The sequence below is a fragment of the Rhipicephalus microplus genome, unplaced genomic scaffold (genome assembly GCF_043290135.1).
Source record: "Rhipicephalus microplus isolate Deutch F79 unplaced genomic scaffold, USDA_Rmic scaffold_27, whole genome shotgun sequence".
Taxonomy (NCBI): Eukaryota; Metazoa; Arthropoda; class Arachnida; order Ixodida; family Ixodidae; genus Rhipicephalus; species Rhipicephalus microplus.
Genome location: NW_027464600.1, coordinates 3,891,051 through 4,035,229, shown reverse-complemented (window position 1 = coordinate 4,035,229; position 144,179 = coordinate 3,891,051).

Here is a 144,179-nt window from a genome sequence, read left to right as displayed (position 1 = left end):
TTACCTTCGCCATCCACTCACGTCACCTGATACCAAATTTGTTATTTGTGGAGCTAGCGAAACAGCCGCAAGCGTGCTATGAGCGTAGGATGTACTAAAGTTTCACATGACACATGCCATCATTATCAGGTTTGAACATGACATTTGCCTTCTTCGACCATTATTACCACGTAATATCAAATTTGTTGTATGTGGAACTAGAGAAACGGTAACGAGCAAACTATGAGCGTAGCATGAAGTCATGTTTTACATGACACGCACGTCATAATTAACCTGTTTGGACGTGTCATTTACCTTCGTCGTCCAATAATGTCACGTGATACCAAGTTGGTATATGTTTAGCAAGCGAAACGGCCGCGTGCGCATCACCAGCGTGGTATGTAGTCATGTTGTTACATGACACGCATCTCATGATTATCCTGTTTGCACCAGTCACATTGCTTCGTCGTCCAATCGTATCCCATGATACCAAGCTTGGTATATGTCAAGCTAGCGAAACGGCGACGAGCGCATCATGGGGGCCCCAATATACTCCGACGGAACGTTGACGCGCACGCTCGCTGGACGCAGCGACGCTACGCTACCAAAACGCGAGCACTATAGTGTGACGCCAGGCGCGGCACGACCAGCGTCCGCCGGCGCGGCCCCGTGGCAGCCGGTGCGAAATGCGGCATGCTGCATTTCGCGCCGACGACGTTACCCGGACAGCACCGCGTCTGCCTCTCTTCGCGACAGAAGGACGTCGAGCGCGCTCAAACGCGCATGCGTCAAAGCAGCACAGCGTGGAGGGCGCCACATCGGCGCCTTGCGTGGCATCACTGGCGTGACGCGACGAAAGGAACGCCAGCGCTCCCGCGCGCCGGGTCACGTCGGACTGTATTCGCGCCTTGAATGTGGCATGTAGTCAGGCTCTTACATGACACGCATCTCATGATTATCATGTGCGCACCAATCAGATACCTTCGTCAACCATTCACGTGACGTCATACCAATTTTGGTATGTGTGAAGCTGCCTGGATTCGATCCCGCGACCTGCAGGTCAGCAGCCGAGTACCTTAGCCAGTAGACCACCACGGCGGGTCTCAACTACGAATCAACCATCCAACCAAAAATGAAACCAAATCATCCCACGCCAGAAACTTTTTCCAACACACTCACGCGAACGATTTGAATTCTCTTGCGCTGATCATCCCCAATGCGTCAGCCCGTTGAGAGTGACAAGTCAACCGTGCTTAGGAACAAGTTCTAGGCGCTCTTGAGACGACCATTGAGGTGCTATTCGGGAAAGCATACGAGGCAAGAACTGGTGATTTACACGCTCGTCATCACTCGAGAACCCAATCGGTCCACCGTATTTTTTGAGCCGGCAAGCAAACTGAGAGACGATTCATCTTTTTCCCCTATACACTTTGAACATCGCAAGAAATAAAAATTCGGCAGACCCCACTGACCTGGCAATCAACGTTATGCGAACTATGTGGTTGGAAGGTGATTATGTCGTCGTATTTTTTATTGAGCGACACATCATGAAATGACGCTAAATATATGTACAAATGTTGCACGCACGGACATATGTTGTGAAGAGTTACAGATGTTTACATAACCAATTGTTTGCACTTACGCGGCGATGTCAACTGGAACATGCGGATTAGCAACACCATGCAGAGGCTGATATGAAGCGCTGATGCTCGCGAAGGTGCTGGTCTGGACATTGCTACATAAATCAACTGCAGCGCATATGAACTAACCACAACTGACGTTGACCCGACGTGACGGCTGTATCAAAGGAGTACATATGTAATGTTTATAAAATTGGGTATGCAGCACTGCAACCACTATTGACGTTTCACGGTATTAACATATATTTGAAAAGTAGTTCCTAGACATGACCTAGGTCTGTGGGAAAATGTTTCATTGCAACGCAGAATGCTTGGGTGTTATTCCAGCTGGGACCCTGACATTTATTCTTTGCATTCGTCGGGTTGACGCTACCAATGTCAGGTATTTTCTAACGCTCGCACGTTAAAATTGTCCACGAGTGGTCTCGTTATTCCTGGGTAGATGCTGAGTGTCTATCACCTGTGGCACATACCCGCATACTAGCGGGACATACCCGCCCATGGGCATGTGCCACTGTCGGGAGGGAAGTGTTTGACGACGCACACGACGGCATTGTGACATTATTCATGTCTTGACCAGCGCATGATATTCGTCATGCCAATCAACCCTCCTATGCTAATTTTGGTTCACGCTAAGTTAAGGGGGTGACATAGGCGGATATGTCAAACAACAAGCGGATATGCCAAACATAAGCGGATAGATAGATAGATAGATAGATAGATAGATAGATAGATAGATAGACAGATAGAGAGATAGATAGATAGATAGATAGATAGATAGATAGATAGATAGATAGATAGATAGATAGATAGATAGATAGGTAGACAGATAGATAGATAGATAGATAGATAGATAGATAGATAGATAGATAGATAGATAGATAGATAGATAGATAGATAGATAGATAGATAGATAGATAGATAGATAGATAGATAGATAGATAGATAGATAGATAGATAGATAGATAGATATAGACACGCTCAAAGTCGCCGAAGTTGGCTAAGAGATGCTTGGAATTTAGAAAAAGAAAAAGGAGAGATTTTTTTTTTTTGAAAACCAACCTAAACTTTTCACAATACGTCCACGTACCAGCGGAAATGATCGTGGGGGATACAGTGCCACCATAACTTCCGTGCGGGCCATTAACTTTCAAATAAAATAAATGGCACGTACACCAACAAAGGGGCGCCACTTTGGGATCCGTGGTTCGAGTCTCCGACGAACCCGAAGGCTCGTACTCTCTGAAATGACCCTCATAAAAACTTTTGCCAGTGTTTTTTTCTTTTTGTTCTTTTTTCAGTACACCTCCCCCCTAGGTGCATTTGCTTCCGGGTAGTTTGCTTCCTGTGAAACGGATGACTTTTGTATCTATTTGAGCCTTTTTATCTGTCTGCTTGATTTTGTCGGTCATGTACACACTGCTTCATCATTTCAATTCGCTGCTGCTTCTTCAACGTTCAATGCTAGTGGTAGCTCTGTTGTGTGTCAGTCGATGACTTTCGCAGTGTGTCCAGCAAGCTACCAAACACCTTCTGTGTATTGTTACTGTATAGAAAGACACAAATGCCTCATTTATAGTTAAGTTAGACAATGAGCGCCGCGTGTGCTTTCAGAAGGAAGTGATGAAAGTGAAAGAGCTGGTAAATATTCTTGGCTGTCAATTGTGGGAGTGGGCATGCAACGATGTGGTAAACTGAATGTGAACGGCGACATACTATGCACAGAAAGCTCGACTTGCTTTGCGAGTTTTTCGCACGCGCTTTTTTGTACTCTGAGAAATGTTTGGGGAAAACTAATGACGTAGCTGGCCTGTTCGTTAATTAGATTGAAATCTTCTGTCACGTTGCCTATAGCGACGTAATTTTAATTGCACTTCAGTCATATTCAGAATAGATCCAAGGTAACATGACTGCGCTCTCTACGCAAACACCCCGCATTGTTATTAGACATGAGTCTAGTCTTTTACACCAGCTAACCATTCTTCCAGGGGCGAAAGCATAGCAAATAGCAAATATTTTCAGTGTCAATTAGTGAGAAAAAAGCAGAAAAAAGACTCTTCAGGTAGATAAGTCTAATCGCAGCACGGGAATGTCTCATCGCAAAAGGTTGTGTTTTTTTTTTGAGAAGCAAACCTCACTGATGTCAGCCGCTAATTATATTTAAACAAAACAACCACGTTGCTGAGTAATTGAAAACATGACAAAAATATGACAGCTAATTAAAGGAGTTGATGGAGAAACCAACTGCCGGAGAAAGGTGGCAACGCTGGCATTGTAAAAAAAAAAGGGGGGGGGGGGGCTGAGGTATCTCTCGTTAAACGGAGTCGCCGTTCAAATAGACGAGGGTTATTATTATAGACACAAATTAACACGAATATATAGCAGGTACAGCAAAACTCTATTAGCATCACCTCCCACGGTGTCTCCTTTTCAGTTTCTTATGAGACACTCCCATGCTACACGTAGATGTTACAGCAACACTTGGCTCGGCGGAGCGTTATATCCCACCACCCGATTCATGAGGGAGCATTAGATAATTATTTAAGGACAGTCAGAAGAGATCATAGATCGATGCAACCTCGGAGGAAATGCGGGCACCAGCCCCTACCAGTGGCCTCATCTAAATGACCCTCCCCGACCACGCAAGGGTGAATACGCCAATGAAATTACAATTTCGCAAGGAAATACAACACAAAAACAAAGAACTACGACAGGTAAGTTAACCAAGCTATGGCTTATTTGGCTACCCTACAGGTAAGGTGGCGGAAATTGGGAGTGATTGATAATATCGAGAAGAATGAAGAAATCACAGCATATACACGGCGTGAATGATGATGATGGGCGAAGCTTCGGAGGTGCAACGGTAAACTGAAAATCTCACTGCCAGCGGTTCTACATTCAACTTCGAGGAGCGTTTCCCAATGTACTTCCGTGGCAGAAAGCGTGAGGAACGCATGCGGTTGGCCCAGCTGGAGAATCATTGCAAATAGTTCGTTGCGGTGTTCATGCCAGAATTGCACTCTGTTGCGAGGTGCAATACTGGCTTGAACCCTATTGGGTATGCCCCAGATGAAGGCCGGGTTTTGGTGGAGCACTTCGTTCATGAACTCGCAGCTACCACTTTCGAATTGCTGCCACGTGAACGAGGTAGTGGTTGGAGTGCACTGCCGTGCCATCTAGTGAGCACTGCGTGTACTAGCGTGTGGCTACGACGGCTTGTCGACACTGGATTGTCGGCGCTGCCCCGGAGTGGACAACCCCACTGATTGGTATCCTCCCATCAGTCTTGCTAGAAAGCGAATTGTGGTGGACAGGACTTCATTGGCTTCATAAGGATGAGAAGCATTGGCCAACAACCAGCGAGCATAGCTCAGGGGCTGGAGAATGCCACTTGGAAGAGCGAAAAGTGACGGTGATGATAATAGTATCATCGCTGCTCGAGGCAGTACTGAAAGTAGACGAGTTCAGCGCATTCAGCAGAGTCGTGTGCGTAAATGCGTGGGTGCGCCGCTTTGTCAACAACTGCTGCCACGGTGACGAAAGATAAGGTGGACCACTACGAGCTGAAGAGGTGGTCGATGCTGAGAAGTACTGGTTGGTGGCAATTCAAGTAGAGTCATTCAGTGACGACATTTCCAACACGAAAGCACAAATACCACTGCACAAAGGCTCTCTTGTTTTGCCACTGAACCCTTACTTTGACGGGGAGGGTCCCATGCGAGTTGGTGGACGCTTCCAGTTCACCGAAAACCCCGAAAAAACTAAACATCCGATCATTCTTCCTGACGGCGTGACATACCAGATGCTTCGCAAAATCGATCAGTCCCAGCTCCCAGTGCTCTTGGCTGCCTACAACGACGTGTGGCGCACGGGGATAGTGCCGCAAGAGTGGCGCGAAACCATCGTCATCCCCGTGCTCAAGAAGGGCAAACCCGCCTCGGAGCCAGCGTCCTATCACCCTGTTTCCCTTACCTCCGCAGCAGGCAAGCTCTTCGAGGCCATGGCACTGAGGAGACTTGAATGGATTGCCGAGGCACTGGATGTTTTCTCGCCTTCGCAGTGTGGCTTCCGCCGTTCGCGTGCCACTGCCGACGCCCTTGCCGACGTCATCGCAACGCTAGAGGAGGCACAGCACAAAGGAGAGGCCGGGTACCTCATCCTGTTAGACATCAAGGCGGCATTCGACTCCCTGCCACACCCCACCATCTTGAACGCGGTGCGCGATCTCGGAGTGACCGGTCTCCTCTTCACGTACATCGCTTCCTTCCTCGGCGGCAGAACCATGCGTGTGCGCGTCGGTGGAGTCCTTAGTGAGCCTCGTATCGTGAGTGTCGGTGTTCCGCAGGGCAGTGTACTCAGCCCCTTCTTGTTCAATCTCGCCCTGGCTGACATCGACGATTACATTCCCCGTGCTCTTCCCTGTGATGTGCGCGTGGCGGTCTACGCGGACGACATTGCGGTGTTCGCGACGGGACCTGTGCCCAGTGGCCGGTGTATTTGCACCAGGGTCCAAACCGTCCTCAATTCTATTGACGCGTTCATCACGGGCAGGGGGATGACGCTTTCACCGGCGAAGACGGAGGCGATGCTGCTGCACCCCAGTTATGGTGCCCAGCGCTACACACCGAAGTTCACTCTCCAAACAATCCCCATCCCTTGGAAGAGGCGAGTTACCTACCTCGGAGTGCAGCTGGACCAACGCCTCAACTGGTCACCAGCGGTCAGCGACCAGCTTCGAAACGCGCGAAGGGTCGCCTCCGCCGCTCGAGCGCTCCTTGCTCGCGGCAATGGATGCACACCGTCCCTAGCTCTCCGCATCTACAACGGAATGGCTGCGGCGCGCATTTTGTACGGCCTTCCTTTCGCAGCGCTTACTCGTTCCAACTGGGAGACACTGGACGCAGCGCATCGTATCGCGATTTGCCAGTTTTTCAGCTTGTCCAGATCATCTCAAATTGACCCAACACTTGCTGAGGCGGGAGACATGCCACTGTCACTCCGGGCCGATCTTCGAGCGCTAAATCACATAGAGCGTATGGAACGCTCGCGCCACGGACAGCAGCTGGTATTCTGGCTCTCCTCACTTCCGCACTCACGGATAGGGCAATGCGCTGCGGCATTCTACGCCCTCATCCCGAGCTCACCGGATGTGAATGACTATAGTGCCCCGCCCTGCCACCATCGCCCTCTCAAGATTCGGACACGGTTACCGGGAGTGGCAAGCAAGCGGACGACGCCAGTGTGTGCGCTTCGGCACGAAACTGCTGCCACTTTTGACGAACTTCTCGCGGGACGACTCCTCGTCTTTACTGACGGTTCAGTGTTGAACGACGGGTGTGCCGCGGCTGCGTGTGTGGTGCCTTCGCTGGAGCTTCACAATCAGTGCCACCTCGCCTGCGAGGCATCGCCGACGATTGCCGAACTCGCCGCGCTTGACTTTGCCGCCGATGCCCTCATTCAACTGAGAGTTCCGTCGGCTGCCGTTCTCTTGGACTCACGTGCTGCTCTCCAACTACTCGCGCAGGACGCCCGCAGACCTCCGGTTGCCCCGCGCATCGCGCGAAAGCTCGAAGCAGTGCAGGACTTAGGGTGTGATCTTGTGCTACAATGGACACCAGCGCACGTTGGAATATCCGGCAACGAAGCGGCCGACGAGATGGCCAGAGAAGCACACTCTCCGGGAATCCCTGTGACTACAGTGGTGAGCACATTCGACGTAGCAAGGCTTCGCACACGGTGCTCCGTCATCGCTCACCACCCGGTGTCACAGAACGAGCGCTAAAAAAGAGCGCGCCGCCAAATTCTTGCGACAACAGGCAGGAAAAAACGCCGCGAGGTCAAAAAAAAAAAGAAAGCAAACGTCCGAGGCTCCCCGGGCGCGCGCTCTCCCCGCAGAAGCGTGGCTTCATCGACGAACCTCCTTACCCCACAACGGCGGCCGAGCAAGCCCGCGATTTTTCTAGAACGAAGGAGGTGGGGCCACGCCGAGATGAGTCATCCGACGCGGAGGGCAGTCGAACCGTCTCGCGCCCCTCCCCAGCCTTCGTTGCGCATCGCGCCGACGAAATGAGGAGAACTTTCTAGAAGGTGGCGCGGAAGGTATTTAATCGAGCCGCCGAGACGAGAGAGCAGGAGGAGACGGAAGTTAACGCCAGAGCGCGTAGGGATTCCGCCATGTAGTCGGCGAAGGTTTTGGTCCGTAGGGACGAAGCCGGAGATGAAGAGGATTTCCACCTGCTGGTGAAGGCTCGAGCTACAGGCAAGAGCGTGTGTTTACCGCTATCGAGCGAAGACGCGGGGCAACAGCTGCGTGTGTGAAGCCGACGTGTTCCGGCGAAGAAGTTGAAGTTGGAAGAGTGGCCAATTGAAGACGGGAAGTTTCCTGGAAGAGAAACTTCGAGAGCTGCGGAACGACAACAACGCTGGACTTTGAGTGAGTGATTCTCGGAAGAGTATCATCTAGACTTTGGTTCCAAGAACTTTGGACTGAATAGGTTTTCTATCCCTTTAGTCTTTGAGTGTCTTGGTTGTTCAATGCATGCGACTGCATTGTAGTGCGTATTGTTGTCCGTGTCCGTTGTTTCGAGTGTGGCTGATTGTATTGTGTAGTACGTTGTTTGATTGGTGACGTATTGTATGTTACTATTGTGGAGTGTGCATACGTGTGTATTGTGTTTTGATCTGCCGTTAATGAGAATATAATTTTGTTTGTTTATCAACTCTCGGCTCTGACTTGTTCTTTGGACCACAGCCGGCGACCGCTGGCGCGCCAAAAAGGACCACTTCTAAATTGTCCACGCTTTCGTGGTGCGGTTCGGGGGGTCAATACTTCGGCCCTTGGAATTAGCCCGGCGATCGCCTCCCTAATAAACGGGACGTGTGTGACAATTAATCTGGCGTCCGCGACAGGACCTTTTGGTGCACAGTGTGTCCAAAGTAGTAAGAAAGAGCCTCGAGTTGGTGATACTGCTATCGGAACGATTCTGTGTGTTGTTCAGTGTTCTCGTTAACGAGTGCAGGGGAGTGTTCTGATAGACTGATTTAGGCAGATACTTTTTGCACACGGCCAGACTTTAATTGCGAGACACGATGGATCTCGAAAAGTCAGTAGCTCTTGGTGAGAAGATGGGTCTTTCTGGCGCCGAACTACGGAAGTGGGTAAGCCAGAAGGAGAAAGAGGCGGTGGAGAGGGAGAGGTTGGCAGCAGAGAGAGCCAAGGAAGAAAATGCAGTGGAGTTGGAGAGAGAGAAGTTAGCAGCCGAAAGGGCGAGAGAAGAAAGAGAAGCGAGGGAGCGACAGCTGAAAGAAGAAAGAGAAGCGGAGATGGCTGAAAGGGAACGGCAGCGGCAGCACGAGATGGAACTCGAGCGGCTCCATTTGCAACAGCGAAGCGAAACTCCCGTCCAAGCTAGAGTTGAAAGCAGCGAACGGGAAGACCATGGCTTCCGCTTGAACCCAAGCAAGCTGCTCGTAGCGTTTGATGAAAGGAAGGACGACCTTGACGCGTACCTTCACCGATTTGAGACAATTGCGAAGAGCCAGAATTGGCCGGAACATCAATGGGCAACTGCTTTGAGTACTTGCTTGAGTGGTGAAGCGCTCAGTGTGTAAGGTAGGCTGACGCCGACCGATGCAGCCAACTACGCAAAGGTGAAGGCTGCTTTGTTGAAGCGATTTAGATTCACTGTGGAAGGATTCCGGGACAGATTTCGGACAGGAAAGCCAGCTGATGGTGAGACGGCTACGCAGTATGCCGCCCGACTTTGCCATTATTTCGACAGATGGATTGAACTTTCAGGGACAGCGCAGGAGTACGATGAGCTTAGAGAGCTCCTAATTAGAGAACAATTTCTTACTAGTTGCCACCCAAGCCTGTCGCTGTACTTGAAAGAGAGGAAAGCTAAGTCACTTGAAGACATGCTTGAATTAGCTGATCGATTCTTGGAAGCGCAAGGGGGCACTAATTTGGCCAAATTCAAGAAGGATTTTCCCAATGAATCGAAGAAATTGGCTCCCGAAGAAAAGAAGCGTGCACCAGAGAGCATTCCGCGATGCTTTCTGTGTAACCGAGTGGGTCATCGCGCGAAAAACTGTCGAACGATCTTTACGAGCCCTACGGCAGTAAAATGTTTCAAGTGTGGTCCGACTGGGCACAAAGCAGACGCTTGTCGGAACGGAGTGAGTCAAACTTACCAGGTATCCTGTGTGCAAGCGGCACCGAAATCTGATAATAATGCCGTCACTGATGGATTCGTAGAGTTGAAGAATGGGGAGAAAATTCTTATTGTGGGTGCTGTAATGTCAAAACAGCCAACCGGTGTTAAGAAAGGAATGCCAACGCTGCCTGGAAAAGTTGCGGGCAAAAAAATCACGGTGTTAAGAGATACCCGCAGTTCCACTGTTATCGTGCGGAGAAATTTGGTACGGGAAAGAGAGTTGACAGGCAGAACGAAACCGGTTTGCCTAATTGACCGTACGGTCCGGATGCTTCCCGAAGCAGAAATTGAGGTCGAAACCCCGTACTTCAGCGGGAAGGTTACTGCGTTATGCATGACGACCCCCCTGTATGACCTTGTCATCGGAAACATCGACGGGGCGCGTGGGCCAAGTGATCCAGAATGTTTGGGAGAAGACCCGAAGTTAGAGCCCTCGCCAACACAGCGGCCGCGAGATGCAGTGGAGGAGCATCCCGTGACGGATCTCACTAGAGCCCGAGGCGAAGCCGCGGCGCAAGAGACAGCGAAGGAGAAGACGATCGTGTCGAATAAGTTCACGGGCCTAGCAACCGGACTTACGTCGGCACGACCTCAACCGACCAACAGTGTAAAGGAGACGGAGTTGGTCAGCCGGGCAAATTGTAGAGGCATCATCAAGCGGGTAAATAAACAGACAGGACCCGTCGAATGTAATGACGCATTAACGGTGTCGGAAGAGACAACGATGGCTGAGACGACGCCTCAGATATCGTCGTTGGAAAGGGCTCGCCGAAAAAGAACGTGGAAGCACAAGAAGAGATCGAGCGAGCACCGCAAAAAGGGGCGCAAGCGCTGCTCGAAGTACGTAGGATAAGTGCTGAGGTCAAAGCAGAATGTGGTTGGCAGTGTTGAGTGCCATAAGCTGTGTTAATGTTGTGGTATCCCGTGTCACAAGTGTCGAAGTGTTGTGCTGTGATGTGATGTATAGTATTGTACCATTGTTGTAGTAAGAGAACTTTGTACATTTGTATTATTGGGAATGTGTGGTGGAGTGTTGTACTCATGTGCTTGTGGTTCTGTTTTCACGTGTTGTGTAATTGAATTACAGTGTACAATCGTATTGAGTGATATATTGTGAATGTGAAGTGTCATGAGCGACTGATGATGTTACAGTCTGTGAGAGTGTGTGGTGACTGTTCCCGCTCGTTTGTGTGGTTTTGAATATTATGAGATAATATTCTTAAAGTGGGGGGCAGTGTCACAGAACGAGCGCTAAAAAAGAGCGCGCCGCCAAATTCTTGCGGCAACAGGCAGGAAAAACGCCGCGAGGTCAAAAAAAAAAAAAGAAAGCAAACGTCCGAGGCTCCCCGGGCGCGCGCTCTCCCCGCAGAAGCGTGGCTTCATCGACGAACCTCCTCACCCCACAACTGCGGCCGAGCAAGCCCGCGATTTTTCTAGAACGAAGGAGGTGGGGCCACGCCGAGATGAGTCATCCGACGCGGAGGGCAGTCGAACCGTCTCGCGCCCCTCCCCAGCCTTCGTTGCGCATCGCGCCGACGAAATGAGGAGAACTTTCTAGAAGGTGGCGCGGAAGGTATTTAATCGAGCCGCCGAGACGAGAGAGCAGGAGGAGACGGAAGTTAATGCCAGAGCGCGTAGGGATTCCGCCATGTAGTCGGCGAAGGTTTTGGTCCGTAGGGACGAAGCCGGAGATGAAGAGGATTTCCACCTGCTGGTGAAGGCTCGAGCTACAGGCAAGAACGTGTGTTTACCGCTATCGAGCGAAGACGCGGGGCAACAGCTGCGTGTGTGAAGCCGACGTGTTCCGGCGAAGAAGTTGAAGTTGGAAGAGTGGCCAATTGAAGACGGGAAGTTTCCTGGAAGAGAAACTTCGAGAGCTGCGGAACGACAACAACGCTGGACTTTGAGTGAGTGATTCTCGGAAGAGTATCATCTCGACTTTGGTTCCAAGAACTTTGGACTGAATAGGTTTTCTATCCCTTTAGTCTTTGAGTGTCTTGGTTGTTCAATGCATGCGACTGCATTGTAGTGCGTATTGTTGTCCGTGTCCGTTGGTTCGAGTGTGGCTGATTGTATTGTGTAGTACGTTGTTTGATTGGTGACGTATTGTATGTAACTATTGTGGAGTGTGCATACGTGCGTATTGTGTTTTGATCTGCCGTTAATGAGAATATAATTTTGTTTGTTTATCAACTCTCGGCTCTGACTTGTTCTTTGGACCACAGCCGGCGTCCGCTGGCGCGCCAAAAAGGACCACTTCTAAATTGTTCACGCTTTCGTGGTGCGGTTCGGGGGGTCAATACTTCGGCCCTTGGAATTAGCCCGGCGATCGCCTCCCTAATAAACGGGACGTGTGTGACACCCGGACCCACGAGTTGCGGCAGGGCAGCCACCACGCCCACTCCCGAAAACTGGATTTTCGAGAGAGGAGCGTGCCCTCCTTCTCCGCCTGCGCATCGGCTGCTACCGCACGGCGGAACGGGTTCACAGACAGTCGGGACGTGGAGACCCAAACTGCCGTCATTGCCCACAGCCCGAAACACTCCATCACATTATCTTCCAGTGTGAGGAGTATTCGGACGCGCGAAGATCACTCTTCGATGCTTACAGCAAACTGGGACTCTGCACCAGCACTGTTGATGTGATTCTTTTTCCCCGTGCGCACGCATGCCTGGTGAAGCGTGCGCAAGCTGACCTCATCACCTTCCTCAAGACTTCCGCGCTATTTGAGCGCTTGTGACCTGAAGGAACATTAGTGCCTCCCCATCGATGTCCACCGGACTCGTATTAGTGAGTGCTACAGACCACAATGTTTTTCGTACAGAGATTACGAGCTTCGGCGAGTGCTTCACGCGCTTTGTACGACGCGCCAATCAAACCATTGTCCTCTTCTCGATGACGATACCTCTTCGGCCCTTGGGAGCTTTCCTAGTCAGCTGTGCATGGCGCATGGGGGATTGTGAGTCCGTTGCGGAAAGCAGAACGAATGATCCTCGCCTTTCTTTTTTTTCTCTTTTCCAATCTTTCCCTCCCTATATCTTTTATTCCATAAACCTCATTCCTGTGCTGATCTGTTGAGGTGTCCTTGTGAGGAGAGACAGTTACGGGTCGGCACTTTTCTTTTCTTTTCTTCTGTTATAACCACTTATATATAGCACCGATCCCTTTACGCTTCTGCTCATAAGGAAAGAGCACGTGAGAATGCAGCACTCCACGGTGCGTGATACCTTGGCGCAACTGCGAGAGTCGTATTGAATAATCCGAGGGCGCCAGGTACAAAGAAGGTCATCAAGCAGTGCCTCGTCTGTCGAAAACAAAGTTGCCCTTTAGTTACAGAACCAGTAACACCACTTCCAGCTGACAGAGTAACAAAGGAAACTGCGTTCGACACTGTTGGCATCGATTTCACTGGACCTCTGATTTGTCAACAGTCGCGTGGTGTGCGAAAATGTTACATTGCTATTTTCACTTGAGCTGTGACACATGCCATACATCTTGAACTACTCCGCGACATGTCAACTACCACCCTTCTCCTGGCATTCAAGCGCTTCGTGGATCGCAGGTGAATCTGCTCGACTGTTTATTCAAACAACGCTCTAACGTTCAAGAGAGCAGCTAAGGATCTGAGAGCAATGTTCGCACTGGTAAAATCACAGGAAATGCAGTCGTACTACGCCGGAAAGCATATCAGGTGGAAGTTTATTATTGAAAGGGCAGCTTGGTGGAGCGGATTCTGGGAGCGGTTGCTCCGATCAGTGAATGTAGCGTTGCGCAAAATGTTAGGTCAGAGCAGTTTAAGCTTTGAAGAACTCACAACTGTGTCGCGAAGTGGAAGCTGTGATAAACTCACGCCCATTGACTTTCCCCTACGATGATGCTCAAGAGCCAGAACCACTGTCGCCGGCACATTTCCTCGTCTGAAAGAAGCTGACAAACCTTCCTCCACATCACCTGCCAGCCGAAACTCCAGGTAGCGACACGCATATCTCACGACGCTGGATGTACCGATCGGCCGTGGCTGAAGGATTCTGGAAGCGGTGGCGGAAATAGTACTTGTTGGAGCTTAGATCAGCACATTTGTCCCGCCCAACGAAAACGAGTGACCTAAAGATATACGATTTGGTTCTTTTAAAAGAAGATCATCTAAAACGACACGTGTGGAAGACCGCCAGAATCGAAGAAACTTTGAAGGCAGAGACGACAGAGTGCGGTTCTTCAGAGTGCAACTAACGGGGGAACAGAAGTAAAGCAACTAATACAGATGTTTTATCCCCCAGAAGTCGACGGACAATGAGCTCAAGAGTTCGCTCATCCAGGGGACGTTGTTGTATTTGTCGCAAAATGGAAACAAAACCAATGCTTCTGAGGCACTAAATGAACGACCCGTGAACGACCCTCAGCGAAAAGGCGCAAAAGGGGCAACTTGGAGAACACGCGTTCCCGGGCAGCAGCTGCGCTCCAGAAAAAGGAGAGCGCGTCCTCAACGTCGGCGCGCCTTTACGAGCTACATGACTACCGTGGAAGAAAGGCTTAAAGCCAGGGACTGACTCTGTTAGCTACCCGAGTCGCTGGAAAACGTGGCACATGTGGGGTGCAGAAAGAACTCTTTTTATTATCTGTATGCTTGTGTTTTCTGCATGTTTTTTTTTTACTTTTCCCTTCCCTCTCTACGAGAGTGGTGTACATACCGTTAAATAAACGAGTCTTCGTGATGCGTTCGTACTGAAAAGACGTCTTGACTCTCTGTCTTCGTCCTTTAAAGAAAGCTTTTAGATGCGGAGCATCTTATACTCGCGCCTTGTAGTGCGCCGTCCGCACCGCTTCTCGAACATTCGACAGCTGACGCGCGCGCATGCGCCGTCGCGCCGTCGCCCACTCTTCCAATATCTGTGCATCCCTTCCTCCTCTACACACCGCGCGTGCTTCACTCCTCTACCATCTGTGCACCCTTCCTCCTCTACACACCGCGTTCGACATCTACAATTCTCCTGATTCTCCAGTGGACGCGCATGTGGCGTCGCGCTTCGAGAACATTCAACAGCTGACAGTGCATGCGCCGTCGTGCTGTATATATACTCAAGGTCGGCGCTCGCTCGCTCAGTTGCCGCTCGTCGGTTGGTTTGTACGGCGCGTCGACGTCCAAGGTCGCGGTGAAATGAATTCCAACGAATCCACAAACACAATGATCGACGTCCCTTCGACCAGCGCCGCCCTTTCGCATACGTGTGTACGCGTGTTCACTCATTTAACACCCCCTCCTACAACCACGTTAACCAATTTAGCCATCGACCCAAGTAAGTCGCAATTTAACACCCCATTTCACAACCACGTTAACCAATTTAGCCATCGACCCAAGTAAGTCGCACTTTAACACCCCGTTAACCAATTATATGGTCCGCATCCTCCTCAGTGTTCCCCCGAGGGAAGCTGCGGGCAATTTTTTGCCTTCCTGCTATTCCGCTACAACACAACGGACGGACCAAAAAAAAACAAAAAACACGCAAAACAAGTGCGAACTAACAGCTCTCACAGCTCAAATCGCACTGCATGCTCAAATCTAAAAGACGCGTGAACGCACAAGGACACCAAGAACAAGCACGAAGTAACAAGTGTCACAGTTGTTAATTGCTTATGCTTGAGCAGCGCGCTCCTTGCCAAACGCGGCCACTGCAGCGAGTGAAGTGGCCTTCTTGGGCACGGTAACTTCAACGCAGGCAGTTTCATGAATGTGGAAGACGTACAAACCATCTCAATCGCGAGATCAGCGCACGCGCACGGCTGGCCACACCCTGTAGGGCAAAGTAGTGCAATGTACTGGTTGTATGGGTAGGAGGCGCACGCACATCGCAATGAATGTGGTGACGATCTTCAAAACAATCTCTTAGCGCCATCTTGCTCGTGATAACGTGAACATGCTGAAGTGCCACCGAATTCCGAGTACCGCCAACGCTAAAGGATGTGCATGAATAGCTCCCCGTTAGTGGGCTGTAGAGAGTGCGCTTATTGGCAGGGTCGCCTAGTGCCATGGACTTCGGAGCGGGGAGAAGTGGTTTCGAAACACTGCAGCCCTAGGAAATAAATTTTGCCAATTTAAGGAAGGAATATCAGCCTTCTGGGTCATCGTCGTACCAGTCGAATAATTGGTGGAACATGAACGAAGAGAACAGGCAGGCGCAGAGGGACGCAGCGGCTGGCGTCGTCGCCGGCTGGGTTCGCGGGGAACGAGTGGTTCTCTCAGTCTCCTGGATCGTCACCGTGCGTGTCGGATCGTTGGTGGGGCATGGACGAAGCGGAGCGGCGGGCGTGGATGGCCGTGGGGACTAGTGCTCGTCCCCAGACAGACAGACTGGCAGAAATATCACTACATACATACATACATACATACATACATACATACATACATACATACATACATACATACATACATACATACATACATACATACATACATACATACATACATACATACATACATACATACATACATACATACGGATGCAAAGACGTCACACGGACGGTCGGATGGACGAACGCATGGACGGACAGACGGACGGGCGCACGAACGGAAGCATGGACGAACGGTCGGACGCTTCGCTCCGCTCATAATCATTCACTCCGTTGATGTGCTGTGATTTTTTTTTCTTTATAGCAAGCGGTGATGGTTTTACGATGAAGGCTACTTCACCCGTTTTCAGGGGGGTAAACAACAAGAGGGAAGGCAGGGAGGTTAACCAGGCACATGCCCGGTTTGCTACCCTACGCTGGGGGAATAGGAAGGGGGCATAAAGATGAGAGAGGAAAGAGAAGAGAAAGATAGAGAGAGAGACAGAGAGAGAGAGAGAGAGAAAGGAGGATTGTCAGTCAATCGGCTGGCGCGTATGCAGCGGTGGCACTACACAAAAGTTAAAGGTGGTCACATAGGCCTGTAGCCCTCAATAAGCACAAGACAGCTTTGACTGCTTTTTGAGCCGACGAAAGGCGATGACGGTGTTCCAGTAGCATCTGCACAGAGAGTGGCCGATCGTCCAATTGTCGCAATGCGTCCGAAAGCTTCTGTCTTTCAGAGGCAAATCGAGGGCAATGACATATCAGATGGTCGATGTCTTTTTTGGTGCAGCAGACGTCGCATTCCGCATTGTCGGTCAATCCTATGAGGGTTCTATATGCTTTTGTGAAGGCAACACTCAAACATAGGCGACAAAAAAGTGAAGCTTCACGTCGACGAAGTCCGGATGGAGGTCGAAGTTCCAGTCGAGGGTTTATGTGGTATAGTCTCGTATGTCTTATGCTTGGGGTGTTCCACTCCTGCAGACTCAGACTACGTGCCAGGTGACGAAGTTGATTTGCAGCGTCAGTCCTTGACAAAGGAATCGGAAGGGAGTGTTCTTCTTGGTGCGATGTACGAGCCGCGTTGTCTGCGGAATCATTGCCACTGATCCCACAATGGCCAGGAAGCCACTGAAACTTGACCTCGTGGCCTGTTTCTGTGACGTGGTGAATGAGCTTGACAACTTAGTAAGTTAATTGTTCATGACAACCTCGTCGAAGGACTGACTGCATGCTCTGTAGGGCTGGTTTTGAGTCGGAAAACACAGCCCATTTACAAGGTCTTTGGGATTTGATGTACTCTGTGGCGCCACGCAAAGCCGCAAGTTCTGCTGCTGTGGACGTAGTGACATGTGACAGTTTGATTCGCAGAGTGATTCCTCTAGCTGGAATCACCACCGCACCACCAGAACCAGACGCTGTGGTTGAACCATCGGTGTATATGTGCACGTGGTTGTTGTACATTTCGTGCAGATGGCTCAAGCTCGATTGTTTTAGGGCTGATGAAGGCAAATTTGATTTTTTCTGTATTCCTGGAATTGAAACACGTACTTGTGAAAGTGTCAGGCACCACGGAGGATACACCAGTTTCTCAGCAGGCGTAAAACCTGACGTAAACGACGCACGATGAGCGCAGACAATTGCACCAAATTTCGTGCGGGGCCTCTCAGTAGCGAGGGTTGCCAAGTGGTGGGAAGGATTCCTAGCATGTTGCCTGAGGTACGTACGCATCGTTTGAATGGTGATGTGCGTCATGATCAAGTAGTCCTGTGCAATGGCAATTGTTTCAGCTGTCGATGCGCAGCGGGGTAAACCAAGGCATATCCTAAGCGCTTGGGCTTGAATATTTTGGATTGTGCGCAGGTTCGTTTTGCATGTGTTAGATATAACAGGTAGGCTATACCGCAGGAATCCAGTAAATAATACCTTGTACAGCTGTAACATAGACTCGACAGACATTCCCCAACTTTTCCCAGCAAGAAACCTGAATAAGTGACAAATGGCAGTCAGCCGCTTTTTCACGTAGTTTACGTGGGGTGTCCAAGACAGGTTTCGGTCGATTACGACTCCCAAGAACCTTCTTCAGAAGGTGTGCTAAACATAAGCGCCTGAGGGCAGCCAATTATTGAATAGCTGAGGCGACGAGCAGCCAATATTTGGCTGCAAGACTACAGGAAAAAAAGGACGCTTTTTTCGAGCGGTTTCTTTCAGCTCATTTGATCGAACTCATGAATGAGAATTCAGCTAAAACAGACCTTATTACGTGAAGAGAAACTTTGAAAATAAAGGAGCCTTCTGAGCAGTTGTCTCACACATGCGGCCCACAGGCATTTTTCAAGTGGCCCGTGGATTCATGGGAAATTAAACGTTCGTGACTTTGATAAATAGTGTACACCCGCTTTTTTTACACACCTATTGCGTTTGATAAGGTAGGGGGGGGGGGGGTAAAATGCGACAAAAATTTTTAGCCAGTGAATATCTATTTTTATTTCACTTCTTAGAATTAGGCATCAATGCATAAACCTTGCTTCAGCTACAAAATACGTGCTACATAAATACTGCCATGTTGCCACAGTTCACAACTTTATTTTAAAAATAAATAAAACATGCTCCAGATGTCTCATCATGCGCCAACCTTCAGGGCAGAACGAGACGCTGCGTAGGACAAAACAAGACAGTGTTAAAAAAATCATTCATGTAGTTTTTGTTACAAAAAGACTTAAAATTCGCTCTGTGGGCCCTTACGCAGTCTTAAGGAGGCCCGTCCTTGGATTCTGCGCATTGAATCTAATAGAACACGGTGTTCTGTTTCTCCGAATCTCCTTGCAGACCGAACACCGCGAGGCTTTGTTTGTGCTAATGTTGTCTTTTGTTGAACACTTGCACCTGATTCGGTTATTCAACAAATGGAGGCGAGATATGTTTTGACGTATCTTTTTAACCTTTTTTTTTGGCCATTTTAGGGGATGAATGCTCCGGCTGAAAACTGTGCTAGATACAGATTTTTTAGCACTTCATTTTTTTCTCGATTGGAGTATTGTAGAATTGTCGTAAAATCTCAATTCCGAGACGTGTTTTTGAACGACTTGACTTCGAGATTCCGCTATTTTTATGCATCTCTTGAGAGCATCTTTGGTAACACGAAAAACCTCGATGCAGCGCAAACGGAGGAAGTCATGTCCTGAAGGAGCATTCACTGCTTTTTCATGTCGTTTTGCTCCCAGGAAGCTCTCTGTGATTGTCTCTTTTATTTCCGAACCCTCCTAAACAACAAATATGACTTTGAATGAGTGTACGTTATTTCTGTTTTCAATTGAGAAGAATCTCTCTAAGGTAACTAGATGTTTTTTGTCGCGCTTTGCCCCTCACAAACGCCAGAATAAAAAAAATTTTTACTTTGTTCTCAGGCACAAAAAAACTAAATTTTCGGTGTTATGTAGCTTATAGTTTAAAATAATTGATTGATATGTGGGGTTTAACGTCCCAAGACCACCATATGATATTGAGAGACACCGTAGTGGAGGGCTTCGGGAATTTCGACTACTTGAGGTTCTCTAACGGGCACCCAAATCTGAGCACACGGGCCTACAGCGTTTCCGCCTCCATCGAAAATGCAGCCACCGCAGCAGGGATTCGATCCCGCGATCTGTGGGTCAACAGCCGAGTACCTTATCCACTAGACCCCCGTGGAGGGGCTTGTAGTTTAAAGTAACACACTAAGTATTTTCGTTGCTGTGCTGACGCACGAGTTCTTTACAAGCAATAATACAAGTGTACTTGTTTAATTGTCCACTTTTATGGTACACCTTGTTTTTCTCAATTGTTTCATCTACTTTCTTTTATGTACGTGCTATTTGTGTCCCGTGTATTCTGCTCTACAGATGTGTACGGGAGAAGAGAGCTTCATCAAGCCGCTACTGAGCAGCTTTTCCCCCCTTCTCCACAGCCATGTTTGTATTTATACATTTCTGAAATAAAGACTGATTTCATTTTAATATATGCACGTATCTGAAAGTTTGGTCGAGCAGTATTTGGCCGCTTTTTGACACGCCACCAACACACTGACACCAGCACCGTAATTTTTCCAGCGCGAACACTTTGGCACATCAAAAAGGTGACAAGAACCACCACTGATCTCTGAGAAAGTAGTTGTTGTATTACGTACAGAGACCGGTAAAGTGAAAATGTCGCGTTGCCCCATGTCTCATTTTACCCCACTCTACCCTAACACTTTGTTGGGGTGAGCTGCAGACACTCGACAGGTCTCAAATGTTGTTTTTTTTCGTGAGGCTCCCCAAGTGGTCATCATATGTTGAAGGATACCCACACAACAAAATCTCTTTATTTCACTATAGGCGTCTTTATTTCAGACATCTTGAAGATCAGTATTGAGAAAGGCAGCGTTAGGTGAATATTTGCTCATGCCCCCCCTCTCTTATTTTCTTGTCCCTGCCCTCTCGTGACTAAATTATGTACCGGGGCCGGCTAGTTGAGGCGAGTTTTAGACTCTTGCTCTAAACTCGCCATATCTGCGCTTGTCTGCCGTGTATACAGGTGTGTATAAGGCAGAAGATGGGGCTAAATACTTTTTACAATTTAGATCACCAACCAACAGAGTGTGCTGTGTCAAACGTGCAGTGAACGTAAACAAAAATGTGAACAGAACACAACCAACCTGATGAGAAAAGACATGTGGTCAACAGAGTGGTTCACAAAACGAGGATAAAATGCACAAAAAGTGTACGAGTGCCAGGGAAAAGAACTGGACGGTAAACTAAAAAAAGAACAAGAAAACAAGAGAGACAAAAAGACTGCTGTTGGCGCCAGCTTCTATTTCAACTACTTCGTCACATTGTCGCTCCAGTTTAGGCCTACAAAAACAATTTCTTGCATATGGTGGGCTAGGCTGGAATCGATAACTTCGTTGACTGCTCTGTACGTTTAGACAGGCTGAAGCCTGCTAATGTGTATATACGATGAAATATGCGTAAAATATGTCTATCCCCGTGTTTTATCGAGAACAGACGGCAAAACAATAAAATAAGAAACGCCAACTTCATCTGGTAAAGCCCAATAAACATCTATAGAGCAACGAAAGATATAAGAAGCGCGAAACACCGGCCATCAATAAGCGCACTACTTTCCCCAAGAATTTCTAAAGTTTCTCGACGAGTGCCACAAGTCCTCTAACGCATGCCTTTATTTTATTTTTATTTAGTCATAAAGCACCACCACTATAGTATCCTTACGTTCGAAGTTCTGTTATTTTCTCTACAGAGAGAGCATCCATGCATCATCGTTTTCTCTCGATTGTGACTCTCAGATGTCAAAGGGTGCCTCTACTGCTTCGGCTAGTGTTAAAACAATAGATGAGTGCACTATAACAAGTACTGCAAAATATATATGTAACAAAAGAGGAAAAAAGGTCCCTTCCACTTTATCCGGTCATTTAAGTCAAGTAGAGCTCATAGAGACGATGTTAGTGCCTTATGCTTCTAAATAATCAGTCGCCTCAGATCGGTTGCCTCTCGCTTATTCGCAGTTTCATTCTTTCTCTCTCGTCCAGGTCAAGATATAGGAGTCTTGCTGTCTTGCTGTCAGCCTTTCACGCTTTATCAACCGGAAACAAGAGAAATGAAATGAATGAAAAAAGTAAATTCCAGGTATTTTTAGCTTGTTCTCGCTAAAGTTGTTGATGTCTAGGTGCAGTGGCAGGAGCAACTAGATAATTTTTGTTTTCATGCACTTTTGGTCAAGCTCATACCAAATATTCTGAAGAAAGTATTTTAAACAATAAAACTCACATAAACTGACGTTCTGCATCAAGTTAAAAGTTATAATTAATATTTTTTATTTATTTCGTTGCGTACTGCCCGCCTTCTATAGTTCACTTATGCAAGATTGGAGCAAGAATAGACACCACAGTAACACAATACAAGCTCGAAATATTAAATAGAACTGCAAATCGGAAAGAAAAAAAATACATGAAATAATATTCTCGAACCAACGACATTCGTGAGATATGCCAAACAATGAAAAAGGAACGAATTCTACGGCAGTCAGTACTCACATTAGAAGTGCTCACATAGTACAAAAAGACCGGAAAAGAAATTTGTGCTCCGATATATGTTATACTGGACAGCAAGTACACTGCAGAAAAAATAAACGGTTGTTTGTTGTAATAATTCATTATTAGTAATGGAATCAGAGTGTTTAAATAGCAGGTGAATTTATTATGCGCCGTCGGGATCGGTGCGACACTTGGCGGAGCGTAACACAACCACGCGGGTCTCTTTGCATGGTCTCTGAGATCTACCTCGGCATTGCCACGAGACACCACGTTAACCAATGCACCAAGCCATATATGAACGCCGACGTTAGAGCACCGCTACCACCAGACGTTCAAACCAAAGACCATGGTCACGTTCTTTTTTCTGTTATTTTTGAATGCCTCTTTCTATATGTGCTGTCACATTGCGAGGAAAAAAAAAATGAACAAAAATTACGACCACCATGCAAGCTCTAGCCGCTGAGTACTCGATATGTGATCACCGAGTGGTTGTGTGCATAGAGTTTCTCACAATACTTACTAGAGGGAACTCTGGCGCTAGTGCCTACGGGAGCTGCAACGCACGGCGCTTCAGCGAGCATGGGAATGATGGTATAGTACACACATTTGTCTAAACTTCGTATTTCTGGCCTGCTTTTGACTCCGTGTGTGTTCGTGTGGCTTGAAGCTGTTTTCTCATGAAACAAAAATGGGCAAATGTTCAGCGATTGCGCTTCATCACCCTATTTTTTTAATTGCCTTTTCAAATTGGGTCACGAAGTTCAAAAGAGTTGAATCCATCTTTCAAAACGAAATCGAAACACAGCAATAAACGAAGCCGCAAGTACGGTTCGCCGCCCGCAAGTACGAAGACTAGGCAAATGTGCGTACTACCCATCATTCGCATGGTCGCTGAACGATCGCAGCGCCAGAGTGCCCTCCAGTTAAGTTTGGGAAACTCTATGGCTGTGTGATCGGCGGGCGCTTATCTCATACTGACTGTGGTATTCAACCCGTGGCCTTTGTGCTCTAGGCTTCTTTCTCAACTTGGATATGAGCCTCGGAAGTACACACTGTCACAAGAACGCATATACCACTCCCTACATACAAAAACAGCGGCAACTCTAACTACAACTATAAGAACTAAGATAACTAGAGCTCACTTCGTATGCTGACGCTTCGCGAAAGCAAGAATATATTGGTTGTGCATATATATATAACGGCCGGGGACCGGCCGTAACGTTGGCAATAAAGCATCAATTTCCGTTTGCTCTTTCGCTTCATCTGATGATATATATATATATATATATATATATATATATATATATATATATATATATATATATATATATATATATATATATATATATATATATTTATATGCTACAGATGGCGCTGCCTGGCACTACCACATTTCAATTCACTCATATACCCAATAAAGAGGCTGGGAGGATATTATATATATATATATATATATATATATATATATATATATATATATATATATATATATATATATATATATATATATATATATATATATATATATACATATATATATATATATACACATATATATATGTGCACGCCAACGTTAGAGCACCACTACCACCAGACGTTTAAACCAAAGACTACGGTCACATTCTGAAGGCCAGACTCTATAGGCCGAAACGTCAAAATCAACCACGTTGTGACCGCTCACGGAGGATCTACTTATCTACTTGACTACTTTGCAACGCTACGGCCCCTCAACCACGATGCCTGCCTGCCTATATATATATATATATATATATATATATATATATATATATATACAAAACATGACAGCGACGGCGAGACACTAGCGAAAGTGTGCATATAATTGCTATCGCAGTTCTATGTATACTAACTGAAGACATCGAGGTAAGAATTGCAGGCCAATAAAACAACAAAGCAATGCAAGCAACGAAGTGATTAGGAGTTACATTGTTCTTTGTCACTGCTCTTCTCTAGACAATGTCGCGGAGGTGGCACCATTATACTTTGTCATAATGTCACAATTTTTGGTGTTTTGTGCTGTCACAAAGACATAAAAGACAACTTTTTTGTGGCAAATATGTCATCTAAGGCTCAAACCTTCAAGAAAGCTACAATAAGAAAGAATAAATAATAGAGAAGAAAAGGAATGATGGTGAACCAGTTTGATAGGTGCGATTTGCTACCCTACACATAGGAACAGTATGAGAGATGTTCTTTGACGGAAATGACAGAAAGGAGACAGAGAATAAAGCCGCGCCTAACAGTCACAGTCCGGCGCTCTGGCGTGGTACGCAACTTCTTAGTCACAGCCACATGTTCATTTTTCTTAAAAAGCTCAGTAGTGCCTTCGCCGCTTTTAGTTGGGATGACTTCTGTCAATGACATGTGATAGCTGCAACAGACATTCATCTATTGACAACGTGCGAGATCAAGACTAAGTTGCGAGGATGCGGCTGACAGGTGCGGAGGGGAGAAAATTATGCAGCGAAGGGAAAAGAGGTATGCTGACGAGCTCCGCGATTAGAAAGCGCTTATAAGTGTTTACTACTTAGCATCGGATGGGAGTCTTGCGGCTTAATCAGTTCGAAGAACATGGCTATCAGCCTATGTCTCTCCGTCCGTCTTCGGCTTGACACATGACGAAAAAGCTGAGAAAAGGGCCTTTTTTTTTCATCTTGTCTCTCTCTATTATGTAAATTGTCTCGACAAAAAAACCTACATTTACATCAAATGAAAAAAGTCCTAATCTAAATCCACATCTTTATCAGGAAGGCTACATGAAGTGATAGTCTGTGGCTTTTTACGGTCGAATCGGTGCGTTGCATTTTAGGAAGGCCTGTGGTAATAATTTCTTGCAGCTTAGGTGTAGGGGTGCAAATAAAAGTTCAAGTGCGGAATAAATAATAACTTCTATAAAACACATGCCACCTTTCTTTTAGGTAACCAGCCCGAATTTAGTTTTTTTTTTTTGCAGCTGAAGCTTTCTGTTTAAAACCTGAGAGAAAGTCTGGCGGCCGAGCTATCAGATACCACTATAGGTACTTCTTTTAACTTTTTTGTCATTTTTTCAGCTTTGAGGATCATACAACCAGAAACCACAAAACACCAACATTTCTGTACAGCTGCAAACTGTATTACTCGGACGTTTAGGAGTTATTATCTTTTTTATCTTTTAACTGTCAAGAACTTTTGTAACAGATTGAAAGAGAAATCAAATGGAAGCCCATAAGTCAAATAGGGCGCAAGTTTTAGAAGCACCGACAAACAGTTAAATAGGATGGAAAGCAACCACAAGTTATTTCCCCACACGAAGCTTTACAAAACTATAATTTGCGCTGTGGCTCATTCTCAAAAAAAAAAAAAAGGTGGAAACTTTCTTGAAACGACTTGATTCCCATTTTCAAATCAAAACAATTACAAGCTAATCCTACGACAAACAATGCAGTTTGCGCTTGCCGCTTAACTCTAAGCGTTATTTAAGCTTTATTGAGAGTTTATAATGCACGTAGCAGTGTTAACTTAACCGCGAAGCACATGCAGACTTCTGAATCACGCAAAAACTGCTTGACCAAATGACTCAGGCGTGGCCGCTTAAACACATTTGGTGGATGCTACTTTTTTACGGTACCTAACGCCAAGTCCTACTTAATTAAATTGAGCCTTCACACCAACAGTACTGAGACTTGGTAGATCAGTGCGAAAAATAGCATTGTTTCTTTAATTGAAGATAAAGAATGGTTACCCTATTGAGAACGCATAATGCAAGCTGAGAAATTATAACCACGAAGAAACGCAAGCAAAAGTACGAACAAGGAACGGACTTTGACACTCGCTGTACTGTACTTACACGCTTAGTATTTGTGCTTGGTAGTGTCAGTAGAGCCGCTAAGACTGTATATATGTGGCGATGAAGTTGCTCTTGTTGTAGCAGCATACACTTTATGTTTAAACGAATCCTGAAACATCGGTCGTGCTTGGTGAAAGAAGAAAAGTTGGGGGAGTTTCGCACTGTAGATGCGCCAAGACTGTGCATGCAGGAGAGCTAGGGGTCTAGCCCCCCTCCTTTCCTCTTTCTTCTTTTTTTTTTTTGCTCCAATGCCTTGCTAGGTGACGTCATCGATCGGCCAAAAATTAACCACCACCTTTTCTGATTTTACCTCCACCTTACCACTTAGCCTCCACCTTGAATAGCTTCGTCGTTAAAATACAGCGAAAACCAGACGCTGCTGTGAGCAGCTCAGCCATATTTCTCAGTCGTAAACGGCCAGGGGAGTTCACTAGAGGAGAGCGAAGTTTCCACTTTCTTAAGTGGGCTTTGTTCATGAAGAGACCTAGGTTGAAACCAAGACGCTCACTCTATAACTTCGATAACAATATTGCAATTAACCTTCAATGGCAAGTCTACTTTGGTTACACGGCACCCCAAGAAAATGTCAACAGCACTAATGATCTGGAAAAGGGAGACAGGGGTAAAGCTGCTCCCAAGGCCGATGACAAAGTGCCATCATAGAGAGAAAAACGAGGCTAGCGGTGGGGAACTTTCCAACGTCAATTACCAATGTTGCGAGCCCACAAAAGAAGTTGCCGAGTGGGAAGCGTGTCAAAGAAAAGTCTGTCGGGAGACATAAATAAAAATAAGTGCAGTGGGATTTCAGAAGGAAAAGCAAAAGAGTGGCGCCATTGTCGGGAACCACCGCTTAGATACAAAAGCAACAAAGGGCATAGTGCGGCCTTGATGCTGCTCTTAATCTTCCTTCTGAACGGTGGTGCCCTCCAGAAAGGGCGAAGCCTGGTTTCTGCAAGGGAAATCTTGGAGGGACAGTAGAGTAACAGATTCAAAAGCAACAACTTCAGGAATGACTTTGTAAAAAATAATGAAAACAGGAATTGATCGTTGGGAAACTACGGCGAGAAGGAACCAAGATGATATAGAAGTCCATCCCATGAAATTATTGAGAGGAGCTGCGGGCAAAATTAAACAGATAAAAAACCTAATTCCCTCTACACTCATCTAAAGCGACAACATTGAGTCTTTCCGACTTTTTGGGTGACATCTCGAGGGCGGTAACCACTGGACGTTTGGATGTTATCCTTTTACTTGGTCTTCATTAGGTATTTCGCAGCACGTTGTCTTGTAGTCCATGCGATATTAAAGTTACATCTGTTCATGAGTGTTTCGTCGAAGCCCCTGTCAAAGTGCGAGATTTATATAAGACGACTGTGTCAGGTTCACAGACTCTACAGGATTTAAAAACATGCATTTTATATCTCACACTTTCATCTCGCAGTACTCTAGGTCGGCGGTCAAGTAATGAACCATGGACATGTCCACTACGATGAGCTCCTGCAACACACACGTCGTTTGTAAACGTGTTCTAACTCGTCATGTTTCTAAACGGAAAGCGCAGTTTTGTCAATGCCTTAACACGCCGTGAGGTGTTGACCATAGCCCAAGGATGGGCTTCGCTCAATATGTCTAGGACGCGCACATGCCTCAGTTGGCTGTATGACCTCGTTACATGCACCCTTTCACTCGCACTAGAGAGATAAAGAGTGAGAGAGAAAGAAAGAATATGCGAAAGGTAATGCGGTTAATAAAACTACGTTCAGTTTGCTACCCTACACGTAGGAAGACAGGAATAAAAAGTAAAGAAAAGACAAAATGGGTAAGAAGGAGGTCACATTGAAAACTACACACGTAGTGCATGCTTTCACAGGCTGCCGCTGGAGATGTTGCCTTAAAAAAAGGTAGAAGGGCTCGTGTGGCTTTCTGGGCAAATGTACTTGCAGAACATACACCCAAGATCTTTTCCTAAGTAAAGGGCCAACGCATCGGGATCAACGCGCCAGGGATGACCCCGGAGGGGGCAAAGCAGCTACTTCGGGACATTCTTCAAGCACTGAGGTCACCACCCTTACCAAAGCACGTGCACCCGCAAGTGCACCAAGAAAGAAGAATGGTGAGAGCCATGACCCTGACAAAGGGACATGCCAATGATGCGCGTACGTACCAAGTGGACGTGGCGAAGTATCCCCACCGGCCAAACACGTTCGCAGCAGCAGTCATCGCAGCAGACGCCGGAGTACTCATAACGTCGGGAAGCGTACGATGCAAGTCGCCCACGCAAGCCAAGGAGTTTGCAATCGCACTGGCAATGACAATCCCGGATCGCCGCATGGTTCTCAGCGACTCAAAGCCGGCAAGAGTCAACTTCGCTACAAACAATGTACATAGAACCACCGCAAGAGTATGTTGAACAATAACAAGACTTAAAACCAACGTTACCGTCAAGCAGTTCTCTGCGCATGCTGGAGAACTGGACACGGGCCTGAACCGCAACGAGGAGGCAGATACAGAGGCACACGTGCTAACTAGCCACGGGTCTTCTTCAATACATTCCTCGGAACCGGAATGACCCGATGCCGTAGACGAAGAGTAGTTCATCATGACCTACAGCGATGTTCTGCAGTGGTACAAAACGAGCAGACGCCTCTACCCACCGCCTCACCGAGACCTACAACGCAGCGATACAGCCAGACTACGGCAGTTGCGAGTACAAGCCATATGAACCCCGTCTGGGCAAAGCACGTCTTTCCAGAGGTGTACTCCACAGATATATGCCAACTCTGCAAGAAGGTGCGAGCCACACAGAGACATCTCCTTTGGGACTGTGCGCCGCCGCCGGAAAACCAAGAAGAAATTCCAACTGACATCAGCAGCAAAATCATGAACTATTAGAGCCATGCAACAAAACAGACGTGGTCCAGCACGTGCTTGGCATCCTGGAACACCAGCGGCTGGAAGTGGTACCCCACGGGTTTGACGCGAGTAGGTTGCTCTTCGGGATGTCCGAGCACGCTTGAGTCTTCGTTTAATTCCCCTACCTCTTGACCCTTTCTGCCGGATCAACAATAAAGTTGTTTCACTCACTGAGTAAATGACCGATCATCCAGCATCTTCAAGTACACTGCAGTGTCCGCTGATCTTGTTCAAGGTCCCCATTGTATTTATGCGCCCCAGCAATAACAGTAGCCATTAACCACAAATAGCTGACAATATACTTTGTAACACTTGCCCATAAAAATTCTACGAAATACTATAAATTTTTCTCAAAGGCGGGACATTTTATTCATCACCGATCTCCGTATACCCCTGCGGGTACAACTCGTGTTCCTCTGAAAAGCCACCTTCACCATAACGCATGACAATAAATGCCCCCATTACACCGATAGTGCAGGAATGATTTTGTAGAAAAACTTAAACACAGCAGAAGCAGATATCGGCGCAGAAATATTAGCATTTCACTTCGTAAGAACGTGAATGAATGCCGTGGCAGGACAATCGAAATGTACGCGCTAAATAAAAAAAGGCGTGCATTACAATGCCAACGAAATTGTTTCGCACAATAAGCTTCTGTCTTTCCTCTGCGACAAGTGTTTCAATCAAAAGTCAAAGCCATGGTCTTTTCAGAGGCCAGGCCCCATTATCCTGCCCTTTTGTCATTCTACGAGGACATCGGTCCGATGCAGAACCAAGTTTTTCCAAAACTCGAAATAAAAAACAAACAGCTTCTCCTGTTCTTCTAACTTTTTTCGTGGTTGCTATTACATGCTTCCCATTTTTGATCAAGCGAGTCCGCTTTGCGAAGGAACGTGGGCACGCTCGAAAATGGTTTGCGCCGAAATCCGTAAGTACAAGACATTTCTACTCGTACAATTTCCTTCCAATCCAGGGGGTTTTCTACGTCTCTGCATAGGTCTCTCGCGGTTTCTGCTTTTCCTCTTTTCAGTTGTTTGTGAATTTGTTCGCTTTATATTCTAATTCACAAGAAAATTACGACTTTCTATTTTAAAAGCAAGGCTGGGTAAGCCAGCCGTAAATCTTTGGTATGTACAACGTGTACGAAAAAACTATCATAACTAATAACCAAAACACGTACTCGTAATACTCTTTATAGCTAAGCTTCTTAAACCATCGTCAAGGTCTGCTCCATCGTGCGAAAGTCCTGAGACGGGCGTGTGCCACATAAACTGAGGAAGCCTCAATACCGAGTACACCAGGTGCGAACGTTAAAGGAAAAGACACCTCGGCGAAGTGAGGCATGTCAAACACGTGAAAAAGAGAGAGGGAGAGAGAAAAACGCCAGGCCTGCGCGGAAGGCGCAGCCCAGTCACAGAGAAAGCTAGAAGAGCGGCCTTTCAGAGCCTTTTCAAAACATTATTTGGGCAAGTACGGCAATTTTCTGGGGTAGTAGGTCAGCCTTCGCAATGCTATTTTTTGCCATTCTTCTGAAAAGCGTGGTATCCGCTAAACACTTGCAAGGAATTTCGTGCCTATTGCTCATGCAGTGGCTGATGACTACGAGGAATTATGGCTGAAGTGGGTATACGCAACAGTTATTAGGGGAACAATAACAAGCTTTTGTAATGGATTGTAGCACTGGACAGCCCACTCGTTACGCCATTTGCATTGTGCGATGACTGGTTGTTCTTTCGCTGCTTTAAAACGCTGTGTAAGTCGTAATAACGCGATTGCATTCCCGACATCAAGCCTGCCTAAGGCAACTTTTTCAATAAGTCACGAGCACCGCGGCGTGGCTGAGTGGTAGAATACTGGGATAGCACACAGCGGACCCGGGTTTAAGCCCCACTGTGCCATTGGTGCTAGGTTTTTTTTTCTAATTTCACATGATGCGATTACGGACAACGGTGGTGGCGGCGGCGGTGGACAACTGCGTGTGACCCGGGTTTTACGATCTCATAACAGCTTTTGCTGTAAAAGAAGTGATTGATGGAAAGAAAAAAAATAGGGAGACTTGAACTATGTCGCACAAGGCTTGCAAGAGCAAAGTTCGATGATCCCCAAGCCTAACAAAACAGCCAATATCCTAGAACTCAGCAACACACTAGATGACAGCAACGACTTTAGAAGCAATTAAAAAAAATAGCAGGGCTAAAAAGCGTAGCAGCTGCCTAGAAGCAACCTGGCATTACCAAACCCATCACCATCACGAAGCTCCGCAACGACATAGAAACAACCAAGGATCACCTAGTTAATGTCTGGAAAGGATCCAGAATCCACTTGTAAACAACTTAGCGTGACGTAGATAAAACCTACAAGCAAACTACAAGCAACCTGTAAAAATCCTAGCATGACCTAAGCCTAGCAACAACGCGGAAGCAACCTAGATCTATATCTATAGCTTCACTGAGCTAAAGCCTAGCAACGACCGAGAAGCAAGCAGATTAAGACTTCAAGACTGTCCAGCTTCGCTTTTTCAAGCATGGTGTGACATTGTGCTAGCTTTTCAATTTTTTTATGTGGAAATAATTCAGTCTAAAAACTGTTTTGCGTTCTAGCTGACACAGACCGTTTCAATCAATGTGCTGAAGGAGTGCTGCCTATTTCCCTTTTAGTGCTGACGTCATGATTGCAGTGTCTCGAACGAGAACCGCCACCCATGAGACAAGCGAGCACCAACCATTCAAGCCGTTGTGCGAACCAACGCATAGTCATTTCTTAGTAGCTTCTTCATACCAGTGTCCTCGCTGGCCGCATTTTACAATTCACTACAGTAACATGACAAATATAACTCTTACAAAATGCTAATGTAATGAAATAACATAAGACGCGCAATGTACTACGATTTCGGCGGCACCAACGTTTTTGAATCACTACGAGATTTGGCCATAACCTGCTGTGGAATTGTCTCCTGAACCTCCTTTGTATGAAGAGTGCCCAAGAACGATGCCAAACGCCGAAGAGCCCGAGTCTGACGCACCCGCGTCACCAGTCGCGCCAGGATGGTGTCCCCTAGAGTTACTGTAAATGCTACCTTTAGGTAGCAGAGTGGCGCATAGGTTCGTCATCTCGCCGTAAGACGGTCAGTTGGGCCAGTTGGTTAGGATCCATCGTGAACTTATTTACTTTTTCGAGTTAACACAGAGAAAAGAGCCCTGGGTACTAGAAATATATTGCAGTAAGATGGTAAGTTGGGCCAGCAGCGTCTTTCTTTCTCTTTTGCTCCTTCCCTATCTGTGTTATCTGGTGTTGCGCTGTAAATAAGTTTGCCATCTCCACCGCCGAGACGTCCATGTCATGCAGGAATGCCATCAGCTCTGAATGTAGGAGCCGACGCAGCCCGGCGGCTCCGTGCGTTTTCTCGCTCCTTCATAATCCGTCGCTGGCGCAATGACTTTCGCTTCGAAAAAAAGAAAAGCAAGCCTGAATGAATAATGGTCTTATATATTACTGATGCTATACCTTTTTCGATCGCAGTCACCTTAGGAAGATATTTTTGTTTTAAATAGCAAACGGGAAAGCCTTGCCTTAATTTGTCGAGAATCGTGTACACAATTCGCAACAACTTGACTTCAGCACATGACTCATTTCACGTAGTTTTTCGATGCTTTAAAAAATTGAGCAGGTGGCTTAATAAAACAATTGCTAGAACTTTGGTTCCGTGTTTTACAAATAACGCAAGCCAGCGACAATTTTCGGCATATCTATACGTAGCTGTGGCGTCCTGTCATCGTGGCAACTATACGCGGCACTGAGTCAGGGAGCTGCTCCGCACAAACACCACTAACGCTGACGTTCATTAAAAACAGAAAACAGAAGACACAATCGCAACACCAACGGAGTAGTACTTCCGCACTAATTAAGCGGGATCGGCTCACCGGACTGCTTGGGTAACGGTGGTGGTGGCGCCAGTGGCGCGGTATATCTAAAGTACCTAGGCGTATCTAGCACCCGCACGCCAGTAAAGTTGGATTTACCTAAAATGGCCATCTTTTGAGCACGTAAGCGCGCTTGGCAAATGGGGACGCGAGCGGTGAGTTCTATGAGTGGCGCAACTCTACGACCTAAAGTCAGCATATACAGTAACTCTAGTGTCACCGCTAAAGCAGCGTCATCCCCCATAAAGCAGCCAGTATACCAACTTCAGCGAAGGATGCGTGAGCGCCACTAGGCGGACGCGAGTTTTAATAGGGTGTGAGCAGTGGCGCACGGTACCATGAAAACCAACTTCAGACCGGGGCAAATGGCGTCGCCTACAACTAGTGGCCACATTAAATCAGGTCACCCATATCGTGTCGAAAAAAAAGTGTTCTCATTGTCTCAAAATAATGTAATTTCTTGTCTGGTCCAATGATATAACTAAATATTTGTAGCATTTTCATTCACCCGGTGCACAGATGACGTGCTTGGGAGGGTATGGTGAGAAAGGATGCAAAGAGGAAGAGTGAAGGGGATGACCACCTGCAATCTGGAAGTTGCAAACATCCATGAGGAGGTCATAAGCAGAGTTAAACACAGTCACCGCAGGACATATGAAATAAAAAAGTGGCTACTTCATCGAGGACCAACGCTAAAATAACCACCCACAAGTGTATGAAGTGGTGAGTATATTTTACAAGCTTTGTCGACAAGAGTGGCTGGACATCACTATTTTTGGTACAGTGTCTTAACTATTACCTGGACTCCTGTGTAGACGAAGTAGACACAACGAAAGGGCTCAAACTTAAAAATGTAGTTTATTTCTAGCATTTGAAAAAGTCATGATTACGAGACGATGCTTTCACGTTTACTGGTGCAAGTGTGAAGTGTGGTAAAAGCGTTCCTTGGCTGAATATTAAGCTGGCGATGACCCATGACATACGACGACAAAAAAGTAATGTGGCTGCATACAAGCCTAATTAGGTCGCAACGAAAGTGCGCAAGGTTATTGAGTCATTCAAATGCAGTATGAAATAACCACGCAACAATACATTTAGTACTGGTGCCTCATTACTGCTCTAGCAACCGAAATCTAGATACATTGTTTTAATATATGTTAACTGTATTAACTACGGCAAAAGCAATGTCTGCGAAGAGGCCAGGTCACAAATCACCTGAATATATTACGTGCCGATTGTGGACTTCCTTATAAAATGCTATTACTGATCCATATGACATCAAGATAATTAGCGACTGATGTCATTCCCTAAAATATGCAAAAGGAAGTGTTTAGGACAATCAGGCTCAATAATGAAAATGTTATACTTGAGAAATCTGCCTGTCATTGGTTGGTTTTATCCATCAATTAATTTTTTCACACTCACGATTGTTTGAAACGTTACCTAATGAATACTTCTACGGACGAAACATCTTCGTAAATACGGCAGAGGGTGCGCAAAGCGGCCAGTTATATGCAAACCTGCTACTTTGTAAGTGATTGTATACGTGTTGTACGCTGACTGAGGTAGGGTCATGATCTTCACATTGGTAGTATTGCACATATTAAAATAACTGTACGTATGAAGTTATACTTGATGAAACGCACAGGAGAGAAAGAGATATAGGCGGCCAAATCTGCCAGGATAACTCCGTCTGGAGCAACGTCACGACCACTAACTATATTACCGGATATACACATTCTGCCACAACTTACATATGACCTGTTTAGGCGAACTCATAGGCTTCTCCTCCCGTACATCGCTGTGTCTGCAAACACATAGTGAATCCGTCAGCCTCACGATAACTGAAGATTTAGAGCCAACACCATTTTGTGACCAGTAAGCAGGTAATTTGGTCTCCCCGTGATGATAACGTCCATTACCTTAACTGCATAAGACGCATATCTATGAGAGAGAGTCATTGGCTACATGATCGAGCTCTCACTGTCATACAAATCCTGTACATCAGCTCTGTAGCAATACACTATCTTTAGTTATACAGGAATAAGTTCTAGGAAAACACGCAAGAACACTTCGGGGTGCGTAGATCAATTGGCGAAATCCACAGAGATTTGAAATATATGCATTTAGTAGAGAAATATCATGTGCCCCAATGCGTGAACACGACTCTTATGCATCAGCACCCCTTCTACACAATTCTCGAGTTGACGCCCCCAACCGCCACATTTCGCATTTGAAAAGGCACCTGGTGCTCTCGCGTAAATACTTGCAACCAACGCCTGAGTGGTAATTTTAAAGAGCTTTGTTAGTTCAATCAGTGTGATGAGAGGCTAGCTTTCTCTGTTTCACCATGAATATTTCTGCATAAATATGAAATATACCCTAATATGTTACTTGCACTTACATTTGCAGCGAGAGGACAATCGCACCTATAGGCGCATTCTTTCTCAAATGTATGTGCTGCATTGTTTCGAAAACCTACTTTCAGAGTAATCACACTGAGGTTAAATTACATATAACGATTTTGGGGTATTACGTCCGCAAACCACATGCGCCTATTAGAAATACCTAGACGTTAGAGCATTTCGTTTTCATCAAACTGCGGTCACTGTGGCCGAAAATTGCGATAGCTTTATCGAGCACAATACCTTACCTGCTACGTTCTAACAGTGGGTGGGATATAGCACGCAATGACATAAGCCTGCTTTTCTAAGACTTGTCTCAATGCATCGAAGAAGTGTATGGCAGTCATTTGAGACATCTTGGTAATCTAGTTGAAAAAAGTAAGGTAACGTGTACCACATACACAGGTGCAGGACCACTTCTTTTAGTTCGATTGACGATATGGTTATATAACCAAATCGAAAGATACAGAAGCGGTGTTTTTACCCACGACGTGACCGACTGAGCATTATAGAAACTTGCTTCGTCAAAGAATCAACAAAAAATCCAGCAATGCGAGCCGAAAAGCCGATAAGCACGCGTATATTATTGACGTCCTCACCAAACCAGCCTGACACGCCTTCAACAAACAACCAAAAGTGCGAGGAGCTTCAGTAAATGTTGTTTTGCACTAACTCAGATTCCGCACACACGCAATAAGCTTGAGACCACTACCAGCTAGCCTTCATTTCCGGGTGTGCGCTGTTTACCTAACTTCACTAGCAGGCATAACAAGCTTTCAGCTGTGTAGTCTACGTACGCCAGAGCCAGCCGCAGCCTCATACTTTTTTCCGCTGTCTATATATAGAACCCCTATACAGCACAGGGGCGTGGAACGGACGTTAATATTTATGGGAGTACCGGCTCCTTGTATAGCCGTGGCGTTGGCATAGAGTTATTAGTAGGACGCTATCGAGCTGATAAACAAGATCAGCTCCAAAGAGCCCTTCGCCAACGCGGTGTTGCTTCGGCACTGCTAGAAAGCCTAGGCAGACATGGTAAACTTACAACGCGTGTTCCCTTTGTACTTACCTAAATAAAGTAGAAAGACGAAATGCCGTGAAAGGGCCCTTACGTGGGAAACGACTGTTTTCGGTGGCGCAAGGTGCTCGCACGTCTTTCAGCAGCAACAATACGCGCGCGTTCGTCTCTTTGTTGCATGCTGTGCAGAGAGGTGTTGCCGTCCCACGCATAGAGGCCCGTCCGCGCTGTTACATGCGGTAACCGAGGCCTGGGCTCACAAAAGGTGCGTTAATGCTGGCGTTTGTTTTTTGGCCCTCTTTCGAAACTTATGAAAAAATGTTCAGTTACGCCTCGAATATCGAGAAAAAAATAAAGGCAAACGGAGGCTCGCGCCTTAATGTCTGATGTACCTCCTTCCTTCCTTTCTTCCTTCCTTCCTTCTTTCCTTCCTTCCTTCCCTCCTTCCTTTTTAATTAGGTATTTATTTCGCCCTTTATTTCTCTCTGCCTTTACTTCTTTCTTTCTCTCTTCCTTTTCTTCATTTTTTCTTCCTTTCTTTCTCTCTTCCCTTTCTTCATTTTTCTTCCTTTCTTTCTCTCCTTTTTCTCTTTCTTTCCTTCTCTTTCTTTGTTCCGCTTTGCGAAAGGCTCCCTCCTAACCCAATAATTCCTTCACGCAGAAATTAAGACCTTTTTCCACCTGCTTGGGAGCGAAACAGTTCAGTTGCTGCTGGCAACAGCGATGGTGACGGTCGTGGGTTCTTACCTTTTGACTGCCTAGTTCACCACCTAATCCTCGTCAGAAAGCATGCACAAGAAAGCAAGAAATGGTCGAAAATTCCTAAATATCATCTGAGGGCATGGGGCACGCATTTGGAAGAAGCGTTTGCTGTTCAATTAATACCCATGTTATTGTTTAATGAATAGGCACTGCTCAAATAAATAATTTATTATTGAATCGACTGATAAGTTCACTAATTTTAAATAATTCTGACGGGGCTTGTTGAAAGCCGAAACCCGGTCGGAAAAATAACATCAATAATAGTTTTCAGACATTCACATTTTAAGCGTTATATATATATTATGAAAGTTCCAAAACTGAAAAATATTTTTGTAACATAATAACAAACAAAGTTTTAGTATAACTCCTTGAAAAATTTGATAACTATAATAATGGATAGTTATTAGGTCGTTTTCTTTCACAGAGATTACTTAAATTGTCTTTAAAAACGTTTTTTGTTGTTTGTATGGTTTTATTCTCACAATTATCTCTGTCGTTCAACTTACAAGATTGTCCTATTATTGTTGACTTATGCTATTATAGCCAACCTCCGTTGACTTTGTGTTCACAGTATATATAAAATATGCAAAAAGTAACGGTAGAAGAAGTTTAGCCGTAACTTACTGAGCCGAAAAAATATACCGAAAAAATATATACAGTACGAGTTAGTGAACATCGCGCGAGTATATGCTACGTTTAGAGGTTGTTCTAGAAAAGTATAGTTTTTGAATCGCATATTTTTGTCCCTGCAATGCAAGCAAAGTATGACGTGCTTACCACGTGCTGTTCGTCTGGTTCTCATGGTTTAATTTACACGTGTTGACTTATTACATAGGTTTTCGTTTGGTTAGGTTATGTGTAAAATTATATATATAAAGATTTAACCAACGAAGGCTAGCTTTGAAAACTCTAAAAAGGCATGCTCAAAAAACAAGAACAACAATAATAATAATAGTATACTTATTAGGAGTAATATATTATTATAATAATAGTATCATTATCTCGAGTGTTACCTAGCATAAACACGATATGATTAGAAGAGACGCCGTATAGTGTATGGCTCAGAAAATTTTGACGATCTGGTGTTCGCTAACGTGCACTAACATCGTACAGTGAGTACACAAGCCTCAGCCATTTCGCCTCCACCAAAGTTTGTATACCGCAGCCGGGATCGAACCCGCAACCTGCGAGTCAGCCCCACTGATCTATTGTGGCGGACCAAAACAAAATCAGACTCGTGAAAGCACTACATAACATTGCATATAATCATCATAATCATCATCTCCATTTTGACGGCATCCACTGCAGGCCAAAGACCACTGCTTAGGCCCCCGGTCCTGCGCTTACTGCGGTCACATTATTCGTTAGCGAAGTTCTATTTCTCATTGCCCATTCAAATTCCTGCCTCCACCTGGAGAGCTTGCATTCTCCTGGAAAGCAGCGTGTCGCCTAAGCAGTTATCTCGCCATAACAGTAGCGTAGTATAAAACAGGAAGAGCATTTCTCAATGAAGACATCGCTTATCTCTCCATTTTGTTGCTGTTAATATTAATTTATGGTGTTTAATGTAGCAAAACCACAATATTATGATGAGACACACAATAGTGGAGGGAATCTAAATTTCGATCATTTGGGGTCGTTTAGCGTGCACCCAATTCTCAGAAAACGTGGTTCCAGCATTTTCGCCTCCATAGAAAATGCGGCCGCTGCAGCCGAGGCTCAATGCGGTGACCTACGGGTATTTTGCTGCCTCTGAGGATAGAAAAAGCAGCGTGTGGTGCATGTACCCCCGATCACGTTCATCTCGAGTTGTTTGCGCCGTTACTAACACAGGTTGAAAGCCGCTTCGCGTTTGGGAACTGTTGAGAGCCTCAGATAGCTCTTGCGGGCGCTTTGGGACCCCGTAGGACTGACTATGCATGCTGTACAGAGGGCTTCCCTGAGTACTCGCTTTGCAGCAAACAAGCGAGTTTTAACCGCCGCGGGATGTTTGCTAGCAAGTGCTGGAAACAGAATTTGAAACGCAGTGTATAAACGGGTGACGGTATACACACTTTGCCACTTTAAAACATTTTTTGGAAGCAAACACCTTTGAATATGCCTCAAGCGTTGTTTTTTTAGTTCGCGACTCTCATCGGCAACATTACGATGAAATCATCTTTTATAGGCGAAGCTCCTTAAGTAGTGGGTCGCTCCCTCCTCCGTATGTAGCAAGTAGCCACGTCTAGATTATGACTTGCTCAATAGATGACATTGTGTGTATATGATCTTAGGAATATTATAACAATATTGCATTATTTTTTGACAGCATATACACGTAGTGAATGATTATGATTGGGACGAGACGCAGCATGGGTAGACTGACGGTAGCATGGATGGACCGACGGTAGCATGGATGGACTGACGGCCGCATGAACGGACGAACGGACGGACGGAAGCACAGACGAATGTATCGATGGAAACATAGACGGATGGATGGACGCAAGCACGGACGGACATATGGACAGACGAACGGTAGCATTAACGGAGAGACATACGGACGAACGGACTGACAGAAGCACGAATGGACGGCTGGAAGCAGGGACGGATGAACACACAGATGGACGGACAGACTGATGGACGGACGGAAGCATGCATGGAGAGACAGATGGACATCCGGATGGATGGACGGACGCACAGACAGTTGGACACGTGGACGAACGGACGGACGCTCCGCCCCACACATCATCATGCACTCCGTGGATATGCTGTGATTTGTTTTTGCAGATTGAAGCGCTGCGTTGCGCTGAAAAATGTAGGGCTAATAATTATATTTTAACAAAAAATCATTCCTGTAGCCTACATACTTGCATCTCGAGGGTCCGTGGCCGGTTACTGACGTGTTTCGAGTTATTTGAATAAAAAGATTTATTTGTGAATGCTTTCTGTAGATGTCCTCAAAATTAAAAAAATAAAAAAAGTTAATCGATCTTCCGAAAAGAGGGCAATGAAATCACAGCATACTCATGGAGTGAATGAAGATGAGTGGGGCGAAGCGTCCGTCAGTCCGTTCCTTCATGCTGCCGTTCGTCCGTGCGTCCGTTCGTGCAACGATCCATGCGTCCGTCCATAAGGGCATGCGTTCGTGAGTCCGTCCATGCACTCATCCGGCTGTGCGTTCGTACGTGCATTCATCGGTGCGTCCATCCGTCCGTCCATGGGTCCGTCCGTGCCTCTGGCCATTCGTCTGTGCATCTGTCTCTCTGGCCGCTCGTCCGCGTGTAAGTCTATTCGTCCGTCTGTCCTTCCAGGGCAAGGACGCTAGCGGTATACTTTACTAACACCAGGGAAGGTTTCGTGATGTTCGATGCCACCGGCGCTGAGAAGCTTCTGTGCTCAAGGAATCTGCGTTGGGCCTATGTGTTTACGTACCTTATTCGCATATGAGTGCTTATGCATTCATGTTGTTCATTGGTGTACCTGCTAAAACTTAACTTGCGTGGACTTTATTTTTTGTACACATTAACTGACTTGCAATAAAATGATATATCACTGTTTCTGTTACCAGCGTTGTCATTTCGCTTGGCTGCAACGCGGCATCACTAACTTACTGAAGCAAGTATGCGAGATACTTGTGAACATGTAATCCGTAATTTACTGCGTAATTCATCACGGAAACGAGATAAATTGAGACAGAGTGGCAGCCTTGGCGCGGAATCAGACGACCCTGGTGTCACCTCCTATGCGGAACGCCAGCCGCCTTATCAAACGCCCTTGTGCTTTAAATTACACAAACAATTTTTTCGCTCTTGTTCTGAAAAGAATATTGAGTGTGAAAGATATTAAAAACTTTTTTGTGAAAAGCAAAATAACAATTTTCTAGTCTTTTTAGAATGGGCGTTAGAATTCAGACGGCGCTCTCATCGCGTCTGATTTAAGGTCCCTAGAGGAAACTTGTTTCATCTAGGGACCTTAGTCCGAGTTTCATTTCTATGAATACAGTGCCTAGAATATACTTACTAGTGTGCCGACCTGGATATGTCCTCGCTCGCTGTCCAAGCGCATCGTTCTCTCTCTACATATACCTTTAACCCTGTCTTTCTAATCCCTCCTCACCGCCATCCCCTGTTTGCTACTGTTGAGGTGTCGCATCCTGATGCAGACAGTTACGGGGCTCAATTTTCTATTCCCTCCAATAAACATAAACACTTCCCCGACTGCAGCCGTCGCAGTGGCATGGAGAATGATGCCTTACAACGGCGGCCACCGGGCGGCGATAGCAGCAGGGACCGTGCTATGCTGAGCCAATGGCCGAGCAGCCAGCCCCCCGAGCGGAGTGGTGTCGGCGGCGTCCCTACCACGGCCGCGGCCGTGTCTCCGCCAACGCACGCGTGCGACAGGCGCCGATGAGCTCTCCCAGCCCGCTTAGAACTGTACAACGCTGGTTGGGAGGCGATGTGCAATCAAAGCAATATTTTTTTCGTTGCACTTTTGCGAGCGCACGTACACCCCGTTATCATTAATACGGTACACGATATCGAGTGTTTGAACAAAAAATTACCAATAAATAAATGAATACGCGTGGTTTCCGAGGGAACAAGTCAACGTTAATGAAGTTCAACAAAATTCAACAGTGAAACTTGCGGCATTTGGTTGATTTGTTTATGCCACAACATTTTCTATAAGGCATTTTTTCTATTGCTCAAAATTAGGGTGAGTTCTTCGCATGAACTTCAATTCTGTAATGAATTCGACGCTAGCTGAACTCATCAAACGTAAACAGCTTAATTTCGAAACTAATAAGATCCTGGTGCTGCAGCACATATCGAATTCATTTCAATATTTGAGGATATTGGACGCATTTATTGAAATACCCGGTACCGATGCGGACAATGCTGAGTGGTGCGAGAAAAAATAGTGAATATAAATGCAACAGCATTAAAGAGCTCATTTCATAGAAATGCCGTTGTCGGCGACGCTGGTTTAAGCGAGAAATCATCTTGGCCGTGAAAAGAAATCGACAGTTGCAAATAAAATGACGGATTTGTAGTTTGAGTTCTTCATGGGGAATTTCAGTGATCACACCATCGACTGTAATTTTGAAGGAGCGCTAAATGTAGCAATCACTAAAATGTTTCCCACTAACGACAGCCACCGCAGTTAGTCTTAGATCCTTTCGCTTAATGTTTTTATCCTACTCGGCAGGCTGGAGTTAAGCACTCTCCGGGAACAAAAAAAAAAACGAGGTTAACGCTGTCTTACGGACATATAGTGTTACGAAACGAAAACCAACTGCTGCTGTTCTCGAAAAGAAACCGAGATCAAAAAAGAAACCGAGATCAAAAAAAAAAAGAAAAGAAAGGTCTCTGCTTTTCGCACTACTCGTTGCCGAAGACCAAGTATATACGCCACCATACCATTCTGTTCAGGTAGCAATTCCGTTGTCCGACAGCATCGAAGCACTCGATCAGCAGGAAGAGAAGATCAGGATAAGCCTCCGACCCCGCATGATCCGCTTACCAGCCAGACATTCCAGAATGCCTTCTACGGGGAGCTACGCTATACGCATGAGGCTGGGCGTACGTATCTGATGCTGCCTAAGTTCGCTGCAACTCTATAAAACGTCATGTGTAACTACCGGCTCTAAAGACGTTCCATATTTCCCCACTTCATCCTCCCACTTAGTCTCCACTTGAGTATTTGGGTTACGAGCAGCCCTAAGCACATTCTATAACACATGCATGTTTTTCTGTTGTGTTACGCTGCACTAAACTAGGCTCCCGTTTTTATTTCATCATCTTTATTTATTTACTCCCAAGCGCACTTAGGTCTCTTCGTGTCCCTCTCACTTTTTCCCTTATTCTGATCTGGCACACCTAACGCTTTACTCTAGCTTGGTACTTGGTGTGAACAGGTTTCAACACGTAATTCTTACATGTTGGTTGGAGTGTTATATAACATCCACTGCGAATCATTGCGCAACCTTGGCGGCCGCACATATGTGTCATTCAGTGCCTGCTTTTTCTACGCCTTGGTCAGAAGCGCAATCGAAAGTTAAGTTGATAAGCGTCTCTTTTTTCAAACTCCCTCTCAGTCTCTTTCTGTCGTTGGCGAGCTGCGTGCCATGACACCTCTACATTCTTTGTAGAACAAGGTGACATGGTCTCATATCCATTCGCCTAAGGTGACTCAAAGTGGGAAAACCTCTCTTCCTTCTTCTCAGTCGATTATGTTCATTCATCCTCGCTCTGAGTAAAGCCCTCTGCTTGTCACGTGCTTTCACACTGCCTCTAAGATCTGAAGAACCACAGCTGTCTGTACCATACGAGCTTATGTAGCATGGCCTCTGTGATCGGCCAAACAATCATGTCGTGTGATGACATCCGCATACAAAGCTCCGTTATGTGACGTTGTAGAAATGTCTTGATGAAGTCATAGCGAAGTTTCATTTTGTCGACTTGGGATGTCACAATGATGACATGTGATGGCGCCATCTCATGATAGTGATTTTTTTTTGCATCACTTCATCTTGACATCGCGATGCTACCCCCAGTCATTTTTCATGGTAGGCAACACATTCAGGGCTTTCTCTATTTGATAATTCACGATGCAGTTCCTTTAAGGTACAATAAATTAAGCAGAGCAGGCTTGTGCGGTTGAAGTCAGCGATAAACAGAAAAAAATATTCCACATGAAATGAAAGCCCAAAAAAGATGACCATGGAAGTCACGGGAAGTTGGGATATGTCATAAAAACCATCACGCATATTTCAATACGACACTTCCCACTGTTTCCTGGCTGAAGGAAGCAAACAAGCGTTCACTCTATAGCTCTGACGGTGCTCGCCAGGATTGATGTCTCCGCCGAGATATGCGACGTTATCAAGTGGCCGAACAGACGTGAAGTACCGCCAAAGGAAGCCTTCTATAGAGACCACTCATGCGGTGAAATATTGAGTCGCAACGTCCTGGGATATGCATCTAAGAACGATGCTCGTCGGCGCCTGCGCAGTCTCCCACAGCTTGTCTATACGAGCGCTTCCCTTTTTTTCTCTCACTCTCTGTTGCTCGGTCTCTTAGTCAAACAGTCATGTAGTACGTGTGCTCATTGTGGCATGGCTGAGTCACTCCGACGTCACCGGCCATTTCGTTAAAATCACGTGACCTGTTACGTCACCATTCTTGCTTATATCTACCTCGTTTTAACCACAATAAACGTTGTTCATCACCCGACTGCAGGCCCGCTTACACTCATATGTTGAGCTTCGCAAAGCGTGCCAACAAAGCATTGAGCTTTTAACGGTGGATCTGTTTAAAGTCGAGGTTAGGTTGTGAACGAAAACTATCATCATCAGAAACGACCTCTGCCTTCTAGGGCAGGGCTCTCAAACTTAACTTGGGCATCGAGCCGCTCTCGGGCCGCAGACACAGTATTTAGTCCCGCTGGGGCCGAGTCTTAGAAGAAGGTAAAAAAAGAGAGGGCTTAGTTCCTACACAGTGTCAGTAAACGTTACCACTCAAATGAAAGCATTTCTTGTATTCGATATACGGTTTATTCCTGATTGGTGATTGACATGTGGGGTTCAACGTCTCAATACCACCACATGATTATGAGAGACGCCGTAGTGGAGGGCTCCGGAAATTTTGACCACCTGGGGTTCCTTAACGCGCACCGAAACCTGAGCACAGGGGCCTACAGAATTTTCGCCTCCATCGAACATGCAGCCACCGCAGCCGAGATTCGATCCCGTGACCAGAGGGTCAGCAGATGAGTACGTAAGCCACTAGACCACTGCGGCGTGGCTACGGGTCATTAGACAGTTATAGTTAAGCGTTAGCGTAATAGCGTAGGTTAAGGGATTGGCGCTACCGTGCAGCAAACGTTCGTTGTAGGCAGCGTCTTATAATTTAGCGAAATAGCGCTTACGTGGTTTACGTGCCTCCAAATGGAATGGCGGTGCCACCTATTAGATGGTTAATAAGCTAAACAGTGAAAATGAAAAGAAAACGAGAATTTTTGCCTATGCCACCGCGCGAAGCATTGTTAGAAGTTTATTTTTGTGATAATAAACGTAAGTAAATATGAACCACGTACAAAACGCGAGAACATCTACGTTGCTGATTTGTTTACATTGATCTTGTAGTTAAGCCTAGGCACGTTCGAAATGGGAAGCTATCTCAAAAACTACGCCAACTTATCCGTAATACTAAGTCATCGAAGCTAACTGAAGGCAAGAAAAGCCACTTTGATCAGTCGTTTGCTGCGAACAAGGTGAATCTTTCAACAACTACGCCAAAATCACTTCGAAGCGGGCGTACGAGAGCGCCGCCATGTTTACGTACACTACGTGCACCTACGCTACCTTAAACCTGAAAAATACCACGCGTACGGTAAGCGGTATTTACGTAAGCGGTAGCGTACGTATCTGCGCATGCGCACTTCGATTCCGGTATCATGGTACGCCCGGTATACTATAACTCTCTCTATTCCTGAAAAATACTTAAGGTCAAGATTTATCCATGAACATGGCGATGCAAGTCTCCGAAATGAGTAAAATCTGGCGAACCATTTTGAGATTACTGTTTGTGTTTCACAATCACGCTTCAACAAATGATGACAACATGGCGTGCCTCACGAGAACAATGCTTTCGACCACTCATCTCTGTTTAGTGCACGCACATGCTTTTTGTGAAAAAAAAAGAGGGACGAACGTAATCTTGTCCATGGCACGGGCTGCAAGACGAGGCGTTCGCAGGCTGAATGTGGCCCGCGGGCCGCGTGTTTTAGACGCCTGTTCTAGTACGTTCCTCGACCGCCGACACGTGCTCTCGCCGTTCTCTAGCCATCGACCTAGTAGCATGCTAATTATGATGATTTAGATTAAGAATGCTTAAGACACTGTTAACTAACATCAATCTAACTTATAATGTTATAATGTTAAAGAGATTTTTATAGTAGTTACGTCTTTTTTAAACAACTCGTGGGTTAAAAACTTTCTCATTAAGACCTTGCTTGTTAAGAACCTAATAGTTAGAATCTCACAGAAGACAAACTTTAATTTGAACCGTGCAAATTTATATCATGATAACTTAAGTCTTTCTGATTCAGTCCAAGTAGAAAAACGCTGTTTATTGTTTACTTCACGTCGCCACAAGAAGATTTCCTTAACCAATATAGTTCTACGCTCCGCATAGCAAAGACTTCCAATGCCTAGCTGAACCTAGAAATGACTAAGTCGAGCCTCTAAAAACCAGCACAATCTAAATCAGCTGATTAAGCTACAAGCCACTCTTAGTGAAGCCTTGCGTCAATGGAGCAAGCGGCCCACATTTCTATGAAGGGTCCCGTCAATTGAAAAGGTTTTTTATAAATAAAACAAGGTGATCTAAAGGGTAATCTAAATAATTCAGAGTCTCACTTCAGAGCAGGTAGTCAGCTCTTATCGAGGAGACCAACCTTATCGTTGACTTAGTGAATGATAATCTGATGAGTATCATACGGAGTGTGCGGTGAAAGTTGCAGGTATACGGTACTTAGACAGGACACTGGCTAGCTGTCTCAGGAGATGAAGAACTTCATTAAAAAGCGTCAAAGCATGAAAGTCTCAAGTACAACAGACAAAATGGAACTGGCAGAGCTTTCGAAGCTGATTAATAAGCGTAAGGTAATCGATGTAAGAAGGTATATTATGGAGAGAATGGAACACACTCTGCAAAATGGAGGAAGCGTCAAAGCAGTTAAGAGGAAACTTGAGATAGGCAAAAATCGGATGTATGCACTAAGGTACAAAGAAGGCAAAATAACTACCAATATGGATAGGATAGTTAAAATAGTGGAGTAGTTTTACAGAGACCTGTACAGTAGCCGGGACAACCCCGACCTTAATACTACAAGAACTAGAAGTAACCCAGATGACACCTCACCAGTAATAATAGAAGTCATAAAATCCTTGGAGATCATGCAAAGAGCTAAAGCTGCTGGTGAGAACCAGGTAACATCAGATCTGCTGAAAGATGGAGGAGAGATTGTGTTAGAAAAACTAGCCACCCTGTTTACGAGGTGCCTCCTGAACCTATTGCAGTAAGTAGGGGCATTCGACAAGGCTGTCCCCTCTCCTCAATTCTTTTTGTACTATGCATAGATCCATCGTTGAAACAAATTCAGAAATGCACTTCGATACGCGGTTTTCCTCTGCCAGGCTTGGGCGAAGTGAAAGTAGCGGCATACGCCGATGACATCTCGTTGTTTATTCGAAACATAGATAGCTACAGAGCCCTTTTGCGAATATTTCACACGTATAGTTACCTGTCGGGAGCACGTCTTAATCCCGGAAAAAGCAAGGCATTGTGCTTTGGGATGCACATTGAAAAGTTCCCTGATGGTGTCCTAGGTGTAACTTTCCTTTCGACTGGTGAGGTAGCCCGCACCACATGGAAAGAAATACAACGCAATTGGGACAGACGCATTGAAGTCGCCAGAACTTTTCAACTGCCTTTTACTGAAAGAGCTTATCTAATTAAATCCAGCATAACAACGTCATTGCTTTATGTAGCCAGAATTGCTCGACCACCCCGTCGGGTTTTGCTGAGAGTGGCTACTGCGTGCGGCTCCTTTTTTTGGGATGGCCACGCCGAAGCTGTTTCTAGAGCCTTGGTCCGCCTACCAGCAAAATGCGGAGGGTTCAGTGTACCCAACCTTGATGTAATGTGCCGCATGTTGGCTCTCAAAAACACCTGGGCACTCTTGGAGAACTCATCGTATCGAGGCAGGCAGCTCGTAATGTATCTGCTAGGAACTTCTAAAAGATTTTTTGGTTTAGAAAATGACACGGGACCAGCTGCTGAACAGCCACCGGCGTATTACACACGTTATAAAATCTTTGCAACAATTGCGAAACAATTTTCCAGTTCATGAACTTATGGAAATCTCCCCCACCGACATGAGAGAACTAATAGAACTTAAAAGCCTATCTGAGGAACAACGCCGGAAATGCCGGGCGAAAAGACGTTGGACTCTTACAAACACGTCTCTCCCCTCCGAAGTTCGTGACCTAAACTGGCTTAGGGAATGGGAGGCTTTACCAACGGCCGACCGCCTTGCGGCGTGGGGCGTGACGCCTTCCGCCACATGCCCGCAGTGCGGTCGCGTCGAAACGCTGAACCATGCCTTCCATGAATAAATAGTAGCGCGCACCTTTTGGCGCATGGTTACCAGAATGTGCCCAATAAGTGTGCAGTAAAAGTCTAGCCACAGGGATAACTTCGTCGAACTCTTAATGGCTATCGGAGCCTTCGTCTTATGGAAGCGGAGGAGACTGGCCCGCCTGAGGGGACGCCCTCAGAGAGCCATGTTTCCTCTGTTACATCGGCTAACAAACGTAATGCTTATGCATCTCAACGCAGAACTAGTCATGCTGGGAGAGGAGGCTTTCCTCCGACGCTGGTCTACACGATTTATTATTGTAAAAAACAACAGAGTGTCCATGCCTTTCCTCCCCTATTGAGAAGGTGGGCTAGAGCTTGTACCACTGTGACATTACAGGGTGTATTTCCATTTTCTCTTCTTTAGAAACATGTCCTTTTTGTGCAATATTGGTCTTGAGCGCGAAAGCAAACTGTCGTCACAGGTGAATGCAAAACATCACCCTACACTGTGAATGACCCCCCCCCCCCCTTGTTTGTTCATATAGCCTTACTGTTTATTTAAGTTTAATCATCTCGATGTCATGAATGTCTTCTCTTTGTTGTACAATTTTCGCATTGTACGTCACGGCATACGCAATAAGTTCTTTTCGCTGTATATAACAGCTTGCATTGTACATACGCATTGATCACCATTGTTCATTTTTTTGTGTGCACATAAGCTGTGTGATATATATCCGGAAATAAAATTCTCTTAAACTAGAGTATTGGAAGAATGCTAACATCATCTTAATACATAAGAAAGGAGATGACAAGGACTTGAAGAATTACAGGACGATCAGCTTGCTCTACGTAGTATACAAGCTATTTACAAAGGTAATTGCTATCAGAGTTAAGAAAACATTAGAATTCAATCAACCAAAGGAACAAGCAGGATTTTGAACAGGCTACTCAACAATCGACCACATTCATACTATCAATCAGGTAATAGAGAATTGCTCAGAGTATAGCCAACCACTTTACATAGCTTTCATAGATTAAGAGAAGGCGTTTGATTCAGTAGAAATAGCAGCAATCATGCAGACACTGCGGAATCAGGGCGTCGATGAAGTATATATAAACATCCTGGAAGAAACCTGCAGGGAATCAACTGCTTCATCGTGCTTCATTATAGTGCTTCATCGAAGAGGTTGAAACCGGAACTGGCCTGTCGGCTCAAGGCGAACACCTCATAGATTGCACTGTATCATGGCAGTCATCGGAAAATGTAATTATAAAGAGGTTCCTTCATCATTCTGAACTTGATGCTCGTTAGCTCAGTGGCTTGAAGACGACAGCAGGTACATAAAGAATGGCAATGTCAATGAGGGCATATGGGGATGAAGTGTACAAGAGAGGATGAAGTGCATAATATATGCCTACATTATATGAGCACTCCGCATCAAATGCGCTGCGTTCATTCTGCTCTCACTGTAATTGCAGGAATAAACACGTAGGCGCCTTAAGCGTAAGCCTGTCATTTTATATGTATGGGTGCCCATGTGCATAAATGAAACGACCTGTTGTGGAACGAGACAAGATGGCTGCTGATGAGACCGTTCCGTGGTCGCAGCTTTTATTTGGGTGAAAACGTAGTGAAGCGGTCTCGCCTACAGCGTCCAGCCATGTCAAGAGCGCGCGTGGCTCACTCATCACGTGCCAGGTGGCTTGTTTTTTTCCGCGGCCAGTTGGCCAAGACTGGTGTGGTGCTACAGACCTAATTGCTCGTTTGTTAGTGTTGTAGTAAGGGTCATTAGCGATGAACTACAGTGAGCTTTTATAAAGCTGTTTTGGTACGGAAATTAAGTGCTCATGCTCGTTGTGAGTGCCGTAGCCGTGCTGTCATATTATTCAAGGAATTCGAGTTAACGGTATGCCACTGCAATGCGCTAGCAAGCAAAATCAAGAAAAAAAAAGGCGCTGATTGCGATTGTCCGGCTTTATAGCGGGCTATTTTTTGGAGGTCGCACGATCTGCATTTAGCTCATGCATTTCAATTTAGATTATAAGAGTGGCGGCCCATGAAATCTAGGCTTTGAGACACACATACACTTTACTAGCTATAGCGACACTCTTCGTCGCTTCGAGAGCAGCCAGTTCAACTGCTCGCAAACTTTCTTCAGTGCACCAGTGTGCTTGACACCGTCCTTGATAAATAAATAGTTTACAGAGAACTGAGCTATATTGTGCCTAATAATTCAGTATTAGTGTAAACGCTGCTTCTGGACAACCAGAAACATATACTCTTACGTATAGAAACATGCGTAGACGCAGAAGAAAACGTATCATCAGCTAAAGCATCTTTCTCGCGCATCGGGACAGCAACATGCATGGCTTGTACGTCATAACAGCCGATGTTTTTTTTTTGTATAGAAGTAGTCTGTAAGTGGCAAAGTATGCATGTCACAAAAAGGCCATGGTCATTAAAGCAGATTCTGCTTACGCCTCCGTTTAACATTGTGGCTCATGTCACATTCGACCATAGTTCCAAGTCGACCATGCGTAACCTGGATATATTCTGATTAGGATGACCTTGTACAGTAACCAACACGAAAAAAAAAAGGTTGACATCGAACCAATTTGAATAGCACGTTGGACCGGTGGCCACATGCAAGGTTTGATGCCAGAATAGCTCTTTGGCATCAAATGCACTAGAATTCAGAAGAAAATTACAGTACGATCAGAATGGCACGAGTGGCGCAGTGAACACAACCGAGTGTCCCAATCAGCCAGGCTGCCATAGATGACTCAGACTGACCCTGATGTGTTGGTCACCGCTAGGAAATAACGTAATGACGCTATCGTATTATCGCCATTAAAAACCAACCGAACCTCACAAATGAATTCCCTAGCGTCCGCACGTCGCTGCCTGCTAAAACAGTAAAAAATTAGTGGCCCTAAATCTTCGCCTTTAAGAGTTGAAAGCGATTGCGATATTCTGTTTCTAGTGTCTACTTCAAACACTTAGTGCATGAAACCTTTTCAAAATCCCTATGTACCCACTACATGGCCTTCAGGGAACAGATGCAGTAGCGTGTGTGCCTTTTGTAGTCGGATGCGGGCTTTCAACCACGAAGTCAATATAATGACGTGTTCTGACGCCCTATGACGATGGCAATCGTACCACGTATTATTACTACAATAGTTCATGTTGTATTGTGAAGCACGTAGCACGCGTGCGTCTGTAAAACATGTGTTACTTTTCCTGCATTTACAAGCAGAGGAAGTTATTTTTGCTGTATTCAGAAGCACACGCGTGGCCGTGTGGTAGAACATCCGCTTGCCAAGCAAGCGATCCGGGTTATATTCCAAATCGAACTCAAATAAACCGGGTTCAATCACCACACTAATCCAGGATCCCCACCCCATTCAAGACTAACCAAAGAAGAGAGCGTGATTTTAAGACGCCTACAAAGCAACACCTACATACATGGCACTTTAATGCACCGCCTCTACTCTACGACACATGGCTACATGTGCCCACTCTGCGGCATACCAGACACCCTGCAGGCGCACTTGCTCTTGAAATGCCAGTGTCATGCAAACCACGACGTGCAACTAGAGCGGGAGCAAGCCCCAAGAATAATCGAAGACCACCTAATGCAATCGCGGGAAGCCAAGCTCGTCCTCGAGGACCAAGAGGACTGTCGAAGCCAGAGGGTTCCTGAACTAGGGAACCCTGCGACCTTAGGGTGTCACCGAGCTTCGCTCGGAACACTGCTTCTAAACAAACGTTTATTTCTGTCTCTTGCATCGTTTTCAATTTTTCGGTGATGCATAATATCATGATTTTTCGCTCACAACCAACGACGCCGACACCGACATCGGAATTTCTGCAAAACTAGCCCTTTAACATTATATTGTTAATTTATTTGTTAGCTCGAATAAGAAAAGACACAGTTTCCCCAAAAGGGCGAAGCAGTGAATGCGATAGAAACATATTCGAATGTTTTACGAAGCAAGGCTAGCATTTTAGGGGCAATACTAATCGTAGTAAATATGCGCTTGCTAAGTATCCAAGTTTCTTGTGGCGCGGCCACAGTAGATGACCACAACAAGGTTCGTGCGTAGTGACGGCGTTGATGAGAAGCGCCTCCCGTGGGCAGCGAAAGCTGCTACGAAGGACTACACGTCGTGTGTCATTTCTGGTGGTGGTTTTTTATGTGTAGAGTGCATATGTATGGAGACGGCTGCTCCAGGTACACTTTTGGCACCCTGTCGTTGAGAGCCCAGCCCGTAGAAGCTCCCGCCTGCTGTCGGAGCAAGAGCCGCGCGCTGATCGTTGCCGCAATAGCGCGGCCACCATGTGATGATATGTGGGGTTTGACGTCCGAAAACTACCATATGATTACGAGAGACGTCGTAGTGGAGTGCTCCGGAAATTTCGACCACGTGGGGTTCATTTACGTGCACCCAAATCTGAGCACATCGGCCTACAACATTACCGCCTCCATCGGAAATGCAGCCGCCACCGCCGAGATTCGATCCCGTGGCCTGCGGGTCAGTAGCCGAGTACCTTAGCCAGTAGACACCCGTGGCGTGGCTGGCGCGGCCACCATAAGCGCCCCCCCCCCCCTTGTTTGCTCGCGAGATAAGCGCGTGCACAGACGATGCCGGCCGGAAATGCGATGTTCCCTCCACAGAAAAAGTCGGCTAACGCATCCTTCCCCGCCTACACACACACACACACACACACACACACACACACACATATATATATATATATATATATATATATATATATATATATATATGTGTGTGTGTGTGTGTGTGTGTGTGTGTGTGTGTGTGTGTGTGTGTGTGTGTGTGTGTGTGTGTGTGTGTGTGTAAATGACGGCGGTCGTGGCGGTGACGGCAAAAGCAGCCGAGACTGTCCATATAATTGCTATCGCAATAGCAGAAAATGAAACTAGCACCAATGAGTTTGGCTAAAGCAAGCGGATACGGAAGGCCGCGTATACAGTCTTGTATTTAATGGACAACTAATGTCGCCCAATGGACAAGCAATGGACACAAACATTGAAGATGACAACCCACGAACCGGGAAAAGAATGCTCTAGAATGATCTCACTATTGCCAACACAACATAGGTCAATACATGGTCAGTCAGCAGCGGATTGAAAACTGGCCTGGATTCGCTTATGTTACCATTTTTGCGCACATATTGCCTCAGACAGTAAGATTCCTGGTAGTGGTGGCAGACATGTGTTTTGTATATTAAGTGCGCAGCACCTTAGAGACCTGGTTTTTCGTGCGTAAATGCATCTCATGTTGCGCGATCCGAATCACAGTGAAGTGCTCAATACTGGCAATAAGAAGGCTACCAAAACTCGGGACATAATTAAACGAGCCCAAGTGGCTGCAATATTTTATTTATCGGAAGTAACCAAGCAATTGCCTTGAGAACTTCCATCGCTGAAAACACTTCGGAAACATGCACCTGATTCCCGTGCCGCACAGCAGTCGGCACCACCGTTTCGCCAAAATAGTGATAGCTACTTCAGCGGGCACTTTACTAGCACATAGTTGCTACATCTGAAGAGGGAAACAATGGGATGCAACTCGCATGCAAAAGACACGTGTTTAAACTGCCTTTATACGAGCCAGAGATCGTCAAAGAGCATCAATAGGTAGTGCGCATGATACGCATGAGTTTGATAATCTCCCTAACCAGATTCCGCTCGTGCAGGGCAATAATAATGATCCAAGATTAACGTCCCTAAAGCACGATGCGATTACGACGGACGCCGTAATTGCGGGTTCCGCAAATTTTGACGATCTGGTGTTCTTTAACGTGCACTGGCGTCGCACAGTCATAAGTGTGAACGTGAAGGGAAGGAGGTGGAGGGGAAGCTGCCCCCCACCTAGTTAAGAAGACAGGGGGGGGGGCGCTGTGACGAACATTCTCACCCCCCCCCCCACCTGAAGGGGCATCCTATGCACACCGACGCGCACAGTTAACAAGCGAAATCTCAGCACTACGGCCGAGATTAAGACCATGGCCACTGTATCAGCAGCTGAGCCCCTCTACCCGCTACAACGTCGCCGCGGAGGCACCGCGAAAACTGTACACGCTTACCTCAAGTATTAATATCATCATTCGTGTGGTAAATGAAGAAAACGGACAGTCACACAATGATGCTCTCTACAAACGGGCATCGTTGTGTGACCGTCGTTTGTAACATTTTCAGGTTTCAAAGAAGTGGAGCTCAATTTTTTATTACATTTTGGCTGGCTTTCTACGTAGTCTTTGTATTTGCTTGTTAGCTGGCTCTGTTTAAACGATGTTTTTCGGCGTACTTGAGTTCATCTCGGTATGTACCGTACCAAATGCCGTACAAGCCGATGAAGACAGGCGTCACAAGCTAACAAAGTATACCTGATTTGTAAGAAAATAAAAGCGTGTCAGCAGCATTTTAATATTCGCTGATGATAAGTCGGCACCAAAACAGGATCGCTAGAGAACGCATGCACTCGTCAACCCCGACACTGAATAACAATGCCTCTTCACTGTCGGCAGGGAGAACTTTGGTTCAAACCTAAACTGGCGACGTTCTTACCACTGAGTCTCAGGTAGAACCGTAGCTTGCACTACCATCACTTATTAAGTTTGGCTATTTTCTTGACAGTGTTATTTTTGAAATTTTCTCGAAATATGCAAACGATTGCGTAAAACGAACGTTATATTTAGATGGAGCGTAAAAATATAGAGTGGCAGTTTTCTTACGCTACAATGGACATGTTCGTGATAAGTTGGAAGTAAAATTCAAGAGCGCATGAGAAAAGCATTCATCTCATTGTTCAGCAAATCAGCAGCAAGTTCTCCATCAGATACACAGCCCGTGCAAGGTGACTTTCGGTTACTGTACTTCTTGGGTGATCTGCAGGACAAATCATGTTTTTAGGACACGCGATACCTTACAATTTGAAATAAACTATGCATGCGATAAGTCGATCAATCCTTTAACAATCATTTCTCTTTCAGCGAAGAAATGAAAGAGAGAAATAAGGAGACAAGAACGACAGTCTTCAGAGAAAACGAGCTCTGAGCTTTCTACTTCGTTTCAATGCAAATAGACTCGCGCGACAATGAGATTGAAATCGTCGCGAGCTTCTCAAATTTGATATCACTCTTGAGCGAAACTACTCTGGCCCGCATCTGAAGTAGAGTGCAGAATAAAAAAAAAACTGGACAGAAAGAACAAAGTGGTCGTATAGATCTGGTATTATAGAAGCCGTACGCGAATTGGAATAAACGAGGCTCGTCGACACGCGGCTTGGTATTTGCGCAAGCTGCTCTGAAACGTGCACATTCGCACTAAGGGGCTTGCCGCATCCTGCTTGCCTGCCTCCTATACTGTTTCGTAATTCTTTTTAAAGCTTGGTTTCCGCTATCTGAACTCTGGACACCGTTCTTCGTTTCTCATGTAGTACCCGCATCAATCATTGAGTAGTGACATTTTGCTCAGTGAACACGTAAATGTAACTACATTGCTTTATTCATTGAAAATGTAATTTCAGGAATGCGTATTTTTTATTCGTCATCATGAGAGCCATATATGTTAGTAAAATCTCGTTTTATGGGGCAAAGGAGACCACAGCTGTGCTGCCTCAAAGACCCTCAGGCTCATCTGAACCCCACTTTTTGAGGTCTTGGCACATTGTGTACTCAAATATATATTGTGATGTAACAGTAAATGCAACCTTTATTAGGCCCGGAAGACACGATGAAGCGATCACGCCCAAGGCACAGAACTCAGACAAGCCAAGTCCCCACAGCAGAAGAAGATGACGACCACTCATGATGATGAATATTTGTAAAGATAGATGATGTGCTTAATGAATGCCTACACTAACTTCCCCCCCCCCCCCCCCCCCACGTGAAAGCGGTCATCCTGACCGCAGTTCTTGGCCCCCTTTTAAAGCGAAGATGAACGCCGTATGAAAGGCTTCATGCGGGATACGTGGACTATTTCTGCTGCCCTGTAGCGGCGGTCCGTCGGAAGAAGAACGGGTGCCACGCGATAATTCACAGGAGACGTTTGCTCCAAGACAGTGTAGGGGCCAATAAAACGTAATTGAAACTTCTCGCACAGTCCGGGAGTGCGAATGGGTGTAAGAAGGAGGACTTCGTCGCCAGGGCTGAAAGACACGGCACGATGGGAGGCATCATATTCAAGCTTGCGATCCTGTTGCTTGGCTTCAGTGTTGACGCGAGCCAGCTGGCGGCAATGAAGTAGACGAGACACGTAGTCTTCACTTGAAGATGAACATGGTTTGACAGGCGCAGAGAAGAACGAAACATCGAGGAAAGAAGAGGGGAAGCGACCGTGGACGAGGTAGAACGGCGAGTAACCGGTTGTGCGCTGTACAGAGGTATTATACGCAAAAGTAACAAATGGCAAAATGGTGTCCCAGTTTCTGTGGTCGGGTTCGATATACATCGCAATCATGTCTGACAGTGTACGATGGAAGCGCTCAGTCAGGCCGTTCGTCTGAGGATGGTAACTGGAGCTTGTTTTGTGTGTAGTGCCGGCTGCCTTGAGCACTTCTTCGACGAGTGCTGAAAGAAATACTCTTCCACGGTCGCTCAGGATTACACGAGGAGCTCCGTGTCGAAGGATTATTGCTCGAAGGATGAAGTCGGCCACTTCCGAAGCTGATGCAGAAGGCACGGGAGCTGTTTCGGCGTAGCGGGTCAGGTGGTCGACAGCTGTAACTATCCAATGATTGCCCGTGACAGTCATAGGAAGCGGACCATACAGGTCAATGCCAACTACCTCGAATGGTTGCAGGGGACACGGGAGCGGTTGTAATTGTCCACTTCGAGTTAATGTAGGTAGCTTGCGACGCTGACAAAGGGCGCATGAGGCAACGTACTTCGCGACACAGGTGGACAAGCCCGGCCAGTAGTAGTGACATCTTATGCGGTCATACGTTTTCTGGAAGCTCATGTGTCCAGCAGACATGTCGTCGTGATATTTCTTGAGGACTTGAGCCCGAAGAGAACGAGGTAGAACGGGCACCCAGCGTTGACCATCAGGGTGGTAGATATGACGGTACTGGACGTGGTTGTTGAGCTTGAATTGCGTCAGCTGTCGGCGAAGACGGGCGTTAGGGGGCCGGCAAGTCCCGTCAAGACGGTCCATGATGCGGCGACAGTAAGGGTCAGCACGTTGGTTAGATAAGAACAGACCACACTCGCTTGGAGAAGTTGGGTCCAAAGTAGTTAATGACGAAACATGTAGGGAAGAGACGGCCGAAAGCTTCTCGTGTGCAGCAGTGGCGGGTTTGTTAAGCGGCTCCGAAGAGAGCGGGCAACGCGAAAGGGCGTCGGCATCTTGATGCTTGTTTCCAGACTTGTATGTGATAGTGAAGTCGTATTCTTGTAAGCGAAGAATTCAGCGACCAAGGCGGCCGGACAAGTTCTTGATTGTCGAGAGCCAGCACAAGGCGTGATGGTCCGTAACCACAGTAAAGTGGCGGCCGTGGAGATAAGGTCGAAACTTTTGTATCGACCATACGACCGCTAGGCACTCCTGTTCGGTGATGGTATAATTCTTTTCAGCAGGAGTCAGTGCACGGCTCGCGTATGCGACGACTTTCTCACGTGAAGATTTGTCTCGCTGTAGAAGAATTCCACCAATGCCTCGACCACTAGCGTCTGTATGCAGGAGCGTAGGCGCGGTTTCGTCGAAATGGCAGAGGACTGGTTCGGATGTGAGTGCACACTTCAGTTGGGCAAACGCCGCTTCACATTCAGGAGACCACACAAAGGCGACGCCTGATCCGAGCAACTTGTGCAATGGTGAAGCTATTGAGGCGAAGTCTCGAATGAATCGGCGAAAATAAGAAGCGAGGCCGAGGAAACTGCGCAAATCTTTGGCTTTTTCAGGACGCGGGAAGTGTTGGACAGCGGAAATCTTGTCAGGATCGGGACGAATACCGTCCTTGCTTATGATGTGGCCTAACACTTTAATCGTCTTGCTCGCAAAACGGCACTTCTTGGTGTTCAGCTGAAGGCCTGCGTTTGCAAGGCACGTAAGAACTTCGTCCAGTCGTTGCAAGTGCTGAGGGAAGGTTGACGAGAAAATAACGATATCGTCTAAATAGCACAAGCAAGTCTTCCACTTCAAGCCTCGTAAAACTGTGTCGATCATCCGCTCGAATGTTGCTGGAGCATTGCAAAGGCCGAATGGCATGACGTTGAATTCATACAGCCCATCTGGTGTTGAAAACGCTGTCTTTTCTTTGTCATCCTCGTGCATGGGTATTTGCCATTAACCTGAACGCAGGTCTAGGCTTGAAAAGTACTCAGCACCTTGCAGTGAATCCAAAGCATCGTCTATGCGCGGCATGGGGTAAACATCCTTGTGGGTAATCTTATTAAGTGCTCTGTAGTCCACGCAAAACCTCACGGAGCCATCTTTTTTCCTTACTAAAACAACAGGGGATGACCAAGGACTCGCGGAGGGACGTATAATGTTCCGTTGCAGCATATCGGCTACATTTTGTTCAATGATTTCACGCTCGGATGAAGAGACGCGAGATAGTCGACGGCGTACGATGGAAGTGCCATCGGTCTGGATACGATGCCTAATAATGGACGTCTGTCCCAGAGATGAGGAATGGGCATCAAACAATCTCCTATGCTTTTGTAGCAAGGCAAGCAACTCATCTGTCTGTGAAGAGGTGAGTTCTGGACTAATAGTCGCAGCAAGAACAGAAGCGCTTGATGGACGTCCAATAGAAGGAAGGTCAGAACACGCTGGCATAAGAGAGACAACAGAGACAGGTTGAGATTCAGAAACGCAAGCCGTTGTGGTGCCTTTAGGAATGAGAATTTTCTCAGAAGTCTGGTTTGTAGCGTATAGAAGTCCGGAGCCATTGTGGAATCGCGCTAGACCTGAAGCAAAGGCTATACCTCTTGCGAGACAGCGTGCAGATGGTTGGACAAACACGTCACCAGAGTCGATCACATTAGAAGTGATGACAACTATCCGCTGATGACCAGGTGGTAGCTCGGTCTCTTCAGCAGCGAGCAAGCGAACGGGCTTGTCATCCGCATACAGGGCATAGTCAGTTTCCATCATATGAACAACATTTTCTTTACAGCAGATGGAAGCGTTCGCCGTAGACAGAAAATCCCAGCCTAATATAATCTGGTGGAGACACGAATTCAGCACAGCAAATTGTACAAAATGAAGAATACCAGCGATGAAAACACGAGCGGTGCACATAGCGGCAGGTCTAATGGCGTGCCCTTGAGCAGCGTGCAGTGTAGGTCCATCATAGGTGGTGGTGACTTTTCGTAGACGTGAGCACAAAGAACGATCAATCACAGACAAAGAGGCACCAGTGTCTATTAAAGCGTCCACGTACACACCTTCTATTAAAACAGCTATCGTATTATATGGACGCACTGGAGGAATTTCTGTCTTTTCGTTTGATGCAGCTTTTCCTCCAAAAGCTGCAGAGGTTAGTTTTCCGGGCGTTGGTTGGTGAATTGCGAGACAGGTCGCAATGGAGATGTGGAACGGCGGAGGGGTGAGGGTGAGCGGCGTCTAGTAGAGCGGTAGGAACTTGTTGGCTCAGATGTCGCAGTTGGAGACGGTGAGCGGCGTAGTGGCGGATCATAAGGACGACGTTGGAAAGCGTACCAGCTTGTCCCATCATCCCGTCCGTAGGTGTCGAGTCCACGACGCTCGTCCTGCTGACGCTTCCGACAGACGCGTGCAATGTGGCCCCGATAGCCGCAGTAATAACAGATCGGACGATGCGGCCGACACGGTGGGTGAAAGGGCTGGCTAGTCACACTCGGAGTTAACGAAGCCAGCGGGACAGGCGTCGAGTGTGCGGGCATCGGTTGTACCACGGGTGGTGAGCCAGCGAGGACTTGTGCGTACGTCGGTTGGAGTCGAGGTACTGGAGTGTCTACAAACGCTGGCCTGGTCATGGACGCCAACTCCTCTTTGATAACATCCCGCAAAACATTGTTGGAGGGGGGAGGTGGACTCGGTGTCATTGAGAGGCCGAAAGATTGTAGGTCTTCCCGTATAAGCGCCCGGATCATGGCACGCAATGAGGCATCAGTCGTGGTAGTGGTTTCAGAGCTGTCCGGCGGTAACCGTTGGGATTCAAGTTCTTCCAGGCGTTGGCACGTGGCAACAACGTCAGCGACCGTAGTCGGGTTCTGAATGACCAAGGCATTGAACGCGACCGTGCCTATCCCTTTTAGTAGATGACGAACTCTCTCTGATTCAGACATGGACGTGCTGAAGCGGTGACAGAGAGCAAGCACATCCTCTATGTACGATGTGTAGGACTCACCGCATTGTTGCTTGCGAGAATCCAGTGTCTTCTTCGCGAGAGCTGAACGAACCGCCGGGGTGCCGAAAATTTGGCGAAGCTGTTGCTTGAAACGCGTCCAGTCCGTAATGTCCGTTTCATGATTGAAAAACCATGTTTTCGCTACGCCCGTGAGGTAGAAAGAAACACGGCGAAGCTTGGTAGGATCATCCCAGTTGTTAGTGGAACTCGCTCGATTGAACTGGTCCAACCAATCTTCCACATTTTCACCTCGAAGTCCGGCGAACGTGGGCGGCTCACGCTGGTGCGTGGTGATAATCCACGATGGATAGGCCGTGGTAGCCGGGGCCGTGGAGGTAGACGCAGGAGCGCCGGTTGGCTCGTCCTGAGGCATGTTACCGGACACTTGGTACAAACGACGACCTGAGCGCAGCTCCAGGAGGCAAATCGGGCTGGGAGAGGACGGAAGATCGTAGAGCACACTCCACCACTTGTGATGTAACAGTAAAGGCAACCTTTATTAGGCCCGGAAGACACGATGAAGCGACTACGCCCAAGGCACAGAACTCAGACAAGCCAAGTCCCCACAGCAGAAGAAGATGACGACCACTCATGATGATGAATATTTGTAAAGATAGATGATGTGCTTAATGAATGCCTACAATATATATATATATATATATATATATATATATATATATATATATATATATATATATATATATATATATATGCACTGGCTCGCGCCTCGTGCCTATTGAGGGCTAAATAAAGTTGTTTCGCTCGCTCACTAACTTTATAGCAGTGGCCTTTTATTTTCACAAAGATATTTCCCAGTAGCTTGATGCTGTGGGTGCGTGAACACTAACTATAACGCCAGAAAGCAGAGAGGAAATTCATTTCACAGTATACTTACGGTTTGATAAGCAGCAAACATTTATTTTATATAACGGCTGTATTTGCTCGAGATCAGTAATTGCTCGTGATGATCATGTCATTTCTCTGCAAAATAACCACTAAATGTCCTGATATACTTGTCGGGGTCTAAGTTGTGCCCTTATGAAACGAGATATAGGCTCTGCAAATAAAAGTGCGTACGTGGCTTCGCCATGCATTGTAGAATTTTAATGCGCCAGTAACTTACTCACTGATGGCCTGTGAGCCTCTCTTGAGGTTGTTTCCAAGTGGGTCAGTCGTCGGGCTGTTTTAACTGTATCGCCGTAACCTGCAGCTACATGGCTCGCGCTGTTCCTGCCATCTTCTGTTCATTTGCTTGCGCTGGCTTTGAAGCCTTATTGCATCTATACAGCTCAGTTCCCCAGCTGGACACGTTAGGTCACAACAGCACTGCACCCATCGAGGGGCAAGTATATACCTGGTGGGCCTAATGGATGCCCCGATATGCGTTAATGAATGAACTGGCTCGACACCCTACATCTCGGCATAGCCTTAGAGGCACCCGCATTAAGCTCGACTGCATATGTACATCCATGCGATACTCTTAATGAAGTAATTCGAAGAAAGAGGCATAGAGCAAAGAAACTGCACTCTGCTTGTAAAAGTCGGTGACTAGACGGGACGAAGACTATTTCATCGCGGTCCTCCCGAGTAACGCACTAAGCACGGCTATCTTTCTTCTCGTCTCCATCTCTTTTCGTTGGTGAATCAACACATTTTGTCTCAGTACTCATTCAAGTGCCGCACATTCATGCCTGGTATACCCGAGGCGAAGCCTCATGCACAGCATAGTACAGCGCGTGCGAATTGCGACAAGGACTGACTGTGTGTGTACGCCTGTTTCGCTCTTTCTCACTGTGTTTCTGTATACTTTTTTTTTCAAACCTCCCTATTCCTTTCCGTATAGCATAGAGTAGAAAGAGATGGGATCCGTAAAGACAAGGAGGGTAACCGGAAAACAAATATCTGGTTGGCTACCTTGCAATTGAAAATTTATGGAAAAGTGGAGACAAAAAGTAAGGAAGAAAGAAATGAGAGAGAGAGAGAGGTGAAGGAAAACAAACACACGCACACAAAGGAATGTCTCAATCGTACAACGAGACGGATCGCTCGCAGGAACTTCAACAGCGCCTACGTCACTTTCTAACATGAAACTCGATCTTTCCGGCATTCCAAGATTACTTTCTCGGATAGCGACTGGTCAGTGAGGCGTGCTAACACTTCCGCTATGGACTGCCTCTGAGAGCTGTACTGACGGCACTGACATAAAACAAATTCAGTGGTAGCACACCAATGACTGTACTTTTCCTTCCTTCCTCTCCTTAGTGTTAATATAGCGTAGCGAACCGAATATTACAACATTGGTTAACATTCCTGCATTTCCTGCATCTCATCACCCATCGATCAGCGAGTATCTGGTGTGCCTAATGGATGCCCTGATATGTGTTAATGAATGAACTGGCTCGATGCGCAACATCTAGTTATTTATCCATCCATTCAACCTGTTCCTACCTTCTTCTGAAATGCATACTTCAGAGATTTCTTTGAAGTGGGAAGTTTTCCAGGCTGAATGTGCAAATGTTGGTGTACGCCGGAGGAGTCGATTTTCACAGACTCTTCACGCGATTGGTGGCGCGAGTGTACGTGGGGTATCCATCATCGCACTTCCTCGGACAGCCTTTGATGGATGATGTTTTAAACAAGGGATTATCGTTGTAGCATAGTTGTACGTGCCGATGGCGTAGAAAAAATACGAAGGCTTGTAGTTTTCTTCGGTACGTGAAATCAATGGGTGTATTGTGCCGTTTTTAGACTTAAAAACTGAAATGTTGATCAAGTCATAACCCACCCCCCTCTTCTTGCGCCATGTCGGACACATCGAAACCCCTACGCTACTGACGACACTACGCTTGACGAGACCATTGATTGATTAACCGTATTGAAATGTACAGTAACTCTTCGCGCTATGATCAACATCATTTGTCGTGATCATCATGCACGAGGATGATGATGAACTCGCTTTCTGCAGATGGCAGACATACAACAGACTCTAATTAAGCTCTCGAAGAAGTGGATTAACTAATTTTTTTTATATTGACGGGTTTTGTCTTTCGTAATGCTGGTACACATGACAATCTACCATTGCAGACACTGCCTCAACTGTTTACATACGATGTTCAAGAACCTCGGCTCTTTCGCAGTGCATGCGTTGACAAATTCACGAGGTTGTCCATATATTCTGCGATTCTGGTAAGTAGAAATTCTCAGTGCATTCCTTAATTTTCGGAAGTGTTCAACAACACTGACGAAAGCGCTTTCACCACAGGATTAAAGCAAGGCAGGGTGCGTAAGCCTAATGTTCCATAAAGCGCCCCATATTTACTCATTCGAAGAAACCCCCGCCGTATTTGCACGGGCCATCAGTTAGGCTGAGCAAATTTTCACCGAAGCCCCTCCCGCCTCCTTTTTATATTTTGCTCTAGAATGTACACGACACCTCCTCAGGACGAATGTTTGTCGTTTGTGTTGTGTTCTTGCTCTAAGGAACATTTCACAAGCAAGCAAATACGGGCTGCTTTTTTTTTTGGAGTATTGCTTTTTCGCAGCGTGTCTCACGTAAACCCAATTGAAAACACATACAACTGCCCACATACACACTCCCAGCCCTCCCCTATTCCCCACCTCCAAAGCGCGGCCATGATTGAGGTGCGATTGCGCATATGCAGTGATTAGTTTCAATATTTTCATTGTGTTAGACCTAAACTTTTTCTGCAGCTGCAGAGTCCTCGATTCTGCGCGGGAGATTAAAACAGAGCTCACGCAAGGCATGTACTCTCAGTCAATACATATTGACTGCACCACTACACATCTGGGGGATGTTGATTTGACGACTACGTCTAACAAAGTGGGGCGTGATACCTCTTCTTCCATACGGCCCATACTGGAATATGCCAGTATTGTCTGGAGTCCCCACCAAAAAGTGCTTGTAGATAAACTTGAACGCATACAACGGCTTGCAGCTCGCTTTATGTACTCGAGATATAAGCAGAACGATTCAGTCACAGAAATCCTACAAATATGTAATCTGGAGACGCTCCACAAGCGCAGACGCAAAAATAGATTAAAGTTTCCTTTTCAATTATTAGAAGGTGAGTTTAAAATTAACAGAAATGACTACATAGAACAACCTGGCAAACGAAGTGAGAGGGCAAACCATACACGAGTACTACAACCTTATTTTGCACGAACGAAGGCGTACCGTCATACTTTCTTCCCCGTTGTCATTGAAGATTGGAATGGGTTACCGAGTAACATAGTCAATGCGGGTGATGTTAATAAATTTGTGCATTTACTTGATTCCACCCCCTTTTTCCCTCTCTTCCCTCTTTCTCGTATTCTTTGTCCCCTTCTTTATCCCCCAGTGTAGGGTAGCCAACCGGATGTCTTTCTGGTTAACCTCCCTGCCTTCTCCCTTTTTGTTGCTTCCTCCTCCTGCTTCCTCCCTACTTGATTTATATTTATGTGAGTTATTGTAAATATCATTACGATTGTTATTCGTTGCATTGCGAATCAGGGTGTGTGTTTTTCATTTTTCGTTTGGAATGCAGAGCTTTCATGAATTTGTATATATGTATACCTGGTTTATCTTTGGGAGATGTAGTTATATCCCCAATTTTTTTTGTACAGTGTGTCGTAACTTTCCTGTAATGACCCTCAGTAGAAGGTTGACAGTATTTCTAAATAAATAAAAAATAAATAAAATACATGTTTTGTTTTCTTCAGCGTGGCATCACTTTCATTTGTAATGCCAGACAAGGCTAATAAGATGCCGCAGAAACAAAATTTCTGCAACCAGTGTTTGCACTAGAAGATCCACGCTTGGCAAGGCAGTTCTTTCTTTGATTTCTCACAAAATACGCACATATAACCTGAATCATATGAGGAAAGAAACAAGAAATTGGCATACGTGCTGCTTAAAAGCAAATCAGCAGGTGGAGAGGCTTTACCATATTGCAACCACACAGTTATACACGCATACAATACTAAAGATGAAACAGGTAACACCAGCTTGATTCTTCATTTACGAAAAACCATCCAAGACAGCCATTCAAGTCACTCTATCTGAATCTGCTTTATCTTTGTTCTTTCCGGGCCTCAAGTTAGGATATCCGAAATGTCAAATAACGTTCGTTTCGTATAGTGCAGTTCTGATATACGAGTGAGAAAAGATGCTGATCGTTTTCCATTTCTACTCGGTGATGTGTTGCTCTGTTTTATATGGTTCTGTAGAGAAGTTCACACTTGAAGCTCATATATATTTTATCCGCTCCTCCTGAAAAAAAAAAAAAGATGATGTGGGAAATCGGCACTGCCGAGCTCCGCTCCTATATCCACCGAAAGTGAGTCGTCCCCCTCCCCCCTCTTTATTCAACTAGCTCTCTTTTTGCCGGCTGGAGCGTCTACTCGAATCGATTTTGACGAAAAATGACAAAAGCATTTTTTTTCAGAAGCCCTTTCGCCTTTGCTTCAGCTTTAGTCAAGATTAAAAATGGCTGTTGTGAATTGTTTCTCGAGGGAACAATTCTGAAATGTCGTTCTTTTTGCATTTTTATAATCTAAACTTGAAAGCGTAAGCAATAGATTGATATTATTCTGAAATAAAGCTGCTGAAGTTATGTCTCTGTTGTGTGATCTCTCTTACGTCCTCGTCTAGTAGGGCAGAATATGTTTAAGAATTATAAACTGTCTTTTGACTCGACTAATCAGTTTAATGTCTACGAGAGTAACATAAGTGTATCATACTGTGATTCTGACATTCCTTTTGAACATATTCATCCTGTTCCTGCGAGAAAGTAGGTTATTATTACTTGGTCGTGCCCCGACCAATCTGATAGTTTTGAGATTAGTAAGTGTGGAACTGTGTTGCTGTGCTCCATGTCGTGGGTCCAATCTCAAAAGAAGCGGCTGAATTCCGCCGGAAGTGTCATAGCAAAGAAGTCGGGCATAGAGCGTGTGTTAGGAAAACGCAGGTGATGAAAAATTAAACCGTAGTCGCCGACTAACGCGTGCCTCGCGAACACAGACTGTCGCTGAAATCGACGTTTCTACGAGCTATCTAGTTTTATTCTATACAAGGCCAGTCAGCAGGCTCCAACTTTTTTTTACGGCCCCCCAAAGCAGGTCAGCAATTATAAGAGTAGCCCGCGGTGATCACGTTTTCCGAATGTTACAGCGCCGCGCGCCACGTGGAGCCTCCATTTCGAAAAACCAACTCCCGCGCTCCTTTCCTATGCCTGACCACTCCTCCTTCCACGCGCAGGGACGCAAAGTCGCCAATAGGTTACTTGACGCCGCACGCAGCTCGTCGATTGGTCTAAACCAGTCACAATGACGGGCTGCACCTTCCCCTCCTTGTGGGAGAGAAGAGTGGTGAGGCCGCGCGAAAATTTAGAACCAGCTGAAACCGCTGGTGTAACCCATGTAAGTTCCTTAATATAGCACGTATTATCGAAATTCCTGCAGCGTCATGTTCAGAAAGAACAAGTGCACATATTTCTTTTTATAAAAATTTTCTAACCACGGGGTTGCTTAGTGGCCGTTTAAAAGATGGGGATTGTTTCGACAAATCGCTGACACGTTGGCTCCAACGACACTTAGTTTTCCAAAACTTTTCGACTCCTCAATCTTTCATCTTCTCTTGAACTTCTGCCTTCCTCGCATGCTTCCTATCGGTGCGATTCCCAAAACCATCAATTCTAATTTCGCAGCTAACGCTATGGTACAGCATTAACTTTGTTGATTGTTTACAAGAGACACATGCATTGTTGCGAATGGCGATCAGTACTTCTAGCGAAGACAATCGAGATAACTCGTAACGTACATCACAATCTCTTAAAGAGATTCCTAAAAAAACAGGAGCCCAGAAGGAGTGCAGGATAGAGTTGGTATGTTTACAGGGTAAAGTCCCATGTGTGCAAGCCAATCAAAGCAAAAATGATCACAGAGCTTCTTTTTTTTTCCAGGAGAAGCGAAGAGATGCCAACAAAAGAAACCTAAGCGCGTCGGAGTACACAAAAGCCATTACCGGTCGCACAAGCTCAAGTTACTATTACTGACATTTGCAGGTTGCTATTTGCGTTCGATAATACAAGGAATATTAGCATAGGAGAAAGTACTGACCCAACAGAAATAATAAAAGATAACTTAGTGAGTTTACGATTTTGGGAAGTAGGAAAAATGAGCATCCATCAAGCAATATTAACTTCTTTCTTAACGTAGAATACTGCGCGAGTACTATTCGTGTCAAAATTTAGCGTGAGGAAAACATGACACTGCACAGGGGTTAAAAGGAAACGAAAGCTTTTACGTTTCCAGTTAGTGCCTATCATGTGTGTTCTTCAGTGTTCCGTTTATCTCGTGCTACGCTTCGACAAAAACGTTAAATACTGTAAACATCTCGCTCTTCCGCTCCTGTGATTGTGACACGTCTCGTGAAAGTGGAAGCATGTGCAAGCAAGATATAGATTACCGATAGTGGATAAACGAAGATGAATTATATCAAACTTTTCACCTGAAACTGCCCTACACACTTCAATTGTGACAGCTGGAATAAACTAATATACCGAGCTTTGTAAAGCACTGAGGTCCACCATTTCCATTTTCTTGTGTAGTAACATATTATGACATAGTTTATATTCTCGAGTAATATCTTAGTAGTCGCCATTTCGCCCGTAGCATCATCAGCAACAACCCCCATTTCAAATCTATGGTGTGCACAATGCGGGATGAGAGGGCATCTGGCAATGATCTATTTACGTTGTCGTGTGAAAACAGATTTGCCTTTAAGCCTGTGAATTTCATTTTTTCATTATTCAAACCTAGTTCCTTGGAATGCTCGACATGATTTGTGTACTCTTCTACAACTGCTTCACAAACACTTAAGTACAAGAAACCTGCAACCAAGAGTACGTGCCATATTGGGAAAATATTGGCGCAGCGAGCGAAAATTTTTAGGCCAAAATTCATGCGTGATTCACATACCATGACACTGTTAGGTTAGAGTGGACAACTAGGCATGTAGATTTTCCCTGATTAAAGGTAAAAGCACTGAACTTGGTGATATACTAGGAGACACAAACACAGACAACCCATACAAAAGCAGGGCATCCTGTTTGTATGTTTGCGTGTACATCAGTCTTTGCATCCTTAACATAGGATACTTCCTTTCTCAGTATTGATCACATCTTCCCCTATCTTTCAGTGTAAAGTATCCAACTGGGTACAACCTCATTTTATTACCGACAGCTTGCGGGTTTGGGGGAGTTCATTGGTTATTCACACGATTAACTTTCAGCAGTGCAAAAAAAAAGAAAACAAGGAGAACGAGCAACACACACATCAAGACTAGCGCAAGTCCTGTTGTGTGTGTTCCTTCGTTGTCCTCATTTTTTTTTTCACGCTGCTTCTAGATATTGTCACCAAATCTTCCTCCACTTCCGTCTTCATCTTCAAAGTTTTTTAACACTTTCCCGTTTCTGATGCTCTCCAAACTTTACTGCGTCGAGAGCAACAGCATCACACTTAAATGCTGTTGTTAGAAACTGCCATTGATAATGCTTATTCCTAAATGAAGAAAGACAGAGAGAAGGAACATGCACACAATAGTAGCGAAAGAGTTAAGAGACAATGCACAAGGAGGGAAAAGGCAGGAATGAGAGTGAAGCGTCGCTAAATGAAGCCAGGAGTGCTGAAAGCGAAGAAAGAAAATGTGGACGGAAGGATTCGTGAATGTGAGGGCATAAGGGTGTCTGGAACTGCAGGAAGCTGACGACTTCCGCTATTAGAACTCACAGCTAATTGCCTCGCCAGCGGCTGCAGCGCACAAGAACGTCGTCAGTCTCCCGCCTTTCTCATTCGGTCGAAGACGCACATACCGTCCACTCACGTTGGCTGCGTATTCGACCAGGCCAGCAGTGAAAAATCTAAAGGAAGGGAAAGGTGGCTAGGAAGCAAACATATGACTTTTACCCCTACACTCTTAAAAAAAAAAGTTAGTAAAAAGGTAGCAACTGCAAGCGAATGTGTAGTAACTGCAGCAGTTACTACATTTCTTTGACGGTTACTACCCTTTTGCTACCTGTTTACAAGCAGCGTTAGTAAACAGTTACTAGCTGCTACCGTTACTAATATTTTGCAACTTCTTTACTACCTACGTTAGTAAGCAGTTAGTAACTGAAATGAAAGAGGTAGTAACTACAGCCGTTACTACCTTTCTTGCCCCGTTACTACCTCTTTGCTACCCGACTTTTGACGATCTAATCCAAAATAGTGTGTGAATGCGATTCTGATCATTTATAAGAGCAATCGTCTCAACGTATTGTCATTAAACGGAAAAATGATGCAGAAGGTATACATAGATCAAGAAAATACATTTCCTTCTAAATTACTCAACCGAGATATGTAAACTTCATTAGGATACTATCTAAACGGAGAAGTACAAGTTAACGAGCCATAATCAAGTGCTACACGCGCCGTAATAGACAATTACAACAAACTTAGCACATTACAGCAAACATTATCAAGACCGGCAAATCAAAATAACCAGATGGTCACAATTAGCCTCGAGGACAGTCACAGTTATTCCACTGCGGCGTGTCTCCAAATATCATCACTGTTTTGGCGCGTCGAACCCCCAAAACGATTATTACCTTTTAAACGCTGATATATTAGTCGTGTGAAGCATTCAAATGCACTGAGAATGACTTCGGTACCTTGTTCCGGCTACGGTACACAGTGCCTTTTTGTGGCCATTTTATAATAGATAAATAAAACATATAATCTTTTATAAGTATGGCTGGTTGAAGGTCTTGTGCTACGTCACCAAACACACGTAACCAAATAGTACAATATAGTGCTATAGGTTTATATTTCTTATAATTCTTCCTGAATCGCAAGGGCTTCTCTGTGCCAGACATGCCCCTGCGAAGTAGGGGCTATATACACCCCACGCTTACTTCTTACTGCATGTATACGTGAAAAATAGTGAACCTGTTTGGTCTACATTCATGGCACACCATGCTTCTTACCAGACTGTCTAGTAATACGGCATTAATTAGCCAACGTTAGTAGTGGAGAAATAATCCCAAAGTAATGAACTAAGTTGCATCGGTTACTACTTTGTTGAAACCTGTAAAAGTTACTACCCATGGGTGGTAACGGCTAGGGTAGTAACAGTTACTAACTGCTAATAGTAACAGCAGAGGTAGTTACTGTTACCACTCTCACCGTTACTAACTGTGCTGACTAACAGGGTTGTAACATGTGTGACAAACCATTACTACCCCAAAGTTAGCAAGTAATACCACCTTTTTTCTAAGAGAGTAGAGAGGAATCGCGGGTGTCAAAAACACTTTTTTTACCCCCGAAACTTTGAATCTTGATTGATTGATTGATTGATTGATTTGTGGGGTTTAACGTCCAAAAACCAAAACTTTGAATCTTGTATGTACGCCAATGAATCAATACCGACTGTGAAATGCCGGACAAACTTCATTGCCTCTAAAACAGAAATTGCTTCTCTCAATATTGCGGGGCATCGCGGATTTGCCACGAAACTGAAGAGCGAGCATTAGGCGCAGTTGTCGGAAAGCACTGCGATAGGTTGTTTTGGTTTACGCGAAAGGGCGACGCTATAAAAGAGTTCGAAATCTTTCTTGCATCGCAATGACTCGTATGTGTAGCACTTGCTTTCGCTAAGTGAACTGTTTTGAAGCTTGTTTTGAAGCGGTTTCGCAGAACACGAAATCATTATTGGTTAAAAGCAAATTACCTTTTCTACCACACAATGGTTTTGTTTTTTATTTCACGACTTCTCGTGGAAAAATCTGGCTTCCCTAACTATTGTTTCTCCACCCGCGTAGAGCGACAAACAAAAAAATGGCAGCATATCCATGCAGTGAATGATGAAGAGTGGTGCGAAGCATTCGTCCATCCATTCGCTCTTGCTTCCGTCCGTCCATGCGTCCGTCTGTGTGACCGTCCATGCGTCCATCCGCCCATCTGTTCGTGCGTCCATCCATGCATCTGTCTGTGTGTCCGTTTGTCCATCTAGTCAACCCTCCAAGTACCACCATCTCGCATTTTTATATTATATATTCCCCATAAGGAAACACGGCCATCCAGCGGACGTTCCAAGGACTAAACGAGAGGTGGCACACGCACACTTTCTTGCGGCTTGCACTTCGGGTCCACTTCCCACCTTTAACCACCTCGAGTTCATGGTATATACTAGTTCACTGTATTCATGGCACTTAGGCCCAATGCTCGCTAAACCTTTCTAAAACCAAGGAGGTTACGCCCAGCGAGTATAACGTAGCCACCTTTTCCTGTCAGATAGTGCACAATGTACATGCCAATGGCTGCTATTGGGAAATGAGAGACAGGAGAATTTGGCTTTTACATTCATACGGCTTGCGCTTCGTATCTACTTCCCACCCTAAACCACCTCGAGTTCATGGTATATACTAGTTCACTGTATTCATGGCACTGCGGCTCAACGCTCGCTAAACTTTTCTAAAACTAAGGAGGTTACACCCAGCGAGTATAACGTAGCATCCCTTTCTTGTCAGATTGGGCTCAATGTACATGCCAATGGCTGCTAATGGGGATCGCAGCGTGCGCGTTAACTGAAAGCCGAATTCTCCTGTCTCTCATTATCCCTTAGCAGCCATCGGCATGTACATTGAAGACTATATTTTATTGTTCAACAACGCACAGAAAAAATCTCTCACCGGCACCACCTTGGAGGTCAAAATGTTATACTTGTTACACACTACAACAGCTACGAGGGATGAATGTGTGCAGCTATAAAAAGCTTCACCCCTAAAAAATTTCAGACCATTCGCCTCCCTGACAATCCGCTTTTTTTCTCCCATCTTCATCCCAGAAACACAGCAAATCACAAAGCCACGGTACCACCATTACTCACTTCTACAATACCAGTAGCAATACCGGTACCGCCCTTACAGCAACGTAGCACAATATCGACAATGCCAGCGCGTAGCGCTATAAGCGGTCCGTGTTAAGGCTGTTTCACATGCCGCGATTGCAGCGAAAAAAATCGTTCCGTTCGCTCCAATCACTCTGTTCGCAACCGTCGCTAATAACGGTATCGTTTCACATGGTCCGCGAACGGTACGCTATTTTTGTTCTGCGACTGGAGCGGTGAGTTCTTGCCACCACTCGTTGTGGTAGACACGAATGTAGTGTAATAATATGTGCATTATGATATCATGAAGTTACCCTGAACGGTAACGAAGGGCTTGCTTGTTTCGTCATTTAAGAACACTTTCCAGCCTGAATTCATTTTAAAATGCACAGCATCGGCCATTACCAAAACAAACACGTCGACTCTATTTCGACGGCTTGGCCGAACCAGCCCTAATTCAACGGGTGCCGACCAAAAATCGATCCCGCCGCTGCGATCAGAGCGAAAATTTCCAACATGTTGGAGGCTCGCCGCGGACCGCTGCAGCGGGAGCGAACTGCCCTTTTTTTCGCTGCGAGCGAATTCGCAGCCTGAAAATTGCTACTTTTTGAGTCATGTGAAACGGCCTTTAGCATCCTACCTATAACATTGGTACCACCGCACATTGGCACCAGTACCTTGCTTTCACTGGTACCAATAACAGCGGTATACGTACGATACCAATTACAAATAATTACCCCTTGAGAAAATGGTCATATTGAAGTATTTTTTTTTCGACAGCGCAGTTCCAATTCAGCATAACTCGTTTTAGAATAACTTTCCCCATACGTATAATAACGGAACGTGGGAATTTAGTTTTTAAATGCCAAGCATTTCTTAGCGAACTGCGGCGACTTTGAGTATCTATCTATCTATCTATCTATCTATCTATCTATCTATCTATCTATCTATCTATCTATCTATCTATCTATCTATCTATCTATCTATCTATCTATCTATCTATCTATGTATCTATGTATCTATGTATCTATCTATGTATCTATCTATGTATCTATCTATGTATCTATCTATGTATCTATCTATCTATCTATCTATCTATCTATCTATCTATCTATCTATCTATCTATCTATCTATCTATCTATCTATCTATCTATCTATCTATCTATCTATCTACCCGCCTACGACTTTTAGCTCTCCTGACCGATTCGGTAATCGTATCTCTACCAAACGTGGTATGGCATAACATGACTATATGAAGAACATATGTGACTAGTCAAAACATGAAAGTCATGACATGTATATCATGAATATCATGATTTACATTCCATGGTCCTGCAGCTCTTTCGGTGGTTTCATTCATGTCATGTTGTAAAACTCGTATGGTATGGCATGATTGCATGGCGAACTCAAGCGACACACCCTAAGATGATAATCATCACATTTGTCTAATGCAACAACATGGCTTCATGCCAGGCTCATGATGCGCTCGTGGCCGCTTCGCTAGCGTCACATACACCAATTTTGGTATTACAGTACGTGAATGCATGACGGAGGTATGTGACTGGTGCAAACATGATATTCATGAGATGCGTGTGATGTAAAAACATGACTACATGCCATGATCATGATGCACAGACGGCTGTTTCGCTAGCTTCACTTATACCAAATTCGGTATTACAGGACGTGAATGAATGGCAAAGGTACGATTATGGTGCAAACATGATAAACATGGCATGCGTGTCATGCAACATGACCACATGCTACGCTCATGATGCGCTCGCGGCGGTTTCGCTAGCTTCACACGTACCAAACTCGGTATTACGCGAAGCGAACTCTCGACGTAGGTAAATGACACATCGACACATAATACTCTAGACATGCGTGTCATGTAACAACATGACTACATGTCACACTGATGATGCGCTCGTGGCCGTTTCGCTGGCTTCACATATGCCAAATTTGGTATTACGTGACGCCAATGGATGGCGAACGTATGTGACTGGTGCAAACATAATAATCATAAGATGCGTGTCATGTGTGGACATGACTACATGCCACAGTCAAGGCGCAAATACATTTCAGCGTGAAGCAGTGCGCGTGCTCGCCGGCGTTCATTTCGTCGCGACATGCCGGCGTTGCCACGCCAGGCGCCGGTCCTGCAATATACTCCCAGGTGCGCGCCACGCTGCGTTGCTTTGACGCATGCGCGTTGAAGTGCATCCGGTGTCCCTCCTCCTCGATGAGAGGGAGACGCAAAGTTGTCTGAATAACGCATCGGAGCGAAATGCAGCATGTCGCGTTTCGTGCCGGTTGCTGTCGGGCCGCATCGACGGACGCTGGTCGCGCCTGACGTCAGACTATAGTGTGCTGGCGTTTTGCTAACTCGCGTTTTCCTAACGTAGCGTCACTGTGCCCAACGTGCGCGTGCGTCAACGCTACACTGGAGTATATTGGGCCATTCATGATGCGCTCGCGGCCGTTTTGCTAGCTCCACATATACCAAATTTGGTGTTACGCAACGTCAATGGATGAGGAAATATATGACTGGTGCAAGTATGATAATCCTGACACGCGTGTCATGTAAGAACATGAAAACATACCACGCTCACAGCGTGCTCGCGGTCGTTTCGCTAGCCCCATATATGCTACATTTGGCATCAAACAACTAGAAGAGATGACGAAGGTAAACGACACATCCAATCATCATAATCATGACAAGGAAGTCATGTACGGCATCATTTACGTCCACATCGTAACGTTGTGCTGATTTTAAAGGGACATATAAAGATTTCTCAATCGTGATTCGCATATCATCGATTCCCGCTGTACGTGGGATCTGCCAATTCTTTTATGTAGACTGTGTCAAGTGATGACATATGTATATATGTATGTATGTATGTATGTATGTATGTATGTATGTAGGTATGTATGTATGTATGTATGTATTTTAGCATACGCAGGTTAACTTCCAGCCGCTTACTAACCACGCTGATTATTATTAAGCTCGCTCGCAAACTTTTGAAAATGCACTTAGATTTTCAAAAGGCGCGTTTTGTGATCTTCATATTATATAAATATATATATATATATATGTATATATATATATATATATATATATATATATATATATATATATATATATATATATATATATATATATATGTATGTATATATTTGATCTAACAGACAATATTGCCAAGGAATGTAAAGGGAAGTTATTAGAACCAATGTAATGTAAACAGGAAGAAAAGTGGGTGAAAAAATAACCTGCCGTGAGTAGGAATCGAACCTACGACCTTCGAATAACGCGTTAGATGCTCTTGCCATTGAGCTATCACGGCGGCTATCTCCCCGGCCACTTTATTGGGTTTATATATGAATTCAAACGTGGGAGTGTCAGTCAGCGCCATCTGTAGCCATAGCGGCGAATGTGGAGTACCCTTTTTTGAGCCTGTGTGGCGTCACATAGCACGTGAGCTTATTACGAGTGGGCAGCTGACCAACAGTCCTTCGTATACAACCTAACGGCACCAAGTCTGCCAGTACGAGACCCTCGTTAAAGAATAAGGAAAAGAAGTGTATACCTAAGGGCTCGTTTTTCCATGTTTTGACACTTAATTTTTCACCCATTTTTCTTATATATATATATATATATATATATATATATATATATATATATATATATATATATATATATATATATATATATATATATATATATTTATATATATATATATATATATATATATATATATATATATTTATATATATATATATATATATATATATATATATATATATATATATATATATATATATATATATATATATATATATATATATATATATATATATATATATATATATATATATATATATTACGTTCTGCAAAGGTTTCGGTGTGAAACTCATGCACAGATCCCACTCGCCAGCCTGTATACTATATGTTCAAGCGAAAAGACCCCAGGTTTCAGCGGCACGAGTGTGTGGCGCGCACGACTGAACACCCGACATGACTGGATGTGTAAACATACCGAATATCCAACTAGAGAAAATATATAAGAGGCTCGTATTTCACAAGAATACTAAAAATGTCCATCTATTTGGAATATTTTCTTTCCGAAATCGCCTATTCTCAAAAATTAAGGTCTGGTAAATCTTCGGACCGCTGTGACAGTAATGTTTGGCACTAAGTTGGCACTCAGGTTGTCTATAAAATGCCGCACAATATCTCAATATTGGCCGAGTCTATGTAAAATATACAGGCTACGTTTTCAGCGATGAAACAGGAAGCTTAGAAAGGATTCCATAGCGTTATGTTCATTATCACTTATGTGTTTCCGCTAGTGACCAACTCGATACATTCCTTTTGAACAAGAAAGGAACAAGTACTTGACCCTCTATGATTGTCACTGTGTGGTATCAAAACAGAGAGGAGAAGTAGCTGCATGTGCCTAAGTTGTAATCTTTGTTTTCATTTTTATTACGCGGAACTACGTGCACTTTTAACAATCAAAAGCGGCAAAAAGCGCACCCCTTTGATACCCAGGACCGAGGTACGCTTATTATTTTCTTTTAAAACTGTATTTAAAGAATAAACAAGTGAATACTCATGTGCATGTATATTATAGCACGAATAACAGTTCCTTTTGCCAACACTTCTCTCAAATTGCGAGCATGATGATTGGTTTAGAAATAAAAGCTCAGAGGAAAGTAGTTCACAGGAATAGGCGATGTTTCAGTACGGAGCATGTTCTCGGGCAAAAATTAATAATTTCTGCTTTATTAGTGGCACTGACATTTTGCACGCTAAGAAGTTGTGGTCCTAGTGAAAACAAGTGTCCTTGCCCAGAAAACATGCTAGAGTCACATGGACTACTCGAGCAGCGCTGCGGCTTTTAAATTTTTTTTATAATCAGGAAGCCTAAACGCCGAGAGGACAGACAAATGAATTCCTGAAAAGCTTTCTTCGCAAAATAATAAATAAAAAACTCGCGACATGGTATACACACGAAAGAAGCGTTAAAAATCAGTGCGCAACTCATGTCTGTCATGCGAAATAGAAAAGCGCACTAGCGTAACAAGCCACACGTAGAAGTGTTACTGATAAAAAAAACGTTGTATAAAGGTATTACGTATATACCACCAGGTCAAAGCAAGCGAGAACGGGGTGCCTGCAGAGCACTTGCTGAAATTCACCTACGCAATTACGTTCCAACGTAGTCACCAACGCGTGAAAAAAAGACCAGCCATTGCATCAACGAGTGCGCACCGGCACAACTCGCCAAAAAGGCCCAACCGTGACCAGAGTGTAGAACGACGGGAAAACCGTTTTCCCAGACGACAAGGATAGTGATTTTGGTTCACGAACAACCGGGAAAGTCTCCACGTTTACGTGTGTTTGTGTAGGGATGAGGGCGAGGGTTTTAGAGGGTAGTTGTGTGAAAAGGATACAAAGCGAGCGTCGGCGAAACCGTGTTTTGCAGTGCAGGAACAGTATATGAGAACAAAAGAAAACGCAAACGCAAAAGGGAAGAGTTGGGGAATGAACATAGTAATCAAATGATCGCGAGGTCAAGTCGCAGGAATAGGACTGGGTAAATGCTATGCTCCGAAGCGTCGGCTTTGAGGACCGAGGTGCGTCGTACGAGCTGAGAAAGAACAACTTTCATACCCACGCACGCGCAGAGTATAGATGCGGAAAACGTAGTCTTGCAAAAGGCCATCGCGTTTAACTGGCGAGGAACTGGTGGCGAAACAGATGAGCGCGACAAAGCGCAGGATAAAGAAGCGATGAGAGTAGGAAACATCTTCACGACGACCGTTCTTCGCGCAGGGAATCGAGTGACGTAAGGAAACGTGAGCCTTATAGTGATGGAAGCAAATATATCGCGTTTCATCTGCTGGAATCGAAATCTCAGTCATCATATTGTGCACATGGTACTGAATGCCATGCACAGTGAACAATAGTCCACACAGAGGCGGGAGCGTTTTATATATGTCCGCTGGTTTTCGCAGTAACATCTTCGGCTTTGAATGCGCAAAACGCAGGTGAGCAAGAAAGGAAGGTACTACTGACCAGTAGTAGAGCACGCTGTGCGAGAAAGTGATTGTATTAGTAAGAGCCTTGAGAATATGACATTCAGCCCTTTTTATCTAAAAGGTAACATGTTTCGTTGCTTTCAGGTTTGATCTCCATCGAGCAGCTACAAACGCGAAACTGATTTCTTATTCAGAGTACTGGGCTTAGTGTGAGTAAACAGCTGGACTCAACAAAAGAAAATGCAACAACCTGGGTTTTAATACCATGCTATGTAAAGCAGAATTTTTCGCTTGAGTTATATGCTCTGAAACTCAAACGTACTGGATAGCAGTACACGGTTTTGCGGTGTACCTCCCGAAGAGGTATGCTTACGTTTTATTAGGAGTTCCCAATTATTTATTTTTCAGTCAGCTGGTAAATTGGGCCAGTTGGTTGGAATTCACCGTGGACCTGTTTACAGCGCTACACCAGAAACACATACAAGAAAGGAGCAAAAGCAAAAGAAAAGACAGCGCTGCCTTTTCTTCTTATTTTGCTCCTTGCTTGTCTGTGTTTCTAGTGTTGCGCTGTAAACAAGTTGACGACGTATTCATTTGAATTCACTATTCTTTTCTTTTTCGGTATTCTTTTCTTAACAAGTGAATGAGAACCAGAGTGCCTGTTTTTATTACTGCATCCCACATCTACCTGTTCTAAATAAGACCGCATATAAGCAGCATTTACCATGACTATATATCATTACGCGATACAAGCAACAAAGTAAGTGACAGTATGCGCTTTTACTGACAACTTTTCTCTGAAGCTTTCCTTGTACAACAACAGCTGACCGTCCGCTATCATACGTGTTCGATTTTCTTTTGCGCATTACACAAAGTTGACTTGTCTGTCTTTTTAAAAAAAAAAAATTCTGCGCGGGGTTGTTGTCATGCGGTAAATACGCAACAGTAAAACATCGGAACTTAGGTATATGATGGGCATCCAAAATATAGATGCAAATGTACTGCAAAAGGTGGCCTCACTGATGGGACGTGCTGCCAGCGAGTAGAGATAGTAGAAATAGTTCAGATAGAAAGAAAAAAAAAACGGGTGCCGCAATAGCCTTAAGTGATAGGGGCCGGGATAATAGCAAAAACGTGCTAGCGAGAACACTGTGCGTTCAACGTTTTGTAAAGTAATAACAGCAATATCCACTACATGCGGTTTCCCAAAACATTCCTACTCCTCAATGAGTACACTACAACTTAAAGAAAAAACGCTTGTAAAGCTGTGCACCTTTTTTGTTAGCTGTTTCGCACAAATCAAACTGTGTTTACGTAGTAAACACAGTTTGATTTACGTAGTAGTTTTACTTAGTAGCTCATGTAAGACTTCACAGATTGGAGACAGCGGGGGAAAAAAGCGATAGACGCAAATTGTCTACGTCCGAATCTCAGCGTGGTTGGTATACATATATGCATGATGCCACTACAAGAACAAAAAAAAAAGGCAAGTAATCAGCACATGGTTTTATCTTTCATGTATACCTATTTCCCCCTATTCTAGCTAATCTGCAATGCTACTTTGTTTTGAGTGAGAAAATGGAAAAGCACGGCATGCCTATGAATTTTTCGGTTCACAAGTCACACCATCATTGAGCGTCTGGGTGCCAAAGTTGGACCCCTGTTCCCCTTCACTCGCATTAGCGTAAAGAATCTGTGCTGATGGGCAGTGCTGGATCCCTACCACTCAGCAAGTGGCCACAGCACAACTAAAGCGGTGTTGACGATAAGAAGGCCCATGAGAGCGAGAGAGTAGTAAGGAGAAACAGGGGGGTTAAAGAGTCGTACGTCCACCTCGACTCCCTCCACTGGTGCAAGAAATCTGGGGGCGAACTGAAAAACAGGCGAAACAAAAATTACGGCCAGATTCACGCCTACCATTTGTTATAAATGTGTTAACCCTATACTACCATGTTCTGGTTACCTCATGTCTTTTAATATGCAAAACGCAATTACTGGCTTAGATATTGTGTCTTGCTATTGCGAGGTTTTCTGGAAGAAAATGGGGATTATGGGCAGAAAAATTAAGTCCGAGGATGAACACTGAAAGAAAAAAATTCCCGTCAATATTGTATTAAAAATGACGAAGCTTGCGTGAAGTCGCAGAAGTCTTGAAAACAGCTTACCTGGACGATTCTCAAGTCTAATCTGCTTGCTTCTTGTTTGTCACCAGGGTTTATCTTGGTGTAATTAGGTTTTTGCTCGGTTGCTTCTCAGCGCAGAAACTACGTACAACTACAGATAATCATAGACGTGACATGGATGTACAAATTCAAGAGAAATAAAGTTGCGTGTAAACCGAGCCTTTGCATTACTTATAGACGTACAAGAACGTTGCCGCTCGGATTGGTCTTCTACCGCTTCGTGATCTTCTTGCAGACGCCGTCGCCTTTCCTGCTCTGTTGTATTCTCTGGTTGTACGTATTGCTCAAATACTTCGCTGAGATGTTTCAGCAAAGCTGGAACATGCAGCCACGGTTGTTGTCACCAGGCTTATCCCGACGGTTTACTGAAGGATTTCTCAATTAGTGGTTACATCTATCTAAAAATCTTATTTGGTGTTTTTGGTTCATCTGTACCCTACATTTTTATTGTACTAGTGTGGAGTAGAGGAGTTTTCTCAATTTCGGTGACACATACCCGACAATGACACATACCCGTTAATGACAATGACAAACACCCGTTAATGACATTGAACGTTCCCTTTACGCCCCCAAAGCTTTTGCGAATGACTCAATAAAAGAGCTCTGCTGTAAAAATACTGATTTACCATAAGCCCAGAATTGATCCAGAAATCGCCACGAAGTTTTGAAACGGCCTTAGTTTTTCGAATTGGAGCAAGTCTCGTTTGCAACGTATCTAAGACGTAAGACATCCAAGTGACATGCATGCAATCCTTCACTCTAATGGCGTTATTGGGCGCAGGTTGCGTCTGTTTCCGCTAACCAGGGCGTTTAGAGAGAAAATGGGCAGATCCCAGGTACAGTGGGAATCGATCATATGCGAAGCGCGAATGAGAAATGTTGATATGTCAATTTAAAATAAGCACAACGTAATAAGGTGAAGGTAAATGATGCCGTACATGACTTCCGTGTCATTATTATTAAGTATGGATGTGTCGTTTACCTTCGTCATATACTCGCGTCACGGGATACGAAACTTAGAATATGTGGAGCTAGCGTAACCACTGTGAGCACGCTATGAACATGGTATGTTGTCATGTTCTTACATGACACGCATGTCAGGGTTATCATGTTTGCACCAGTCATTAATTTCTTCGTCCGTTGACGTGACGTAACACCAAACTTGGTATATGTGGAGCTGGGAAAACGGCTGCGAGCGCATCAAGAAGGGCCAAATATACTCCAATGTAGCGTTAACGCGCGCGCACCCTGGGCACGGCGGCGCTACGTTAACAAAACGCAAGCACTCTATATAGTCTGACGACAGGCTCGACCAGCGTCCGTCGGCGCAGCCCGACGGCAACCGGCGCAAGTGAGACATCCTACATTTCGCGCCGATGCGTTACCCAGGCAACACTGCTTCTCCCTATTTTCGTTATGAAGGGAGGCCGGACAGGCTGAAACGTGCATGCGTCAAAGCAACGCAGCGCGGCGCGCGCCTGCTAGTATACGGCAGGACCTGCGCCTGGCGTGGCTACGCCTGCGTGACGCGACGAAATGATCGCCGGCGAGCACGCGCACCGCCTCACGTCGAAATGTATTGGCACCTTGACTGTGGCATGTAATTATGTTCTTACATGACACGCATCTCAATATTGTAATGTTTGCACCAGCCACATACCTTCGTCATTCATTGGGGTCACGTAATACGAAATTGGGCATATGTGAAGCTAGCGAAACGGCCGCGAGCGCATCATAAGCGTAGCATATAGTCATGTTGTTACATGACACGCATCTCATGTTTATCATGTTTGCACACCAGTATCATACCTTCGTCATCTATTCACGTCCCATGATACCAGATTTGGTATAAGTGAAGCTAGCGCATCATGAGCGTGGCCTCTAGACATGTTGTTACATGTTGTTGTGACTCCGGGTCCTGCCGGTCTCGTTTTCGGTAGCTGGCCCCGTCGCAGGATCCATCGTCCAACAATTCAGCGAGAAAGAAGCGCCCGAACGAACAACTTTAGCTACGGGAAGGCACTGACTGTTTGCTTCTACGGCTTGTCTAATCCAGGCACAGTCTCCTGAATACTGTCCGGACTGAACAAAAGACGGATGAACTACGTCCATAGTGGCTGCGGAGTCTCTAAGAACCCGACACTGCTTGCCGTTCACGGTAAGGTCGTACATATAGGGCTCTAACAACTTCATGTTCTCGTCGGCTTCATTTATAGATAAAAAGGCCACCTTTTCTTTCGGGCAATGTTTCGCGAAGTGCCCTGTTTCGTGGCAATTGAAACAAGTCGCCGGTTTTCTCGCCTCAAATTTCCTTTTGCTTGCCTCTGCCGACGCCCCATGGTTAGATGAATTGTTTTCCTCACCCTTTTGTGCGAGACTTGTCGGTTGTTTTCTAAACGGCGCCTTATTCGGTAGTAGGAATTTTTCCCTTTTTGGCTCGCTGTTTGCCCCGAGGGCGCGGCGCGTAACGAATTCTTCAGCGAGCTCTGCGGCTTTCGTTACGGTGTTCACGTCCGGTCTATCCTGTACCCAGAACCTCACCTTTTCTGGTAACCTTTGATAGAATTGTTCCAGACCGATACACTCGAGCACCTTGTCGTGATTCCCATACGCCTTTGCCTCTTTGAGCCACTCCCCCATGTTGGCCATTAACTTGTAAGCAAACTCCGGGTATGAATCATTGTTCTCTTTTACGGCGTTGCGAAATTTTTGCCTGAAACCTTCCGCTGACAACCTGTATTTCTTGAGAAGGCTCGACTTTACCTCGCTGTACTCGTCAGCCTCCTCTTTCGTGAGGCGCGTGATTACTTCTGAGGCCTCCCCCGGAAGTAGGGACAACAAGCGTTGAGGCCATGTATCCTGGCTGAAACCTTGCCTTTCGCAAGTTCTCTCAAAGTTGACGAGAAACAGCCCAATGTCCTCCCCTAGCTTGTACGATCTCATTAGGTCCGTCATTTTGAACCTGACCCGCTCTGCTGTACCGGATGCCTCGCTGCCTCCTGTTCTACTAATATGGCTAATCTCTAGCTCGAGGCGCTTCATTTCAAGCTCGTGCTTTCGCATCTTATCTGCCTCGGCTTCTGCCGCTTTCCTTTCGGCCTCGGCCGCCTTTTTTTCGGCCTCTGCCGCTTGCCTCTCCTGAATCTCCTCGACACATTCTGACAGCTCGTCATCCTCCGCCCCCAATGCGAGAATCGCCTCTATCAGCTCTGGCTTTCTTTGAGAGTCCGACACCTCCAGATTCAACTCCCTTGCAAGTAGCAACAACATGGACTTTCGCAGGGATTTCAGATTCATGGCTGCTTCCAGTACCGCTGTCTCTGTTCCACAAAGATTCCTGTCCTGCAACTAATTAACCTTGACGGCAAAGACAGCTCTAGATACCTGCCTTGCCTCAAGTTTTCCGTTAACTTAGTCTACAAATAAAGCTTCAAAAGCTCTTACACGGAATCCTGCCCTGTCACTGTTAACCTTGACGCCACTGACAGAAAGAGCTTAACCAAGCTAGCACACAATTTCTGCCTGACGCAAGTTACCTGTTAACCCAATGACCAAGACAGCCCCTCTCTACCAGCTTTTACTTAACACATAGAGTAAATGCCTGGTAAAATTTAACAGAGAAAGCCGGCACTCACCCAGTTCGCAGTCATGTCTCCGGCGTCGTGCTTCTCTCAGAAGTGCCGTTAGATTCCCTCTGGAAGTCGATGAGCTCTTGTAATCCTTCTCCTGTCGTCCCGTTGTTGAACTTCGGGCTCACTCCGTCCAGTGATCGCTTTCGGGGTTATCAGCCTCCCGCCGCTGCCATCCAGTTGTTGTGACTCCGCGTCCTGCCGGTCTCGTTTTCGGTAGCTGGCCCCGTCGCAGGATCCATCGTCCAACAATTCAGCGAGAAGAAGCGCCCGAACGAACAACAGAGATTTATTTACATGTGGAGAAGTGGTCAACTGACCCAAAGAGAGAAGAGTGAGTGCGATACAAAATGTCTTCGGCATTTTATAGCGCCGCGCCGTTGACACTGGGCGCCTTGTCCGCATCGTCAGCCAATACGGTGTCGCCGGCACCTCGGCCACGAGGGAGGGGAAAACATCTCTCACAACACAAGGAGTGGCACCACCCAACACGAGGTCCATATATGGGCCCGGCGCCCCAAAATGTTACCAAATATGGTCACGAACGCACAGCAGACCCCGTAGCTCTCCCGGCGAGGAGGAACCCGAATGGGGAGGTGGGGGTGGACGACACCGTCAGGTCAAGAACCGTTTCTCCCCCAAGCTCTCCCTGCTTGGCTCCCCAGGGCCGGTCGTAACAATGTGTAGAGAGGAAGAAGATTGTGTGCCACAGTGGGTCACTCCTTTAGCGAGAGGAGCCAAGCGCGAGCTTTTGTCCAGAAGGCTGTAATTCCTGAGTCCGTTGCTGCCACCCGCTTTCCGCATCCATAGACCTGCTGTGCAAGTACTACTTGTGCCAATAAACCCCGTTTCAGAGTGGTGGAGGTGCTGGGTAACTCAATCTGGAACTCTGCAACAGGAAACTACCTGCCATCCCAGAAATGGCTGAAGAAAACACCCAGCAAGGTACGACTCAGCCTCCGATGGTCATCGTGCCCACTGCGCTACGCGTGCGCGATCCACATTTTTTCGACGGTACCGATGAGCAAGGCGTAGAATATTGGCTGTGGACATTTGAAAAGGTAGCCGCAAGCAACAAGTGGGACGACACATCGAAGCTGCTATATGTACCCTTCTACCTGAAAAACGTAGCGAGTCTCTGGTTTAACAACCACCACTTGGAATTCGCCACTTGGGGTGCTTTTAAGCTACGCATTACCAATGTATTCGGTCACCCCGAAGTACGCAAGCTCCGAGCCGAACAGCGTCTACGGGGACGCGCACAGCTCCAGGGGGAAGGCTTCACAAGCTACATTGAGAATGTGCTCGACTTGTGCAAGCGCCTTGACCCTTGAATGATCGAGGCAGACAAGATCAAACACATCCTGAATGGGATAGACGACGACGCCTTCCAGATGCTGCTGGCCAAGGGCCCCCGTACAATGTCTGAACTCACCACTCTTTGCCAGAGCTTCGAGGAATTGCACAAACAACAGGTCATGACACGGCGGCCAACGGCTACCGACGAAACTCTCGCGGCAATGACCCTAGGTGGAGACCACAACACAATCATGTCGAAAATCAAACGATATGTGTGCGAGGAGGTGGCCCGGCAACTTTCGTGTCTTTCGTATAAACCGGCAACTGAACCCTCTTCTGAGCGTCTAGCGCCCGCCATCAGACAGGTAATACAGGCGCAGGTCTCTGAGGCACTTCTGTCCGTCTCTCAGACAACACCTGTCACCGCGCCATTGACTTACGCTGCTGTTGCTGCAACTCCACCACGACCTCCACTTCAGCCAACTCCCCAGCCTCTATGAGTACCAACGACGCCAGTTCCAGCAACACAACAGCGCTATGACGGAAACCCTTGCGCACAGTTGACAATCGTCCGATCTGTTACGCATGCGGATATCCAGGTCACATGGCGTGCTTCTGTCACCGGCGTTTCGCAACGGGCCCGGCTGCAGCTCCGAGGTACTCTGACGACTCTTTCCCGGCCCCGTACAACGCGCAACGAGAAGTGCCCCGTCAATGCGACCAACAATCAGTGCAACGCGACCCGTCCCCATCCAAACTAGACCACCACCCTGCTGCCGACTACCGACCATTATGTCCCCGTCGCTCATCCTCACCACGCCGCTACCGTTCTCCGTCCCCGCTGCGTCACCGATCGAACCCCGTAGAGACGGAAAACTGACTGCCGCAGCTCCGGAGGCACTAAAGGCGAAATCGTCGCATTGTAGAAGTCCTCGCCCGTCCACCACAAACGTTCTGGAACTGTTTGTTGAAGGTCTACAAACTCTTGCGCTTGTTGACATGGGTGCCGCCGTATCTGTGATGAGTCAAAAACTCTGCCGTTCGATACGAAAAGCAACGACGCCACCTTCCGACGTATTGCTGAATACCGCAAATGCGCAACATATTCGACCAGTCGGAGCATGTACGGCGAGAATAATCATTCAGGACGTCCTGTACCACTTCGAGTTTCTCGTGTTGGCAACTTGTTCCCATGACGTGATACTTGAATGGGATTTTTTGTCACGCCACCATGCCTTAATTGACTGCGCTCGCACGCAGGTGGAATTTTCTGTGTTCTCTGATACGCCATCTACCGACAATGAGCTCACTCACCTTGACAAGCTTCTTGTTGCTTCCGACATAGATGTTATCCTCTTAGTGCCATCGTTGTCCCCGTCAATCGCACTGAATTGTCCGGCTCTACCATGGTGTTCTCCCCATCTGACGTTTTCAGTCGCCGACACGGTACGTCTCTGCCATACACCACTCTGCCACCTCACCAAGATACTTCCGGAATTGTCGTTTGCAATTCTAGCTCATGCCCTCTCACCTGAAGAGCCCACGAATCACTGGGCTATGTTCTTCCTGTTGATGACAACGTTATTGTGCCCATTGAGTCCCACGACCCTGGCCAGCAACTTCAACTGAACGCTGTTACTCCTCCTTTTACGCGGGATGACAACTCCTCGGATATCTTCGATCTTTCCATCGACAGCAAGCTTCCTCTGGATCAATGGAACCAGCTAATAACCCTTCTGCACGAATTCCGTGATTCATTTGACCTTCCTCAAAAGGCACTGAGTCAAACAAACACAGTCGCTCACACAATCTACACTGGAACGCACCCTCCTTTGCGGCAACGCCCCTACCGCGTATCACTCAAGGAACGAAATGTAATTGCAGCGCACGTGGACTATATGCTTCAGCGTGGTGTCATCAAGCCATCTTCTAGATCCTGGTCTTCATCTGTTGTGCTAGTGAAGAAAGAAAATGGCAGCATATCCACGGAGTGAATGATGGAGAGTGGGGCGAAGCATTCATCCGTCCATGCGTCCGTCTGTGTGACCGTCCATGCGTCTGTTCGTGCGCCCGTTCCTGCGTTCGTTCATGCATCCGCCCCTGCGTCTGTTCATGCGTCCATCCATGTATCTGTCTGTGTGTCCGTTCATCCATCTATTCAACACTCCGAGTCTCACCATCTCGCATCTTTTTATCATATATTTCCCATATAGAAGCACCGCCATTCAGTGGACATTCCAAGGACTAAACGAGAGGTGGCACACGCACACTTTCTTACGGCTTGCGCTTCGGGTCTACTTCCCACCTTCAACCACCTTGAGTTTATGGTATATACTAGTTCACTGTATTCATGGCACTGCGGCCCAACGCTCGCTAAACCTTTCTAAAACCAAGGAGGTTACGCCCAGCGAGTATAACGTAGCAACCTTTTCCTGTCAGATAGCGCTCAATGTACATGCCAGTGGCTGCTAATGTGAAATGAGAGACAGGAGGATTCGGCTTTTAATTTCTTACGGCTTGTGCTTCGTATCTGCTTCCCCCTTTAATTACCTCGAATTCATTCATGGTATATACTAGTTCATTGTATTCATGGCCTTGCGGCTCAACGCTCGCTAAACCTTTCTAAAACTAAGGAGGTTACACCCAGTGAGTATAATGTAGCAACCCTTTCTTGTCCGATAGTGCTCAATGTACATGCCAATGGCTGCTAATGGGGATCGCAGCGTGCACTTTTACCAAAAGCCGAATGCTCCTGTCTCTCATTCCCCATTAGCAGCCATTGCATGTACATTGAGCACTATTTTTTATTGTTAAACAACGCACAGAAGAAATCTCTCACCGGCACCACCTTGGAGGTCAAATGTTATACCTATTTCGGATATATGCCACTGGTGGTTACGTACTACGAGGGACGCCCAAGCCACGCCATAAGGAGCTTCACGCCTAAAAAGATGGTTCGATTAGATTTTGTGTCGACTACCGGCGACTGAACAAAATTACACGGAAAGATGTGCACCCTCTTCCCCATATCGACGACGCTATCGATTGCTTACAAGGTGCCGAATTCTTTTCTTCGCTGGACTTACGTTCAGGTTACTGGCAGGTCCCGATGGCAGAGTGTGACCGTCCCAAAACAGTGTTCATTACGCCGGATGGCCTATACGAGTTCACGGTTATGCCATTTGGTCTGTGCAATGCACCTGCAACGTTTGAACGAATGATGGACTGCATTTTACGCGGCCTTAAATGGCAGATATGCTTACGTTACCTTGATGATGTTATCGTATTTTTTCCTGATTTCCCTACCCACGTCGACCGTCTGCGCACAATGCTTCAGTGCCTTACTAAGGCAAACCTCCAGCTTAACGTAAAAGAGTGTCACTTCGGGGCTCGCCAACTTAATATACTTGGTCACGTTGTGTCAAAGGATGGAGTTTGCCCCGACCCGGACAAACTTCGAGCCGTAGCCAACTTTACGAAGCCGACTTCACTCAAAGAACTTAGGAGCTTCATCGGCTTGTGCTCGTGTTTTCGCCGTTTCGTTCACAACTTCTCATCAATAATAGCCCCACTTACGCAACTACTGAATGGTCCAGCTGATCTTTCTAACTGGACCCCGGCATGTGACGAAGCCTTCCTTACACTGCGCCGCCTGCTTACGTCGCCACCCATTCTACGCCATTACGACCCAAGTGCCCTCATTGAAGTGCACACAGATGCCATGGACTGGCATTGGTCTGGGAGCAGTACTCGCGCAACGAAAGCCTGGTATTCCAGAGTACGTCGTCGCATATGCAAGCCGCGCACTCACGAAAGCGGAAATGAGCTACTCCGTAACTGAAAAAGAATGCCTCGCAATCGTTTGGGCGTTAAGCAAGTTTCATCCTTACTTGTACGGACAGAGTTTCGACGATGTGACAGACCACCACGCATTTTGTTGGTTGGCGTCGCTAAAAGATCCTTCAGGCCGCCTTGGACATTGGGCTCTTCGCCTACAAGAATTCAACATTCTTGTCGTCTACCGCTCAGGACGAAAACACTCTGATGCGGACGCCCTCTCGCGATCGCCAGTGAGATCAAGCGCAGATCTGCATTCGGATGCCAACTTTCCCATCGCTCTAATTTCCGTCTTAAGCATGTCGTCTGAACAGCGGAAAGACCCATTAATAAATTATCTCGTTAACATTCTTTCCGACTCCTCATTGTCTGCGTACCCACGCGCTCTTCGCCGCCAAGCCACACTTTTCGAGATACGGGATGCGCAACTATACCGCAGACACTACCATGCGGATGGTTGGTTGGTATGTGGGGTTTAACGTCCCAAAACCACTATATGATTATGAGAGACGCCATAGGGGAGGGCTCCGGAAATTTAGACCACCTGGGGTTCTTTAACGTGCACCCAAATCTGAGCACACGGGCCTACAACATTTCCGCCTCCATCGGAAATGCAGCCGCCGCAGCCGGGATTTGAACCCGCGCCCTGCGGGTCAGCAGCCGAGTACCTTAGCCACTAGACCACCGCGGCGGGGCGTGCGGATGGTCGTAAATTGCTCTTGGTTATACCAGGTCACATGCGATCTGATGTATGTGCCTATTTTCACGCCGACCCACAACATGCTCACGCGGGTGTGTTAAAAACATATCACCGGATCCGCCAGCGTTACTACTGGCGTGGTATGTACACCTTTGTACAAAAATACATTCGGTCCAGTTCATTATGCCAACGACGAAAGACAGCGGCCATTCACCCGGATTATTACAGCCTCTACCGTGTCCGGCGCGCCCTTTCGACCACGTTGGAATCGATCTATATGGTCCCCTTCCGTACACTCCCACTGTAAATCGATGGATCATTGTCGCGGTCGACCATCTGACGAGGTATGCTGAAACAGCTCCACTACCTACGGCTGGTGCACGTGATGTAGCCAATTTCGTCTTGCGACACTTCGTACTGCGTCATGGGGCACCACGTCAACTACTGAGTGATCGAGGGCGTGTCTTTTTATCCAAAGTTGTACAACAACTCTTTCGGGCATGCCGCATGGTGCACCACACCTCTACAGCCTACCACCCGCAGACCAACGGTCTAACTGGGGGCTTCAACCGAATGCTAGGAGACATGATCGCCATGTATGTCAATTCCGACCAATCGAACTGGGATGCTATTCTTTCATTTGTGACTTATGCGTACAACACCGCGACGCAGTCAACCACAGGCTTCTCGCCTTTCTTTCTTTTATATGGGCGTGAGCCATGCTCTACCCTTGACACCATTTCGCCGTATCGTCCCGACGTATCAGAGTTCAACCCTCTCTCTGAAATCGTGCACCACGCTGAAGAGTGTCGTCAGTTGGCCCGATCATTCACCTCGGACAACCAAGCAGTCGAAAAAGACTGCCACGACCGCGACCAGCAAGTCGAGACTTTTGCCGTGGGCTCGCTCGTCTGGCTCCGACTGCCCTTCCACTCCCCAGGCCTGTCCTCTAAGTTTGGCCGCAAGTTTCACGGTCATTATCGCGTGGTCGAACGTCGATCTCATGTCACATACGTGGTCGAGCCGGTCACGCCATCTACAGACAGGCGACGCCTTGCTTGATCGTGAGTCGTCTCAAGCATTATCACGACCCACTCCTACTCTCGTCACCTTGAGTTGCAAGGATGCCTCGTCTTCGTCGCCGGGGTATTGTAGAGAGGAAGATTGTGTGCCGCAGTGGGTCACGCCTTTAGCGAGAGGAGCCAAGCGCGAGCGTTTGCCCCGAGTGCTGTGATTCCTGGGTCCGTTGCTGCCGCCCGCTTTCCGCATCAATAGACCTGCTGTGCAACTACTACTTGCGCCAATAAACCTCGTTTCACATGACACGCATCTCATGATTATCATTTTTGCAGCAGTCACATACATTCGTCATCCGTTTACGTACTGTAATACCGAATTTGCTAGATGTGGCACTAGCGAAATGGCCGTGAGCGCATCATGAGAGTGGCATGTAGTCATGTGGTTACATGACACGCATGTCTTGATTTTCGTGTTATGATCGGTCGCTTATGTTCGCAATGCAATCATGCCATACCATACCAGTTTTGCAAAATGCCATGGGAACCAAACCGCCACAGGAGCTGCAGGACCATGGAATGTAAATCATGACATTCATGACATACATTTCATGACTTTCATGTTATGACTAGTCAGATATGTTCTTCATATAGTCATGTTATGCCATACGAAGTTTGGTATCGATACCTTCATCGAAACGGCCAGGAGAGCTAAAAGTCGTAGGCGGCCAGATAGATAGATAGATAGATAGATAGATAGATAGATAGATAGATAGATAGATAGATAGATAGATAGATAGATAGATAGATAGAAAGATAGATAGACAGACAGACAGACAGACAGACAGACAGACAGATAGATAGATAGATGAATAGATAGATAGATAGATAGATAGATGGATAGATAGACAGATAGATAGATAGATAGATAGACAGATAGATAGATAGATAGATAGATAGATAGATAGATAGATAGATAGATAGATACACAGACAGACAGATAGATAGATAGATACACAGACAGACAGATAGATAGATAGATACACAGACAGATACATAGATAGATACACAGACAGACAGATAGATAGATAGATACACAGACAGATACATAGATAGATACACAGACAGATACACAGATAGATACACAGATAGATACATAGATAGATACACAGACAGATACACAGATAGATACACAGATAGATACACAGACAGATACACAGATAGATAGATAGATACACAGATAGATAGATAGATAGATAGATAGATAGATAGATAGATAGATAGATAGATAGATAGATAGATAGATATGCTCAAAGCCGCCGAAGATCACTAAGAAATGCTTCGCATATAAAAGTAGAGTATGGGGGGGGGGGTAATACAGTAGCATAGTTGCAAAGTGTATGTGCCTTTGCAGCGAAAGCCATCGAGTGAATAGGTGCCAACGTCAGTTACAGCTGCTGTTTGCGCATGCATAACCACCCGTTTTCTACATGCTTGCTCTTGATGTTCATTTTTCTGTTTCGCTTTTATTTCTGCATAGCAGGTGTCACCAAGCTTAACTTATGAAAGCCAGGGGAGCTGGCTTTCGCAAGATATAGAACATCAAGTATTTTACCCGTTAACGTTGGCCCCTAAGGTTCTCGCCAAGTGATCCCAGCGCTAATTATTTCGGAGAGTACTAATAATGCAGCGACCTCGTTATCAGTCACAGCCATGAGCGTATGAACGTGAAATAATAACAGATATGCGCAGAAGGTTGAAACAAATAGATCATTGCATATTGTGCTGCAAGGAATCAATGGCTTAGGTTGATCTCAGTTTGTACAGTGACAAAGAAGAAAAATCGAAAAGAAAAATAATGCGGAATGCCTGGAACAAACATTACCGACGTCTTACTGATCCATCTTCAGTGTGTTCGCCACGGGAGCAAAGACAATGTTGTGCTAATACAAGTCATTGCAGTCCTCTCTCCGGCTGCGTAATGCAGCGTTTGAAATGATGTTTAACGCGGCACCAGTGGTATCATTATTGCCCCGCCGCGGTGGTCTAGTGGCTAAGGTACTCGGCTGCTGACCCGCAGGTCACGGGATCGAATCCCGTCTGTGGCGGCTGCATTTCTGATGGAGGCGGCAATGTTGTAGGGCCGTGTGCTCAGATTTGGGTGCATGTTAAAGAACCCCAGGTGGTCGACATTTCCAGAGCTCTCTACTACGGCCTATCTCAATCATATCGTGGTTTTGGGACGTTAAATTTCAAAAATCAATCAATTGATCAAAACTAGTGAGATCGAGTACTGCAACACAGCTGTTCAACCGGAACGCTTAGCTTTTGGAATACTACGCGCGTGCAGTATTGAGAATACTGAAGGCCTCAAACTTTAGCCCACTAAGCGTTCTTACTATGAAATGAGGTGCGTAACTGAGATACCCAAAGGCATTTGAGAACACTGTCACAGGTACTGGAAGGCGCCAGATGACAGCCCTTTCCAGCAAAAAAAAAAAAAAACGCCTGTTGCCCGCCTATCATTTCTGAAGAGCCGAATGCCCTATCTCAGAGGTGATGCCTTTCTGGATGTACAATACGGTCTGCTGTTAAATGGAAAACTCGAATTAGCCAGTTTAGTATTGCTGGTGCCACAACTGCCGGGGTACGTGAAAACGTGGTTAGTTGCATGGTGCTTGTCTTTCAAGGGGAGACAAAACTTACAGCCATTAGTCGTCTTGTGCAAAACAAGGCGCCTACGGTTTTCCAAGACAGCAAAATTTCGATAGCCACTGTGCGTGTTTCATTTATAGGTGAACTTGCCTCTGATTGTTAAAACCCACTATTGTCAAGTTAATCTTTACGCATATTGTTGTGAGAGCTTATGTGCGTATGTGCGTCCAGCCAGTAACGCATGATTTTTTTTTTTTTGCGCTGGTTGTACAATGCTTCTGAAAATTCCTTACTTGCCTGGGATATATGTATAAAAGTTCAGTGCGACAAAATAACTCTAAACCAATCCACCAAATATGTCGTGATAACGCTCATGAATAATATTTTGTTCCAAACGATACATAAATATTCAAATGCAGGATTTTGCGAAAATTCAGTGAAATATAATAATATATTGTACATAAATTTGTTCACAACTCATTCATAAAGTTCATTTCGTATATGGCATTACCGCCGTGAATTTCTGACAGCGGTTCCTGTATTCCTGCAGTGTATGTACTTCCTGTATTCATGTACCACTCTTAGACGGGCCGTGAATGACTTGCAGTGTAATCCAGTAAAAGACAACGTTTTTAAAAATACATTTTCTTGTTATGCAAAGGCCTGAGTTTTAAGCCTCACGAGAATAAACCTGTCATTACAGTTGATATTTTGTTACAGCTTATATGACGGCGGCCCTCGCGCTTTCGCTCGAAAAAGGAGAAACGTACCTGAAATGAAGCGTGCTAAAAACTGTTCATACTTAGTTCGTAATAATGACTATCTACCATTGTTTTTTTTATGTTGACGAATAATAGTAGATAAAGTATGCGAGCCCTTGATAGAAAAACAACCTTGTGAGACTAGCGCGGTCTTCCCCAAAGCTCCACTTTTCGTTATTCTCTATATGGTTTCGTTTTTCTCGCTGTCGCCTCACAGTTGAGTCACTGTGAGGCCACAAGAGGAAACTTGAGTCAAGTTTCGCACACCACCGTAAGATGTGATGAGATACTTTCTTTACGACACACGTCAATCGAGAGCTGCTAAAGCCCTAAGCAGTTTCGAACCACATGACAGTTTATTTCAATGCTGCTGGGAGTCCTTAACAAGCTTGCAAATTAATAGAAAATAAGCTTTGAAGAATCCTGTTTAAATCAGGGTAGGGTTTTCAAGCGGTGTTTTTCACATCCACTTGTCCGCGCGGAGAACATAATAGAAAATTCATGTGGATTTTTCAGAAAGGAAGCCTTCTTACTTGACGAACAATTAGTCCTGGGACCAGGTTCGTTCTCAGGACCAACACAAATCTCGGTCAATCGTTGTACCAAGGGAGCTAATCAAGACCATAGCAGACGGGAGCGCTAGGCCTCAGTATTCGATAAAGTAGTTTTTCAGATAAAAATAAAAATAAAAACTTGCGCTTCCAGCTAGTCCCTGCTTGGCTATATTGCTACGGGTACTGCCCCTGATAGGTGTTACTAAGTGGTCCCTCGTTGCTTTGCCCACTAGTCATCGTTCACTTTCCAGATATGCTGTCGTTTTTGCAGTCTTTTAGCACAAGTGGGTGGATGTCAAACTATCACTCTCACAATTCGCAAAGTGAACAAAGCGTATATATTGACACATCTTGCTGGACTTATACGCGAATTTCCGTGAATCAAGCCTCAAAATACAACTGGCAGTCTGCTGTGCTCCATAACGCCTAGATATGATCCGCACGTTGCGCTGTGTTCATAAAGTTGAGATCTCCTTGCTATACTCTATGTTTTTTTTTTAACCAGCTGATAAAAGCATAGTACACGGGTTCGATTCTCAAGAGCAGTAGCAGCAATGCGATGAGTGGTATAGGGACATCGAAGTAGTGCCTGTGTCCTTAGATGTCGATACATGCATTGTGTAAACCTCCCGCTTGTCTAAGTTTTTCTGGAGCTCATCTCTGTGGTGTGCGTAATGATTAAAAGCCTGTTTAGGACGCGTAAAACCTATTCAATTATTATTTTTAACACTCTGATAGCCTATAAAGGTTTTGTACTAACGCAGGCCACAAATGCCTTCTTCGTTATTCCATTTTACTTTTTAAAACTTCAACGCCCCTCATGTGAGACAAAAGCTCAGATAAATAAATTGCTGTTTTTAATAAAAGTTTATTTCTCCCCCTGCTCTTGTGATGCGGAAACATTATTTACCAGATTATTAACAGAGAATGTTGTTTTAGTCAGTGATTCATGGTCTCGCCTCTTTCCCCATGCCAGACAGCATATCTGCTCTAAATTATTGAACCATTTGCAAACACAGTGCACTTTTCACGATTGGCATCTGCCACTTTAGCCAATTTCCAACATTATACTAAATCTCAATTGAATCAACTGGATACTTCCAGACTTAAAGTTCTCTTGTAAACTTTATCAATAAAGGGACATAAAATTACCAGAAAGGCAGGAAAGGTATTGTCCTCAGACACACAATATATCTAAAACAAACGTGAGTCAACTCAATGGGCGTCGCGCAAAGGCATGATGATGGGGCCCGTCAGTGTAGTGTAATAGTAAAAGCGAGAATCTGCAGCACGGACCCGGCTGATTGTCCAGGTTATCGCTGGTCAGCGGCTCTTCCAATCAGTGCACTTTATGATGTTGCCCTACGCGATTCTCTCTTTAAAATGGGCAACACTATTCGAAACAACTAAAATCAGGAAAGAAACAGGAAATTTTACTGAGTCAGTGCGTTTCAAACTGAAGTAACAAACCAACAACGCGCATCATACATTGCACACCAACAGCGTATACCCCAGTGCGCCTCGAGAAATCAACGCGGTAGGGCTGTCAACAACCGTCGAAATTAGCGACATTATCTTTTTGCAAAAATCAAAACAAAACAAATAACACCCCCGTGACACCAGCAAAGTCAATCGTAACACTTTACCGTAAAAAAAAAGTCAAAAGCAACAAAACCGGAATGTGAGCTGACGACCCGTGGCACGACCGCTTCCCCAACTGCGCGCCAACCCACTACGCTACGACAACAGCTAGACAGAGGCGTCTAAAACTACTACAAATTGACGGCAACGGGTCCCTTCGTTTTTATCGCTACACTACAGTGACGGGGCTCGTCACTGTAGCTGCATCGCTGTTATGACGGGCCCCGTAACTGCTACAGTTTCACTACCGTGACGGGCCCCGTTATTCTAACGGTAGTACTACGCCGACGGTCCGCGTCACCGAATCACGACTGCACTAAGCGGGCGGGCACCTCACTCTAACGATAATACTGCGCTGACGGGCCTCATCCCTGTGTTAACGATTACACTACACTGACGGTCCCCATCCCTCTAACGATGGTACTGCGTTCACGGGCCCCATCCCCATAGTCACTGCCTCGCGCAAAAGGGTCCCAGGGAAAGAAGGAGACTCCAAACAATCTGCACGTCGCTGCATTGCCAAGCTCCACGGCGCCATGCCAGAAGGACGCAGTAGATGTGGGACGGAGAAATTCAATAGCTGTCCGTCCCGAATGATTCATGGCCAGGCTGCCGGTGAAATTAGAGCGATTCATCTTAGCGACATCAACGTCTTGCTCTCGGCACCGTTTAATGCCCTACTCTTTCCCTCTCTCGGAGAGACATGATCTTCTACACCTCTCTTGCCCCTTGTAAGCGTGAGTGCCCGCTGCTTCTCATCTATACTAAAGTCCGTTTATCGTGAGATGGAGTAATTTTTATTTGATGATAAAAGTATTTGTTACCCCTCAATTATTGGTATCCGAAATTTGATTAACGATCTGGAAAAGCGAAAGTCAGTTTCAGTGGGTGGCCCTGATCATGTACTCTGAGATGAAGCAGCACTCTTGGTGTTCTGTGTGTTTTATCACCTTTCCACGTATTACCAGATTACGGTGCCACACCAGACACTCATCTGGCTGCTCTGCCTACCCTTTCATTGGCTAGTCTAACCTCTTTCTCTCTCTAACTATCGGGGAGTATTCTCCGTGTTGCCTGAGATTGAACCCTTACAAGCATCCCTAGTTCCTTAATGATTTCTATATTTCCCAATATGTATTTTTCTTTTTTTATTAACACTCGCACCAACAAACAGACAGACAGCGAACTTTATTAGAACCGGAGGAGCTACTGCAGGATTCTCTAACGAGGGGCAGTTGTAACCGCTGGCCGCGCCCACGTAGAGGACACAACGCCGTGACGCTCAACCCGTTCCTGGGCCCTCTGGACTGTCTGCATTTGCCTGCTAAGTTCCATAATTCTGGTGGCCTCCTCTCCTTCGGCTTCGCTTGAGAGAAGGTTGTCAGGCAGCGTGGGACATCGCCAGAGCATGTGAGCCATAGATCAAAACACTCGCACTAAGTTCCTTATTATTTCGATACCTTCCAATCCCTCATAAGTTCCAACATTTCAACCGATCCACCCCACCCCCTCTCTGTTGCTTGTCATATTAAACGCGCTATCATGACCTTCCTTAACATACGAGACTATGTCACATCATTGTGATAGAAAACATACTTTGGCTCTCGCTGGGTGCTGCCGTGAGCATGGAGACTTCAATCAGATAGGACCATCTGTCTGCCTTCTTGCCTTCGGCGGACACGGCATCCTTTCTATTACACCCCCGTCCGCGGCTCCACGAAGTCGGCGCAAACGTACGCATTGGCCACCGCAGCCACGGCTATTGGTTTTCTGTTCATGCACTTACCTGCCTTTGCCTCTCTTGTCATCGTCTCACTGCTGTTCATGTTGCGCTAATCACTTTTCCTTGCCTCGGCCTTCCCTCCGAACACTCTACGTTCCGTCTCACTTCCTTTTTGTTGATTCTTATGCCTAGTTGCGTTCGTTGAAAAAAAACAGCTGATCACGATTATTTATATCATTACGAAACCGTAAACAATTATTATTGTCACAAAATTATATTCTGGAATAGGATTTACAGTTATTAAAATCTGAGGTGATACGCTTTTCTTGCTTAGCAATTACGTTTATTGACATTGTAAAAGTGCGCTAACTATAACGGCACTCGTTAGCGACTGTCTGAAAAAAAACATAGAAGAACAACGTTGGGCACAACGCTTCCCGTGAATGGTCTAGTCTATTTTCAGAGACTTTCGTCTTCTGACAAAGTGTGAACTATCAAGCCTGCATGTCTGACGAATTTGAAGGCTCTACTGCAGGACACACTGCAAAATTGAAATTCACAAGGAAGATGGGGCAGTCGTTCTGTCACACTTATCGTGTACCACGCTGTTTGTGTGTATGTTTTCGGATGGGCGGAGAAATCATCAAGGTGACATGAGGCGCAGCCATAATTTCACAGTCTAGAGAAAGCCTCGATGTTTTGAGAGCGAAGCATTTCGTGGCGAACTTCGGAGACTTTGACCGTATCTATCTATCTATCTATCTATCTATCTATCTATCTATCTATCTATCTATCTATCTATCTATCTATCTATCTATCTATCTATCTATCTATCTATCTATCTATCTATCTATCTATCTATCTATCTATCTATCTATCTATCTATCTATCTATCTATCTATCTATCTATCTATCTATCTATCTATCTATCTATCTATCTATCTATCTATCTATCTATCTATCTATCTATCTATCTAGCCGCTTATGACTTTTAGGTCTCCTGGTCGTTTGGATATTGATAATGATACCACACTTGTATGGCATGTCATTGCTGTACGACGAATATAATTGACTTGTAATAACATGAAAATCATGACATGTATGTCATGAATGGCATAATTTACATTTCATGATCTTGCTGCTCTTGCGGTGGTTTCTTTCACATGATATGTTGCGAAACTAGTATGGTATGACATCACTGCATGGCAAACACAAGTGACAGACCCTAACATGAAAATCATGACATGCGTGTCATGTAACAACATGACTATATATGCATGCCACACTCATGATGTGTTCGCAAGCGTTTTGCAAGCTTTACATATACTGAACTTGTTTTAACGAGACGTGAATGGATGACGAAAGTATGTGCCCGGTGCAAACGTAACAGTCAAGAGATGCATGTCATGTAGCAACATGACTACATACCATGCTCATGATGCGCTCGCGGTCATTTCACTAGCTTCCCATGTACCAAATTCGGTATTACGGGACGTGAATGGATGACGAAGGTGATATTGGTGTAAACATGATAAACATGAGATGCGAGTCATGTGACATGACTACATGCTACGCTCACGATGCGCTCGTGGCCCTTTTGGTAACTTCATATGTACCAAACTTGGCATTACGCGACGCGAACGGACAGTATAGGTAAATGACACATCGGAGAATGATGATCACGACATGCCTGTCATGTATACCAACACGACTACATGCCACACTGTTGCGCTCGCGGACATTTCGCTAGCTTCACATATGCCAAATTTGGTATTACGTTACGCCAATGGATGACGAAGGTAAGTGACTGGTGCAAACATGATAATCATGAGATGCGTGTCATGCGAGAACATGACTACTTGCGACAGTCAAGGCGCCAATACATTTCAATGGACGCGGTGCGCGCGCTCGCCGGGGTTCATTTCGTCGCGTCACCCCAGCGTTGCCACGCCAGGCGCCGATCCTGCCATATACTCGCAGGCGCGCGCCGCGCTGCATCGCTTTGACGCATGTGCGTTTTAGTGCGTCCAGTGTCCCTCCGTCACAAAAAGGGGTAGGCGCAGTGTTGTCTGGGTACCGCATTGGTGCGATATGCAGCATGTCACATTTCGCCCCGGTTGCCGTTGGGCCGCGCCGACGGACGCTGGTTGCGCCTGGCGTCAGGCTATAGAGTGCTCGCGTTCTGTTAACGTAGCGTCGCCTGTGCCCAGCGTGCGCGCGCGTCAACGCTACATTGGAGTATATTGGGCTCTTCATGGTGCGCTCGCGGCCGTTTTACTAGCTCCACATATACTAAATTTGGTGTTACGTGACGTCAATGGATGACGAAATATATGACTGGTGCAAACATGATAATCCTGACACGCGTGTCATGTAAGAACATGACAACCTACCACGCTTATCGCGTGCTCGCGGCCGTTTCGCTACCTCCACATATACTAAATTTGGTATCACGCGACTCGAATAGATGACGAAGGTAAAGAACACATCTAAACATGATAACCATGACACGGAAGTCATGTACGGCATCATTTACCTCCATCTAATAACCTTGTGCTGATTTTAAAGTGACATGTCAACATTTCTCATTCTTGCTTCGCATATCATCGATTCCCCCAATACGTGGAACCTCCCATTTTTTTTTCTTGCGGTTCCCACTTCATGATCCCGTGGCTTCGCTCTGTTACTACATATGTTAGGTTACGTAAATAAAAGATTGGTGTTTCCAACTATATAATTATATAGGGATGAGTATTGGGGGCTTAGTAATCAATAAATATTTTCTAAGACTTAGAGCTGTGCTATGCAAAAATAGAAGCACAAAGGCAAACTTGAAGCAGTATCTAACTGTAAATAAATAACATGCCACATTTTTTGTGAATTCTCTCATATCTAAAACATCCTTTTGTGTTATTTTCGCTGTATACAACAGCTTGCACTGTACGTACACATGATCACCATTGTCTATCTTTCTGTGTGCACATATGTTACGTAAGATATATCTGGAAATAAAGTTATCTTAAACCTTGTGTTGCAATGTCGACAGTGGCTGTTCGTGACCACCAGCCCGGGCCCGTCCTAGGCGTAATTTTTGTCAATGTGGCCTCATAAAGTCTAAATCCCAAGCTCTCTCATAGTACAGTACGCTTAATCGTTTACCACTTTTTCTAAACAAACAGCGCTTCATAAAAGGGACAGCCTAATTCTCTCTCCAAGTGGACTTCTGCGAACTATAATATGTCGACCATTTGTTCTTAAGACATTTCATACCAGTTTGAGCGAGAATAGTAGACAAAAAGCTGTGTACAAAGCAAACAAAGCAACGTCGACAGACGGAGGTGTCATTTCCCTCTAAAATCACGACCTGGTGCGACAGCCCAAATGCCTAATTCTGGCACAGAACTCAACGGTTCTTACGGAATGTAGAGGTATCTAAGATTGCGTAAGTAAGAAAAGTGGTGCTGACAGTTGGATTTGAATACTTTAACAGCCCTCTCTTTTTTGGCAGTGAAACGCAAGGGAGCTAAGGTGACGAGTCCATCGAGAATTTTTCGAGACAGTTAAGACCGTTTCGCGAGGAAGGTGCTTCAAACATACGGAGCCTTGCAGAGTAGTTTACCGCGAAGACCTTTCCGAATGCTGTGCCAAATCGCCTTCAGATTTCTCGTAATCCCAGTTTTGCCCTTCGTTAGTTCAGTGCGTTCCAGTGGAAGCACGGTGAACGACGTTGCGGACACATTTGATGCTAGTATACATCTATCAATGTACCTTATGTGAACGTTATTTCTGGTCCCCCCCCCCCCCTTCTAGAAGCAACTGGTCTGTTTTTTAAACACGAAAGTGTTTTATGCCGGTGTCTTCCAAGATATCAGTGAGGTATTTCCGTGACGGAAATTATATAAAATATCTGCATGATCAGAATAAAAACTTGGACCAGCTCCCGCAAAAGTGAACCATGTGTAGATGCGAAGCAGCGGATTAGATTGGATAAACTTTTATCGGGTTCAACACAACACAGGTCACTGTGTCGCGGGCCGCTCGCACGTGGGGACTGAGCGGGTGCTAGCGCTTACAAGGGCGGCGACGTTGATGCCGGCGCTCATCTAGCGAAAGCCAAGTAAAGACACCCTTGACTGAATTCAGAAGCTGCGATTCGGTGGCCAGTGAACGGTTGTGCAGCGCGAGCAGTGAGTTTTATACTTGCTGACGCTGCCTGCGTCTGCCTTTGGGAAGGGGTGGGTGAGAGCGACTGCTTTGTGGGTGCTTTCCAGGGGCTGCACGAGACGCAAGCACGCAGCGATCGACGCCAGACGCGCGAGAGAGAAACGTCTTTATTCGGAAAAGCATGGAGAAGGAGGACGTGGGAGGAACCGCTAGTCAGGGGTCTCTAGGACGACTCCAGCGACGAGCCGGGCCCTTTGTATCAGAGCTTGGAGGACCTCGCGAGGTCCATCGCGGAGAGCATCATCCCACAGCTCCTCGTTACGTAAAGGGTGAAGGAAAGCAGGTCAGGGATGAAAGATGGTCGCAGTGCACTCGATCGAAACATGGAAGGTTGTGGGCAAGTTTCCACAGCCGGGGCAACGGTCTGCGAGCATACGCAGTGGTGGTGCGCGCGAGGGACAGCGTTACACAGGCTAGTCAAAGAGCTAATTTACCTCTAAAGAAGTTCTTACTACGGGAGTCGAACATATGACCTCTAGTTCCACGAGTACAGATGCCTGGTACGCTATCCACTGCGCCATGGACACATTCTTTAATGCGTGGAATCAACACCAGTAATCGCTAACTACGCCCAACATAATTCATCAGAATTCAGGCACAAATATCCAGAATGGAGGCCACTGCGGAAGGGGGTCAAAAGTCTCAATCACACTGCGCACACGAGCAGCTTCTTCTCGGAAGACAGACCTCGTCGACCGTGGTGGCTCGGCGTGTCTGTCAATCATGCGAATTTTTTATAGTAAATAAAGTCCCATCATTATACACAGATCCTATAGAGTATTGTCGGTCAGGCTCTTCTTGAAAAAAAAAAAACGAACCTAATGCCATTAGCTGTGATTTGAAGTTCTTTACCAATTCTTTTTATCATGTTTCAAAAATGAAATGCGTCACAACAATGAATTAAACAATGCTCTATCATCCCAGGTTGGTCGCAGAGCCTACAGTTCACTGTCTAGGGCGTATATATTGATATTTCATTGAGCCACGTTTTCACTGGTCGAGTGGAAGTGTACAGTTTAAAGAAAAATGCTTTCACAGCGGCAAATATCCACTTCTTTGCACAAGAAATAATACATTGCGTCCAGACAAATACGAAAGTGGCAGTCGATAAACAGGCTCAGAGAAAAGGTTATTCACGGGTGCAACTGTTAACGTTGTTTTCTCGATATTATACAAATAGTCTAAACTAAATCTGGCTTTCGAAAAATTGACTGTATAACAATTTATTTTAGGAACCTCCACAACAACCATTTCTTAGCAACGCCTGTTGCGACATACATGAAAGCAAGGTGGTAACACAGACAGTTACGAAGGACCGCTAAAAGAAACAGGTGACACACGTACTTGAAGTTAAAAAATCTCAACACCAGCTGTCGCAAAAACAAATACACCAGTTTGAAGCACCTCTTTTCAAGCAGAAGAAAAAGCTTACCTCTCACCATGGGTTTCCATGAAGAGTACAAAATAAGCCTTGTAAATATCCGGTGAAAGGATACTATGTGCACACAATAGCAGTGGAACACCTGCAGAACACATAAGCTTTGATGCAAGCTATACATTTTAAGCTTTTGCTCTTGCAAAAATAAAAAGGCCTTGTCCCTGCCATGGTGCCACCTTTTGGTGGATCGTAGTTATCGCAAAGGTCCAATGTGGGCCACTGTTACGATACTTATCGAGAGGCATACCAAGATACCGCATAGTATTCACCTCGATATAGATATACGAGAAGACCAAAGGAGCTTGGGTCCACATGTCCAGCCAGAATCCTCTGCTTTTATAAAAATGTATGCTGGCGCCAGCGACCTCACAGAAACAAAGCAGTGTTTATTGCTTCTCGAGTGCTGAATTTATAACAAAAAAGAAGGCAATGTTATCTGCATGAGCTAGAGCTTCTAAATTCCTCAGCCTCATATCCGTGTCCCCTTATGCTAGAATTTAGAACCACACTTAAATATAATGGTTCCAGATAAATTGTAAAGAGCAAAGGTGAGAGTGTCAATTCTGACTTACAGATGAGTTTAACTCTTTCATACATTAAAGTGTGGGATTCACAATTATACTTGCAGTGTACTTCTTTAAATAGAGTGATACACCATTGCATAGTACATCACCCTACTGCAGGTCTCTTAGAAGCAGGAACAAAAAGGCATATTGCACCTTACCAGATGCTTTGGCAAGGTCTGTTTGAAGAAGGGCCACCTGGTTCATACTACCATCAACACACTCAAAGAATTACCAGGCTATATGGATGGATCCCGAATCCCACATGTTTGGTTGTCACCTGCACTTTTAGTGATCACTGCCTGTAGCCGTTTTGACCGCACTTTCACAAAGTAAACAACACATAATATTACAGGCCTATATCGGACAACTCCCTTTAATGCTCCATGATCAGTAAATTGGGGAATAATAATGTATGACTGTGATAAAAAGGAGGAAGTTCTTCACTTTCATAAGCCTCTTTAAAAAGTTGCTAAAGAAAAGGTATCAGAAGTTCCTGAAGTGCTATGTGAACTTCTCCACTGAAGCCATCTACGGGCCAGGAGTTTTTTTTTTTTTTTTGCAACGTTGTTATTGCAAACCTTATTTCATCCCCGGTCATCTCCCTTTGTATTCCTCGTTTCAAGGTAGGATAAAGCAAGTATAGCGTATGGTAACCAACCGACCTGCTTTCTGACTAACCGTACTGCTATCTCCTTTTGTATTCCTCGTTCCAAGGTAGAAAAAGCAGATCTAGCGTAAAGTAACCGACCGGCCTGATGTATGGCTAACCGTAATGTCATCTCTTTTTGTTTTCTTTGCTCAAAGGTAGGCTAAATCAGGTCTAGCATACGGCAACTGACCGGCATGCTGTTTGGCTAACCGTACTGCCGTCTCTCTTAGTATTCCTCACCCCAAGGTTGAATGAAGCAGCTCTACCATAATGTAACCGACCAACCTGCCGTCTGGCTAACCGTAACACCATTTCGCTTTTGTATTCCTCGCTCAAAGGTAGGATAAAGCAGGTGTAGCATGGGGTAACCAACCGGCCTGCTGTTCGCCTAACCATACTGCCATTCTGCAGTCTACCCTTTGTATTCCTCGCTCTAAGGTAGAATGAAACAGGTCTACCTTAGAGTAAACGACTGACCTGATGTCTGGCTAACCGTTCTGCTATCGTTATTTGTATTCCTCGCTCCAAGGTAGAAAAAGCAGGTCTAGCGTAAGTTAACCGGCCGGTCTGTTGTATGGCTAACTGTAATGTCATCTTCCTTTGTTTTCTTTGCTCAAATGTAGGACAAAGCACGTCTAGCGTAGGGTAATGGACCAGCCTGCTGTCTGGTTAACCGTACCACCGTTTATCTTTGTATTCCTCAATCCAAGGCATAATAAATCAGCTCTATAGTAACGTAACCAACTAGCCTGCTGTCTGGCTAACCGTACTGCCCTCTGTTTTTGTATTACTCGCTCAAAGGAAGGATAAAGCAGGTCTAGCGTAGGGTAACCGACCAGCCTGCTCTCTTGCTAACCGTACTGCCCTTTGTATTTCTCGTTTCAAGAAAGACTAAAGCAGGTCTAGCGTAGGTTAACCGACCGGCCTGCTGTCTGCGTAACCATGCTGCCTCCTCTCTTTGTATTCCTCGTTCCAGGGTAAGCAAAGTGGCTCTAGCGTAGGGTTACTAACCGACCTGCTATCTTGCTAACCGTACTGTCATCTCCTTCTGTATTCTTCACTCAAAGGAAAGATAAAGCAGGTCTATAGTACGGTAACCGACCAGCCTGCTGTCTGGCTAACAATACTGCTATCTTCCTTTGCATTCCTCCTTCTAAGGTAGGATAAAGCAGGTCTAGCATAGGATAACCGAATGGCATGCTGTCTGGCTAGCCGTACTGACATCTTCCTTTGTATACTTTGCTCCGAAGAAGAATAAAGCTAGTCTAGCGTAGTATAACTCACCGGCCTGCTGTCTGGCTAACCGTGTTGCCATCTCCCTTTGTACTCCTCGCTCAAAGGTAAGTTAAAGCAGGTCAGTATAGGAATCGAACTGTTTCGACGCGACTCGATTGTGTTTGTCTGCTTTTCTGAGTTTGTTCAGCACCAGCATCAAACTTTAGAACTCACGTTCTTCAATGTCACCTAGAAGCTTCCTAGAGGTCCGATAACGTAGTGATTACATTAAAATGGCAACAGCGTCTCTATTTCGCGACCTGGATTGACTCAACTTCATGGCTTTTATATACGTGCGGAAGTAGGAGGAAACATTCGCGCTCACGCTCTTCACTACCACTATACTCCACATTTATTTTTTAGCGTGCACATGAGATAACAACAAATAGCCATTGGAAGCTAAGTGCTATTTTTGGGCTATGGCATCTGTAATTTCTGGTATGGGTTTTAATTAATGTACTGTCGAGCCACTGACGAGGACGCAAAGACAGACGACACACGATATGCAAACCACTTGCTCAGGCTAGGACAGTTCGGAAGCTGCACTGTGTTTCTAATGTTTTTTTTTTTTGCGTTAGGTGTCACAGTCAGTTCAACGGGCAATATTAGCTAACACTGGTTACCAATTTTTAACTGGAGTTCGCTCTGTTTTCTATATACAGTCATCTATAATATAGCAATCTTCCAGCTGTCTATATAGTAATCAGACTGTCTATCTCGCTTTATCACTAATGAAAAAAAATTTATTCAGTCTACCATGCTATGAATGTTTATATTAGTGAACATATTCATCAATAAAACAGAATATCCTACTGTCAGAATTAAAGCATCAAACACGATTAAAATCGACAGATACGACATACTCCACATAAAGAAGTGGCCATAAAATATTTTAGGGGAAAGAGTGGGGGGGGGGGGATGGGTCAACCATACATGGCGTGTAATCGTGTGTGTGCTTTTATATGCGCGTATATACGTCGATATAAAAAGCGAAAAAAAATTGAGGGTGTGGCAATGGGGTTGATCCCAGCAAACTATCCCGGCTACACCAATGCTCTACACTGTTCAAATACAAATTAAAGTTCATAAGCGCCACAAATAAGCTGCTGTCGCGCCTACATCCACTTTTGCTGGTGTTAGATTCATACGAATGTGTTTATTTTTTTCTTGGGGGAAGGGGGGCGGTTATCACATAAGAAAAGGGCATCAAATTGACAAGAAGAATAAGAAACTTTCAAACCTGTGTGCATAACGTCACTGCGGGAAGAATATAAGAAGAGACTCCGTAGAGCTGGTGCGTGCTGTGAAATTCAGCACTTCGCTCTGTGAATACACAGTGTCCCCGCCTTTTTAGGCACAAATTTTAAGAATGTACGCCAGGTTCACTACGACTGCATTTTTTTTTTCGTCCAAAATAGTTGTTTGCTTGACCGCTTCTCAAATGTGCTGCCTTCTAAGACTTCGTGAGCTTAGGACGTGCTCGCTCTAGTTAAATATCTAAAAATGATCACACGGAATATAGTCTTCTTAAAGGATTTCTGTGAGTCCGTAATATTCTATTTCAATTGATTTTGAATTGCTTTATTCAGCGCTGATAGGGTATTTAAATAAAAGAGCAATACCCATCTGGGGATGACAAACGTTTAAAGAAAGAATGAATGGCATGCCGTTACCCTAGGCAACTGAAGAGCGTTTCACGACAAAGTGCAATTCTGCCTACCATGTCAGATCTTCTTTCGCTGTACAGTAATCTACTCCAAGACTCTTGATTAGCCAAGAATATTCTGTTGCACGCGACGTGTCTTGTACTGACAGCGGGAGTACAAGTTAGGTGGAACTGTGTTGAAATTTTAACGAGGCGCCACTTCTCTTTTAATCTTTCGTCAATATAAAGCTCTATTCACGACCAGCCTGCTATATCCACGAAGCCTTTTTTTTTTAAGCTCAACAACCAATTCGAGCATATTCACATTCAGTTCTGAATAAAGATGCCAATCTTGGTATTCAATTCTCCCTTTGGATTTAAAAGCAGTTCGTTTGCGACGAACATTCAATAAATTATCCCAGGAATCGATTTTCAAGAATCGGTCTGGCGAGGAAACACGATCTGTCCAAGGTGACTTAGGGCGTGATTAGAAGAATTTCAACAGCTAAATAATAAAGAAAGAAGACTATACGTGAGTGGATAACATGCAATCAACTTACTCTTTGCAGCTGTCATTGTGCTCTTCAACGATGAAGACCTATTGCAAAAAGTGAGTGAAAACATCTAGGAATGAGAAAGTAATTAAGTAGGGTTGACAATAAATCTTGAAAAGGCAAATGTAATGCTGGATAGCCTGGTCTAAACACAAAAATAAATGTAGCCAACCAGCGCCTACAGTATGTGCAATATTATTTGTGTACTAAGGCCACTTACTATCAAAAGAGCCTATCCACCAAAAAAATCATCAATAAAACGGTTGAGCGGGAGTGCGCACTGCAAGCACTAGCAGAGGTAATAACATGTGCCATGGGACACATCGGTTCCCTTGAGTGAAAAAGGACGACACTTGAAAAGTCGTTGTGTGTTCTTTTGTTGTGACTTCGCAAGTTTTTTTATCATGGCCTGACAGCCTACCGCTGTCCTTGTACAAAAAGTGTAGAATCATTGAAAGTTTCTAGAACTAGCGTACCGGGCTAGCTTGAAAAGTGCACTGACATTGGACAGCACACGGGCGTATTGCATTTCGCCTACATCTAAATTTGTAGCCTTGAGGTCAACATGTAGTGCTAACCATTTTTTTTTGTTAAGTGCGCTGTATAGCATGCACTTGCGCAGTGCAAGATAGGTGACTTTAAAAACAAAAGACAAGGAGTGAGTTTTGATTGTCGTGAAACAAAAACATTACAAGTAGTTTTTAACGTTTGGATACAGTAATTTTTTTATACAGGGAAGAAAAGTTACAAGAGAACTTTGTGAAAGGTTAATTAAGCCAAGTGATAAAAAGCGAACGCCAACGCATAGCCAAGAGCACGAATCAATGCAGAAGCTCTTTCATTTCCTTATTGTTCAGCATAAGATGGTGACAGGAATATGCGCGCACCACCTACAAAACAAGATCTTATTTTTTTAGGTTGTGTTAGACATGCTGAGCCTTGCTACACTGATGTTCATAAGGATAACGATAAATAACAAAGGAACCCTCGTCTTCTTTTTTCCACTCTTCGTTGATTAATTATGCATTATTTTTTACGGCTTCCAGAGCCTTTTGAACCCTGTCATCTCTCACAAAAAGCTCAAAATGCAAACAAAGGATGGCCATGGTCCCTATATGTTAGCTCGTTAAAAATATGAACGGACACGCAGCACAATTCTAAATGACGCCAATCTGTCAGTCCTTTCTATAAAAGCTTGGAAGCTCCGGGGCCACTGTCACTCCCCGCAATATTTCCTCCAGCTGCCAATTTCAGAACTATCCAAATTATTAGGAAACAAATAAAGTGGTACACGTAGATTCCACGTGAACTGACTGAACATTTAAAATGTGTCCAGAGAATGAATGAACATAATTATTTTGTTAAAAAGCGAATTATAAAAACATAGACAGACCTCACCACCAAGGGGTATAACTATTCAGCTTCAAAGTCAGCGATGAAAAAAAGTTGAAGTTCACAAGAGAAAAAAAAACATTAAGCGAAAATATCTAAAACAATTATTTCACTTACATTTTTGCTAAAGTTAGCCTCACAAAGGCAGCAACAGCAACCGTCAGTCATATCGGCGCAGACAGCGAAGCCGAAAACACGCGAGGCTGGCACAACGATGGGTGCAACGCACCCGTCCTGAAAGCAGGACGTTCAAATTTTGAAACAAATACAAAGTTCCACCGAGCGAATATAATGTAACCAAGTGCACCACGAACGAAGGGCAGAATTCGAAGAAAACGCGCGCCAAATAACGCATACTTTGGCAGGCACCAGCGATTTGGCGCTGCAGACGAACGAGCCGGCAGCGAGTATACCCTCGGGGCCACAGCAGACGTCCATCTACTGAAAGCCCATGTGCAGGCGCGCGCACGTACAGAGGCGTCGATGCAATCGCTGTTCTTGGGGAACCCAGAGTTACCCGGGGGAACGCACACCAGAACGCCAGAAGAGACACAGAGGCAGGCACGCTCAAATGAAGGCTGTGATGAACGCGAGGGTGACAGTGTCTCTTTAAAGTACAAATGATGGCAAAATGAGTGCAAGATAATCGAGTTTATATATATATATATATATATATATATATATATATATATATATATTTTAAAGGCATAAAGCAGCCTATGCCATTGCATTGCGAATTGTTTTTATACAAATATCTTATAAACGTAAGAATACGCTGTGATGACGCGATGTCAAGATCGTTCAAATTACTTTCCATTTTTGTCCTTTTTTGCTTTCTAATGATAAAAGGTGAAGAAGAGGGGCCACAGCGTTATGCCAGAGACAGGGTACTTGGATATTTCCGCTGGGATATATTTTGTTTTCTATAACTTTTAAGAGCGAAATGAACAATTCTTATCGGCTAACAAGTGTACTAGAGTGGCTAGTTGGGCTGTTGCTAATGCTTTTTTGAAAGAAATATACTTTATTAATGCGCGGGGAACGTTTCACAAAGGCGACGAGACAGAACAGTGCGCTCTGTGCTATTTGTCTTCATCTGAAACGTTTCCTGCGCAGTAAGAAAGTATGTTTCTTTCAAAAATAACGTATCTATGTGACAGCCCACATTATGCTCTCATATCGTGAATTTTTCGTGCACTGCTGAATGGCACGTGCTGAATTTTATATTCGCATCAAGAGCCACCCACCAAATGGCGCTGACGCAGGTGTCATGTGAGAGGACTTGTTCACAGCCAAACGGGCAGGTCATTTTTCACTTTGTCGGCAAGAGCGCGCTGTTCATTTCGCGTTGTGAAGAATGACGTTCGACGGAGTGATGACAGGAATTAAAAAAAAACACATTCTTATTGGCAGCATGAAGAGTGGAGCGCAAAGAAAGTAAAAAAATTATGTTGGTAAATGGAGTTTTGTGACGTAGAAAAAATTGCCTCTCATCGAGGCAATACAGTAGTCACTGCTGACCCGGATTACAAAAAGAAACGCTCTAAGCTCTAAGCATTAGAAGGAATACAGGCGCTTATATTAAGACTTAAGTACTAGTGTTAGGCACAAGAAAAGGCATCACAAATGTGCTAGCACAAACCGATGATGTGGATTCTGAAGAAAAGAGACAACATTATGCATTCCAGATACCTGGAATAGTTATATCGGGGGTTCTCTTACCCAAAACTACTGCACCATTATGAGGTCTGGTTTATATTGAAGTGCTACGGAAATTTCATCTGTGTGGTGTTTTTTGATGTGCGCTCACGTAGCGCAGGACATGGGCCTCCAACATTGCGCCTCTTCCGAAATGCGACAGCCACTTGCAGTGGTTGATCCCAACCTGAAGCTTGAAGTAATATTGGTCATTTCTATGACTTTCTAACGAAATGTATATGGTCACCTTTGAGCTTCCGTTTAGCATACTTCTTGGAACCTGATTAGAGGCATCAAAGTTTGTATCAGACGACGTCAGTGTTTTTTGATAGTTCCTCTGTTTCTTTTTGGAAACGCAAAGCACTTTGAAGGCCCGGTCTGTCGCAGGTTGTCGTCGTCTCGGGTAGCTTGGCGCAATGCTCCGCGAACAGCATAGCCATCTATAGCATATTCAGCTCGTGCTCGGGCCAAGGTAATTTTCTTCTTGTTATTCAAGCACTATGATGCTGATGTTGAGTGAGGAACACTTTGGGGGCGCGGACTGTCTTACGCTCCAGTCGCTTGGCAAAACGCAGGCAAAAACACGTGTAAAACAATTAAAAACAGAAAGCAATCAAGAAATGAAAACAGCTTGAAAACAATAGAAATGGTGGGAACAAATACTGAGATAAATTGAAATAGAGAAGGGGAACAGACAGAAAAACTGAAAGAAAAAAAAACAGAAAAAAAGAAAAGCGAAAAGAAACGAAGGGGGCTGCCAGCTTTTCACATCTCAGGCTTGGCACCACTATTGCCATTGCCTAGTTATTTTTGTTTTATTCCTGTATTTTTTTTGTTAGTCCTAAAAAGACGTTTCAATGAACGCAGCTTTTCGGGATCGGTGGATGAGATGTGTCGCCTTAAAATAGATGCCGGATTTGCATCTATAAATAGCTTCGTAATCTTTAGGCGAGCATGCAGAGAAAGAATGTGAAGTCAGTTCAGTTTGATTTGGTTCAGAGCAGAGCGTGATAATCGCGGCTGCTAGCAGAAAATCACCCATTTTCTGCGTGAGGACCCTCGCTTCAATGCACCGAGAAGTGTCAGAAGTGTTCGACAGACATGGCATTCAAGTATTGTCGGAGAAGAAGGTCTTCGGACACTGGCTCTCGGTTGCGGCCGGGATGCTTCAGCAAGCTTTGAAAGCGCTGTTGCGTTTCTTACAAACAAGTAGTCTCACAGACAGACTCTAAGCAGGTAAGAGTATTCTTGCTCTGTTTTTTGTTACCTCTTTATTTGTTTTACTAAATTCTTTCTTCTGTCTTATTTTACTCTCCTTACTCATTTCCCCAACAGGGGGTAGCCAGCTGATCTGCAAACTGGCTAACCTCCCTGCCCATTCGTTTTTCTTTTCCTCCTTCAATGCAGTGCGTACAGCGGAGTGGCGTGAGTCTTGCAATTAGCAACTATTTGTCACAGAATCAGAGGTGATCACGACAAATACGGGAGGTTCATGACAATTTGCGTCACAAACCTCGCGACATGGAATTCCGCGCAATGTAACAAATGTATCCGCGCGTACTCTTAGAGTGAACTTGGCGGCTGAAACTTCACATACTGTAATGCAAGTACTTGAAGAAAATATCTGGAGTCTTACGTCCCAAAACCACGATACGATTAGTTGAGGGCTTTGGAAGTTTCAAACATGTACTGTTCATGTTAACACTGCTTGCGTGAAAGTGATAGAGATCGAACTGGCCACCTACGCGCCAACAGTCAAGTTCGGCAACCACTTTACCACTGATGTGGACGCAACGCTGCGCACATTTTGACAACTTCTATGCAAGTTTAAGCGTCTAAATATAAGCTCAAGAATCTCCGGCACTTTGCCTTCATCTAAATGTGATTGCTACGGCCATAAATTCGATCCTTCAACGTTCAGTATCAGAAGAATAGTACCATGAGCACGACGCCTCCGTGGTGTGAGGCTTTGATTATCTAGTCTGCCGGCAAATTCTTTGTCAGCATCTTAGAATTCATAGCTTGCAGGTCGTGAGATAAAAATCCGAGCTTCGGCGGCTGTATTTTCTATGCAGGCGAAAATGCTGTAGGCCCATGTGCTGAGATTCGGGTGCACGTTAAAGAACTCCAGATGTACCAAATTTCTGAAGGCCTCCACTGCGGCGTCTCCCATGTTTTTATGGTTGTTTTGGGACTTTATATCCCACATATCAATTACCATAGAATTCATAGCCAAATCTTCCTTTCTTGGATGCTCTTGTAATTTTGTTTAGATTCACAACAGTCAATTCGTTAACAACGGATGAAGCTTCGCTGCATGTTCATTCTCACTTTTTGCTTATACCTCGGTGGGAACATAACCCAACTTCTTGCACCAAGTGCTGCCGCCATCAATCAACATTGATTTCTGTCTACATTGGTTATATTTATGCATCAAGTACCCCAACTTTCTAAATTCAAGTATTTATTTTGATTAGCTGCCACATAGAGGCCCGAGCCGTTTTAAGAGCCAAAAAACCCCTTCACCCAAATGTGCCGTGGATGTTGAAGGATATCTGTCGTCACAAAAGTACATTTCAATTTCGTAAGCTCGGTGAGAACAAGATAATAATGAATACCTCATTTTTTAAATTCTCTACTCTCTGCTTGCGTAAGTGAAGAAAAGAAAAACACTGCAGGGCATAACTATGAATGGCAGGCATATATCGGAGACATCTGCCGAACAAACGAGAGTATCTTGGATCATCACACACACAATGTTTCTTCATCACAGATTCCTACCACGCCACCATGCCTCGCCAGTATTCCTTTCAGCTGCAAAGCACCTTAGGGGCGGAGCTTGACGGCATCTCCTGTCGTGTCATGTAGTTCCGTAATAAAAATGGTTACACACCACAATGTGTCAATTGCACTACTCACCACCAGTCAACTAAAAATAAAGAACACCAAAGTTGGCATTGGCCCAACAAATAGCTGATGATAGCAGAGCCGAAAGAGCATTATCAACATGCCGGAAGTAGCTGAAACCATGTATGTACGCAGAGAAGAAAAAAATTCGAAAATTCGGCAGATCCCACGTACACTGGGAATCGACATTATGAGAAGCATGGCGATGGAAGGTGACCATGTTGCAATTTTTTTATTGCTTGACACGTCATAAAATGACGCTAAATATATTATAAAGTCTTAGTAGTCTTGGCTGCGTCAGCGTTTATTTGAGGAAAGACCGCGCAAAACGAACGGGCAGCGCCAGTACACAGACGATGACGATGATGATGATTCATAGTGACAATGAGGACAAAGAGTCAAGCGGATGATGGTGATTGTGATCATGCAGGAATGAAGACGATGTAAGTAACAAATGCCCACACTAATTCTCCCCACTTGGAAGCGGACACCCTGGCCGCCGTAAGTTAAAGTGACGGGGAACGTCGAAAGGTTTCATGCGACAAACGTGGACAATCTCTGTGCTGCAGTGGCGGCGGTCTGTTGGGGCGACGAGTGGTGACACACAATTATAAACCGGCGAGGTCTGTTCTAAAACAATGTATGGCCCGATGAAGCGTTGTTGGAATTGGTCACAGAGACCAAGAGTGTGAATAGGTGTCAAAAGCAGCACCTCGTCACCAGGTTGGAAAGACACAACGAGGTGGGATTAGTCATAGATGATCTTCCGCTCCTGCCGTCTCGCTTCAGTATTGATGCGAGCCTGATAGCGAGACTGGGCCAGGCGGGAAATGTATTCTTCGCTAGAAAACTCACATTAATTCCCATGGCTGTTAAAGAAGGAGACGTTGAGAAAGATAGTCGGGGTGCGTCCGTACACGAGGTAAAACAGTGAGTAGCAAGTTGTTCGCTGAATGGTGGTGTTGTAAGCGAATGTCAGGAATGGTAAAAGAGTATCCCAGTTTTCGTGGTCGGGTTGGACTTAAACGGCTATCATGTCAGCAAGGGTTCGGTGAAATCTTTCTGTGAGACCATTTGTCTGAGGGTGGTAGCTTGAAGCTGTCTTGTGAGTAGTTCCAGAAGCGCGCAGTACTTCATTTACCATTTGTGACAGGAACACTTTGCCGCAGTCACTAAGCAGTACAAGAGGAGCCTCATGACGCAGGATTATGGCGTGAAGAATAAAGTCTGCAACTTCGACAGCTGAGCCTGTAATAACAGAGGAAGTCTCAGCGTAGCGTGTCAGGTGGTCCACGGTGGTCATTATCCATCATCTTCCAACAGATGTGACGGGGAGAGGCCCGTAAAGGTCAACACATACAACCTCGAACGGCATTGAAGGGCACGAAAGTGGCTGTAGAGGTCCAGCAGGTGCAGACGTGGGGAGTTTGCGACGCTAGCATGGGTAGCAGGAACCGACGTACCGCGCTACACTAGAAGAAAGGCCAGGCCAGTAATGACGACATCGAATACGGTCAATTTTTTTGAAGCCAAGATGACCAGCAGTCAACTCGTCGTGAAAGGCTTCGAGCACCTGAAGTCGAAGAGAGCGTGGCAGTACAGGAACCCAACGCTGACCGTCAGGGTGATAGACGTGGCGGTAGAGAAACCCAGTGTCCAGCTTAAAGAGCAGGAGTTGACGATGGAGTCGCGCGTTTGGTGAATGAGAAACTCCCGAAAGGCGGTCCATCATGCGTCTGCAGTATAAATCGGACCGCTGGCGGGAGATAAATGTTGGCTCGTCGTCCGAAAATGGTTGCCTTACTGATGCGAGCGTATGATATTGGGTAGATGTGGCAGTTGATTTCTCACCAACGCTGATATGGGTAGTTGGAAGCGGGACGCGAGATAAAGCGTCGGCGTCTTGATGTTTTCTGCCTGTTTTGTAAGTTATGTCAAAGTCTTACTCCTGCAAGCGTAGTATCCACCGACCCAAGCGTCCGGACGAGTTCCTCAGTGTAGAAAGCCAGCATAAGGCATGGTGGTCTGTAACGATTGTGAAGTGATGGCCGTGAAGATAGGGACGGAACTTCTGTACCGACCAAACCACAGCCAAACACTTTTGCTCAGTTATCGTGTAGTTATTTTCGGCAGGGGTGAGTACGTGACTGGCATATGCAGCAACGTTCTCTAGGGAAGACTTCTCGCGTTGTAGAAGAACGGCTCCTATACCAAGGCCGCTAGCGTCGGTATGGAGGATAGTCGGTGCGGCTTCGTCATAGTGGCAGGACAGAGGTTGAGACGTCAGTGCCCGCTTCAATAGGTCGAATGCCGTTTGACATTCTCGAGACCAAAGAAAGGGGACGTTGGAAGCAAGTAGTTGGTGTAATGGAGCAGCAATAGAAGCGAAGTTCTGGATAAACCGGCGAAAATAGGAGGCGAGGCCAAGGAAACTGCGAAGCTCCTTTGGTTTTCCGGGACGCGGAAAGTTAAGGACTGCAGAAATCTTGTCAGGGTCGGGCCGGATGCCATCTTTGTTAACAACGTGTCCTAAGACCTTGATAGATTTGATAGCGAAACAGCATTTCTTAGTGTTTATTTGAAGCCCGGCGCCGGCAAGGCACGTCAGAACTTTATCCAATCATTCTAGTGGCTCAGGAAACGTTGACGAAAAGATAATAATGTCGTCCAGGTAACAAAGGCAACTTTTCCCTTTCAGGCCGCGCACCACGGTATCTATCAAGCGCTCAAAAGTTGCGGGTGCGTTCCAGAGCCCGAAAGGCATCACGTTGAATTCATATAGCCCGTCGGGGGTTGCGAACGCCGTTTTCTCCTTATCGTCTTCATGCATGGGGATCTGCCAGTACCCAGAATGCAAGTCGATGCTTAAAAAGAATTCCGCGCCTTGTAGGGAATCAAGGGCGCCGTCAATGCGTGGCATAGGTTACACGTCCTTGCGTGTGATCATATTGAGCGCCCGTGAAGCCACGCAAAAACGCACAGAGCCATCCTTTTTACGGACCAAAACAATAGGAGACGACCGAGGGCTAGATGAGAGACGGATGACCTCCCGTTTAAGCATGTCCGCAACGTTTTCTTCTATAATTTTTCTTTCAGCTAGAGACACGCGGTAGGGTCGGCGGCGTACGATAGCTGTCCCAACAGTTTGAATTCGATGTTCTGTAGTGCGGCCCAGCTTAGACGAGCAAATATCGAAAGAATTTGCATGTTTTTGTAACAATGCGAGCAGCTGCTCCCGGAAGGAAGCCCAGACGGGTAAGTCAACGACGTGGTTAAAATACCACGTCTTCGCGACTCCGGTCAGATAAAAAGGCGCGTAACGCAGTTTGGCGGCCTCGTCCCACTTATTACGGCACTTACGCGATCGTAGTCATCGAGCCAGTCTTCTACGTCATCTCCCCGAAGACCAGCGAAGAGCGGGGGTTCCCACTGATGTTCGTGTACGTAAGTAGGAGGGGAAGCTTGCGGCGGTGCGTAGTTGATGACATCAGCGCCGGCAGGCTTGGTCTGGGACATGCTGCCTGACTGTGGGCGGAAGTGTCGGCCTTGTTGCGAAGCGCGCCTCCGACGACGTTACGAAGGGCGCCTCAAAATCTCACCGCTGCAACCACTGTTTCGAAAGACGGCGACGCCAACACGGTCCCGAAGGCGCCACTGCTTCGAACTCCGCCGGGAAGGTCACCAGCCGTTTGGTAGCATAGGTTTTTCAGCTCGCGACTGCTTCTGCACAGAGCTAATAGACGAGCGGACTAGACAACGGCGAGTTAAACAAAGTTTATGTACAGCATATATACAGTGGCGTTACAAATTCGGCACTGGGGCCGACAAAGACGCGAAGAGCCGAGCTCTTCTCTCTAACACATAGCTCTACTCTCAAATGGGTCTGCTAACACATAGCTCAACTACCACATAGCTCAACTCTCCATCACATAGCTCTCTTCCCTGACACACAGCTCAACTCTATCACATAGCTCTCATCTGACACACATGTCTGCTCTCCAACAGGTCGGCTAAAACATAGCTCAACTGCGACACACATGTCAGCTCTCCAACAGGTCGGCTAACACACAGCTCAACTGCGACACGCATGTCTGCTCTCCTACAAATCTGCTGCTCGCGACGCGCCGCAGGGCTTCTTTTATATGCACCGGGTCCAACCCAAATGTCCAACCAGAAACGCCGCTGGTGGTGAGGCCAGAATCCTCCAATGGGGTCGCCGCTTGGCCGCGTCCTTCTTTCTCATCGAATCTGGAGAGGCTGCGCTGCAAGTGGCTGCACCCAAGGACGAGTGACGTCGCCGCGCATTGCGTCAGCCGTCAGACGCTGGTTGTTTACTCGACGGGCTCGCTTGCTGAGGTGACTCACTGCATGTGCGCGCCAGAAAGGCGCCGTCGTGTGTTGACGCCGTTGAGTTGTTCGCGTCAGGCGGGCTGGCCTTGACACAGATTGCCTTTTTCCGAGGCACGGACGTCCGCTGCGGACTCGCAGGCATAACAGCACCCCCGCCGCCAGACAATGCGCCGAAAAGACGAGCTGCTTCCACGTGGCTCGGATGTCAGGCGCGCTCGTTCGCCAGGTCCCTCCAGGTTCGTCTCCAGGGCCATGGGGAGAATGCAGCTCCAGACTCCGTTCCGGGAACACATCCCATTCTTGAGGACGGATCTCAGCTCCACTGGCTTGTCGCCACAACTTGCTGACCAGCTTCGCTCGTCTCACGATCTTTGGTTTCAGCACTTGTCGATGGTTCTGCAACTTGCCAAGAACGGTTCGACAACACACAACACACGACACAACCAAGTGCCCTCGATCACCCGACAGAACACCAGACAAAGTATAGTACAACATATACCTAGCTACGTGTCTATCGGAATTTCGTTCCCTCCACATCAAGAGGCACATGTGGGACACAAGACTCTTAAAATAAGAACTCGATTTTTTTCCCACGTACAACAACGTAACGAATTAGAATACAACATACAGTTGGCTCCTTGAGCTCACTCTGGACGAGAGCGCTCAGCCCAGGTCGTGATGAGGACAAAATTTCGCCCCAAATCACCAGCGAGAAACCGAAAGGCTGAAAAGGTACAAGCTAGAACCCACTGCTCAATGCATCTGCATTAGCGTATAGCTTTCCCAAGTTTACGCTTTCCCTTAGCGCTTTTATCGAGAGGTCCTCACGCTGCTATCGAATGAGCGTTTCTCGATCAACCCTCGACAGCTCACTCCAACTTTCCGCTACAGGCGAGAGCGTTTCAACCCTCTCGCTCTGATTCAATGGCGCCATGTCGTCTCCCCCTACGCATACCGCGCCGGTCGCTTCGGCGACGGGCCGCTCGAGTGACTGCTCAAACGACGCACACGGAGAATTTCGTGTTTGAGGTTCCGTCGACTCGCCACTAAGATCACACAGATATGCTGCTTTTGAACTTGTTTTACGACACAGAACAAGATCAAGCTCCCACGAAAGGTTCCGTCGACTCGCCACTAAGATCACACAGATATGCTGCTTTTGAAGTTGTTTTATCACCCAGAACAAGATCAAGCTCCCGCGAAAGGTTCCGTCAACTCGCCACTAAGATCACTCAGATATGCTGCTTTTGAACTTGTTTTATCGCACAGAACAAGATCAAACTCCCGCGCTTGCGATCGGGTGAGGGCTATGTACGCTAAGTTGAAGAAGAACGATTTACCCTGCTCTTTGAGAAGCTGCTCCGAGTTGTTAGAGAAAAGATAAGGAACACTATCAGGAAGCGCGGCGTGCTTTGATATCCTCCCAGGCCTCATCGACTTCCTCTGCCGACACTCCATCATGATCTCAAAGATCGCCTGCTTTCGTTTCGCACGGCCCAAAGTAATGCCAAGTTCCTCACAAATTTCGATGAGTTCCTTCACTTTGAGGTTCTCCATCGTTCACACTAGCCTCTTGCTGTTTGCCCCTGTTAACAATTTACTTGTCGTACCCACTATAAGTCAACTAGCAAGACGCGCAAGCAATTTTTCACACTCTCGTGTTTACCCCCTCTGCATTAATTTTGGTTTCAAAGCACTTTGACTTTGCTTGAAACGATCAAAGCTCAATTCAATGCTTCACACAGCCCTTCTCTAAACTACTACAACCTGAGCTAGAGTAGTCTGGTGAACTGAGGGGAAAACATCAGGCACTCACCGCATCGATGTCACTGACGCCGGCCGATCCCGCAGCTGCCAATCACTGTTGCGACGCGCACCACCGACGACGTTACGAAGGGCGCCTCGAAATCTCACCGCTGCAACCACTGTTTCGAAAGACGACAACGCACACACGGTCCCGAAGGCGCCACTGCTTCGAACTCCGCCGGGAAGGTCACCAGCCGTTTGGTAACGTAGGTTTTTCAGCTCGCGACTGCTTCTGCACAGAGCTGATAGACGAGCGGACTAGACGACGGTGAGTTAAACAAGGTTTATGTACAGCATATATACAGAGGCGTTACAAATTCGGCACTGGGGCCGACAGAGACGCGAAGAGCCGAGCTCTTCTGTCTAACACATAGCTCTACTCTCAAATGGGTCTGCTAACACATAGCTCAACTCTCCATCACATAGCTCTCTTCTCTGACACGCAGCTCAACTCTATCACATAGCTCTCATCTGACACACATGTCTGCTCTCCAACAGGTCAGCTAACACATAGCTCAACTGCGACACACATGTCTGCTCTCCAACTGGTCGGCTAACGCATAGCTCAACTGCGACACGCATGTCTGCTCTCCTACAAATCTGCTGCTCACGACGCGCCGCAGGGCTTCTTTTATATGCACCGGGTCCAACCCAAATGTCCAACCAGAAACGCCGCTGGTCGTGAGGCCAGAATCCTCCAATGGGGTCGCCGCTGGGCCGCGTCCTTCTCTCTCATCGAATCTGGAAAGGCTGCGCTGCAGGTGGCTGCACCCAAGGACAAGTGACGTCGCCGCGCATTGCGTCAGCCGCCAGACAGGAAGACGCCGGTTGTTGTTTACTCGACGGGCTCGCTTGCTGAAGTGACTCACTGCACGTGCGCGCCAGAAAGGCGCCGTCGTGTGTTGACGCCGTTGAGTTGTTCGCGTCAGTCGGGCTGACCTTGACACAGATTGCCTTTTTCCGAGGCACGGACGTCCGCGGCGGACTCGCAGGCATAACAGCCTGAATGAAGCTCTAGGGGGTATAGCGGGCTGCGGGAGGTCAGAGGACCGAAAATCCACCTCCGCCACGTATGAAGTCTTGGTAGTCTTGGCTGCGTCAGCGTTTACTTGAGGAAAGACCTCGCAAAACGAACGGGCAGAGCCAGTACACAGACGATGATGATGACCCAGAGTGGCAATGAGGACAAAGAGACAAGCGGATGATGGTGATTGTGATCATGCAGGGATGAGGACGATGTAAGTAACCAATGCACATGATATGTACAAATGTTGTATGCACAGACCTATGTTGAAGAGTTGCAGATATTTATATAATCAGTTCTTTGCACTTGCGCAATGATACCAACTGGAACATGCGTATTAGCAACAGCAGAAGCTGATATGAAGCGCTGATGCTCGCGAAGACGCTGAACCTAGACACTGCTACATAAATCAACTTCAGCACAAGGCAACTAATCACAAGTGACGTTAACCCGACGTGACGGCTTTGTTACAGAAGTACATATGAAATATTTATAAAATTAGGTAGGCAGCACTGCAACCACCATTGACTTTTACGAAGATTAGAGTCTATTTAAAAAGTAGTTCCGAGACCTGGCGTAGCTCTGCGGTAGAATGCTTCATTGCCACACAGAATGCTCGAGTTCAATTCCAACTGGGACCCGGACATTTAGTATTTGTATTCGTCGGGCCGACGCTACCGATGTCGGGAATTTCTTAACGCTCATGCGTTAAAATTGCCCATGTGTGTTCTTGTCGTTCCGGGGTAGACAATAAGTGTTAATCACCTGTGGCACATACCCACATACTAGTGGCACGTACCCGCCCTTGGGTATGTGCGACTGTTTAGCGAGAAGTTTTTGACGACGTACGCGATGGGATCGTGACATTATTCATGTCTTCACCAGCGCGTCGAATTCGTCAAACCATCTTACCCTGGTATGCATGGTAATTTTGGTTCACGCCAAATTAAGTGGGTGACCACGGGAGCACCCAAACGTAAGCGGCTGTAGAGATAGATAGATAGATAGATAGATAGATAGATAGATAGATAGATAGATAGATAGATAGATACGCTCAATGTAGCCGAATTTCGCCAATAAATGCTTCTCATTTAAAATCATGTGGGAAGCTGCACTTCGAACCAGGCTCTCGACGACGTTACTGAAGCTGGAACCCCCTTTCCAAGATGCTTTGTTTGAGACTTGGTACCACTGGTGCCTCATCAAAGAAATCTCTCTGGAAATACTGCATACTTGGTCTCACCACAGGCTTTCCGTTAGTATAACTGAAACTCCTTTCCTACAAACTTCGTTCCTTCCCGGTCTCTTGTACGTCAGTGTTCTTCAAGGCGACGTGGTCAATGGATAATCACAGTGTAAGATTCTAAACTGTTGTGCTCTTAAGTGAGCCTATTCGATTGTGAATGTTTTAAAAATAGTGTTAAAATCAGTGAAGTGCTCTGTAGAACGAGTTTTAGCGCATGCAACCACGACTTCATTATTTCATCAAGTGAGCCACCTGAGCCTAGAATAACTTTACAAAGGTGTTGCGAAGCAGCATGGGGTGCATCAAATGTTTTCTAATTTTCTTTATTGATTCGTTCTCCTCTTAACAGTCAGATAAGAAGTCTTAAGGCTTCCCCGTTATTTAGCCTTCACTTTATATGTAAATGAGATTAACGGGTTTCTGAGAATACCGGGTTTAATTCAGTCACAATTATTTTTGTTTACCATCAAACAGCGAAAAAAAATAGGGGGCTCGAAAGCTTCGCCTTTAGGAGTTGAACAATTTAGCGACATTCTGTTCCTAGTGCGTACTTCAAACATTAGCGCACCAAACTTTTCCTAATTCGCTATGCACCTGCTTTAAGGAAATAGGTGCAGTAGCGTGTGTGCCTCTTGTAGTGGTGTACCGGCTTTCAACTATGGAGCCATTATCACAATCGCATATTCTCACGCCCGTTGGCAATGAACGCTTGTACCAGGCATTATTACTGCAATATTTCATGTTGCATTTTGAGGCATATATATGAAGCGCGTGTGTTTGTGAAGCATGAAAGCTACTTTCACTACATTTCCAAGCAAAGGAAGCTATTTTCAGTATTCTCTCAAGAATAGGCATGGCCCTGTGGTAGAGCATCCGCTTGCCATGCAAATGACTTGAGTTCAATCCCCCCTTGGGCCTAAACTACCCTGGTTCGGTCGCTAACTGCTATAGAATTTTCTTTCCATCGTTCTCAACTTTTGGGTCACGCATAACATAACAATTTTGTGCTCACAACGGCCGATACCGTTGCCGACGCTGGCATTTCTGCTAAATGAGCTCTCTAACGCTATTGTGTTTACATGCAGATGTTGAGGGTCGTGAAAGTAGAGCCACTAAAGCTTCTTGATAGAGCCCCTGGTTACTCGAACTTGTCATCGCCAGACGACGACATGAACACGGAGTGCCAAGAATACACTATTGTCTTTGACTCCCCAAAGATGTTTACAAGAAGTGGTTAACAAATTAGAGTACGTGGTTCTCGACTATGGGAGAGCATAAAGCTCTACCGTGGGCCTCACACTCGATGAGGCTCGGTCGATGTCAAAAAAATTACGCTGTGAATGAGTTCACGAAATGAAACTACAGCTCTCAGAAATGATCCTATGAAGCGCGTACGAAGTGTGTAGAAAAAAAATGGTAGCTATTTAGAGTACTAGGTATTCTACTATGGGAGAGCTAAAATTCGTCCTGTGGGCCTCACATTTGATGAGGCTATATCGCCAAAATTTAAGGCTGCGAAGAACCTCCAAGAACAACCTAGGGGAATCAGACAAGGACATGTTGAACCCGTGCAATGGTCTAACTACAAAGTTTCGAACGCGCCATTGCTGCCTGAAGAAAAAATGCCATGGTCCATAAAGTGCTCGCGTGTTGTGAGATAACGTAACGCAACTTTACGTGAGAAACACATGCTAACGTACATCGTAACACTCGTTTTTGGTACGATGCAGAGCGTACATTGTAATCTTCCTGTAAGTAATGAGACGTATATTGCAGTCATGACGGGCCCAAAAGTAGAACCTAATAAGTAGTAAAAAGATTGTGATGTGTCATAACGAGAAAATACATATATACTCAGAATACGAAAACCCATAGCTCCTGAATAAGAGCGCAAAACGTGGCGAGGCAAATCAGCACGACAGGTCACAGCAGAAAAGAAAATGCCTTGCTCATCGTATATAAGGCTCTGAAAAGGGTCATAAAGACTGCCGAATGAAGCATAGGGAAACATATCAGTAAACGAAGAAAAAGGCTGTGGCCCGTCACGGACACCGGGAAACCGGAAGGCCTCTCTTGAATCCCCCAAGGAGCAGGGGAACGTGTCCGCGATTCAACACGGCGATCGACTGCCACTGCCTTTGTCCTGAATTATGTCTCTCCTTTCATGTCTACTGGCGCTGGTTACGTATTTGCTGTTATTTGCCCCAGAGTTGTCGTTGTGCCTCGACTGCTCCGACGTGGTCGGCGAAGCGCGTAAACAGGTCACCGCGACCGTAACAGATGCCACGGCAAAGAGAAGAACTATAAAGACAACACCGACATTTAGTCAGAAAAGAATAAAAAGAAAGAAAGCAGAGCTGACACCAACGAAATATACATTGTTTTTTTTTTTTGTTACGACTGCCGGATGTTATCCCAGTTTTACAGTTGAATTTATGGCCATAGTATTAGCTCTCCAAAAGTTACCCAGTGATTGCTACTACTGTATTTATTAAATAGAGTAGTAGCAATCATCACTTACTCATTATTTGAGTGTTCATTCTTTTCATCGGGTGAAACGCCTCTTCTAAAGCTTTTCAGAGTACTAGTTCCCGCGTACCTACAATGTCTCCACTTAATTTTGGTACCAGGACACAAGCGCTTGTTTTTAAACGAAAGCGCTGATTTTTTAGCAAAGGCGTCGCTTTTTATAGCCAATCATTCCGGTTTTCCCACAGACAACATACATTACAATTGCACGATTCCACGCCTTCACTTTCAAAAAATGCTTATCAGACCCCGTCTGGACAGCTTCTCCAGAATATAAGCACCTGATATTTCTCCAAAAAAGTGAGTTATCGCGGTCGATAATAATTGGAAGTGGCCATAAACAAAGTTCGCTGCCGGTTTACCTCCCTCAACTTTTACCTGCATAGAGCATGTCAAGCGTGGTATCTTCTGTGTATCTTCTGTAAGGAAAAAGGAACAATAAGTCATTACTTTCTATCCAGTCGCCACTATACATCCTCAAGAAGAAAATTCATAGCCCCACCTCTTCGAAACTAAGTTCTGGGATCATCCGAATCAGTTGTTCTATCATTCGGCGCCTCTACTCTGGGCTACAGGCACAGGGATGTTTACTACGCAATAGAGGAACTCATCTGTCAGACTAAAAGAATCAAGAGGTAAATTCTTCCTTCTTTTAAACGTTAAAAAATATTATTCGGTAATTACTTGTTTTGAAACATATCCCTAGCATATACGAGTAGTTTTGGGAAGAAAAAAAAACAAATTTACCTAACACTCGGCCCCTTGCATTGAAGAAGAAGAAGAAGAAGAAGAAGAAGAAGAAAAAGAAGAAAAAGAATAAAAAGAAGAAAAAGAATAAAAAGAAGAAAATGAAGAAGAAAAAGAAGAAAATGAAGAAGAAGAAAAAGAAGAAGAAGAAGAAGAAGAAGAAGAAGAAGAAGAAGAAGAAGAAGAAGAAGAAGAAGAAGAAGAAAATGAAGAAGAAAAAGAAGAAGAAGAAGAAGAAAAAGAAGAAGAAGAAAAGAAGAAGAAGAAGAAGAAGAAGAAGAAGAAGAAGAAGAAGAAGAAGAAGAAGAAGAAGAAGAAGAAGAAGAAGAAGAAGAAGAAGAAGAAGAAGAAGAAGAAGAAGAAGAAAAGAAAAAGAAGAAGAAAAAGAAGAAGAAGAAAAAGAAAAAGAAAAAGAAGAAGAAAAAGAAGAAGAAGAAGAAGAAGAAGAAGAAGAAGAAGAAGAAGAAGAAGAAGAAGAAGAAGAAGAAGAAGAAGAAGAAGAAGAAGAAGAAGAAGAAGAAGAAGAAGATCGGATAACTAAATTGAAAATGGCTTTAAATGACAGTCCCAGTGCACAGAAACTCGGCTGAGTTTCTGCATTTGCCAAGATATTCAAGATTGACCAACTGTAGCTGCGGTAAACAATATTGAAAGTCTAGCTCTACAAATGTAGACCAACGATAACCAACCGGCACCACTCCCAATTTTTCGCGGAAATAATAAGAAAGTATAATGCTTTGAGATATGGAGAAAAGATGTGCACTTTTCTGCAGCCCCTGATACCTCAGAAGAATGATGATGATCTTTTATTTCTGACATCGCTCTGTCTACTAACGCCTTATTAGTAACGTAACCTTATACTAACAGCTGTGGAGATCACAAGTGTCGTTCAAATACAACCACGCCCAGACACACTGGCCAGATAGCGCAGGTACACTGCGCTATCTGGCCAAGGGGGGGGGGGGGGGAGGGGGGTCGATTTGCGCTAATGATGCCGTTCCCGTATTCCCAGGAAGAGTTCGAAACAGAAACCGTGACCCTGCTCGAATGCGTTTCCATAGAATGCAACACGTGCAGAGGAAGCTGACATTCATTTCGGTTGGGCTATTAATACGCGCTCTTATTATTATTCTTTTTTCTTTCTCTTATTTCGCAGCAACGACAATATACCCTAACCGCGGGGCAGAAGTAATAATGGCTACAGCTGCTGAAGTGTTTGAAAGTCGTCCAGCCAGCTGCTGTATGTCACCATTTGCACCCCACACATTTTGGAATTTCGTTCAAATAAAGAGTTGGCATAACTTTGACAACTGTCAGTTCAGGTCAATAAGCTTTCTTGACTTATAAGCAAGCAATCATACTGATATGAAAGCGGCAGCCCCACAGACACAGCTTACATTAAACATCATGTTGATTGGTTGGTTGGTTGGTTGGTTTCTCAACAGATGGCACCTCGAACCTCAACGAGGCACCTCGAAAAACCATCGGTTTTCCTAGGTGCCTCGCCTCCCTGTCTTGCGGTGATGGCCACGAATCATGCCAGACGCACGCCTGGTCAGAGGTCCTCACAACCGTCAACCACAAGGAAGCAAGGTGGCTACCCCAGTGACACTGAAGACACTGATTTTTATTCTATGTCAGAAGACGACGCATCCTATGACAGCTTTATAGCTGTTCGGGGTGAGAGGGCGAAGAGGATGATTGCGAATACATTAGCCTCAGCTCCTGCAATAACAGTGACTGCACAGTCAAGGCCTGCCCGCTGGCCGCACGTCAGCATCTTCACTCCGGAAGATCCTTCAAGCAACCTACGACTTTTGAACAGGCAAGCCATTTCCGTTGCTCTGGAATGTGCGGTGCCAAATAAAACGTAAGAGTGAACCGAAGGAAGAATATTCTCGCCATAGATGCGCACGATGTGAGTGCGCTAGTACAGCTGCAGCAAGTGACTGAGCTAGGCGGCATTAAAATGAGCCCCTTTATCCCTACAGATGATAAATCAATTGCTGGTGTAATTTATGACATCGACATTGCCATTCCTAATGTTGACTTGCCTACCCTAATAAAACCTGCAAACGAGGGAACTGTTCTTACGCAAGTGCGGTGCCCTGGAAATACGCGCGTCGTAGAAGTGTTTTTTCAAAGGAGATCGCATACCATCCCACGTTAAAGTTAGACATTTCTGACATCCGGTTTGGCCATTCATCCAAAAGCCACTTCAATGTCACCAGTGCTTCAGGCTAAGACACGTCAGAGCGTATGCCCCAACTCACGACTGTGTCCACGTTGCGCTGAACCTCATGCCGAAGACGCCTGTCGGGCGACTACTCAGAAGTGCACCAACTGTAGCGGTTCTCACGCTGCCTCGTCGAAAGACTGTCCTCGAATCCAAAAGGAGCGTGTGGTTTTCAAACAAATGGCTCGAGACAACTCGACACACAGGGAGGCAGTCGAAGTAGTCCGGCGTCGGCATCGACGTTGGCATCATCGAAAGTCTTCAAAGAAGGCACATTCCCGAAAAGCTAGTTCCCACTCTTTAGTGGTTCCACTCAGTAGCGCCGCGAAAGGACCCAACACTTCTGCAAAAGAAGTGGAGAAGCCTCCATCTCTGGAGGAATGGCCCATGCTCCTGACCCGCTCTTCTGCCAAGAAACCTCAGCAGGTTGTGGCCATACCAGAACCACCTTTAGCCATAGAATATTTGCCTAAAACAGACCGTCAAGTGATCTTCGTGCTGCGTTCCCTCACAGAAGCCATTCGAGCGATATTAGTCGACATTGTCAGCGATGTCCGAATGAATGTAGTCAAGGTCAAGGCAAGGTTCAAATTTTAAGAAAAACTGTATTGTGCTAAGTTACAGGTGAATCGGCAGTGGTTACATGTATAAGGAAACTGGACTCGGTGCAGGAGCTCAATCGGATACGTCCGACGCCACTCGCGTCTCGGCTCGCTATGCGGTGCGTTGCTCTGCGGTCCCGGCTCGAATCTCGGCTCGTTCTCCCTCTCTGGCGATGCGTTGCTATGCGGTCTCGCTCGAAGGCTCACTTTTTGTTTTTGAATGTTCGTTGAACCAATGGGCAACCGCGTCGAGTGGACGCGCTGAGGGCTCGGAGTCCACGTTAACGCAGTGCAGCGTTTCCCGAGCAAGCACGGAGACGCTGCCGGAGAAGGAGGCGCTGCCGGAGAATGAAACGCTGCCGGAGAATTCAGCTGTGCGAACTCGAGTGCCCCTGACAAGGCCCTCCCGAAAATTTCGCCTGTCCACAGGCGTACGTGTCGTTAGATGGCGATGGTTCCGTAACTCCTAGGAGCGGCTCCTTATATCAACGAAGCTGCTCCACGTTGACGATTTTTTGGTTGATCATGCCCGGTGTGTGGGGTACTCTTTGGATCTCGGCCCTGTTTCCTCCGACGAGGGCCGTTATCTCGAACGGACCTTCATAGCGAGGGTCTAATGTGCCTCGAGCGCTCAACTCAAGCAGGACGAGGTCCCCTGTTATGAACCTCGGAGTTCGCCGCTTCTTGTCGTATCTGACCGTTGTTTTGCGCTGACTCTGCAGTAGCCTCTCTCTTGTCTCCGCACGTCCCCTTGCCAAGTCGTGTAGTCTATGAGACTCGTCGATGTTTCCCTCGACTGAGGCGAGGTTGAGCTCTCCTGGCAGTTTTGGGTCATGGCCTTGCATGAGTCGAAATGGGCTGTGGCCACTGTGACGATGCTTCGTGGCGTTGATTGCTAGCGTTGCTCGGGGTAGTTCCTTCTGCCATTTGTCCTTGTTGTTTAGCATTCTGCGTAGAACCTGTTTCAATGTTCCTACCATTCGCTCTATCAGTCCGTTTGATTGTGGCCAGTACGGTGGGGAGTTCTGATGAGAAATTCCCAGTCTGCGATGGAATTGGTTGGTCTTCTTGTTCATGAACCCTTGGCTTGGTCCGTAATATTGACGCTGGGAACTCCAAATCGCGGAATCCACTGGTTTGTCATAAAGTCAAGGTAGTGCGTCGACGAAGTGCTCGGTACGGTCACGGCGTCCATGTATCTCGTGGCGTGATCGATACAAACGAGGATGTGGTCTCCCTTCTCGTTTAGCGGACCCATGTTATCCAGGGATATCACCGCGTTTGGCTCAGTAGGAATATCGCGTGGGATGAGGCAACCTTCATTCCGTGTCGTGCGGGCGTTGATAGTCTGGCACGTGTGGCAGGAGTCAACATACTCGCGTATGTCCTTTCTCATCGATGGCCACCAGTACTTTCGCTGGATCAGGTCTCTTGTCTTCTCGACGCCTAGGTGGCCGTTGTTGTCGTGGAAAACGATCATCACACTGCTTCGGAGGGCAGCGGAAATGATCACCCTTCGACGGACCCGTCCTCCCTCGAGAGTTTTCTTCACCAGTATGTCGTTTTCGATCTCGTAGTCTGAAGATTTGTGCTTGGCCTCCTCCCGAAATCTTTTGCAGTCAGTATCCCTCTCCTGAAACTCGCGTAGGCGACTGTGTTTGCCGACCACTACTGCGTAGCAGTAGAGGTCTCGGGTCGAAACGCCCTGGTTGAAAGCCTCTGCAGATTCCGACTGCCTCGAGAGTGCGTCAGCAACGGAGTTCTGGCGTCCTGGCTTGTGCTTGACGTCGACGGTGTACTCTGCTAAGTCGAGCGTCCACCTCGCAAATCTGCGGTTGCTGGCTCCCTTCTGGGCGAGGTATGACAAGCTGAAGTTGTCCGTGAACACTGTAAAACGAGGGCCTCCTCCCAGGTAGACCGAAAACTTCTCAGTGATCGCCCAGTGGAGCGCCATGCACTCAAGCATATTAGAGTGTAGACCACGATCGTGCTTGTTTAGTGATCTGCTTGCGTACTCTATGATTCGCTCCTTTCCGTCTTGAGTTTGAGAAAGCACCGCACCCAGCCCGGTTTGCGAAGCGTCGACGTGAACGTTAGTCGGGCAGTCTGGGCGGAAGCTCGCCAAAATCAGTGGGTTCTTCAAGGCGTGTTTTATGGCGTTGACGGTTGCTTCATGAGCGTCAGTCCATACGAAAGGAACGTCCTTCGCCAGAAGGCGCCGTAGCTTGTGCGTGACCTTTGCAAACTCCGGTATGAACTTTCGGAAGTGGTTAGCGAACTGCAGGAAAGTGTACAGCTTCTTTGCGTTGCGATGCGGCTCGAACTTCTCGACAGCGGCAACTCTGGATTTCTCCAGTGTTCGTCCTTCGGCGAAGATCACGTAACCCAGGAAAGATACTTTGTCTTGAATCGACTGCCATTTCCGGAGATCCATCTTCAAGCCGTTGATCACGACTCTCCTGAGTGCTTCGTTCAGCAAATCCAAAGCCTCCTTCACTGTTGTGGCTCCCTGCCCGATATCGTCCATGTACGTAGCTGTCCTAGGTAAGCCATCGAACGTGCGACGCATGACTCTTTGCATGGTCTGAGGGGTCTTGCAAAACCCAAAGGCCATTCGAAGGTATTCGACTTTCCGTCTGGAGTGACGAATGCGGTCTTGTGTACGTCGTCCGGCTTCATTCGTATAGTCAGAAATGCCGTCTTCACGTCCAATACAGTGAAGTAAGCCGATCCTTCGCGCATGACATCGTCAATAATGTCTTCCATGACGGGCATTGGATAAGAAGGGTTGATGGCTTTCTCGTTGAGCTTGCGATAGTCGTGTACCATTCTTCGTGGAGTCGTCGTGTGGTGCGGTTGGTCGACGACTATCGTTGGGGCACCGTGCTCGCTTTCGCTCGGCCTTATGATGCCCTTGGAGAGGTAGTCATTCACCTGTTCTCGGATGAACTTGCGATCAGCCGGTGAGCACCTGTACGGCCTCAATGACACTGGTATATTGTCTCTGAGTTCGATGCTGTGTTCGGGGTGAGGACACACGCCCAAAGTGTCGCCTTTGGAAGTGAACGCTTGCTGATGCCTTAACAGAATTGCGTGAAGTTGTTCCCTCTCTGCCTCGGTGGCATCCTTCGTTATCTTCCGTGTGGCGTCTTCGACTAGACTCGTAAAGTCTTCGTCGGGTGCGGGACATTTCGTATTGAGGCGCACGTACACTTCGTCCTCGGAAACACTCTCGTCCGATTGCCGCCAGAACGTCGCAATAAGCGTTTCCCCGGTGCGGTGTGGTGTGCCTTGTTTCGGGGGTGGCACTTCGGACGATGAAAATTTTCCGGAGGGCTCGACTGGAACGATAGTCACATCGTTTGACGTGTGAAACGTTACGTCGACGTTCGCGACTCGTCGCCAGTCTGATCCCAGAATCAGGTCGATGCCACTGGGCAGTTCCGTTACCACGACGTCCTCGAGTCGCACATTCGTGGTGCCCAGTGTCACATCAAGCGTTGCAGCGAGAGTTGGGCATATGCTGCGGTTGAGAACTTCAATGTTCTCGCGCGATACCCATGCGTGCGTGGGAATGTCGTCCGTCAAGGCATTGGCACTCATGATAGATAAGTTGGCGCCACTGTCAATGCACACGCGGACGGGTCGGTTGTTAGCAGTACCGGACACTATTGGTAATGGGCCGCCCGTCGAATGCAAAAAACTGTTCGCTTGCCTAGGTGACGTAGTCCCTGTTTCGTGGCTGCTATTGTCCCTCTTCGCTCGTTTCTCGTCCGCTCTGATCGTTGCTGGCGTTTTCGGCTTTCTGCAATCACGGGACAGGTGACCGATGTCGCCACAGTTGAAGCACGAACGAGCAGAGATGGGCCGCGGGTGTGGAGCTCCCGAGAAATCGCTGCGTGGGTTGGCCTTCGGCAAGCTGGGAGAGCTGCCGGCTGGCACCCGCTGGTTCGAACCCTGACCACGGCTCGCTGTAGACGATTATTTCTTGTCGTTCTCGGCACACACGGTCGTGCGACGCCTCGCGTCGAGCAAAGCCGCTCTGTCAATGAGTTCGGTTACTATGCCACACAGCTGCGCTGCGAGTGGGTTGGCCCATGTGTCGTCCTCGATGCCGCTGAGAATGAGGGAAATACGTTCTTCCTCTGCTAAACGGTACGGCGCCTTGTTCGGAATGGCGTTCTTCGAGTACATGTACTCGACGATGGTCTTGTGCCTCTGAAGGCGTCGCTTCGTCTGCAGTTCGAGGAACTCCTGCATTGTCAGCTTTCGTTTGAATCGGAGAATGAGCGCTTCCTTCCATTGCTCCCAGGTGTCATACTGTGAGCCGTAGGCGCTGTGCCAATCCTTGGCAGATCCCGTCAAGCGGCTTGCTGCTGTCACCAACGTCAGCGATGGCGTCCAGTGGGCGAGCGCTGCGATTCTCTCCACTTGCGTAATCCATTCGTGAGTACTTTGTTGCGGCGTCCCATCGAACAAGGGGATTGAGGATGACGTGTCGCTTGTGGAATGAATCTGGATCGGGCTCGTCGTCGGTGGACCTCTCGACAGCGTGTTGGCGAGCAGGGCTTGTGTGTTCACGAGCGCGGCGAGGATCTGGGCCATGGAAGGTTCTCCCTCGTGCGTTGAAACGGTCGGCGCGGCGGGGCGTGCCGCGTCTTGGTTGATGCCGTCGTTCAGTGACGGTGGCCGCGTCGAACGCGAGGACATCGTTATGTCAGCAGGGACGGAATGGTGCAGCCCGAGGGTTGGAGTCGTCACCCGTTCCGTTGGCAGTGAAGCGTTCTGATGGGCTTCGTGCAATGTCTCACGTTCACTCGTGGTCGCACGGTTAAGCTGGGCTCGCAGGCTGCTCAGTTCAGCGCAAAGCCTCGCGTTGTCGGCGGACAGCGTCTCCAGGTGCGCCTGCCTGTCGTCGTCGTAGGCAGCCTGGTCCTTCGTTGACGAGTCCGTCGGCTCTAGGGCTTGGCGAGTGATGTTGTCGCGGATGATTCTTGCGATGAGCTCGTCCTTTCGTCCGGAGCACCGTAGACCTCGTGCTCTCAGCTCAGCTCAGCTAACGAAAAAGCAACGAGTTGCTTTTTCGTTACATTGGCCATCCTGCTGTGGTCGAGGGTCGTGAACACACTTTCGACGATGGTCGTTTCGTAGTCCCGAGACGATGTACGGCGTGGCATCCCTCCTTCTCGTGGCGTCGTTTCCTCCTCCGCATGCAGTTCGGTCGATTCACATCCTGTCGGCTGCGCCATGTCAGCGATGTCCGAATAAATGTAGTCAAGGCAAGGTTCAAATTAAAAAAAACTGTATTGTGCTAAGTTACAGGTGAATCGGCAGTGGTTATATGTATAAGGAAACTGCACTCGGTGCAGGAGCTCAATCAGATCGTCACCCCCGGAAGCTTTTCAGGCCTGCGCGTCACGTGACGTGACGTCGACGACGTCACATCGCGCCGGCCGGCCGGCCGCCCTTCGGTGGGTGGCTGCGCCAGCCGCGAGCGCCCTTCACGCCTACCGACTCGGGCGAGGTTCCTTGACACGATGTCCGCACGATTTATCAAGGTATCCATTGATTGTATGGTTTAACGCGCCGACGCAACGCAGGCGATGAAGCGCGCGGTAGGGGAGAGCTCAGGATCAAGTTTTACTACCTGGGAATCTTTATTGTGTGCCGAAATCTCGTACACACGGGCGTTTTTGCTTTTCGCCTCCATCAGAAATGCGGCCGCCGCAGCCGGGTATCGAAACTGCGCCCTAGTGCTCAGCAGCGCTACGCCTTAGCCACTGAGCCACCGTTGCGGGGGAACTTATCAAGGTATCAAGAAATAATGAATATCGTGAATGGAATAATGCGTATTTATTTATCACAGCCAGACACCGTCTGTACAAATATCACAGTGCACATTGTTCTCGGTCCAGGCAGACGACAGGCAACACAAGATGTTGCCCTTAATGCTGAAAATATGCCAAAAGTACAAAACACAATATCTTGCCACATAAAACTCAGAAAACAAAACAGATTGTAACAGCAAAAACATCCCCGAGCTTTGGAACAGAAAAAGCACACTTTCATTTAAATTGTAGGTTAGAGGAAAACATACCATTCGTTTATCATAGTAGCAGTAGCAACACAAGGTATCAGGTTCAAACACTTGCCAAAAAATACAATACAAAAGAACACTGGTGACTAAATTGTGGTCCACAGCATGATAAATGACAGAAAGAAAAGTAATTGTACTGCCACAGGTAGGTGCATGTCCTAGGGAAAAAATCAAACAAAAATCTAAGAAAAAAACAAATCACAGTGCACAACATCTCTGTACACAGAGTGCACAAGGAAAGTGTACACAGCTTAGGTACCAAAACGGACTGTACAACTGCTACAGTGGGCACCGAGGCAGTTCGAGTTAAAAAAAAAGAAAAAAGTACAGCACCTTTAAAAGCTAACAACTTGTAAAGAGATACAAAACTGGAAACAAGGCTCAAACAAGGGAATGTATTGCTTGAGCCAGGTGGCAATAAGTGCAGCGCTCCTCAGACAGCATCGACAGGTTGTTCAAAATTTCCAACAAGGAACTTACTTTTTGAACTGAGTCTGGTACAACAGCGCTACCAAGGTTCTTGATTGGTGAACCTTGATAGCAGGCAAAGACTTCAAGGTTTGCAAACACGGTCAATGACGCATTCAAACAAGGTTCACGATAGTCGATAATGTTCAAAAACATGGAGCACTCTTCTTTATGAATCACAGTCCACTTTGGAGACACTGACACCCCTTGCAGGCGAGCCCTTAGTTCTTCGAGGGACGAAAACCGGTCTCGTTTTTGCTCCGCTTCATATGACGCCAGCGACTTTTCTACAGCACGGGCGAGTTGGGAGGCTTCTTGTCGGCTCCTCTTGGCGTCAGGGGTTTCTCTCGTGCTCTGGTCTCGTACTGATAGGTAGGACGGACAGCCGGAAAATACCGTTGGGACAGATCCAGGACGCAACCGTGGTACTGGGAGTGCAACTTCAATAACTCTCCCTGTCCTTGGATCCGTCTACGATGTCGTCTTCTCAATGCATGAAGCGTCGAAATGATTCGCGCACACCTGCAAAAACGTTTCAAGAACGTCTGAGACGCCACTTCTCAAAAGAAAAAAATGCGCTCCCGTTTGCATGACCGCGTTTACAGTCCGTGTAGCTAAAACAAAGTCTACCTACGTTTCGCAAGCATCTAAATAAAAGCGCTGCGCTAAGCGGTACAAGCAACATGAAAGGAAACACGGGAGCGTGATGTCACCGCACTCCACGAAGCGCTTCCACCGAGAGCTTGCAAGAATGGACGACACCACGGCACTGTTAGTGAACAAAGCGCAGCTGACCATCCTTGCTGCGAACGCTGCTGGTGTCAGCGCTTCGCGAGGCCCGGCGGCCACACGCTCAAGTATTTCCCATCATAGGTGATTTCTACCCGAACAAGCAACGACAAGCTAAGAACAGGAGCATCTCAAATTCTTACCTTAGTGCACGAAGTCGGCACGAAGTCCTTCCTAGGAATGGCGCGTAGCCATTGTTTGAGAGCGTCGGCGTCTTTAGGGAAGGAAAACACTTGTATCTTCTTTCCTGTTTTGTAGTTGCCGGTGCATCCGGGTACACAACACTTATTCGGCATTGTCGCATCACTCCAGCATCACGCACGGAAACGAAATTGCCGCAAAACAACAACGGAAAGCAACAAACGTGAAACACCGTCAACACCACGCCGCCGAACCGTCACCACCGCCGCCCGCGCTGCGCTCGCTGCCGCTGCGGCTTCCCCGAGAGTCGGCCGGCCGGAAATGACGTCAAATTGCTGGGCGCAGGCCTGAAAAGATTTTCCGGGGGTGACGTCAGGGCTCGGAGTCCACGTTAACGCAGTGCAGCGTTTCCCGAGCAAGCACGGAGACGTTGCCGGAGAAGGAGGCGCTGCCGTAGAATGAAACGCTGCCGGAGAATTCAGCTGTGCGAACTCGAGTGCCGCTGACAACATGAAGACAGCATCTTCTCGAAGCGCACTCTGAGTATTGGACGCCCTAAGCCCAGTGCTTGAATCTCTTAACTAGGAAGATGGCCACTCACACCTCATCAATTTGTAAAGAAGTCAAGGCTGCATTCGTCATCCAATGTAACGCCAGAGGACTAAAATCGCGCCTTTCAGATTTTCGTCAGTTTGTGTACACCAAAGTGTTTCCACTCATTGTCATATGTGAACCCAATTCGTCGAAACCAATAAGACTTTGGGGGTACGAAGCTGTCATGTCTTCAACAAACGGTGCGTGTAGCAAAATCATCGTCTTCGTTCATCGTGAACTGACGTATGTTGTGCAACCAATTACTCTTCACGAAGACAATCAGTATGTCTGCATCACAAAGAATAAGAACAAACTCATGTTTACTCTCATAGGTGTTTATATATGGCCGTCGAATAATCTAGATTTCAGGAGATTAGCGGATATTTTGAGGGTGTGTCCTGCACCATGGATCATCATAAGTGATTTCAATGCGCACCATAACGCATGGGGAAGTACGCGGACAAATGCAAGAGGCCGCAGGTTAGTGAACATCGCCTACAACTATGGACCTACTCTCCTGAACGACGGTAGCCCCACTTTTCTTTGAAGGGTGACATACGGCAGCTGTCTCGACCTTGATTTTGTCTCCAACTCGCTCGCGAGATACGTCAAGTGGTTTCCAGATGTAGAGACACGAGGAATGGATCACATTTCAATCTACCTTAACATCAAAGGCTTATATAGTTGTGGTCCACGGACGACTATTCAAGCAGTCCAATGGACCATCTTCAAATCTGACAAGGAAGATGCTTGCAGCGACGGCCTACGATCGGGGTTAGAGCAAACAATTAAGAACACAATGCAAAACGCCACTCGCACGATGACAATATCTTCCACACGAAACGACTTTGACATAGAGTTGGAGCGACTCCGAGCACTTCGACGCCGGGTGGAGCGTCGGTATCGGCGTACAAAATCAAATCACAATCTTAGGGCAGCCAGGAAAATGCAAAAGAGGATTTGGCGTCACATGGATAGATTAGCGTTGGAACAATGGACAACGTTTTGCCAGTAACTAGACCCCCGCAAGCCACTCTCACACATTTGGAAAACGGTGCAAGGTTTGCGTCACCCTACGGAACAGCGTTTTCCATTCAAAGCGCTGGCGCTATTTCAATGGAGGCAAGACATCGATGTCGCAGAATATTTCTGTGCGCAGATCACCAACCAATCCACTTTCCAGATTATCCAGTGAGAGGTGACGTCCCCCTTTCCCGTGACTACCACATGGACCTCCCTTTCACAATGTAGGAGCTCGAGGCGGCACTAGCTCTCTGCAGGTGTACAACTTCTCCTAGCCCAGATGATAATCCGTACCGAGCCTTGTGCAACCTTGGGGAAGGTGCAAGGAGAGAACAGTTGAGCCTTTACAACATCTCGTGGCAGAATGGCAATGTTCCTGACGACTGGAAAGTAAGCCGCTTGTTACCCATCTTGAAGCAGGGCAAATCCACACTCAAACTCGCCTCATACCGCCCAATAGCACTGGCCAGCTGCCTAAGGAAGATAATGAAACGGATAATACTAGGTCGCCGGGAGTGGTATCTTGAATACTACAAGATGTATCTAAATTCCATGGCTGGTTTCTGACGCAACCGCTCTTCTACTGACAATGTCGTTGATCTAGTTTCGTACGTTCAGCACGAAAGATCCCGTAAACGACTATCTACATCTTTGTTTCCAGATGTGAAAGGCGCGTATGATAACTTACTACATGAAGCCACTTTGGGTGCTTTTGCGGTGGTTGGCCTTGGTGATCGAGTCTTTCGGTGGATTTCAAGTTACCTGGCTGCAAGATCATTCTTTGTGTTAACAGAAGATGGCCCAACTACGCGATGCTATACTTGCAGAGGTGTTCCTCAAGGCGGAGTTCTTAGCCCGACGCCATTCAATCTTGCACTCATTCGCCTTGCTGAATACTTGCCAAGTACCATTAAAATCTCAATATACGTAGACGACATGTGTGTCTAGGCTTCGGCAGTCACAAGTCCTCAGGTGCGTTCCCGGCTTCAAAAAGCAGCAACTATTATTGCCAACTACTTGTTAAAACAGGGTCTCAGCATATCACGAGAAAAATGCACGCTGGTGCCTTCACTCGCAAAGCAATGATCCCTTATGTAATCTCAATCTGCGGGCGCCCGATTTTTTACCCCAGAACCTACCAGTTTCGGGGCATCATTATTGATAGGGACCTCTGTTGGAGTCTGAATGAGGCCTATATGAAGAATCGTCTGACCACTATTTCTCAATTGTTCAAGTTCCTGGCAGGAAAGACGTGGGGTATGTAAGTAGACGTAATAATGGAACTCTACAGAGCCCTGTTTCTCGGTTTCTTGAGATATAGCTTGCCCCTGCTTAGCTATACCTTCAAGACCAACGTTCGTGTTCTACAAGCAGTACAAGCCCAAGCACTGAGAGTGTGCCTCGGTCGGCCCAGATGTACGTCAACAGAGGCAACAATTGCAATTTCTGGTGACTATCCGATACACACTCACATTGTTGTAGAAGTCCTCAGAACGCACATCAGACACCTCGCACGTACTCCCTGTCATCACCTTGCACCGTTGCCTTCAGAGAGGCGCCAAGCATCGTTCGCTAAAATGATTGTGAAATACAACGAGAAACTTCCCTCGGGCTTTGCTCCTGCATCTAAACTATCGATACCCCCTTGGCGTCTTATTCGAACCACAGTGCATCTTAGTGTACCAGGGATCCGGAGGAAATCAGAGCTTTCGTCGCCCGAGCTGAAACAACTGTCTCTTCTTCTTTTTCACGAGAAATATTCAGACAGCATACATGTACACACCGATGGCTCCACGAACCGCCAGTGTTCGTCAGGGGCAGTAGTTGTCCCAGCAAGAGGTGTTACCATCAGCTTTAGGACTGACCACTCCACGGCATCTACAGCAGCGGAACTAGCTGCTTTGCGCGCTGCACTTTGTGTGGTCAATCGGGAACCACCGCAACAATGGTCGGTTTTCAGCGATTCAAGGGCTGCCCTACAATCTGTGCTCTCAGCACTGCGTCGCGGGCCATACGAACAGCTTGTTTTCGAAATTCGATGCCTTCTCCACACTTCACACGAGAAAGGACATCATGTGATGCTTCTATGGCTGCCAAGTCACTGCGGCATCATAGGGAACGAACCTGCCGATACTGCCGCGCAGGCTGCCCTTGAAGGAACACGAGAAGAAGCCATACCACTTTCGCGGACCGATGCTGCCAGTAATCTTCGACGACTTGCTCGTGAAATCACGTTTTCACTATGGCACGCACCAAGCAACGAGACGAATCGTCAACACCACCTGTCCTCTTTCATGGATCGCATGCCCACTGGGCTCGACTGACGAGAAGCCACCCTTCTTCATCGCTTATGGCTAGGAGTGGCATTTAGAAAATCTTATTCCTTTGTGATAGGAATGGCCGACAACGCTCTCTGCGATGCCTGTCATTGCGAAGAGACGCTACACCACATCCTGTGCGACTGTCCATTGTATGACATTCAGAGACGGTCACTGGCGTCCGTTCATGCGCGCATCAACAACAGCCAATTGTCTGTGGACACTATTCTGCCAAGTGCCCGAGAAAAGACATTGCAACAGAAGGCGACAAAAGCTCTGTTGTAATTCCTACGCGACACGTACTTGAACAAGCGGCTGTAACAGCAGTGTCACACACCGCAAAAGAGAAGACTGGGCAATGACTGAGTGTGCGCGCGTGTGCTGCCGAAGGTGCTGTGTTTATCTCTCATCCCTCTCTGCTCTCTATCTTTCATCTCTCCCATCCCCCTCCCACGCGCAGGGTAGCCAACCAGCTGCCTATAGGCTGGTTAACCTCCCCGCCGTTCTTTTCCTCATATTTTTCTTCTGTCCTCAACAGACTGGCGCAACCTCCCAGGGAGATGGGCCATCAATCGGACGGTGCCCTGCTTTTTGAACGAATTCACTTCTTTAAGGAAAGGATTGAGCTCATTCGGTATAACAGGTAATAGTTTAATGTTGTATGATCTCAAAAAAGAAAAAAAAAAGCTTTGAAAAGAATGACATAATGAATGCAAACGCACACAAAAAAAGAACGTCATGTATCTTCACGGTGTTGTTGTCGAATGGTCGGCATCATCGTTGTTCTTCTTGTGCTTCTTCTTGCCGTTATTCGTTTTGTTTCGAGAAAAAGTGCCCTTAATTTTACACTTATTTCCTCCTTTGCTTGAGCTGTGACTTATGACGATGATCAATTATGGCGGAACATTTGTAGTGGGTTTGAAGCAATCAATGACAAAGTCACTCGTTGCACAATCTGTATTGTTGAACCTTATTGTTACTTTAGTCTTCTACGACGCCATATTACAATGATAGCATCGTATACATAGGGCGTTATTGCTTGACCGACACGGAGCTTGTATAGGGCTTAATTGTGAAGGAGCCTTAAGCACCATCACGGTTCTTTTGTAGGATACTCGACTGCTGTTCAGCGGGCCATTCACTCCTAGAGTATTACTTTCCTATTTCGCACAACGGTGGTCACGAATACTGTGTCAGCAGCGGTGGATAACTACGGCACCAAAATTCGCTCTTGTTGTAATGCCAAAGAAGTTCTCGCTATAACATATATCAGAGTCTTGTGATGCAGGTTTAGTGTAGCTGCTGTTCAGGCTGAGGCTGTGTCTCGCACGAGGAAACGAAAATTGATTTTCACACTCGCTCATCACAGGCCACAAACACCGCACAACTTTCTCCAGAGACATGGCCGAGAAAACAGAGTGACTGCTTGCCATTGATTCGGTAGGTGGTGAATGGAAGCAATGAATAACAGTATCTGTCGCACAGGTTGAAGCCATCGCTTGATCTTCAAAAGCGTGGTTATGGGCGTGGAACCTTACCCGCTCTTAGAGGTGCTCATAATTAGATGATGCTGCACCGCGGTCGTCTAGTGGCTAAAGTACGCAGATACTGACCCGCAGGTGTACGGGATCGAATCGCGGCTGTGGCGGCTGCATTTTCGATAGAGGCGAAAATTCAGCCCGTGTGCTTATATTTAGATGCATGTTAAAGACCATCAGGTGGTCGAAATTCCCGGAGCCCTCCACTTCGGCCTCTCTCATATTCATATGGGGGTTTTGGACGTTAAACACCAGGTATCTGTCAGTATAACTGCATGGTGATCACAGTGAGTAATAGTAGCCTACGTTCCTGTAAATCACTTGACAGATACGTGGGGCTTAACGTCCGACATGAGAGACGCCGCAGTGGAGGGCTCCGGAAATTTCGACCACCTCGGGTTCTTTAACGAGCACCATAATCTGAGCACACGGGCCTACAACATTTCCGTCTCCATCAGAAATGCAGCCGCCGCAGCTGGGATTCGAACCCGTGACCTGCAGGTCAGCAGCCGAGTACCTGAGCCACTAGACCACCACGGCGGGGCTCCTGTAAATCACTTCTCCTGTCATTCTTATTCTTATTTCGTGTGACAGCGGTTACAAACAATGGCGGTGGTAGATAACTATACCTCACTGCCGTTGTGATCTGATAAAAGCTTTCGCTGTAAAACCCTGTGCAATCTCTACGTCTTACACAATAAGCTTGAGGGCTCACAGCGGCGTTCAGATGCAGACACAACCCGTGCCAGCGCATCGGGTCACACAAAGATCAATAGATTGAAGTGGTCACCCTGACCACAAAACTCAACCGAACGCCAAGTAAACCATTATACATAACGAAAGAAAAGGATACTACCTAAAATATTCGAATTGCACGTGGAGCGTCTCGGTGACGACAATGATAATTCATAACATAAAATAATATTTGATTACACGTTGGCCAGCACGCCCAAATTTTGTTTATCTGACTGCCGTTCCAAATTGGGATATAAGCTTTGTCTTAAGCCATGCGTAGCGTGGCAACAGGTGGTTTTCAAGACATCCCCTTTCGGCACAAACAACTGCGTCGTGATGAAATGTATTACGTGCGCCACACGTCACAGCTGTGCACTGAACCAAAGGCCCGTACCCTGCTCATATTAAGCAGATGGGCTGGTTGTAGGGTGAACTCTCATGCGCGCGCAGGTGTGGCCTTTATAAAATGCCACTCTATTTTATAGCACGCCCACTGGCTCTAATACTTCTTTCTTCTCAGTTTATGTTAGTAATTCGCGATATTATTATAAGGCGAGCCATACTGGCGAGCTCCGGAAATCTAGGCCACCTGGCATTCTTTATTGTGGACTGGAATCGCATAGTACCCGGGCCGCTACTGTTTCGCCTCCATCGAAATGTGACCGCCGATGCCGGGATCGATCTGGCGACCTTCAGGCCACCGGCTGAGCACTGTAACCACTGCAACACCGAGGCAGGCACTTACTTAAATGGTGAAGTCTTATGCTCCAATATCGCGTCAGCATTATCTGTGGCAAGGTACTACGGAACGATTTCTGACACTTGCAACATTCTAACGCTTTGGGAGGGGAGCGAGAATATAATGTAGAGAAAGGGAAGCCCCCTTTATTGGCCAAACACTGGGCCACGACTGTCTAATGCTCTTCGTAGCCTTCTTTCTTGCAACCCCAGCACCCCCACAAATTGCACTTGAAGCATCATTTGCACCCGCCTTGAAATTCTGGCTACCGTATTCGGCAAGAAGCCCGCGCCCTCAAAATC